Genomic DNA, 144179 nt, shown 5'->3' with positions numbered 1-144179 from the left:
AGTAGGTAACAAGTTAATTCACACATGGCATATAGCTCGTTTCATATATTCGAACTCAATTTACCTTTTGCCCGATGAACCATTCAAAATCGGATAGGACACTCGGATTATCACATATATCGTACAATGCCAACGTCCCAGACGTGGTCTTACATGTAGCCACATATCGATCCCACTGTCCCAGACAGGGTCTTACTCGTAAACACATATCGAAAACACAAATCGATGCCATGGACTTACTCGCACACATATATCAGAATCCTATGTCATGACATATGTATCCTAGCTATTCCTAAGGTTCATACGGGGCTTTCGAACGTCGTAAGTCAGTCAAATAGAATTTAGAAAAGAAGTAACCAAGCCTTTCCATATTCAGCTATATCAAATATAAACTTCAACATTTCATAACAGCAAGTATATTTAATATTTAACTACAATTAAATACGTATATTTGCTTATAAACTTGCCTCGGACGTCGTAGAACAGGACGGGGCTGCTAGTCGACAACTTTCGTTTTTGCCCGGTCCAAATCCGATTTCTTTGGTTCTTGATCTAAACATATTCAAATTAAGCTCATTCAAACATATTTTCATTCAATTTATTGCAAAAACACATAAATGGGAAAATTACCATTTTACCCCTAACATTTATAATTTTTACAATTTAGCCCCTATTGCACAAAACACAAAATACACCAAATTTCCCTATACTTATGTTGGGCCGAATTTTACCCACTCAAAAAAAGTCCATATATTCAATTTATTTCACATTTTAGTCCCTCAAATTATTATTTTTTGCAATTTAGTCCTAATTACTCAAAATCATCAAAAACTCCAATACAAAATATGTTAATCTAAAACATATCTTTCATTTTACATAATCAAAAAATAAATATCACAAGCTATCAACAATGGCACAACTCAAAATATTCATCAAAATAAAAAATTCAAGCATGGGTTTGTAGTACTCAAAGCAACGATCTCAAAAACGTAAAAATTATCAAAAACCGAGCTGAACACTTACCTTAATCTAGCTTGAACAAGGCCGAACCCTACTTTGTTTTCTTTATTTTTCTTTGTTTTAGATTCGGTGCAAAGATGAAGAAAATAACATGAATATGGCTTATTATTTTATGATATAATAATATATATTTATTTATTATTATTTTACCTTTTTTAACTTTAGTTAATAAATTATAAAATCACTTATATTATGCCCACTACCATCCAAAATTATATATAATGGGCTAATTTCATCATAAATACTCTCACTTAGAAAGCCATTAACAAATAAGCCCTTTACAAAATAAACTACCCACTTTTCAATTTACGTGATTAAGTCCTTTTATTTAATCGGACACCTAAACGACAAAATTAAATCACGAAAATTTCACAGATATAAATTCACACAAAATAAACACAGAAAATAATTTTTAAATATTTTTTTGACTCAGATTCGTGGTCCCAAAACCACCGTTTCGATTAGGGTCTAAATCAGGCTATTACAACTTTCCCCCATTAGTGATTTTCGTCCCCAAAAATCTTACCAGTGAATAGGTTCGGATAACGTTCTTTCATTGTATCCTCTGGCTCCCATGTTACTTCCTCAACATCGTGCTTATGCCACAACACTTTAACTAATGGAATCTTCTTATTTCGCAACTCTTTAATCTCGTGGGCCAGAATACAAATTGGTTCTTCTTCATATGTCATATCAGGCTAAATTTTGATCTTAGATGGACTAATCACATGTGAAGGATCTGATCGATACCTCTGAAGCATCGAAACATGGAATACATGGTGGATCTTTTCTAACTCAGATGGCAACAATAGTCTGTAAGCAACCGGTCTGATACGCTCTATAACTTCATTCACAAAAAGCTTTTTCATTTTTATTTCTAATACTAATATTAGAAAGTGAAAAAAGTGACGTTTTCATAGTTGAAATAAAATGAGTTGTATTTTTAACTTTACGACCGAATCTGAGTATTTTCTTCCATGGTGATACTTTCAAAAAGACTTTATCTCCAATCTAAAACTTTATATCTTTACGTTTCAAGTCCGCATAAAATTTTTGACGATCCGACACTGCTCTCAAACTTTCACGGATCACTTTCACTTTCTGTTCAGTTTCTCTGATCAAGTCAACCCCGTGTATCTTATTTTCACTGACTTCAGTCCAGTACAATAGCGTACGACATTTACGACAGTACAATGCCTCATATGGTGCCATTTTGATACTCAATTGGTAGCTATTATTATATGCAAATTCAATCAGAAGTAAGTATCGTTCCCACGTACCTTCAAACTCAAGAATGCAACATCTCAACATATCCTCAAGTATCTAAATGATTCGCTCCGACTGGCCATCTGTTTGTGGATGGAAAGCAGTACTGAAATATAATTTCATACCTAGTGCATCTTGCAGTTTCTTCCAAAACCGCAATGTAAACCTTGGATCTCTATCCGAAACAATAGATATAGGCACACCATGTAATCTCACTATCTAAGAAATGTACAATTCAACTAACTTATCAAGAAAGTAATCCGTATGTATCAGAATAAAATGTACCGATTTAGTCAATCTATCAACAACAACCCAGATTGCATCTTTCTTGCTCGGTGTCAATGGTAAACCAGATACAAAATCCATCGTAACTCTATCCCATTTCCACTGAGGTATCATGATAGGCTGAAGTAATCCTGAAGGCACCTGATGTTCAGCTTTTACTTGTTGGCAGACTAAACATTTTGTAACAAAGTCAGAAATGTCTCGCTTCATACCATGCCACCAGTAAAGTTATTTTAGATCATTATACATCTTTGTACTACCTGGGTGGACAAATAACCGACTACTATGTGCTTCATTCAAAATCATCTAGATCAACTCTGCATTCCTCAGAACGCATATCCAATCCCTGAATCTCAAACAGTCATCAGCATCAACTCTGAACTCTGAATCAACATCCGTCTCACACTGAGCTCGTTTTGCCATCAATTCATTATCAACCTTCTAGGCATCACATATTTGTTGAAAAAATAATGGTCTAGCTTTTAATTCAGCTACTATCGAACCATCATCAAACATGGCCATATGCGTATTCATTGCACGCAAAACAAATAGTGACTTTTGGCTTAAAGCATCAGCAACAATGTTAGCCTTTCCCGGGTGATAGTCAATCATAAGCTCATAGTCTTTTAGCAATTCTAACCATCGACATTGTCTCAAATTCAGATCTTTCTGAGTCATCAAATATTTCATGCTTTTATGATCAGAATAAACATGACACTTCTCACCGAACGATAGTGACGCCAAATTTTCAATGCGAACACAATGGCTGCCAGTTCCAAGTCATGTGTGGGATAGTTCTTTTCATGTGGCTTTAACTGTCTCGAGGCATAAGCTATCACTCTGCCTTCCTACATCAGAACACAGCCTAAACCATTTAATGATGCATCACTATAAATAACAAATTCTTTACTCGATTCTGACTGAACTAGCACTGGAGCTTCAGTCAAAAGGGCTTTCAACTGATCAAAACTTTTTTGACACTTCTTTGACCACTCGAACTTAACATCTTTCTACAGTAGCTTTGTCATCGGAGCTACGATCATAGAGAAACCTTTCACGAATCGTCTGAAATAACCAGCAAGTCCAGAAAGCTTCGGACTTCAGAAACATTCTTCGGAGGTTTCCAATCCAGTATAGCTGAAATTTTCCTCAGATCAACATGAATACATGATGCCGATACCACATGTGTAACATCCTGATTTTCGGATTTATTCGCGGTTTTCAATATTTTGTAAAGATTTTAAAATTTTGTATTTGGATTGAAATTAATATTTTGAGTAGGAAAATGGGCTTATAAAAGGCCCATGTGTTGGCCAAAACCCGGTTGAATTTTTGAATTTTTAGACTTAGGAGTTAGGGGTTCTGGGTAAGTGGCCCTTGTATAGAGTTATGGGTAAATTGCATCATAAAAAGAGCCTTAGTAAAGTGGCAAGGGTGACGCCACTAGTCTCCTAAAAAGGTGGCGTGTGGAGCATTGGGGAAGGCGTGGGATCGATTCCCTGTGTTGACAAATAGATGCATTTATTTTTAAGTGCAGGAGGGGTAGTGTTGGAGTCCAGGTGGAGTCTGCTAAAGGAGAGTTTGAATCTGTCCAAACGCTTGGATTAAGGAGTGATAAGGGGAGAGATTTAAGGGATTTGGAGAGAGGCTAAGAGTTGGCTGAATTAGGGGAATTAGAAAGGGGATTTCGGCAGAGGGGTATTACGTTAGTATTTCGGCACTTAGGGTATTGAGTGGTGCCGTTTTCTTCTGCTTAAACACCTTAGGATTGTTCTTTTCTCTCTTTTTCCCCTCCAGCCAAAACCACCATTCTCTCTATTCTTCTTTCTTCATTTTTCTTCTTCAAAATCGTTCATCAAACCTGCTGTTCATCAACACTTGTGTCGAAACCACAAAAGTCGAAACCTCGAAAAATACATTAGTTGTGCCGATTTCTTCCAAGCCAAATCCTTCGATATTTTTGTGCCTAATAAACGACAATCATCTTTTCTAAACCTTAGATACCTGTCGACAATTCTATATCAAGGATATAGCCCCACATTGTCATCTCCTTCATTACCCAAAAGCCGAAAAACCATAGATTTGGGGGCTTATAGCCGAAACTTCAAAACTCCGGGAGTCGAGTTTTACTGTCGTTTGTAAGATAAATCTGCATCAGATTGCATGGAGATCAAAAAGGAGTAAGGGGTAAGTGTTCATCATCTCAGATCTAGTCCTATTTTACAAAGTTAGGAAAAGCCGAAGTCCTTAAAATCTAGGGAGGCTGTCGATTTGGGCATGTGGCTCTAAGGGTTTTTAACTGATGTTTTCTGTCAATGATTAGTTTCTTCTTAAGTGTTGGATTGAAGGCGTGGGTTGTTGGAGCAATCGGATTCGGAGCTAGCTATCGATTTTGGCAAAAAGGTAAGGTTTCAAAGGCTTTTAGGGACATGGTTTGAGCATGGATGAGTAAGTTTTGGGGTTTAGTGATTATGGTTTGTAAATAAGAACTATGCTAATCAATTGTCGGACATCGGAAGAGATCTCAATAGCAGTCGTCGCGAATCAGGTATGTACCGAACACCCTTTCTTAGTTTAATTCGGCAAAAGCCAAAATGCCAAAATTTCGGCATTTCATGGGCTTGTGTGTATGCAAATGCTCTCAAGACGTAGAGTAATTGTTAGATCTAGCACCGCAAGGTGGTAAGTAAGTTTGTGTGACGTCTTAACGTACTTTGAAAAAAGAGGGCCTCGATGGGCCAAAATTGGGCCCAATGGGCTTACGGACCAATATGGGTAAGAGATGAGCAAATTAGCCTGTTAGTTAGATGGTGGAACCAAATTGCATAAAACTGTTGAAAATTACTGAAGTAGCTTGTGTAGTTGCTAAGTTACGAGAATTACCCCTAAAGAGTAAAATTACCGATATACCCCTAGGGTTTAAATTGGCTAAACTGCATGATTGATTAATACTGTATTTTACATGATATGCTTTTATTAATATCTGTTGCATGGGATTGGGGTATTGATGGAGGGAGTATTGAAAGTGGTTCATCCACGTACTGGAGGCTTTGCCTCAACTTATCGATATTTGAGCAAGTTCTTTAATCGTGGAGTGTAGAAATGGGTGGGTTGAGATATTCCCACATGGAGTGTAGGGCTGGTACGAGGCGGTGTAGCGGTTGGTGGGTTGAGTAGTCTCCCAGATGGGTTTGCATGCATTACTACTATTGTTACCTATGTTCTTGAATCGGGCCTATGGGCCACATCATTCGTAAAAAGGGGCTAAGGCCTTGCTCTTGTGATTCGAAAAGGGCTTCGGTCCACTGTGTCTTGTTATCTGAATAGGGCTTAGGCCCAATGGGCTCGAGCTAATTTGGGCTTTGGATAGGTTTCTGTATGCACTGAGTTTCCAAACTCACCCCTTTCTCTTCCATCCTTGCAGGTGAGCCCTAGTTGGTGGACTTGGAGCTGGGCGGGATTCAGAGTGGCCATGAAGATTGATTGCCGGTTTTAAATAAGTTTAGCATTATTTTAAATTATTTTTATTATGGTTAAAGATGTAATAAGGCCGCTCTTTTTAACTAATTTTATTTTGGGGATTATTATACTGGTTAGCACTAGGGTTCGTTTTATAAAAACTACTTGTTTTTAAAAGATCACGATGACGCCGCAAAGTTTCCATAAAGTAAATGTTTTTCCAAAAAAAATATTTTAAGCAGACTTAAACTTGTTTTAATGTTCAGAGACACGTAACTCGCTTAAAGTGTGGCAATGGATGTGGGCATGTCTAGGATTGGATCCGGAAGAGCTTGGTACTTAAGCGGTCCTATAAGACTCACCTCCTCTTTTCGGCTTCCTACCGGTGCATGACTTCCATTCACTCTAACTTAAAACAAGAATGATTTTTGCTAAACTCTAAAAAAGAATTTAGATAAACACATGTTTTTAAAACATCTCCATGTGACATACTAAATTCGGCCGTAACGTCTGGTAGGGATTGGGGTGTTACATTTAGTGGTATCGAGCACTGGTTGCAACAACTCAACAGTGGATCGGTCCGAAAATCTTTTCAAAAAAAAGGTTTTTTTAAGTTTTCAAGATGGTCAAAGTTTTTCTATTGTTAAACGGGTTAAATCAATAGTTTTGTTTTCAAATCAAATCTTTTATTTTCGAAATGAAACATGGGTTTTTAAATGGATGATAAGGAAGTGGCACATGAATCCACGCACCAAGTCTGTAAGTGTTCTTTTTCGCTTTAAATATTTATATGGAACCGGATGGAAATAATATCGTAGATAGTCTTGAGCCTTAGAGATAGTGCTATTGATAAGGTAGTATTAGGGCTACAAAGCTGGACCGTAGCTAAATTGTGATTGCGCAAAAATAACTCTGAAACTCTATCTATTCATAAGATATTCTGTAATAAACAGTGAAACCAGTAAACTAATGTCATAAAATTCGTAATCAATAAATCGTTATGAGTACAAGGGCTACTCGGGGAAGAGGCCGTGGTCAAGGCCGAGGTAGCACTCAAGCTGGATCTGCATCATCTGAACACATACCAGCTGGCGAGGCACATCTACCACCGATTAATAAAAATGGGCGTATGACCGGGCCGCAGGGGATGACGCTTTGTCTCAGGCCATGTTGAGGGTTTTGGAAAGGGTGGCCGGAGCTAACATCGGGCCCATGAATAGGGGTCCATTTCGAATGACTTGCCAACGAGTTGAGATTTTAGGGCATATCTGGGTGGCCCCAAATGTGGTAAAATCTTGGTTGGAAGCCACAGAGCGGATCATGGATAACCTAGACCGCTCGAGAGAATGAAGTTGAAAGGGCGTGTCGTTCTTTGCGGGATGAAGCGCATCGGTGGTGGATTCTTGTGAGAGAGGGTACCCCAGTGAGAGGGTAACATGGGAGCTGTTCAAATGCACCTTTAAGGCAAAATATGTTGGAGCTAGCTATGTGGATGCACCCGAAAAGGAGTTCTTGAATCGACTCGGGAAATAAGACCATTCTTTGAATATGAGGCGGAGTTTCTACTATTGAGTCGGTATGCTAATGGCATCGTTTCCACCGAATCTGGCCTTGCGTTCGTTTTGAGGATGGCCTCGAGAGATGAGTTAAGGGTGCTCATAGCTCATGAGAGAGTGAGATTTCATTTGACTTTGGTAGAGAAGGCTAAGATAGCCGAGGAGGTGAAGCAAACCGAATGGAAGAATCGTGATAAGGATCGGAATCGGTTCAAGAAGGATGCTGGACTAGCGGGTGCTGCAAATCGAAATGTTAAGAGAGCTAGGATGGAGGAACCGATTCGAGCAGTTCGGGTGAACACAGGTAGACCGCAGGCTTGTAGGGATTGCGGCAGAATGCATCAAGGAGAGTGCTGGAAGTGTTCTGGGGCTTGTCTTCATTGTGGGTCTAAGGAGCATAGGATTAAGGATTGTCCTAGGAGGGCCACTCAGGCTCAGGGGGCCAAACGAGGGGCTGAGCGACCGGCTCAACCTGTGAGGGATGGACCGCCACTGCCAAGAGGTCATGGACAAGGTCACGGTGGTAATGGCCGTGGACGTGGGGCACCCGGCAGGGGTATTGGTAAAATGGATGCTCGTCACCACTTTGGTATATCTTTGCTTCGTCATGCGAGGAGGGTGACTTTTGATGTCATAACGGTATGTTTTTATATATGGTGTACCTTATATTTGCTCGATTGATGTGGGATCAACCCATTCATATGTGGCATATAACATTTCGGGGCACTGGGTGTGCACTTCTAGGAGACCGTGTGTGGGGTGTCGTGATAAGTCCTTTAGGTCATTCGGTTAAGGTAGAGAAACTCTTCAAGGAGGTGCCTCGGAGATTCAAGGCGGGGTTTTCGTGGGGATTTGATGGAGTTACCGCTGAAGAATTTGATTTGATACTAGGGATGGATTGGTTGACCAAGCATAAGGCAACTTTGGATTGTGCAGCTAAGAGGATGGTGTTAAGGACTGTCAATGATGAAGAGGTAATGATTATTGGAGAACGGAGGGATTACTTATCCAATGTAGTATTGGCGTTGAGGGCTGAGAAACTAATGCGCAAGGGGTGCGAGACATATCTGTCTTTGGTAAGCCAAGTTGAAACTGAGGATCTGACTGTGGAGACCATCAAAACTGTTAGAGAATTCCGGGATGTTTTTTTCAAAAGAGCTTCCTGGATTACCTCCGAATCGGGAAGTTGAGTTTGGAATCGATTTGTTGCCGGGAACAGCTCCAGTATCTATTGCACCCTATAGGATGGCACCGAAGGAGTTAGTGGAACTGAAGGCTCAAATTCAAGAGTTGTTAGATAGAGGCTTCATTAGGCCTAGTGTGTCTCCTTGGGGAACACCGGTCCTGTTTGTGAAGAAAAAGGACGGAACGATACGCATTATCGCCAGTTGAACAAACTAACGATTAAGAATAGGTATCCACTGCCACGGATTGACGATCTGTTCAGTCAACTTAGGAGAGCTTCGGTATTCTCCAAAATCGATCTTCGTTCTGGATACCATCAGCTAAGGGTAAAAGAAGGGGATATTCATAAGACAGCATTCTGAACATGATATGGACATTATGAGTTTGTGGTCATGCCGTTTGGGCTGACGAACGCACCTGCAGCTTTTATGGATCTGATGAATCGAGTATTCCAACCTTACTTGGATCGGTTCGTAGTCTTCTTTATCGATGATATCCTGGTATACTCTGAAACGGAGGCGAAGTATGATGAGCATCTCCGTATTGTGCTGCAAGTGTTAAGGGAAAAGGAGCTCTATGCGAAATTCAGCAAGTGTGAATTCTGGTTGAGGGAGGTAACCTTCCTAGGGCACGTGGTCTCTGCCGAGGGAATTAAGGTGGATCCTCGTAAAATTGAAGCAATTCTGGAATGGAAGCCACTTAGGTCAGTATCGGAAATTCGAAGTTTCCTAGGGTTGGCAGGTTACTACAGAAGGTTTGTGGAGGGTTTCTCGGTGATGGCGGCACCCTTGACAAAACACATAAGGAAAGGAGTACCATTTATGCGGACCGAGAAACAAACAAAAAGCTTTTGATCGGTTGAAAAAGGTATTGATGAAGCGCCGGTGTTGATTCAACTGGTGTCCGGAAGGACTTTCTCGTATCTGATGATCTCGTCGCATGTGGGGTTAGGTTGCGTCTTGATGCAAGAGGGCAAGGTGGTCGCTATGCATCGCGACAGCTTAAAGCTCATGAGGTGAATTACCCTACGCATGATTTGGAGCTAGCAGCGGTGATTTTTGCGTTAAAAATTTGGAGACACTACTTATATGGGGAAAAGTGCATCATATACACAGATCATAAGAGCCTAAAGTATTTGTTGACTCAGAAGGGGTTGAACCTTAGGCAACGAAGATGGGTGGAGTTGCTTAAAGACTACAACTGTTCGATAGAGTACCACCTAGGAAAGGCTAATGTGGTAGCGGATGCTTTGAGTCGAAGGGTTGTTACTGATTTGAGAGCCTTGTTCGCATACGATTAAGTCTGCATCTGACGATGGAAGCTTGTTGGCGAAGCGCAAGTAAGGCCTACTTGGACCGAAAGATTAAGGAAGAACAGTTGAAGGACGATTCATTAGCTCTTCGGTTCCAGCAAGTTAAGAATGGTGAGAATGAGGATTTTGGGTTGAACACTGAAGGAGTTCTGTGCTTTCATGGAAGGGTTTGTATTCCAAAGGACCCTGAATTGAGGTAGTTAATTCTAAAAGAGGCTCATGGTAGACTCTGTGCCATGCATCCTGGGGGGAATAAGTTATATCGAGACTTTCGAGAGGTGTACTAGTGGCCCGGATTAAAACAAGAGGTGACTGAATTTGTTGGAAAATGTCTGACGTGCCAGCAGGTTAAGGCTGAGCACCAATTGCCTTCGGGATTACTGCAACCTGTGAAAATTCCGCTATGGAAGTGGGAAAGAGTAACAATAGACTTTGTGAGTGGGTTACCTTTGACACCCACCAAGAAAGATTCAGTGTGGGTGGTTGTGGATAGGTTAACAAAATCTGCTCATTTCATACCTGTTTGTACCGACTACTCACTGCAAAAGTTGGCCAAGTTATATGTGGCGGAGGTAGTGCGACTGCATGGGGTGCCAATGTCGATAATTTCTGATCGAGACCCTAGGTTTACATCTCGATTTTGGCAGAAGTTGCAGGAAGCGTTGGGTACATGATTGCATTTTAGCACTGCTTTTCACCCACGCATGATGGACAATCGAAAAGGGTTATTCGTGTTCGGAAGATATGTTGAGAGGCTGTATCATTGATTTTCGTGGAAGTTGGGAGGACTACTTGCCATTGGCAGAGTTTGCTTACAATAACAGCTATCAAGCAAGTATTCAGATGGCACCATATGAAGCGCACTATGGGCAAAGATGTCGTACGCCGACGTGTTGGACAGAGTTGGGTGAACGACAAGTGCTTGGACCAGAATTGGTGGCAGACACTGGAAGCAAGGTTAGGCTGATAAAGGATCGGTTAAAGGAGGCATCCGATAGATAGAAGTCATATGTGGATCTGAAGTGCAAAGAGATTGAGTTCGTTGTTGGGGATATGGTTTTCTTGAAGGTTTCCCCTTGGAAGAAAATTTTGAGATTTGGTAAGAAGGGTAAGTTGAGCCCACGGTTTATTGGGCCTTACCGAATTGTTAAGCGGGTTGGACCAAGGGCTTATCACTAGAGTTACCACGAATCGCATCGTATCCACGACGTTTTTCATGTATCCATGCTGAGGCGGTATCGATCTGACCCAACTCACATAATACCAATTGCGAAAATCGAGGTACAGTCAAATTTAACTTTCGAGGAGGAACCTGTGCAAATACTTGATCATGACGTCAAGGTGTTGAGAAGGAAATCAGTTCCACTAGTGAAAGTTCTTTGGAGGAACCATGGTAAAGAAGAAGCTACTTGGGAGACTGAGGAGGCTATGCGTCAACAGTACCCTCAACTGTTCTAATAAGGTAAAATTTCGAGGTCGAAATTTCTTTAAGGAGGGTCGAGTTGTAAGATCCTGATTTTCGGATTTATTCGCGGTTTTCAATATTTTGTAAAGATTTTAAAATTTTGTATTTGGATGTGAAATTAATATTTTGAGTAGGAAAATGGGCTTATAGAAGGCCCATGTGTTGGCCAAAACCCGGTTGAATTTTTGAATTTTTGGACTTAGGAGTTAGGGGTTCTGGCTAGGTGGCCCTTGTATAGAGTTATGGGTAAATTGCATCACAAAAAGAGCCTTAGTAAAGTGGCAAGGGTGACGCCACTAGGCTCCTAAAAAGGTGGCGTGTGGAGCATTGGGGAAGGCATGGGATCGATTCTGTGTGTTGACAAATAGATGCATTTATTTTTAAGTGCGGGAGGGGTAGTGTTGGAGTCCGTGGAGTCTGCTAAAGGAGAGTTTGAATCATCCAAACGCTTGGATTAAGGAGTGATAAGGGAGAGATTTAAGGGATTTGGAGAGAGGCTAAGAGTTGGCGAATTAGGGAATTAGAAAGGGATTTCGGAGGGTATTAGGTTAGTATTTCGGCACTTAGGGTATTGAGTGGTGCCGTTTTCTTCTGCTTAAACACTTAGGATTGTTCTTTTCTCTCTTTTTCCTCTCCAGCCAAAACCACCATTCTCTCTATTCTTCTTTCTTCATTTTTCTTCTTCAAAACCGTTTATCAAACCTGCTGTTCATCAACACTTGTGCCGAAACCACAAAAGCCGAAACCTCGAAAAATACATTAGTTGTGCCGATTTCTTCCAAGCCAAATCCTTCGATATTTTTATGCCTAATAAACGACAATCATCTTTTCTAAACCCTAGATACCTGTCGGCAATTCTACATCAAGGATATAGCCCCACATTGTCATCTCCTTCATCACCCAAAAGCCGAAAAACCATAGATTTGGGGGCTTATAGCCGAAACTTCAAAACTCTGAGATTCGAGTTTTACTGTCGTTTGAAAGATAAATCTGCATTAGATTGCATGGAGATCAAAAAGAAGTAAGGGGTAAGTGTTCATCATCTCAGATCTGGTCCTATTTTACAAAGTTAGGAAAAGCCGAAGTCCCTAAAATCTAGGGAGGTGTCGATTTGGGCATGTGGCTCTAAGGGTTTTAATCGACGTTTTCATCAATGATTAGTGTCTTCTTAAGTGTTGGATTGAAGGCGTGGGTTGTTGGAGCAATCGATTCGAGCTAGCTATCGATTTTGGCAAAAGGTAAGGTTTCAAAGGCCTTTAGGGACATGGTTTGAGCATGGATGAGTAAGTTTTGGGGTTTAGTGATTATGGTTTGTAAATAAGAACTATGCTAATCAATTGTAGGACATCGAAGAGATCTCGATGAGATAAATGTCGTGAATCGGTGTGTCCAACACCCTTTCTTAGTTCAATTCGGCAAAAGCGAAATGCCAAATTCCAACATTTCATGGGCTTGTGAGTATGCGAATGCTCTCAAGACGTAGAGTAATTGTTAGATCTAGCACCGCAAGGTGGTAAGTAAGTTTGTGTGACGTCTTAACGTACTTCGGAAAAAGAGGGCCTCGATGGGCCAAAACTGGGCCCAATGGGCTTACGGACCAATATGGGTAAAAGATGGGCAAATTAGCCTGTTAGTTAGATGGTGGAACCAAATTGCATAAAACTGTTGAAAATTACTGAAGTAGCTTGTGTAGTTGCTAAGTTACGAGAATTACCCCTAAAGAGTAAAATTACCGATATACCCCTAGGGTTTAAATTGGCTAAACTGCATGATTGATTAATACTGTATTTTACATGATATGCTTTTATTAATATCTGTTGCATGGGATTGGGGTATTGATGGAGGAAGTATTGAAAGTGGTTCATCCACGTCTTGGAGGCTTTGCCTCAACTTCTCGATATTTGAGCAAGTTCTTTGCAATCGTGGAGTGTAAATTTGGGTGGGTTGAGATATTCCCACATGGAGTGTAGGCACTGCACGGGCAAGTGTAGCGGTTGGTGGGTTGAGTAGTCTCCCCATATGGGTTTGCATGCATTACTACTATTGTTACCTATGTTACTGAACTAGGCCTATGGGCCACACTGTTATGTAAAAAGGGGCTAAGGCCTTGCTACTGTATTCTGAAAAGGGCTTCGGTCCACTGTGTACTGTTATCTGAATAGGGCTTAGGCCCAATGGGCTCGAGCTAATTTGGGCTTTGGATAGGTTTCTGTATGCACTGAGTTTCCAAACTCACCCCTTTCTCTTCCATCCTTGCAGGTGAGCCCTAGTTGGTGGACTTGGAGCTGGGCGGGATTCAGAGTGGCCATGAAGATTGATTGCCGGTTTTAAATAAGTTTAGCATTATTTTAGATTATTTTTATTATGTTTAAAGATGTAATAAGGCCGCTCTTTTTAACTAATTTTATTTTGGGGATTATTAAACTGGTTAGCACTAGGGTTCGTTTTATAAAAACTACTTGTTTTTAAAAGATCACGATGACGCGCAAAGTTTCCGCAAAGTAAATGTTTTTCCAAAAAAAAAAATATTTTAAGCAGACTTAAACTTGTTTTAATGTTCGTAGACACGTAACCTGCTTAAAGTGTGGCAATGGATGTGGGCATGTTTAGGATTGGATCTGGGAAGAGCTTGGTACTTAAGCGGTCCTATAAGACTCACCTCCTCTTTTCTGGCTTCCTACCTGGTGCACAGCTTCCATTCACTCTAACTTAAAACAAGAACAGATTTTTGCTAAACTCTAAACAAAGAATTTAGATAAACACATGTTTTTTGAAACATCTCCATGTGACATACTAAATTCGGCCGTAACGTCTGGGCTGGGTTTGGGGTGTTACAACATGACTCGGAAAACTAACTTCACTTAATCAGAACTCATATTCACTGAATTTCGCATACAACTGCTTATCTCTCAATGTTTGCAATACAAGTCTCAAATGTTCTGCATGTTCAGCTTCACAATGAGAGTAGACCAAAATGTCATTTATAAACACAACCACAAACCGATCCAGATACGGTCTGAAGATCAGATTCATCAAATCCATGAAAACAACAGGTGCATTAGTGAGTCCGAAAGGCATAACTAAAAACTCATAGTGTCCGTACCTTGTTCTGAAAACAGTCTTTGGCACATCTGAATCTTTAAGTCGCAACTGATAGTAGCCTGATCTCAAATCTATCTTCGAAAATACTGTGGCCCCTTTCAATTGGTCAAACAGATCATCAATCTATGGAAACGGATACTTATTCTTTATAGTCACCTTATCAAGCTGTCTGTAATCAATGCACATTCTCATAGTTCCATCTTTCTTTTTCACAAACAACACAGGTGCACTCCACGGAGAGAAACTCAGTTGCGCGAAACCTCTATCTGTCAATTCTTGCAACTGAGCTTTCAATTCTTTTAATTCTGTAGGTGCCATTCTATACGGGGTTATGGATATCAGAGTCGTCCCAGGCATTAACTCAATACCAAACTCTACTTCCCGAATAGGTGGCAAACCCCATAATTCTTCTGGAAATACATCCAGATACTCACATACAATAGGTACTAATTCAATGTTTCTTTTAGCCGCTTTGCTGTCGAGCACGTAGGCAAAATAAGTTTCACACCCTTTTCTCACATATTTCTGAGCTACCATCGAAGAAATCACTACTGGTAAACCATACAAATCACTAGATTCAATCCAAATAACTTCATTATTCTGACTCCGTAGATCAATGGTGCAGTTCACAACAGCATCATGTAAAGTCAGCCAATCCATACCCAGAATTATGTCAAACTCATCAAATGGAAGCAACATCAAATCAGCCGAAAAGCACAGATCTCGAACCATCAAGGGACAATTCTTACACACCTTATCAACCATAACACATCGACCCAAGGGGTTTGACACTCTAATCACAAACCCAGTAGACTCAACAAGCAGAATCTTGCTGAATACTAATGTCTCACATACATAAGAATGAGTAGAAGCAGGATCAATCAATGCAATTACATTAGTATCATAAAGAGTAAATGTACCAGTAATAACATCTGGGGATAAAGCCTCCTCTGTGCACGTATGGCATAGCCTCTGGTAGGTGCACGAGCCTCAGATCTGATTAGCGTATCTTTAGTTCCTCTCTGTCTGCCACTCGTATTACCAACATTTCTAGGTGGTCTACCTCGAGCTGCAGTGTTACCCGATCTCGTATTCTGCACTGGATTTTCCACAGCTAACATTGGGCAGTCTTGAATATAATGATCTGCCGATCCACATTTAAAACAGGCCCGATCATGCAACATGAAACTTCCGAGATGTCGTTTACCACAGTGCTTGCACTCGGTTTGGTTTGATCTGACATTACCCACACTCGCTACTGAGGTAGCTCTCGAGCTCATTGGTGGTTTATTTTGATCTCGTCTGGAGTAACCTGAATTGGCTTTAGAACGGCTAAAATCATCTCGAAATTTCTTTGATGCCGAATGGAATGACTTACCAGATGTTCTTTTGCGTGCATCTCTAGCTTCAAAGCTAGCTTTTCTTTTCTCTTTTCCGAGCTCTTCAGCTTTGTAGGCTCTCTGAACAAGTACCACAAACTCTTTTATCTCGAGTATGCCAACTAATAGCTTAATATCTTCATTCAGTCCATCTTCAAATCTTTTACACATTATGGCCTCAGTAGAAACACACTCCCGGGCATACCGACTGAGTCTCACAAATTTCCGCTCGTATTCTATCACAGTCATCCGACCCTGTTTCAGCTCTAGAAATTCTTTACGCTTCTGGTCGATAAATCTCTGGCTAATATATTTCTTATGAAACTCGGCCTGAAAGAATTCCCAGGTCACCTGCTCTCTCGGAACTACTGATACTAGGGTATTCCACTAGTGGTATGTTGTGTCTCGAAGTAGGGATATAGCACATTTTAAACATTCATCAGGAGTACAGGACAGCTCATCAAACACACGGATGGTATTATCAAGCCAGAACTCAGCCCGCTCAGCGTCATCATCATCAGTGGCTTTAAACTCTTTAGCTCCATGTTTTTTTGATTTTATCAATAGGTGGTCTACTCAATCGCAACGGATCACTTACTTGTGGTACAGTAGGCACAAAAGATGGATTAGTCGGGGGTGGAGTTTGTTGTGCAGCCGGGTTAGTCCGGATATATTGAGTGAACCAATCATTCATCATTTGATAGAAGATTTGTTTAGCCTCACTTTCTTGATTACTCGAAATCGGTCGAGAATTAACCTGCGCTGTCCCTTGCGTGGGAGCAGGCGCTACACTCTCAACATCATCATTTACAGCTCTGTCGGGATCCATTTACTATATGAAAACACATTTCAAATGTCAAATGTCATCACACTATCACAGTAGATAATTATGGCATGTATAGCTAAACTCACACGCGCTACGTTAGTCATAGAACTGACTAAACTGTAGCTCTGATACCAATAAAATGTAACACCCCTAACCCGTATTCGTCACCAGAAATGGGTTACGAGACATTACCGGGCAAAATCACAACTCTGAATATTCACACATTTCATATTTAAATGTATATACGAATGTCCAATTAAATATTAATCGAAATTTTATCATTTCATAATATACAAATACGAATTAAAATTTGAATATCTAACAAACATCAAGCATTTTAAGATATATTACAAAATATGTACGGTAACCATATTCTCACAATTAATCAAATATGTTTCAGTAAACAAATAAATGTTATATACATTTTAATCATTTAAACAAGAATTCTAATCAACCGTCAATAATAAATGACTCACGAACTAAAATCATTCTCAATCATTATTTATGGTTAAACATTTAACACACGAGTAAAGATTTCAAATATACACATTTCACATGCCAAAATTTCAGTTACCACAAATCTATTTATCGCCCACTCAGTCATCTAAACTTTGCCTAAAAATGCAATTAATCTTACATATAATCTATCTATTACACATATACCTCCAGGTGAGTTAACTACTAAGTCCATTCATCCAATGCATTAACATTAGATATAAACATTTGCCAAATCATAATTTAGTCACCATCAACTTTCATATTTTTATCTTACCAACGAATTTAATATACATTATTGCACAGTTTCCTGACCAACTCATAATTCAATTTATGCATCACAAGAAAAAAAAAGACATTGACCATAAATAAATATATAATCAAACTTGAATACTACACGCCATGTAAAATCCATATTTTATCAAGCTATTATTATGTTTGAACTTAGCCAACAACCTGTAATGCAAGATCATAAATAATTCATTATCCAAATATCACCACTACATTCAAATATATCTTGCCCCAAGTATATCTCAGCGGAATCGGCCATTTATTTTTCCAAATCTCTAACCATTTTCGAAACGTAAAAGATTGATCATAAACATCATTCCTTTATAGCACTTAATATTATAGCCAAAACAAACTCAAGCCACAACCCACGCATAACCGAATTCAATATAAAAGATTGGCCATTTTTGCATGGCTTAGGTTATACAAACCAAAGTTCTACTTTTCAAAACACATTCCAGCCTATACATGCCATAATTCGAGTTCAATTATTTAATTACCGAAGCTTTAGATAGTGTGATAGACTTTACTGACGATCCTCGAGCTTGCAACTTGAATCCAAAATCTATAAAATAAAAACACATATACTCACAGAGTAAGCTTTTTATAGCTTAGGGAGTCATAAGCAAATAAACCTCTCAGTAATATACTCAACCTATTTTAAGCTAAATCAAATAATGTTATCATTACTAATGCTTATCTTAAACTTACAAAAGAGATAAAATAATATATTTTCGTGCATCATTTTTTTTTTACCTTGGCCAAATTCTCATCTAAATTAAATAACCAAATATCATTTACCTTTTAGGCTGAATTATCATAATATAGTCAAGCATACATATATCAATACCATTTAAATAAACTCAAAATTATAATATGACATTTTACACCCATACCTCCAATTTGACCGAATACTTATACAGTCACTAACATATTATTAATCACTTCCAAAGCCAAGAAGACATATTTAAACTTAGTACATTTTCACTCAAGTGCAAAAACTCATGTATCGAAATAATATTTTACATACATATACTAATCATTTAAAGAATATATCTCATTGTATATACGCTTTTATAAGAACCATTCATAACATACTTAGTACTCATTTACAAAGCAAAATACTCATATTACATACACATATTTTCTTTATTTGCATATCACCAAATTTGTATCAAATAGCTAAGGTGTTTACTTACCTTACCTCAAATAGGTAACAAGTTAATTCACACCTGGCATATAGCTCGTTTCATATATTCGAACTCAATTTACCTTTTTCCCAATGAATCATTTAGAATCAGATAGGACACTCAGATTATCACATATATTGTACAATGCCAACGTCCCAGACGTGGTCTTACATGTAGCCATATATCGATCCCAATGTCCCAAACAGGGTTTTACTCGTAAACACATATCGAAAACACAAATTGATGCCATGGACTTACTCGCACACATATATTGGAACCCTATGCCATGACATATGTATCCTAGCTATTCCTAAGGTTCATACGGGGCTTTCGGACGTTGTAACTTAGTCGAATCGAATTTAGAAATGAAGTAACCAAGCCTTTCCATATTTGGCTATATCAAATATAAACTTAAAAATTTCATAACAGCATCTATATTTAATATTTAACTACAATTAAACACATCTATTTGCTTATAAACTTACCTCGGACGTCGTAGAACAGGACGGGGCTGCTAGTCGACAACTTTCGTTTTTCTCGAGTCCAAATCTGATTTCTTTGGTTCTTGATCTAAACATATTCAAATTAAGTTCATTCAAACATATTTTCATTCAATTTAGTCCAAAAACACATAAATGAGAAAATTACCATTTTACCCCTAACATTTACAATTTTTACAATTTAGTCCCTATTGCACAAAACAAAAAATACACCAAATTTCCCTATACTTATGTTGGGATGAATTTTACCCACTCACAAAAAAGTCCATATATTCAATTTATTTCACATTTTAGTCCCTCAAATTTATTATTTTTTACAATTTAGTCCTAATTACTCAAAATCATCAAAAACTCCAATACAAAATATGTTAATCTAAAACATATCTTTCATTTTACATCATTAAACAACAAATATCACAAGCTATCAACAATGACACAACTCAAAATATTCATCAAAATAAAAAATTCAAGCATGGATTTTGTAGTACTCAAAGCAGCGATCTAAAAAACGTAAAAATTATCAAAAACCGAGCTGAACACTTACCTTAATCTAGCTTGAACAAGGCCGAACCCTACTTTGTTTTCTTTATTTTTCTTTGCTTTAGATTCGGTGCAAAGATGAAGAAAATAACATGAATATGGCTTATTATTTTATGATATAATAACATATATTAATTTATTATTATTTTACCTTTTTTAACCTTAGTTAATAAATTATAAAATCACTTATATTATGCCCAATACCATCCAAAATTATATATAATGGGCTAATTTCATCATAAATACTCCCACTTAGAAAGCCATTAACAAATAAGCCCTTTTACAAAATAAACTACCCACTTTTCAATTTACGCGATTAAGTTCTTTTATTTAATCGGACACCTAAATGTCAAAATTAAATCACGAAAATTTCACAGATATAAATTCACACAAAATAAACACAAAAAATAATTTTTAAATATTTTTCTGACTCGAATTTGTGGTCTCAAAACCACCGTTTTGATTAGGGTCTAAATCGGGCTGTTACAACCTCAACTGGTTTGTCTTCTCTCAAATATCCATGTTGTCATGTACTCAAGTCGGTGTTGGTGGACCTTTTGGTTTGCAACGCAATGATCAATCAAGTAACAATTTGAATGGAGTGTTTGATACCGACAATCACATATGTTCATCTAGGACCCGTGGGAATATGTTTCTCCACACATTAAACACGTGTTCTGTTTTATAAATTTCGTCCACAAAGCTTGTTAATCCAAACATTGATTGCTACATGCTACAATTGCATAAGCACATGGAAAATGAAGTTCATCAAATCTCCCACAGTCGTAGATTCGTTCTCTCAGGTGTACAAGATACGCTCTCTCGGTAATACCTTTGTCTAGTTTGTCAAACTCTATAACCCAAAACAATAGGTCTTCGCATGAGTGACACATTGGATGCATACAGTTCACTCGTGTTGTAGCCTTCTTAATTTCTTTCAGTATGTCCTCATTCCAAACATGGTCGCCCTTCATTTATCCAACATATTTTTCCACTTGCTTTGGAAAAAGTTTAGACAAACGGAAATATGTTTCTTTGGCAACCAAGGTTATTGGCAAATGTCATATTCCCTTCAATACAGAATTGATGCATTTTGCCAGGTTTTTCATCATGTGCCCATATCGTAGACCCCCGTCATACAATTGTGTCCACCGGTCGAAAAGTACCCGTCATACAATTGTGTCCACCGGTCGAAAAGTATGTTAGAAAGGTACCCTACCCTGGCACTATTAATTACTCGTAAGTTTTCAAACATTTCATGAAAATGGTGTTTGTCGAGCTCATACCTTGTCCAGAAAAGTGAATAGTTAATCCATTTCTAAAACTCGCATGACTCGGTTAAATATCAAACAATTGAAATAGTGGCGAATAAATACCCATGCTAATCATTTGTGCCCGTTGAGCTGCAAAATCGTGTTATCCATGGTAGTTCACTACAAAATGTCTTAGACAATACCTATGATGTGTGCGGTTCTAGAGGCTTCCTTGTCGTTCAATTACGGCCAGTATTCTAGGTCTTATGTTGGAGATGACGCATATATCGGGTTGGGGGCAAACATGCCTCCTCAACCTAGACAGGAGGAAATCCCAATCGTCTGCTAACTCTCACGGCGTTATTGCAAAGGTAATCGATAGGATTTTTTGATTGTCATCCTATGCCTTATGTGTAACACCCCAAACCCGTGACCGTCACCGGATTTGACCACGTGGTGTTACCGGGCTTACTTCCCTTATTTCTCTCTTGGAAATATTTAATTTCTGTTCCAGGCAGGCTAGCTAACTGCGTCACTGTCCTCTTAAAAATCATATCTCGAGTTCCAGAACTCGAAAATCAGTTTCGTAAATTTTCCCTGAAACTAGACTCATAATCCCATTTACACATTTTTTTCTAGAATTTTTGGTTGAGCCAATTAGTACAGTTTATTAGTTAAAGTCTCCCCTGTTTCAGGGTTCGACTACACTGACCTTTGTGCACTACGACTTGGATATCTTCCTGTACAGGGCTCCAACACTTATGCTGTTTGTTTCTAGGGAAACTAGACTCACAAGGGAATCTGTACATATAGAGAATGACTTCTAATTCTCTCTGGTTAATTTATAGTAAATTTTCAAAGTCGGAGCAGGGGATCCAGAAACCGTTCTGGCCCTGTTTCGCGAAAACCTGATTATCCCTTAAAATACAGCTCATATGGTCGTTTCGTTTCGTCCATATGAAAATAGATTCATCATGGTTCAATTTCATAATTTATTCACTATTTAATTATACTTCTACTATTTTTAGTGATTTTTCCATCTCACCTCACTGCTGCTGGCAGCATCTGTTACTAAAGCAAACAATGACTATTTCATAATTCTTCCATGGCCAACTATTTCATCATACATAATACAAACTATGGCCACCTTATCAAAATTAAGGTTTCTAAGGCTCGTGCCTATAGGTTTTAGATTCACACTCAACTGACCACATAGGCCATTTTCGCATGGCTTAAAGTTTACAACCCGAAATTCAACAAAACAAAATAGCCTATACATGCCAAATGTTCTCCTAGTTCAACTACGAAGTAAAATACCAAAAGATTCCCAGCCGGTGTGATGACTTCAACGACGGTTCCGAGCACGCAAACGATACGAGTCCAAGAGACCTAAAATGGGTGACAAGAAAACACCGAGTGAGTTTATAACTCAGTAAGTCATAAGCACTTCACAACCATCCGTTACTAAAATTATCATAAAATGAAATAATGAAACAAGGCCCAGCGTTCCAGCCATACCGAACTACCATAGTTCCTTAGACCTTTCGGATCAATGTCATACCAAGTCATACATTTACATTTCATATACTATTCAATAGGATATTTGAGGCATTTTTACACACCAACTCATTTTCACCACAATCATACAATTGCAATCATCACATAGATTTAAAGCTTACCAAGCTCAACCCCGAGCATGAACATATTGCCCATTCATCATGAGCTCAAGGTACTTACCCGATCCACTGTCCGGGATTAACTCGATAATGTCGCACACTCAGTGCCAATTGTAATGCAAGAGCATATAGTGAATCCGCACACTTAGTGCTATATAATCAAACTCGCACACTTAGTGCTGTACCATTTTAAACCCGCACACTCAGTGCCAATCTTGTCACCGTGTCCATTTATACCCGCACACTTAGTGCCGAGACCAATACCTTATGCATTTTGCTGCCTTTATACATTCAACAATGGCATCATTCCATACACGTACATTTGAATTTACACATCAACTCATTTAAACACAATTGCATAAATATTATGATCATTTAAATCAATACCAAATATATGCTTAATGACTTACCTTATATTGGATGAAATGATTTCCAATCAACTACTCGATTATCTTTGCTTTGCCTTTGTTTGATTCTCCCCTTTTGATGTCTTGATCTCCTAGTATAAATACATTTAGTAATTAAATTTCTTGCTGGATACTTATGTGTATAATTTAATGGTTTTCACTCCATTCACAACTATCCTTGTTCAAAATATCAAAACCTTAGCCAACATTCAATTAATGCATCAAGGCCGAATGTATTATCACTATTAAGGTAACCTAGTCTCAAGTATTTTCAATTCTAATGTACAACATCTCAAATTCCCATGACCGATCACACCTATTCTTACTTTCCAATATTCAAATAATCAAAATCACCTCCTAAACACAATAGTCATGGACAATGCCGAATCCTCAAGTGTTTGAACATAAATTATTTTACTAATATAAACATTCACGAATCATATTCATAGGAAGACCGATTTCTTTCCATAGCACATTCATCATCCATACTTAGATGAAACAACCAAAATCCCTTCCTTTATACCCTAGCCGAATGCTCCAATCATCCATACAAATTACAAATTTTTGCATGGCTAAGTAGGAGCCATTTAACATGCAAGAAAAATAATCATAGGAGAAGAATTTATCATTCTAAGTAAGCTCCTATCTCCAACACTAAATCATTCGGCATTTTGCCTAGACACACACAAGAACTTCCTTGACCTTACCAAGAGTGCATCCACCATTCAACTTAGCATATTACAAAACCAAATCAACAAACTCAAAGCTTACCTCCTAGTAGCCAAAGGTACTTGCCGAATTGACTTGAGTAAATCTCCCTTCTTTTCACCCTTTGATTCAGCTATAGCAAAAGAAAGAAAACATGAACACTTTTTTTTCTTCTTCTCAAGCCATGGCAATTGTAACAAAATGAGAAAGGATGAACAACAAAATTTTTTTTTTCTCCTTTCTTTTCCTCAACTCACGGCAACAAGGGGGCATCCACACTCTTTTTTTTTTTTGTTCATCATTTCCCTTTTTCTCCATTTCTTTATTCTTTCTAACATGATCCATTAACTAGACATGTTTGAAACATGTTCCCTTGCCCATGCTCTTTATTTTATTATTTCTAACATCCACCATTAGCAAAACATGTTCAAGACATGTTTTCTTTTGCCCATCTTCATTACCATGGCGGCCACTTCCTATAGTTGGCTAAATTGACATGCAAATCCTCATGTCTTTACTTCATGCATTATTTGGCCACTTAAAATTCACCTATCACATTTTCAAGTCCTAACACATGGGTCCTTTCTTATGAATTAGCACCTAATTAATAAAATCAAGGCACGAAATATTTACGCATACAAATTCCACATACAATAAGCACAGAATATAACACCTAATTATTCTTGTGACTCGGTTTTGTGGTCCCGAAACCACTCTCCGACTAGGGTCACATTAGGGGTGTCACATTATGTGTAGAAAAATAGTGTTGTAATTAAATACGAACAACAAAAATTGAGCCTTACTTGATGCAAATTGCGTGCTAGCTCCCAATTATGCCTTATGTGCGAACTTTTCTTCTTTTGATCTTCTTATAATTTTTTTTGCTCGTAAATGCCTTATGCCACTCAATACTAAAAATCATGATTTTATAAACCCGGGGTGAATGGCAATTGATTCAAAAGAATTTCCCGGGCTAGTGGGGAGTCGAAAGTGCTAGAGGAAAAATGCTCCACATAGCGTTTTTAGTGTTTTTTTCTGACAGTGCACTGAAAACAAGCCCTATGTGGAGCCTTTTCCCTCTAGCACTTTCAACTCCCCACTTTCTTCCACTCACCCATCAAATATCTGGGGATTCCTGTGATATATTTCTAAAGAAAAATGCACTGAAAGTTAAAAAATAATGCACTGAAAAAAATGATCGATCTCAACCTCCCATAAAAAAACTGATCAAACCTCAGTTGCATTCAAAAAAAATCGAAAACAAATTACAAACTAAGATTTAATGACACTGAGTAGTTTGAGTTTCAATTATGAATCGAATTGAATTTTACAATTAAAATAATTTGAATATATGATTGGTGTAAATACGATACTTGTAAATATTGAATTAAATAATTATTAACTTTACATCTCAAAAAATTATAAAAGATAAAGAATATATAATAAACTTAAAAAAACTCAAAACCTTACAAAACTTTAAATCCTAAAAACCATAATACCACAAAACTTTACCCCCTAACCCTACTTTAAAAAAAAAGACATAAACCTAACCCTAACAAAATGGAACATAAGGAAAATGCTTCTAGTTGGAAGTGTTTTCAGCTGATGTGGCAGAAATCTGGAAACCTTTTTCTGTCAATACGCTGAAAATGCTTTCAAGAAGCTTTTTCTTGCAAATCAGCTGAAAACGCTTCTAGTTGAAAACGTTTTCGTTATTTCAACCTAATCCCGTCATTTTAAAAAAAAAACAACCTAATTAAGGGTGTAAATGAACAGAACTTTCAATGAATTGTTCGTGAACCGTTCGTATAATGCTCGTTTATGTTAGTTTATTAAACTAAATAAACAAGTATGAACAAAATTATTATATTCGTTTAATAAACGAACGAACACGAACAAAGGTATATTCAATTCATTTATGTTCACGAACAAGCTCGTTTATAAGCTCATTTATGACTCATTTATTTATTATTAATATTTTCTTATAAAAATTCCATTAGTATATATTAATAAAATTTTGTAAATAGTTATTAATATTTATATTTGACTATTTTATATCTAAATAATATATGTGTATTTATTTTTTATCGTTTGTTTGTTTATTTATTATTTATTAACGTTGTTGGTGAATATGTTCAATAAGTTAAATGAATATATTCTTATATATTAAACAAATGAATAGACACACATAATTTTAAATAAATAAACATAAACAAAAATTTTAAATTCTTAACTAATACAAATTAAATATGAACACAAGCTTGTTCAAGCTGGGTTTATTTACATACTTAAGCCTAATCAAGTAATTAAAAAAAAAGGTGTATTTTTAAGAAATTCAATCTAGCAAGAATATTTCAAAAAGAAAAAAAAGGAAAAAACTAAGGCAAGAAGACAGCTTCATGAAGAAGCTAAATTCAATCTAGCAAGAATATTTCATAAAGAAAAAAAAGGAAAAAACTAAGGCAAGAAGACAGCTTCATGAAGAAGCTAAAGACAGTGTCAGAGTACTCTCTTCTCAAATCAGCTTTCCGCCTGTGTTTTTGTGTTTTAAAAAACAAAGCCAAAGCCTTTTGAAACTTTCAATTTTTCAGGTATTGAGAGAGTAGTGAGTTTTTTTGAAGAAGATCCAAAACTGAAAATGTCTGGGAGAAATGGCGAAGAAGAAGGTCAAAGCCCAAGCTCTGTTGTAACAGTATCCACGCCTCCACAATCACTTCCCAGCCCAATCCTGTCTGATAGAAAGCTCAAAGACAAATGCTTTAGGTGCGGAATGAAGGGTCACTGGGCACAAGATTGCCCTTTTGCTAACCCAACGAGAAACGCCTCTTCTCTGCCGGACGTCCATCACTTCCCTGTTCTGCGTTGCCCTTGCGGCGTCGCTTGCACCCTTCGTGTTTCCGGCAGTGAGACCCATTATGGCAGAAGATATTATGCTCACAACTGCAACTGCGGAAATGGACCGGGCAAGAATTTTTACAAGTGGTGCGAGGATGTCAAGGCACCTTTGTGCAAGTGCGGCGCCGGAGCCTGCACTATCAACTTCCACAATGACACTCATGGCAACTATGTTAAATACTATACTTGCCGTATCAGAACGGTATGTTCATCAATTTTTTCTTCTTTTTTCTCTCTATTTTGGAGACTGAGTGGGTTTGATTTTGTCGAAAATTTCACCCTTCTGTGAAGAACCATATTTCTGTTTCGAAGCTTTCTAATGTCAATTCAGTTAATATATATGACCCTCCAAAATTTATAGACTGACTTAGAAGAAAAACTTAGCATTACTCCATGTCAGATCATACATTTAATGAGCAAAGATGTACAAATATACAATCCCATAACATTTTTTGTTCTTTTTTTCTTCAGCACATTGGGAATATAAAAAATTTATTTACTTATCGTTTTGCATTTCCAAATGATTATTGCTGGAAGTGTTGGTCAGTGGAGTCTGATAGTGATTATTTGATAGGGTCATGGATCTTGTGGTTTCTTGCTGTTCGACAGTCCTCCAAATTCATGGCCAAGGTCTCGACGACCAATATCGAGTCCACAGCACGGTGAGCCACCAGATACGATGAGTCACGAGGATGAATGTTCCATACCCTGTTTCTCTAACACAAACATCCTTGTTCATGAAGCCGAGACAAGCGATTTTGTTGTAGGGAAAGGGAACCGTGTTTCCCGTCTAATGTCTTGGTCTGATGTCCATTCCCGTCAAATAGAGTTCCAGAATCAGATATTTGCTGCTGGGAATTTACGAAATGGATGTAGGGATTATTGCCAATATCTTTTTCTTTCTTCTAGTCCTTTTATAATGTTATACATTACAGCTTTTTGTTCTTCATCGTTGTTTTCGGTAAAAGTTCAGTTTTGATGACAGGTAAAACTCGTCAAATTATGGGCCTTCGTGTTCATGGTTGGGTTGGAAGGCTTGCTTTTCCTCCTCCTCGGATCTTAGCAGATCTTCCTCTTGGGCATTTCTTTTGCTGTAAGCATGGTTATAAACTTGAATTCTTTGTTTCCTCCAAATCTCTAGCTTTTTGCTTTTTTCAACGGTTATGTGTTTTCTTTGTTTGATCCAATATTAGTTTCTGAATGTGCGGATATCTCTATTCGTGGAAGTTCAAGTATAATGCCTTGCACTTCTTCAAATGGTGAAGTTGATGAAGAATCACAAAATGCACTAAGGAATGATACTCAACTGTTGGCTGTTCCTTCGGGGACTTCAATCTGGAAAAGATCGTTCACTGCTATGCAAGATGTAGCAAATATAATGATGAAAGGAGTAGGAAAGAATCTGCAGAAAGACTGCAGTCTTTTGCTGTCAATGGAGGCAACAAAAGATGGTTTGGCTTTTGCTGAGCACGTGACGAAATCTATTCAGTATATTTCAAGAGTTACAGGAACGGAGTTGAACTGCAATCAGCAGGAGCCAACCATCCAAAAGAATATCGAAGAAGTCGGTAGCGATTATCTTCAATTGGTCCGTCAAGTGGCTTCTCATTTCGAGGAAATGCTCTATCAAATTGGGGAACTTGAATCGTTCCTTGTAAATATTACCAAGGATTTGGGGCAATCAAAGAGAAGTATGCTTGCTGCATGTCAACAACTCACAAATGCTTTGAAACTTTCACAGGAAAAAGTAGAGCAACGCATGGTGGGGACAGCATTAGATGAGGTAAGAATTCACCCTAAGTTTTATATCTATGTTATTCAGATTCGAAAAGTTTATGTTCAATTTTTTAAAACAGAGTGGTTGGAGTGATGAAGCTTAATGTTATAAGAAGCATCTGTTGTTTTGTTCAATTTGAAACTGAATAAGTTGATATGTGTGTATGTAGACATGCTCCAGTACAAGTGAAATATGTAGAGTAGAAGGGAGGAAGAGACAGAAGACAGCACTTCTAAGTGAATCAAAGTGAGGTGTGAGAGCCTCTTTAGAATAGAGGACACCGGATGTACATGTTTTTATTAATGTATTCTTATCCTGCCATTGTATTTTGTTATCCATGACTTTCTAATCAAATTTTATATCAGTTAATGTTTATATCATCAAATCATTTTTTGGGTATGATGAAGGGATTCTTTTATGTCCATTTTATGATATTAATATCGTCATTCAAATTCTTTGAATTTGTAAATTATTTGAGTATTACTATCTGAATGCGAACCTAATTAAATATCATCCGAATTCAATGTTTTTAGATTTGAATCGGTGGTCGATCGGTTAGATCTTTTCGATTCGATCGGTTCAAACAGTTAAAAATTGATTGAACTATATAATAATATTGTTATTAATATCTTATTAAGTGGATGTCTATTATAATCAAGATAAAGTTTTGGTGTTCTTTAAATTTTACTAGTTATTAGAACTAGGTCTCTATTTTTTTTATACTTTATATGCCTATAAATAGAGACTGATGAAGCATTGTAATTATCCTTTTTGAATAATACGCCCGAGCATTCATCATGACGTTAATAGGGGGTATTTTAATGGTCGATAAATCTAGAAACTTGGTGCATGTAAGGTGGCTTTTACATCTAATGGATTTCAGTGAATGCGCAAAACTAAGTTGGGGATTTGCCGTGTTGTCGACATTATATCGGGAGTTTTGTCAGGCAACGAAACTGGATAAGATGTTGACTGATGGTTGCTTGCTACTGCAGTTGTGGCCCTGGTGGTGAATACTATTTCTACGTCCTAGAGTGACTGACCCATACACATTCCCATTGGTGATGAGGTAAACATTATTTATCAATAAATACGTAGTTTGTGCAATAAATGTTTTTATTTATTATATGTTTCGCTTAATATATCGTCTGTACAGGTGGAACCATGGGCCGAGTAACGTGGGACTGTTTGACGAGTTGGACTGTTCGACCTCGAGATCATATCTAGCATCTTACTTGAAGTGTTAGACAACCAGGAGATGTGGGGCGTGAAGGTGTCGTTGATAGACAACGAATTCCACCACCATCGCGAGACATGAACGAACAACATAAGGTGGACATATGGGGGAAGAACGACGAGGAGTAGGCATAGACGCACAAGGAGCACATCCAAGCTTGGGATCGTAGGATAGAATCCATACTTGCCTGTGCACCATTTTTCTCGGCAGACACAGCGATAGCTGATGATTACTTAACATGGTTTAGAGCCATCGAGAAGTTGTATTTGCTACCACTAACGGTGAGGAGTAGGCAAATTTGACCAAAGAGGTAACGTCGACCACTATAGCAGCATAGGAGGGGATGCGGTCACACGACGGGTTCGTCATCAGCTCTAGCAGAAAAGTTGCCTCCTGTGGCTACGCAATATACGGGTCAGTTCGCTTAACTTATTTCTGTTTAATTCACTAACCCATGTTTTTTTCACAAGCACCATCGCACTACGGACCACTGCCACAAGTGGTCGGTTCTTCTATTCCGCAGGTTCATATTTTGGGGCACTGACATCCCCTGCATACTAACCCCATGCCGATGTCAATGTCGAACCCTATATCGAGACAGATTTTGACGTATGCATTGCCACCGACGACGATACATATGCAGACGCCCACGCATTAGTTGAGGCAATGTCGATGCCCGAGTCAATTTTGATGTACCCGAGATTTGGGGCACTTTATGGTTACACGCATATAGTGACCTAAACACCGTGCGCATCACTATTTTACCGTGGTGGCTCATCATCGAACCATCGATCGTGGGAGTGGTGGATACACGATGGCAGACAAGGAGGGCATAGCAATCGACCACGAAGGAAGACGATGACGCTGTCGATCCCAAAAAAAGATTTGCTTAGGGGGCCATGCTAGGTACATATTTAGGCGATGATGAAGTCCATCAATAAGCAACAACTAGGAGGAAGTCTACAGACCTGCACCTTTGGATACATCTCCGGAGGCACCTCTGGTTGCACTTTTGGTTGTACACCTGGTTCTACGCAGAAATCCTCCATGCAACTATCGTCCACCGCCTTACGACACATTCTCTTCGATGATACGATTGAGTGTATTTTTTGTTATAAATATTGTGATGTAAATAAAATTGTCATAAATAAAAACAATTAATTATTACAAAAAATCCTTTTAGGTTTTGAGCAATACCTTTGTCTTTTCATGAGTTATGTGTAAGTTAACAATAAATAAGAAATTGAACCAAAGAGAATACGTAAAGCACGCTAACGAATATGAAATTTGGTAGAAAGTAATGTTATCGACTCTGGGGCGCCAACGTATCTCTGTATAGAGAACATGTTGTCTTCGTATGCCTTGGGTTTTTACAATGCCCACATAATTTTTATTGACCGTGTCTTTCCCTAATATTCATATTGTTCCTTATCCGGGTGGAATTCAGGTGACCTTTTGGGATGCGATGCAAGTCCTTCTTTGGCACCAACTCGAACGGCGCACTTGACACAAGCGGCTACATACTCTCATCTGGGACGGGTAGGAATCCAGGACTCCACAAACTATGAATGCGTTTTAGTTGATAAACATCATTATGTAAAGCGCGTACTCAATCTATATGTTCTCATATGCGGCAATTGCATGTGCTCATGGGAATCGAAGTGCTTAGAATCTCCAACAATCGCAGGTCTCTTCTGTTAAGCTCACACGATAGAATGCACCAAACATTTCCTGGTTGGGCCTAGCATGCTCCATGACTCAAACATTTAGGTTCCGACGTGAGTGGCACACTATATACATGGTGTTCACTCTTGCTGTACTTCACTGAATCTCTTTCATCACGTCATCATAGAATGTACCGCCGCCTGCTATCTGTCCTACATACGTATACTACCTATTATGAAACAAGGCAGTCAGTCAAAAGTATGTCTCTTTGACAACCAATGTTACCGGCAAATGACGCATCCCCTTCAGTACGGAATTGATGCACTCGACCAAGTTTGATGTCATGTGCCCATATTGCAGACCCCCGCCGTACAACTGTGTCTACTGTTCGAACACTATATTCGATACATACATTGCACCATAGGCGTTAATTGTGCTCAAGTTGTTCAACATTTCATGGAATCGATGTTGGGTAAGGTCGTAACCTGTCGAGAAATAACTATCGGTTAGTGCAATGAAGTTACCCAATATGAATAATTGATATGTAGTGAATACATAGTTCGAACTATAAACCCATGCCGATGACTAGATCTTGCTCAGTTGTCGAAAGATATTTTTAGTGGTAGTTGGATCCCACATGTTGTATGCAATACCGATAATGAGTGCAATACCAGAGGGATCTATGACGATCAATCGCTGAGAGAATTCTAGATCCCTTATCCAAGATGACACATGTCAAGATACGGACAAAGCGGTGACGAAACTGACTCAGGAAGAAATCCCAAACATCTACCGTTTCTTCGAGAGTTATTGCAAACGCTATATGCAGAATCTTTCCATTACCATCCTGAGCAACGACAAGCAACAGACGTTGTTGATACCTTTCGTATTACCAGGTGTCTTCAATTTGGACCATAGGCTTGCAGTGCTAAAATGCTTCTCTGCACTGCTCAAAGTGTAACACCCCTTACCCAAGACCGTCGCCTGAGTCGAGCACGAGGCGTTACCAGACTTATCTTACTTGTTCGGGGCATAATTTTTTTTTAAATTAATTCACTCATATTCATCCAATAAATCCCTAAAAAGGGCCCTCGAGGCCCTAAAACGTGCAATTGGAACGGTTCGAGATCAAACCGGGAACATTAAAAATTTTCCAATTACTTACACAAATCAAAACAATTTATTTCACTATACATGATAAAACTGTCCATCTGCGTAATAGTCACTAAATTAATTATAACTCGAGATACGAAACTAAAAATTTAAATCCGTAAATTTTCCCTGAAACTAGACCCATATAACTTCTTACCATAATTTTTCCAGAATTTTTGGTTTGGCCAATTGGTACAGTTTATTCATTAAAAGTTCCCCTGTTTTGCAATTCAGCGGACCTGACCACTAAAAATTGATTCTCTCATTATACATAAATCATATAACATTTCCGTTTGTTTCTAATAAAAGACATATAAACTTTGACTTATAATTCTTTTTGTACAATTTCTAGTGATTTTCTAAAGTTGGAACAGGGGATCACGAAGTCACTCTGAATCAGTCTTACAGAAATTTAAATATCTCAAAATATAAACTTCGTTTGCTTGATCTGTTTCTTTCCTATAAAAATAGACTCAATAAGCTTTAATTCTATATCTCATTCACCATTTAATTCCATTTCTACAATTTTTAGTGATTTTTCAAAACCACATCATTGCTGCTGTTTCTTAACTGTTCCATGGCCAACTCTTACTCCTCCATAATTTCTTTGCATCAAGCCTCATTTAGGCATACATAATACCAAAACTTGTTCTTATTTAGCTATATCATAAACTAATCATTACAAGTATTCACATGCCATTCTTTAATCATATCATAAGGACATAAACAAAAAATAGCCAAGACCCTATACATGCCATAACTTAAAGTATTTCTAGTCACAAAATACCGAGATAGCTCGCTGATAGTGTGAGGCGATCTCCGACGTCCTTATGATTTTCTGAGTTGGCTTTACGATACTTCCCTTTGGTACACTCTTTGAATTTTCTGTTGAACCACTTGGAATACTAAGGATACACAGGCACCTTTCCTTTTTAAACTTACCATTGCCATGTCTTGACATGATCTTACGTGGTATCCTTGCCTTATGAGCTCACCATTTCCACGCCTTGGCATGGTCATCAATGTCATGTCTTGACATGGTCTTACATGATTTCCTTGCCTTGTAAAACTTACCAATGCCATGCCTTGGCATGGTCTTACTTGGTATCCTTAAACCCTAATGTCATGACATTTGTATCCTACACATTCTTAAGGTTCAACCGGGGCTTTTAAGTATCAGTTCTCCATCAATTCTTGCTCGATACAAAATACGATCAAATATTTTGATTTAGTCCTCAATCTTTTTCTTTCCTCGGTCTAACCCCGAATTTCGTTCTTCTTGATCTATAATAGCAAATTTAACTTATTTAATATTCACATTTGTCAAAATAGTTCTTAACTCTAACTTTGGAAAAATTATAATATTACCCCTCAACTTTTGCATATTTACACTTTTGCCCTAAGGCTCGAAAATGAAACTTCATCAAATTCCCACTCTAACATGTATTTATGACCATTAAGTATTTTTACCGATTATGTTGTTTTACTCGTTTTCGCTTAAAATCGCTTAGCTCAAGTCGTTTAACATAATTTCAAGCTTCTTATTCTACCATAAAACATCAAAATAACCGCATTTCACCTATGGGTATTTTTCCAAATATGAACCCTAGGTTAAATTATTGCTAGAATAAGCTAAATCAAGTTACCGAGACTTCAAAAACGTAAAGAACATTAAAAACAGGGCTTGAAATCACTTACTATGAAGCTTGGAAGCTTGACAAAACCCTAGCTATGAAGAAGCCTTGAAATTTCGGCCTAATGAAGAAGAAGGGCACATTTTGCCATCCTTTCCCTTTTTTAATCTTTTAATTACCAAATGACTAAAATACCCTTCATTAAAACTTTAGTTATTTTTATCTATGTATGTCCATTTTTGTCCATGAAAACCTAATGGTCTAATTACCATTTAAGGACATCTACTTCAATTATACTCTTTAATTTAATCCTTTAGCATCTAAAACTCAAAATTTTCAACTTTTGCAATTAAGCTCTAGTAAGTAAATTAAGCATGCTATCTATAAAATTTTCCATCGATACTCTAACACATGCATATAATCACTCGGTAAATTATAAAAATTAATCAGAATAAACATTTCTATCTCAGATTCGCGGTTTCACAACCACTGTTCCGTTTAGGCCCTATTTTGGGATGTTACATTTCTCCTCCCTTTAGGGACTTTCATCCTCGAAAATCTTGCCTGTGAAAAGGTTTGGATACTGTTTTCGCATAACCTCTTCAGGCTCCCATGTAGCCTCGTCTACCCCATGCCTATTCCATAATACTTTCACAAGTGCAATACTTTTGTTCCTTAGTTGCTTGACCTCTCGAGCTAAAATCTTTACCGGTTCTTCACCATAAGTCATATATTGCTGAATCTCAACCTCTGTCTGTGAAATCACATGTGAAGGATCAGAACGGCAACGACGGAACATGGACACATGGAACACATCATGAATCTTCTCTAACTCTGCGACAAAATGGGGACTCTTTCAGTCACCTCAAACGGTCCAATAAAACGTCGACTTAGTTTGCCTTTCTTGCCAAATCTAAAGACTTTCTTCCATGAGGATACTTTCAAGAACACTTTGTCACCAACTTGATACTCAATCTCTTTTCTTTTCAAGTCCGCGTAAGACTTCTGTCTATCTGAAGCTACTTTCAAGCAATCTCTGATAACCTTCACTTTCTCTTCAGTTTCTTTCACTAAATCAACCTCGTAAATCTGATTTTCTTTAAGCTCTGTCCAATACAAAGGTGTGCGACATTTACGTCCATACAAAGCTTCATAAGGTGCCATTTTCAAACTCGACTGGTAACTATTATTATAAGCAAACTCTACCAATGACAAATATTTCTCCCAACTACCTTGAAATTCTAAGACACAACATCTAAGCATATCCTCAAGTATCTGAATAACTCTATCTGACTGACCATCAGTTTGAGGATGGAAAGTTGTACTAAAACTCAACTTTGTGCCCAAAGCTTCCTGTAACTTCTTCCAAAACCAGAAAGTGAATCTCAGTTCTCTATCTAAAATAATCGATAACGGTACTCCATGTAGTCTGACTATCTCTGAAATATACAACTTGGCCAACTTGTCAAGTGAATAATCCATACGAATTGGAATAAAATGAGCCGACTTAGTTAGCTTATCAATCACAACCCATATTGCATCTTTCTTTCTTGGTGTCAACGACAATCTTGTCACAAAATCCATGGCAACTCGGTCCCATTTCCACTCAGGAACTAACACAGGCTGCAATAAACCTGAAGGCACCTGATGTTCGACTTTTACCTACTAACAGATCAAGCATCTAGAAACAAACTCTGAGATATCTGTCTTCATTCCTACCCACCAATACATTTTCTTCAAATCATTATACATCTTTGTACTACCTGGATGAATAGACAATGAACCGCTATGTGCTTCCTTTAAAATCTTTCGAACAAGCTCATCATTCTTTGGTACACATATCTAATTTCTGAACATTAAACAACCGTTAGAACTGATCTAAAAATCTGACTCTATACCCGACTCACACTGAGCTCTATTGGCTTGCAACTCACTATCATCTTTCTGAGCTTCACAAATTTCTTCAAGAAACATTGGCTTAGCTCTTAATTCTGCTAAGATAGAACCATCATCTGATAAGGATAAACTAGTGTTCAAAGCTCTTAATGCAAATAAAGATTTTCTACTCAAAGCATCAGCAACTATGTTTGCCTTACTCGGGTGATAATTGATCACTAGTTCATAATCTTTAATCAACTCTAGCCATCTTCTTTGCTTCAAGTTCAAATCTTTCTAAGTCATCAAGTATTTCAAACTTTTATGATCAGTAAATATTTGGCACTTCTCACCATACAAGTGATGTCTCCAGATTTTCAATACAAATACAATGGCAGCTAGTTCTAAATCATGTATCGGATAATTTTTCTCATATCGCTTTAGCTGTCTAGAGGTATAAGCAATTACCTTTCCTTCCTACATAAGTACACAGCCTAGTCCATTCAAGGACGCATCACTATAAATTACAAACTCTTTACCAGGTTCTAGTTGTACTAAGACAGGAGCTTCAGTCAACAATGCGTTTAACTTATCAAAACTCTACTGACACTTTTCAGTCCATTCAAACTTGACATCTTTCTGTAGCAATCTTGTTAATGGAGTAGCTATCATGGAAAATCTCTCTACAAATCTTCTATAATAACTGGGGAGACCAAGAAAACTTCTTACCTCTGATACATTCCTAGGAGGCTTCCAATCAACAATGACTGAAATCTTGCTTAGATCAACTCTAATACCTTCACTTGAGACTATATGTCCAAGAAAACCAACTTCCTGTAACCAGAGCTCACTTTTGCTAAACTTGGCATAAAGCTGATTATCTCTTAAAGTCTATAAAACTGTTCTCAAATGCTCTGAATGCTCAGTCTTATCATGAGAATAAATCAAGATATCATCAATGAACACAACTAAAAATTTATCCAAGTAAGGTCTAAAAATTCGATTCATTAAGTCCATGAAAATAGTAGGAGCATTAGTCAAGCCAAATGGCATCACAGGGAACTCATAATGGCCATACCTAGTCTGGAAAGCAGTCTTCGGAACATCTGACTCTTTAACTTGCAACTGATAATATTTGGATCTCAAGTCTATCTTGGAGAACACAGTAGCTCCTTTCAATTGATCAAACAAATCATCAATTCTAGGCAGTGGATACTTGTTATTAATAGTCATCTTGTTAAGCTGCCGATAATCTATGCACAATCTCATCGAACCATCTTTCTTTTTTACAAAGAGCACTAGTGTAGCCCATGGTGAACAACTAGGTCTTGCAAAGCCTTTCTCTGTTAGTTCCTACAACTAAACTTTTAATTCTCTCAATTCCATTGGAGCTATTCTATAAGGAGTAATAGAAATGGGTTTGTACCCGAAACTAATTCAATACCAAACTCAACTTCTTTGGTAGGAGGCAAACCTGGTAGTTCTTCCGGACACACATTAGGACACTCACATACCACAGACATTGATTCAATTTTCAACTCTGGATCTTTAATATTCAACAAAAAAGAAAGATAAGCTTCATATCCTTTTCTCAAGCATTTCTGAGTAGACATAACAGAAATCATGGCAATTGAACTATCTGACTCATCTGAATTAACCCGAAGAATTTCACCATTTTCACATTTCAACTCAATGAATTTCTTTCCACAATTCACGATCACGTCATGTGCAGTCAACCAATCCATACCAAGAATCACATCAAACTCATCAAATGGTAATAACATGAGATCAGTCGAAAAATAGTAACCTCTAATCATCAAAGGGCAATTTTTACATACTTTGTCTACTAATACATACTGACCCAATGGATTCGATACTTTAATCACAAATCCCGTAGACTCTATGGACATGTTCATACTAGGCATCAATTTTATACAAACATAGGAATGGGTCGAACCCAGATCAATCAAAACAATAACATTAACATCATGAAGAGAAAATGTACCCATAATTACATCGGGGGAGGATGCTTCTTCACGAGCACGGATAGCATAGGTCCTTGTAGGTGCTCTAACATCTGGTCTCACTACTGAATCTCTAGATGCACCTCTACCTGCCCCTATTCCCAAACTTCTCTGAGGTCTGCTTCTAATGAGGGCATTGCCTAATCTTACACTCGGTATTACTTCTTTTTTAACCATTTCAGCACACTCCTGAATGAAATTATCTGATGCACCACATCAAAAACAACCAGTCTCAGTTTATTGACATTGACCTGGGTGACGTCGACCACAGTGAGGACACTCGGGTCTATCAGGCTGAATACTGCCAACACTCACAATTGAAGTGGTTTGAGCTTTCTGACCCATAAATCTTCTACCTCTGTTTCGGCTAGAATACCCTGCTAAAAAATTAGATCTCGTAGAGAACTCTCTAGGCCTCTTGGATTTAGACTGAAACGACTTGCTCATCTGTCTTTTCTTCATGTCTTGCATCTCAATTTTAGCTTTACCCTTTCCTTTCATCAACTCCTCTGCCTTACAAGCTCTTTCAATTAAAATGACGAACTCTTTTACTTCTAAGACACTGACTGATAGTCGAATATCATCATTGAGCCCATCTTCAAATCTCTTGCATATAATAGCTTCAGTAGACACACACTCTCGAACATAATTATTAAGTCTGACAAATTCATGTTCATATTCACTCATTGTCATCTTACCCTACTTTAGTTCAAGGAATTCTTTTCTTTTCTGATTGATGAACCTCTGACTAATGTATTTCTTACGGAACTCCTCCTGAAAGAAATCCCAAGTAACACTCTCTTTCGGTACTACGACACAAGTGTCTTCCACCAATGGTAGGTCGAGTCTCGTAAAAGTGATACAACACACTTCGTGCACTCTTCAGGTGTGCAAGATAACTCATCAAAGACCCTGATAGTATTCTCGAGCCAAAATTTAGCTTTCTCTACATCGTCATCTTTAGTAGCCCGAAACTCTTCGGCCCCTTGTTTTCTAATTTTATCAATTGGTGGCTTTTCTCTTCTAACTATATCTATGACTAGGGAACTTACATGGGTAGTCTGAGGATCATGAGGGGGTAGAGGTCTAACGGCCGGATTCGTACGAACGAACTTGGCAAACCATTCATTCATAGCTTGGAAGAAGGCTTCTCGAGTCCCTCCTTCCTGACTAACTATAACGGGTCTTTCACTACTATCTAGTGGCACCGTCCCTTCTGCGGGAGCGGGCACGTTACTTTCTACATCATCTGCACCAACTCGTTCGGGATCCATAACTATAAAAGAAAAACATTTTAAAATCGTCAAGAGTTGTCACACTATCAATATATAAGTATGGCATGTATAGCTAGACTCTTACTCATACTGAATATTCTGAGAACCGACTAAAATCTTGCTCTGATACCAATCAATGTAACACCCCTTACCTGAGACCGTCGCCGGAGTTAAGCATGAGGCGTTACCAGACTTATCTTACTTGTTCGGGGCATAAAATTTTTTTAAAATTAATTCACTAGCATTCATCCAATAAATCCCTAAAAAGGGCCCTCGAGGCCCTAAAACATGCAATTGAAACAGTTCGGGACCAAACCGGGAGCATTAAAAATTTTCCAATTACTTACACAAATCAAAACAATTTATTTCACTATTCATAATAAAACATTCCATCTGCTTAACAGTCCCTAAATTAATTATAAATCGAGTTACAAAACTCAAAATTTAAATCCGTAGATTTTTCCTAAAACTAGATTCATATATCTTCTTACCATAATTTTTCCAGAATTTTTGGTTTGGTAAATTAGTACAGTTTATTCATTAAATGTTTCCCTGTTTCACAGTTCAGTGGACCTGACCTCTCTTCACTAAAAATAGATTATCTCATAATACAGAAATCGGATAACGTTTCTGTTTGTTTGTAATGAAACTAGACATATAAAATTTGACTTGTAATTCTTTTTGTACAATTTCTAGTGATTTTCCAAAGTTGGAACAGGGGATCAAGAAGTCACTCTGAACCAATCTTACAAAAATTTAAATATCTCAGAATATAGACTTCTTTTGCTTTCTCTGTTTCTTTCCTATAAAAATAGACTCAAATAAGATTCAATTCTATATCTCATTCACCATTTAATTCCATTTCTATAATTTTCAATGATTTTTCAAATCCACGTCACTGCTGATATTTCCTAACTGTTCCATGGCCAACTCTTACTCCTCCATAATTTCTTTGCATCAAACCTCATTTAGGCATACATAATACCAAAACATGTTCTTATTTTACTATATCATAAGCTAATCATTACCATGTATTCACATGCCATTCTTTAATCATATCATAAGGACATTCACAAAAAATAGCCAAGTCCCTGTACATGCCATAACTTAAAGTATTTCTAGTCACAAAATATCGAGATAGCTCGTTGATAGTGTGGGGCGATCTCCGACATCCTTACAATTTTTCGAGTTGGCTTTGCGATACTTCCCTTTGGTACACTCTTTGAATTTTCCGTTGAACCACTCGAATACTAAGGATACATGGCTACCTTTCCTTTTTAAACTTACCATTGCCATGTCTTGACATGGTCTTACGTGGCATCCTTGCCTTATGAAGTCACCATTGCCACGCCTTGGCATGGTCTTACATGGGATATTTGCCTTATCGTAGTTTATCAATGCCATGTCTTGACATGGTCTTACATGATTTCCTTGCCTTGTAAAACTTGCCAATGCCATGCCTTGGCATGGTCTTACTTGGTATCCCTAAACCCTAATGTCATGAAATTTGTATCCTACACATTCCTAAGGTTCAACCGGGACTTTTAAGTATCATTTCATTGTCAATTCTTGCTCGATACAAAATATGATCAAATATTTTGATTTAGTCCTCAACCTTTTTCTTTCCTCGGTCTAACCCCGAATATCGTTCTTCTTGATCTATAATAGAAAATTTAACTTATTTAATATTCACATTTATCAAAAAAGTCCTTAACTCTAACTTTGGAAAAATTATGATTTTGCCCCTAAACTTTTGCATATTTACACTTTTTCCCCAAGGCTCGAAAATGAAACTTTATCCCTAATTCTTATGTTTTATGACATGTTTATCATTTTTTTACCTACAAAAACATCAAATTCTCACTCTAACTTGTACTTATGACCATTAAGTATTTCTACCGATTATGTCGTTTTACTCATTTTTGCTTAAAATCGCTTAGCTCAAGTCATTTAACATAATTTGAAGCTTCATATTCTACCATAAAACATCAAAATAAACACATTTCAGCTATGGGTATTTTTCCAAATATGATCCCTAGGTTAAATTATTGCTAGAATAAGCTAAATCAAGTTACCGGGACTTCAAAAACGTAAAGAATAATAAAAACGGGGCTTGGAATCCCTTACTATGAAGCTTGGAAGTTTGACAAAACCCTAGCTAGAAGAAACCTTGAAATTTTGGCCTAATGATGAAGATGGGCACATTTTGCCATCTTTTTCCCTTTTTTAATCTTTTAATTACCAAATGACTAAAATACCCTTCATTAAAACTTTAGTTATTTTTATCTATGTATGTCCATTTTTGTCCATGAAAACCTAATGGTCTAATTATCATTTAAGGACCTCTACTTCAATTATACTCTTCAATTTAATCCTTTAGCATCTAAAACTCATATTTATCAACTTTTGCAATTCGGCCATAGTAGGTAAATTAAGCATGCTATCTATAAAATTTTCCATCAATAGTCTAATACATGCATCTAATCACTCGGTAAATTATAAAAATTAATCAAAATAAACTTTTCTATCTCCGATTCGTGGTTTCACAACCATTATTCTGTTTAGGCCCTATTTTGGGATGTTACACAAAGTCCAAAAGAATCAGTGGAATACTCTTTTCCCAGGGATCAATTGATCACCGTAGTACCCCGGGTGCATTTCGAGATCGGTTATGGTACCTAGTATGTACCGATTCAGTACCGAACACCATTGTTGTAGATAGTTATAAGAGCCCTCCCACCCGTGATGCAACTTCTCCATAGCCTTTTGTTTTGCAACCCACACTTTGTAGTACATTGAAGTGTACTGGTACTGGCTACGTATGTTTGCAATCAGCATCGATATTTCAATTCGGGGACTAGCCTTCACCATCAATAGAATAATGTCAACAATCATATCCTAGTCTATCCTTAGATGATCCTGACTTACACCCATCACAACATAGGTATGGGGATTGGGATATTTCTTTATCATCCACATCCTAGTTTTCTTCTGGTAAGAAAACATGATTTTCCACTTACACCTCCTGTCTTTCGTTGCACATGTTCCTTTGAACTTCTTTGAACGGGGATTTGTGATGCAGTAGTTCACGCCGTTCTTGATGCTGTACCACTTCAATGCAGTAAGGAAAACATCTTTGTTGGGGTATTCCATTCCAACTTCCATTACTTGTACATCATGATATGCAGTTGCATGACCAGGTGTTCTGTGCGGAAGCCGTGAAAACTCTAAACCACCTCGGCCAGTAGGTCAATGTTCGTCATGTGGGGTAGAGGTCCATATGCCATGAATCCCACATCTGGATTCGGAGCATTGTCCAAGGCGTCATCGTTAGACTCGCAAGGTTCTGGTTCTGTTATAATTGGATCCGTTTTAGAAAATATTATCACTTCTGAACCATCCAAACCGCATGCCGAATTGGCTCAGGTTCTAACTCCTCCCCCCTGTTTGCGTACGCAACCCCTTCTTTCTCACTTGCTTCCCTATCCTTGTCTATTGGAATGATGGAAATGTGAAAATGTACAGAATCACAACAAGTAATAAAGTGACAAGTAATGTCGAGTTATCATAGCACAGAGACTGTGTAAGAAAATTATTTATGAAATGAAATTCAAACACTTTGGTGATTAAAAATATTTTGATTTTGAGGAAGTGATTAAAACTAAAATTTAACTAAGTAAAATAAAATAAAATAAAATAAAAATAAAAGTTTCAATGCACAGTTTCAAAAGAAGATTTTAATCAAGATGACATAATTGTGTTAGATAAATTACATTTCTTAACTTAACATTACTAAAACAATGTTCATGTTGCTACGAATAAATTCACGGCAACTTTGTAAATTGTTAACTATAGCACATACAAACTTACTAAATTAACTAATCCCTTGAACATATTTCTATGCCAATTCAAACAATTAATCTATTTAAATAAGCAAGTAAAAGATTAAGTGAAGTAACAATACATACCTACATTGAAACAGTTTAATCACAATAATCTTGCAAGTTATGCAAGGCTAATGTACCGTTTAATGCCTTCGCTAATTTAACCCTCAGCTACCTTAGAAGATTCAACATGCACTAAATAAGTATTGTGTCAATTAATTACAATTTCAATAAAATTAATAATTAATTCATTAGTTACCTTACAATTGTAATGCAAGTATAACATAAGCATGGTTTTACTTAATCAAATAATTTACCAAGACCTATAACAACATAAACACAATTTTAATAACTTAAGTGGACGAAATGCAATCTACCTAACATGAATTAAATTTAAGCCATGTTAATTAAATTTAGAAAAATAACATAACAAATATTCATAGACAAGTTCATAACAATAGCAATAAAAGTTAAAGGATAGGAATCTAGAATCAAATCCGGTATTTCTCCGAAGCCTGACTAGTTTGCTCCGCTTCTCCTTCTCTACTCGTTCTTGTTGAACTGGGGCTTCTATAAGCACTTGAATGCTGCTACCCAAGGTGGTTGAAGGGATCTTTTCTAAGAGGGAAATCAACAAGGAAGGGACAAGAAAGAGAAATGGAAAGAAGAAGAGAAAGTGAGTGAAAGAGAGAGAGTTGTAAGGAATGAAAGATGTGATGAAATGAATAGATGATGATCGTTTTATGGTTCACTAAACTAGACTACGATCACGACAAAGGAAAGCGTACCTATCAAATGGTAGTAAAGCTATGGTGAGTCCAGAATATCGTATCCACAAGGACTAAAAGTACTAGTATTAACTATCTTTCTATTATTTAGCCTAAAATATAAGAGATTTGTTTTAATCTAAAATTAACTAACTAATTAACTACTAAACTCGACAGAGAGTGAAGAAAATAATCGAATAAACCAATAATAAAGACAATACCCAAGGAAGAATCTACCTAGACTTCACTTATTATTCTGACTCTGAATCAAACGATTTATTCACTTGTCTTGATTCCTAAAAATCCCTAAATTATGTTAATATCTCTTTTGAGACTAAGAATAACTGACTCTAGGTTGATTAATTGAAATCTCTTTCTAATTAAAACTCCTATTGTCGCATTAACTCAATTTATAGATTCCCTGTTTAGATTTGACTCTAATCTGGCAGATTTATGTCGTCCTATCTCTAGTATTGCATGCAACTCTGCTTAATTATAGTAGATCTACTCTTAAATAGGGACTTTTGATCTACTAAATAAGCACATCAACTTGAATTAATATCCTGAAAATATTAAAACAAGTATTAAGAACACATAATTAAGAACAAGAACAAGTATTTATCATTAAATTTAGAACATTAAATAATAAGATCTGTCTTAGGTTTCATCTTCCCTAGGTATCTAGGGAATTTAGTTCATAATGTAATAGGAAAACATCTCAAAAATAGGAAAACAATAAAACATAAAGAAACCCAAAAACTTCGAGAGAAATTGGAGAGAGATCTTCAGTCTTGAAGGAAATCCTGCTTCCGAGTTGAATTTGTCAGTGTTCTTCGAGTAATTCCTGTATTCTACTCTGAGTGTCCCCTTTAGGTCTTCTTCTAGTATGTTTATATAGACTTTAGAATGCTCAGAAACCCAAAAAATTGGATTTTTTTTAGCATGTTTGGGAAACAGGAAGCGATATCGACACGGGTTGGCACATGGGCATTTGGCCTGCCTGTGTGGATCACATGGGCGTGTGCCCAGCCCGTGTGGATCTTGAAAACTTTGATTTTGGCCCATTTTTCACTCATTTTGCTCCCAAATGCTCTCCTAAGTATAGAAACATGAATTTAAGGGATTAGGAGCATCAAATTCACTAATTCTCATCATAAATCATCCAAAAATATGCCAAACATGGAATTAAAATATGTTACATTTATGGTTTATCAAATATCACCACATTTAAACATTTGCTTGTCCTCAAGCAAAATCCTCAACCCACAATTAAAATTAAACTTTCTCAATTCATAATTCTCATCAATAATGTTTTATCATTATTCAAAAATAATTACACATTGATAATTCAACTAAAAGACCACTAAATATTCAAATAATCCAAGTCAAACATTTTTTTAAAGCATGAAAACATAGGTATTTCCCATTATCTAAGTAATTATTCTTTAATTTGAAACCGACAAGAATTGACATCCTCCCTAAAAATTCACTCAAATCACTCAAAGTGTTTAAGGTTTAAAAATTAAGCACTCAAAAGTCAAACATGAAAAGTTATTACCATAGGCTTGCATGAAAATCAAATCTCCACTATAAAATGAGATGATGCACAAATCAAGTCTATATTCTGAGATATTTAAATTTTTGTAAGACTGGTTCAGAGTGACTTCGTGATCCCTTGTTCCAAATTATGAAAATCACTAGAAATTGTAATAAAAAAGGAATTATAAGTCATAGTTTATATGTATAGATTCCTTTGTGAGTCTATTTTCATTAGAAATAAACAGAAACATTATTCGAATTTTGTATAATGAGATAATCAATTTTTAGTGAAGAGAGATCAGGTCCGCTCAACTGCGAAACAAGGGAACATTTAATGAATAAACTGTACTAATTGGCCAAACCAAAAATTCTGGAAAAAGTAGGTAAGAAGATATATGAGTCTAGTTTCAGGGAAAATTTATGGATTTAAATTTTGAGTTTCGTAACTTGAGTTATAATTAATTTAGTGACTGTTATGCAGATGGACAGTTTTATTATGAATAGTGAAATAAATTGTTTTGATTTGTGTAAGTAATTGGAAAAATTTTAATGTTCCCGGTTTAGTCCCGAACCATTCCAATTGCACGTTTTAGGGCTTTGAAGGCCCTTTTTAGGGATTTATTGGATGAATGCAAGTGAATTAATTTTTAAAAGTAAAAAAAAATTATGCCCCGAACAAGTAAGATATAAAAAAAATTATGCCCCGAACAAGTAAGATAAGTCTGATAACGCCTCGTGCTCGACTCCGGCGACGGTCTCTGTAACACCCCGAACCCGAGACCGTTGCCGGTGTCGGACACGAGGGGTTAACAAGCCAAAACCACTTATGGCACCGACCAATTTGACATTTCCAGGCAAGCTGGAAAACTGCGTCGCTGTCGCCTTAAAAAGCGTATCTCGAGTTTCACAACTCGGAAACTGATTCCGTAAATTTTACCTGAATTTAGACTCATATATCCATCCATGGATATATTTCTAGAATTTTTGGTCGGGCCAATTGGTACAGTTTATTAGTTAAAGTCACCCATGTTACAGGGGTCGACTACACTGACCTTCGCGCGTTACAACTTGAATATCTCTCTGTACAGGATTTCAATACTGATGCCGTTTCTTTCTAATGAAACTAGACTCAAAAAGGAATCTTCAAATATAAGGCATGACTTCTAATTCATTCTGGATAATTTATGGTAAATTTTCAAAGTCACGAAAGGGAACCCAGAAACCGTTCTGGCCCTATCTCACGAGAACTTTAATATCTCTTGGTATACTGTTCATATGATTGTTTCGTTACTTTCATATGAAAATAGACTCGTCAAGGTTCGATCGCATAATTTATTCACTAATTAAAACCATTCCTACAAATTTTGTTGATTTTCCACATCCACGTCACTGCAGCTGGCAGCATCTGTTTTTAAGGTAGGCTTTACCTATATTGTAGTTCCCATGGACCAACTATAGTCTAGTCATACTTAGGTCCAACATATGATCATATTTAGCCATTCCAATGGCTGATCATGTGACCAACTCTCTCATTCCAAACCATAATCACATCATGAAACCAAATATAATTACAAACCACATATGGTCAAATTCCATACTCCACTTTTACGAACCATTTTGCATGGCACACACATATACATCACAAGTACTTAAAAACAACCGAGAGTAGTCCTATACATGCCATATCCAAAACTCAACTAAAGGAGTACCAAAAGGGCTTTGATAGTGTGGTTGACTTCAACTTCTATGATCCCGAATCCGATCGCTAACGAGCAAAATCTATAAACAGAGAAACAAAGAAACGGAGTAAGCAATTTATGCTTAGTAAGTTTGAGCCATAATATACACACAACCAAAGCATAGCATTCAAGTAGCTAAACAATAATTCATATGCACAATTTCTCAAAGACATGCTTACTTCCCAATCCCAACTCTTATATTCATACACAAATAACGGCCTAGTTAATGCCGATAGCTCATTTATCATTAGAGCGAATATTCATACGCACTTACTCATAGTGTCTGAGCACACACAAAACATACCTTGTTGTTGGGAATTTCACAAGTGCATTAACTGAAAATTTTCCAGCAAGTTCAAAGTTCTCGAATCACATACCTTGAGTTTATCCGGATATAGCTACTCGTTCAAACGCCTTGGGACATAGCCGGTTATGGTAACCCGCACAAAGGCCTTGAGACTTAACCGGATATCACAATTTGCACAATTGCCTTGGGCTTAGCCGGATATTATAACTTCGCACAATTGCCTTGGGCTTAGCCCGGTATCACAATTTGCACAATTGCCTTCGGGCTTAGCCGGATATCACTCGAACATTCATACACATCTTTGTTTCAATTTCATAACACAACTTTTATGCACAATTCCCTTAGCAAAAATATCATTTCGGCTCAATGGCCACATACAAAGGCACAAATTCGATTGCTCATTACTTCATTCAATCGAATCAAAATCTAAGTTTCGATACTCGAAAACTTACCTCGGACGTGGTCGAACGATTTCGACGGCTATTCGACGACTTTTTCCTTCCCCTTATCGGATTTAGCTCCCCTTTGCTCTTGAGCTTAATTTAACAAATAAATTGGTTTTATCATTTGAGCATCGAAGAGAATTCAAGATACCTAGCCAATATATATGCTCATTAGGCATCAAAGTCACATATGTACGAAATCACGAATCGAACTCAACACATTAGTTAATATTCCTCTTAGCCAAATTTTCTAAGCCAAGAATAGGCATCAATATGCTTGCCTAACCGAATGCATGCACACCAATTTCCCCTTATGTGGCCGAATATGCATGTCCATGTTGAGGCCAATTATGCACTTAATACCACACAAAAAAAGCATGCATTTTACTAACTAACGCATTACATATTGTAGCTCAATACACATCTCTCATGTACTTCAGAATCAAACATCATCACAAGCAAATATATACCTTGAAATAGTATATATGTCATGCCAATACATCATGTGCAAACATGTATACACATATAGGTGCAAGGCGAATCTCAAGGGTTCATACCCATCCAAACACAAATTTTACCAATCAAGTAACAAGCATAAATCATGCTCATGAATGCACCATGGCCGAATACATCACAACCATACTCTTTCAACTTCGGTCATGGTTAAACAAAGCATTCAATGTCTTACTCAAGATTGCTACAAAGAAATTTCAAGAGTAGTCAATCCATCATTGCATGCATCATTAGCAAGCTTCACATTTAGCATGCAATGGCTTCAACACAATAACAACCTTGGCCAAATACCATTTCCATGGCATAACAAGGATTTGAACCATGGCTAACATGAACATCAAGTTAGCAACTAAAACATGCATGAATCTCATGATACAACCTCATACATACCTTAATCTTGATGCAAGTATAGCCAAAATCTCCTTCTAGATCTCTTCCAAACCAAAAATGGAGAAAAATCCTCCTTCTTCCTTAGTTTTGGCTCAAAGAAAGGATGAACAAAATTTTTCTTTCTTTCTCTACAACTCACGGCAATGGGGAATACCACACTCACACACATTTTTTTCATTCTTTTCTTACCCAAACACCTTTGTTTATTATTTCTCCCTAATGCACCAACAAAACATGTTTCATGACATGTTTTGCCCATCCTCTCTTGCCATGGCCGCCACTTCATGTTGGGGGAATTTGACATGCAAATCCCTTATTTTTGCATGCATGAGCAACTAGTCATCACACATTTCCCCATCATACTTTCAAAGTTCACTACTAGGTCCTTTCTAGTGAAATTCACATTTATAACACTAAATCGAAACATCAAAAATGTCACACACAAATTAACACATATCATAGGCATCAAAATAAATTTTAAATTATTTTTATGCCTCGGTTTTGTGGTCCCGAAACCACATCCCAACTAGGGTCAATTTTGGGCTGTCACAGTCTCGGGTAAGGGTTGTTACATCCATGAGCTACTTTGGCAGTACTATAAGAAAATGGAAAGGAAATGGGGTAAGCATAAAGCTTAGTAAGTTGCATGAAAATAAACATAAACTAATTATCATAGAACAATATGCTCATAACCTTTCATAGCTTGTTCATGAATACCATAAATAGATATAAGCACAACTTATTCATCACCATCTAATACAATTCATACGGCATATATTGAGCCCACATCTCATACATTTCAAATAGGTACCTGTACCACTCACCACATGGTCATAACTTTTCTCTTTTCGACTTAAATCATAAATCTTTCATTGAACTATTTGGAATACTACCGGATACTCAATAGCCCTGAACATGGGATAAAATGCCGATGCATGTCCCAGACATGTCTTACACTAGCTCTCGTCTCAATGTCGATGCATGTCCCAGGCATGTCTTACACTAGCACTCATGATGTGGCCAATGCATGTCCCAGACATGTCTTACATTGGCTCACATACCACCCAAAATCATGGTATGATTATCCAAGTCTATTCCAAATGTTCAACCAGAAATCTTTACTACATTAATTTCTCGACATGCATTCTCATATTCATAACCATAACAATATAGTTGCATTATTGACATACAATTTACCTCAGTATACAAAACGTAAGCGACTATTTCGACTTAGTCCGTTAGCTTGGCTTTTCCCCAGTTTAGGGCCGGATTTTGTAATTCTTGATCTAAAATGGATAAATTTATTCATTTAATCATCATATCAATCTAGACACTTACAAATTTATATTTTGGGTAAAATGACCATTTTACCCCTATACTTTGACAAAATGACCATTTTACCCCTAGGCCCGAAAATTGATTTTTATCAAATTTCCTTATTAACCAAGCTTAGCCGAACCTATTTCATGCTTATGGCAACTCATAATTTCACACATTTCACACAAATACCACCTATTTTACAAACTTTACAAAATGGTCTTATTAGGGGTTTTCATGAAAAATCCTTTCACAAAAGTTGTTTATTTAACAACCAAAGTCCATTTTCTTCTATAAAACTCAGCAAACATCATAAATTCTTTCATGGCAAATCCCTAGACTATCAACCATTTCGCAAAATAGTCCCCTCAATAGAAAGCTTATGCTATAAGGGTCCTAAAAATACAAAAATCATCAACAATGAATATGAAAATCACTTAATTTCAGAGGTGGTAAGTTGCTGAAATTTCAAGCATCCAAAAACCCTATTTTTGCTGAAAATTTCAGTGGAGGAGAAAGGAAAAAATGAAAAAGATGATGGCTAGTCACTAAGGTTATATTTTATTATATATTAAGTCACCTACCCCATTGACCATTTGATTTTATTGTCCCCTATGGCTGGCCATCAACTTGTAAAGGGTCTATTTTCCCTTTAAAGACCTGCACAATATGATTCATAGTCAATTTACACCTTTAGCTAATAAAACAAGACTTTTTCACTTTATGTGATTTAGTTCTTTTCACAATTAAGCATGCAATCGCTAAAATTAATTCACCGAAATTTTCATGCACTCACATAATCATACTATAAAACTATAATAATGGTAAAAATAAATTCTTGGCCTCAGATTTGTGGTTCCAAAACCACTGTTCTAACTAGGCCCAAAATCGGGCTATTACAGTCTACCCGTGTGGACAAAAATAAGGCTATTTACAAAGCCATTTTGTCACACTTACTTGCACCAACCTACACAACCACAACCAACACCAATTTAAGCATATACATACAACCAATTCAGCTACAACCAAGATATCAATGTATCATTTACATGCAACCATCTACCACATACAACAATCACCTACTTATCAACTCAATCCATGCAAATTCTCACATCCATGAAAACATCATCATATGCATATATATATACTTAACCAATATTAGCCAATTTCAATGGCCATATACAAAATGAATTATCAACCATTATAAGCCAACACATTTGGCCAAATTGAATATGAGCCATAACAAAATGACCAAATCTCTATACATACCATAACTCAAAATAATGTAATCATAAGTACCCAAAATGAAAATTTCATAGTGTGAATGGATCTCCGACCGTCTTCGATCCCCGAGCTAGCTTGGCGACACTATAAGACAAGGGAAAAAGAAAGAGGGTAAGCTTAGCTTAGTAAGTTCCTATGCAAATAATAGGCATCATAAACACATTTTAACATATTCTTAACATGAAGTAAATTAACATAGGTATCATTGTAAATCTCATAATCAAACTTGGCATAAATGATATTAAAACCTTAACATCATCACTTACTCAATCGAACCTTATCGTGGGTTCATCACATATCGAGCTCATTAAGTAAGAGTTTTGTGCACATACCTGTACCAACTTGCAATATACCATTGTCTTCCACAACATATCATAATCCTTCATAACTTTAACATGACTGTTAAGTTACCTGTTGAACCACTTGGAATACTAAATGATACTCAGGAAATCTCACACATATAGTACCATACCAATGCCATATCCCAGATATGGTCTTACATGGGATCTCATATCTATGCCAATAGCCCAGCTATGGTCTTACACGAAATCTCATATCAATTCCATATCCCAGATATGGTCTTACACGTAATCTCAACTAACCCTAATGTCATGACATTTGTATCCTAACTATTCCTAAGGTTCAATCGAGATTTTCTCACTTGTCGATCTTTGTCGAACTTATTCAAAGAGTAAATCACAATTCATACAATAATAACACAATTAAAGTGTAAATAATAATACATTATTTACATATGAACTTACCTTGGTACCAAAAATAGTAAATAGGGATTTAATTGTCAAACACCTTATTCTTTCCCCGGTCAAGGTCCGAACTTCATTTTTCTTGATCTATAATAGCAAATTTAGCTTATTCATTATTCACATTACTCAATTTAGTTCAAAAATTATACTATGAAAAAATTACATTTTTGCCCCTAAACTTTGACATATTTACGAATTAGTCTTTAGGCTCGTAAAATAAAATGCATTTAATTTCTTTGTTACCCAAGCCTAGCCAAACCATAAATATGCTCATATTAACCTACATTTTTCATCAAATCTGATTTTTACTACCCATTTTACAACCTTTTACAAATAGGTCCTTTTTAGATATTTTCATGAAAAATCACTTAGTAAAAGTTATTTATTACACATCAAACTTTCATTTTCTACCTTTAAACATCTAAACACATGCATTTCATACACGGGTAAATTTTTAAACATGAACCCTACTTCAAAACAATGGTAGAAATAGATAAATCGGGTTACGAAGAATTAAAAAATGTAAAGAACATTAAAAACGGAGCTAGAATGCACTTACTATAAAGCTTGAAAGTTGAAGAAAACCCTAGCTATGGTGTCTTGAGAATTTCGGCCAAGGTAGGAGAAGATGGACACAATTTTGGCTTTATTTTCCTGTTTTATTCTTTTATTTACCAAATGACCAAAATGCCCTTTTTGCCAAACTTTAAAATTTTATCTCACCATGTCCATTTTTGTCCACTAACTTAACAAATGGTCTAATTATCATATAAGGACCTCTAATTTAAAATCTCATAGCAACTGGACACCTTTAACATGTAGAACTCAACTTTTGCACTTTTTACGATTTAGTCCTTTTGACTAAATTGAGTGCCCAAACGTCAAAATTTTCTAACGAAATTTTCACATAATCATTTCGTGAAATTGTATACTAAAAAAATGAAATAGAAATAACTTTTTCTATGTCGAATTTGTGGTCCCGAAACCACTGTTTTGACTAGCCCCAAAATTGAGTTATTACATTTGAGGCTAAATCTAGGAGAAGGGATGGACAACTATGTAAGGGAAAAAGGGAAAATGAATTGAGAGAAAACTAGTGTGAGTGAGAGAGGCATGTTGAGGGATGAGGGATGATGGATGATGGAAAAGTGAGAATGGAAAGGTATTTATAGGGGAAGGTAAGGGTTTGAGTTTACTAAAAATAGGTTTAAATTTCCTTCCTTCACTGTCTCATGTGGCTGGCCAAGCTTCAAGGAAAAGCGATGACCAAGTCTTCTTAATTTGAATTCAAATTTCAAGCCAAAAATAGCTATAGTGGACAGTTTCAACAGGGAAGTTGTTGGGCTAAATTCTTATTATTTTCCAACTGTAGCGGCCTTAAATTAAATATCCCAAAACATATTTTGGGCAGCCATCTAGTGCCGAAATTGGGCTTTTAATTCCCCTTGTTGGACAGTTTTTTTAGTCTAATAGCTTAGCAAACATGTCCATCTTTTATCACCTTCTTTATTGGGTCAAGTAGTCAACCTTATGCCCAAAATTTCATGGTCTTGCCATCCACATGGATAATTTGTGCATAGCCGTCTTTTATTTATTTAAATCATGTCTCCAATAGCTTACCTACATAGTGAAAAATACATACATTAATTGTAATAGCCTAAAATTGGGTCTAGTTGGAACAGAGGTTTCGGGACCACAAAATATGAGATAGAAATAATTATTTTATGATCATTTTGAGGTTTATGATTTGATTTCATGATTGTGTGAAAATTTCGTGAAGAAATTCTATCCATAAAGTGCTCAATTTGAAGTTAGGGACTAAATTGAATAAGTTGCAAAACTTTCATTCTAGAAGTTTCTAGTATGAAATTGCTTTGAAATATTAATTAGGAGGTCTTAAATAGAAATTTTACCAATTTCTAAGTGATGGACAAAAATTGGACATGGATGGAATTTTTGAAAGTTTAGTAATGAAGGGCATTTTTGTCATTTGGTAATTAAAAGAAATAAAAAGGGAAAATAAAGCCAAAATTGACCCATCTTTCTCATGGAGGCCGAAATTAGCATGGGGGAAGCCATGGCTAGGGTTTTCAAGCTTTCCAAGCTCAATAGTAAGTCCGTTCTAACCCCGTTTTTCAAGTTCTTTACGTTTTTGGAATCCCGGTAATTTGATTAAGCTTATTCTAGCAATAATTTAAGCTAGGGTTCATATTTGGAAAAATACCCATAGGTGAAATGTGTTTATTTTTCTGTTTTATAATAGAATATGAGGTTTTAAATTATGTTAGACAACTTGTGCTGCTCGATTTTGAGTGAAAACGAGTAAAAAGGGCTTAATCGGTAAAAATACCTAATAGTCATAAGTATATGTTAGAGTGAGAATCTGATGTTTCCATAGAAGGGAAAAGTTATCAGCATGTCATAAGACATAAGAATAAGGGATGAAGTTTAATTCCCGAGCCTAGGGGAAAAAGTGTAAATATGCAAAAGTTTAGGGGCAAAATTGTAATTTTTCCAAAGTTTGAGTTAAGGACTGTTTTGAATAGTACATTAATTAAATAAGTAAAATATGATGTTTTAGATCCCAAAAAACGAGATTTGAACCTAGAATGAGAGAAAAATCAAAAATTGGGAAAGTTGGTAAAATGGCTGTTTTAGTATCGAGGTAAGTTCATATGTATAATAAGCATTAATTTATGCATGTTTCAATGTAAAATTGATATATTCATTATGATTTCCGAGGTGTTGAAAGTGTGTAAGTTGGTATGATAATAATACAGCAATAATGCTGTAATTTATATTTGAAAGTTAAATTTAGTGAATTAATTGAATTATATTAAATTAAATGATTATGGTGCCAAGTTTATGAATTGATTTAAAAATATGTCTATGGTACATGAAGTGCATCGAATTGTCATACATAAATGTGATTTCTATGATTATGGATATATGGGAAATTGTAAGTTCATATGATTTTTAATAAGGCAATGTGTAATTTAATGTTATTGCCTTGATATTAAATGAGATGTAAGTTTATATGTAAGTGATACATCAATATTACTTGTATTATGATATTTTATAATAATATTGGAAATATGTTTGTGGATAATTACTTTATTGGTGAAATTGTTGGAAAAGAGAGAGAAATCCCGGTTGAACATTCAGAAAGATTGGATGATACAGATAGTATGTAGCTAGGTCACATGTATGGTGCTGAGTGCACATCATGTGTACAAGAGAGCTACAAGACATTATGATGTAGCTAGGTTGCATGGGTGATACTATGTGTACACCATGTAGACAAGAGAGCTACGGGATATATGTAGCTAGGTCGCATGCGTGGTTCCAGGTGAAGGACACCATGTAGACAAGAGAGCTACAAGATAAATTGGCTAGGTCACATGGGTGGTACTGAGTGTTCACCATGTATACAAGAGAGCCGAACTATATGATGGGTGGAGCTATGTGCTGAAACCACCAAGTATCGATGATTGATCTGAAGTGTTCAATGGGAGACGCTCGATGTATTGCTTTGTGAGTTTTGTGATGAATAAGTGCAGGAACTTGATTATGTGAATGATGTGTTCATTAAGTGACCACGATGTGGTAAGGTTATAAACAAGTAAGTTATACATAAGGATGATTTTATGGTAACCTTGTGATCATGGGCCTATACTTTTGATGTATGAAATTTGGTAAAAATGATTTGTGATATGTATGTTAAAATGAGGTTAATACAAAGAAAGTGTGAAAGAGTGAATTAGCAATAAAAGCTGTTTTGGACGAAGAGCAGATGGCGTGATTTTGAAAAATCACCAAAAATAGTAGAAATTGAATCGAGACTGAATGAGATATCAAATTAAATTTTAATGAGTCTATTTCATATAAAAGAAAGACCAAGAAAAGGATTCTATATTTTGAGATATTTATGTTTTTGTGAGACTGGTTCGAAATGATTACGTGATCCCTATTCGACTTTGGAAAATCACAAAATTGGATAAAAATAATTAGAGGCTTAAACTTATATTTTAAAATCCCTAATGAGTCTATTTTCAAGATAAATCAACAATAACATTATCCGAGTTACATCTTGTGAGATAATTAATTTTTAGTGAAGAGAAGTCAGAACTATCAGAAAGTGAAACAAGGAAATTTTAATGAACAAACTGTACTAATTGGCTAAACAAAAAAAATTATGAAAATTTTATGGTGGAAAGATATATGAGTCTAGTTTTGGGAGAAATTTACGGATCTTAATTTGGAGCTCTGTAGCTTGAATTATAAATAAGTAAGTGACTATGACTCATGTGGACAGTTTGATGTGAGCATTTATTAGTAAATTATGAAATCGTACTTACAAGAACGCTATATACATTAAGGATGTGGAATGGAGAGGAGGAGGAGGAAAATAAATATATGTGGAATACATGGAAACTATGTATATGAAATATTGATATAATGAAATAAATGATATGTGTTTATAAGAAAATAGAAAGAGAATGATATGTATCATGACATATATATATATATATATATATATATATATATATGACTAGTCTCAATGTAATGCTTGTTGGGCATGGAGTTGAATTGAAATGTTTCAGGAAAACATGTTATTTTGTACATCTGAATTATGGTATTTTATAAAGATATGATCTAGTTTTAAATATGAATGCTTGATGATTAAGCTGAAGATATTTGGTAAGATGATAATCTTGGTATAAATGTATAAGTGGTACTATAATAAACAAGGTAAAATAAGTATGAGAGACACATGTATGATGACATAAAAATGTTATGTTTGTGGTTTAATTGAGAATATTTAATCATTAAATGAATACCATGTTATATGCTTTTGATTTTGTATAAGTGTGTAAGAGATTAAGGTTGACCAAAGCTTGGAAAATAGCCTAGGCATATTCCACACAGGCAGAGACACGACCATGTGTCTCAGCCGTGTTTGGAACACAACTTTGGGACACGGGCGTGTGGAGCCTTAAAGCATGAAATTTCCAAGATTTTCGTAAGTTCTCGGTTTAGTCCCGAACCCTTTCTAAAGTATGTTTTGGGCTTCGTAGACTCAAATAAGGGACTATGTGTAAGTGAATGAACGTTTTGAAATATGAATGAAATTTTATGGCCCGTATTTTAGTTTAATATTTGTATGTTTGTCCGATAACATACTGTACCTTATCCGGCCTCGCAGTGCAGGTAAGGGTGTTACATTAATAAATTAACATGAATTAATATGAAATATGCATGAAAATCATGTAATTGAGCATAATTTCACATACTTTCCAAATTCATGTCTAAAATTACTAATTAATTCACTTATTTTAATAATAATTACTCAAGATAAACATAATAATTAAGTAAAAAATGTGGTAAAAAAATATAGAAAAACCCTATATATAATTTCGAGTTTACAATGATCTACTATGAGGGTAACCATGAGTAGTTGCTTTCATAATGTTATGTCAAAAAATAGAGAAAGTCTATACTCAAGTATTATATATATTTTTCCCAAAATAACAATTCTGTTGATTTCTATTTTGAAAAAAGATTTTTCCCATTCACCCCAAAAGAAAAGAATTTTTTTTCTAGTTTTGTGTTTTGATTCAATTGGTTTGAACTCACACTCGAAGTAGTTCATGGTACGAGAATAGCAAAGAAAATCATTTGGTTGAATGACGAAAAATATCAAGGGTTCGCTTATTTGGAAACACAGGTACGATTCTGGTCTTGGGTTTATTGCTATAAATATCACAAATTGGGTTGATTTTCAAAATTTTAATTTTTTGCTGTGCAAGAAAACCATTTTCAAACTAGATTTTTTTTCCAAAAGAATCTCCTACCAAACTTCAACTATAGCAATATATACTTGTCATAGCCAATATCCATCGTCACATCCCCGACATAAAATAAATTTTGTGTCCTGTGAGGTGACTCATGGCGGCGAAATTGAAACAACTTGGGACACCTTTCCTCATCTACCTCTCGTAGGTAATACATTTATCAAAACATCGAGTTGGAAGAGTGTTCACCTTTCTTGTAACACACATTAAAGTCATAGAAATATCTCAAATAAAATCTAGAAGGGTAAGCGTGAAGCCTGCCTCAAGTAGGATAAGTACCAGGTAAAACCCAGGCCTCCCTCTTATTGAGTCAGGACCAAACACCTCATAAGATGATGAGACACTTCCAAGATGCTAAATGCATACTTGTGATGCTCCACAAGTAGCCCACGACACTTCAGTAAAATTTTCATCTCCCAATAAGTTGAAGTGCATGGATAGCTAAGATTGGCCATAGGTTTATCTTCCATCCTTTCAATTTTCTTCACAACTATCCTTTGATCCTTCGCCACCTCAACCTTGAGTACTACATGTTCATCTATTTCCTCTATCCATATCTTTACTAAATGCCAAAATAACTCTGTTAACAATAGATAGAAGAACTGCAAAGCCAATAGAAGTAAGAGTACTCATTGAAAGAATAAACCATTGTAGGAATTAGTCAAAACCAAAAAGGTGACAAGAACAATAGTAGAAATTTAAAAAATGGAAGAGGCGAAATGATACGGTCATTGGAAGCATAAAAAATATCCTATCCCTATAAAATAATGAAAAGGATAGTATAAAGGAAATAGGGTCAAATTGTAATATCTTGAATTAGGGCCTAATCGGAATAGTGGTTTTGGGACCACAAATTCGAGATAGAAATAATTATTTTATTATCATTTTAAGGTATATGGCATGATTTCATGATTGTGTGAAAATTTCGTTTAGAAATTTTATCGATAGGGGGTCCAATTTGATATTTAGGACTAAATTGTAAAAGTTGTAAAATGTGTGTTCTAGTTCATAAAGGTACCAAGTACTTGTGAGTAAAGGGTTTTTAAAGTGGAGGTCCTTGGATAGTAATTATACCATTATACTAGTTTGGACAAAAAAACCTAAAGGAAGATAAAACACCATAGTTTTTAATTAAGGGCATTTTGGTCATTTAGTTGTTAAAATGAATTAAAAACAAAATTAAAAGCCAATTTTTGTCCATCTTCAATCCCTTGGCTGAATTTCACATGAGGAAGACATATATATGGTTTTTCAATCTTCCAAGCTCGATTGTAAGTCCATTTTAGCCCCGTTTTTATTGTTCTTTACATTTTTGGAGTCCCGGTAACTTGATTAAGCTTATTCTAGCAATAATTTAACCTAGGGTTTATATTTGGAAAAATACCCATAGGAAAAATGTGTTTATTTTGATGTCTTATGGTAGAATATAAAGCTTGAAATTGTGTTAAACAACTTTTGCTAAGCGATTTTTCGTGAAAACGAGTAAAACGACATAATCGGTAAAAATACCTAATGTTCATAAGTACATGTTAAAGTGAGAATTTGGTGTTGCCATAGGAGAGAAAAATTATCAACATGTCATAAAACATAAGAAAATAGGATGAATTTTAATTTCCGAGCCTTGGGAAAAAAGTGTAAATATGTAAAAGTTTCGGGGCAAAAATGTAATTTTGACAAAGTTTGAGTCAAAGACTGTTTCAATAAATGTGAGTATTAAATAAGCTAAATTTTTTATTTTAGATCAAGAGAAACAAGATTCGAGTCTTGATCGAGGGAAAAATAAAGTTTATAAGGAATAGACTCGATTTCTAACATTTTGTATCGAGGTAAGTTCATGTGTAAATGTAGTAACATAATTGTCATTTTAAGTAATTTAATGTTATTTATATGATATGATGATTATTATCATGAAATATTATGCTTTGTAGATAATTATTTAGTAATATGCAAATTACGTGAGCTACTTGATAAATATGAAATGCTATCAAGTATCGGTTCTGACATTCCGTGGAAGACAGCAAAGATGTGTGATTGAGGAAAATATCATTTGAACCTTGGGAATAGATTAGGATACAAGTGACATATAACTAGGATATTTGAGTTCCGAGCTCGTTGAGTTGAGTCCGAGTTCGTGAGATGCAACTAGGCATCCGAACTCGTTGAGTTAAGTCCGAGTTCACTTATGGATGCGAACACCCGAGCTTGTTGAGTTGAGTCCAAGTTCTCTTATGGGTGGGTTACATGGTAGCTTGGCTACATAATTTTCGCAGGCTATTGAGTTTGTCTAGCTGCGGGTATGGCACTTATGTGCATGCAATCCATGTATCCAAATTATATTCCGATGTGTTCAACGGGTGAATCTTAAGTGAATAAGGAAAATACTTAAGATGAAGGTGACATGTTGGTAAGTGTGGTGAATGAGAAAATTGGACAGGTATGCGCTTAAACCGTCGGGTTGAAAACTTGCTATGATGAAATCGTGGTAAGATAGTAAATGCAAGTGTAACATGATGGTCTTGGTGATATTTATGCAAATGATGTTTTATGTTGGATTGCATGATTATGTTACTTGCTATTTGCATGTGAACTTACTAAGAATTTATGCATACTCCCTCCTTTCCATTCTTTGTAGTTTTGACAAGCCAGCTCGGAAATTGGGAATGGTTGGAGGCTCGCTCACACTATCCGTGGACCATTTTGGTATAGTGGCTTGTATATTTTGAGTATGGCATGTATAGCATTATAATCATTTTATGTATATGATCTTATGATATGGCTATTGGGTGGTGGTAAGGAAATGTTTGGTAATGATTAGCCATTGGAATGGCTAATCAAGATCATATTTGGTGTTATGTATACTTAATGTGCTATCTAATCCATGGAAATTCATAAAAAGGTGAAATTGCTATAAAACAATATCATACAATAGCAATGACGTGAGTTTGAAAAATCACTAAAAATAGTAGTGATAGAATTAGATAATGAATAAAATATGAAATTGAATCTTATTGAGTCTATCTTCATATGGAAGAAACAAAACAGGTAAATGAGTTGTATTTTATGAGAAATGTGAGTTTTGGTGGAATAGGGTCAGAGCAATTTTTGAATCCCCTGTTCTGAATTTAGAAATTCACTAAAAATTGTACAAAAATAATTAGGAGTCATACTTTATATGTACAGATTCCTTATTGAGTCTACGTTTAAGAGAAAGAGATGGTATATTTATCTGAATTCTGTACAGAGTGAAAAATGATTCGAAGTGAACAGAGGTCAGAGCAGTCGAACACTAAAACAGGGGAAATGTTAACTAATAAACTGTACTAATTGGCCCAACCAAAAATTCTGGAAAAAAATTTGTAAATAGAAATGTGAGTCTAGTTTCAGGGAAAATTTATTTATTTTAATTTTGAGTTTTTTAACTCAAAATATGATTTTTTTAGCGACTGTGACGCAGATGGGCAGTTTATTACGAAAGGTAAAATAAATTGTTTGAAATTGTTTAAGTGATAATTTAAGTCTGTTAACGCCTCGTGCTAGACTCCGGCGACGGTCTTGGGTAAGGGGGTGTTACATTTGGTGGTATTAGAGCTACAGTTTAGTTATTTCTCTGACTAACGTGGCATATGTACGGGTCTTACTATACATGCCATATTTATATTTTGTGATAGTGTGACAACTCCTGACCTTTTAAATGATTTTTTTATAGTAAATGGATCCTGATCCAACTGTGGCCGATGATGTAGAGAGAAATGCGCTGGATCCTACTGAAGGGACAGTGCCGACTGAAAATTGACCTCCTATTGTTAGTCAAGGAGGAGGAGAAAGGGCTCGGGGAGCCTTTCTCTAGATGATGAATGCATGGTACACAGAGTTCGTTCATACGAACCCGAATGCTCAACAACCTCCCCTACCTCTCCAATTCCTCAACCTGTACCCCCGATGCCTCAAGGTATGGATCTGATAAAATTTCATAGAACCCCAGTAGACAGACTTCATAAGCAAGGGGCTGAAGAATTCAGGGAAAATGTTGATGATGATGCCGAGAAAGTAGAATTTTGGCTTGAGAATTCTATTCGGGTATTTGATGAATTTTCTTGTACACCTGAAGAGTGACTAAAATGTGCTATATCCTTGTTGAGAGATTCAGCCTATTATTGGTGGAAGACATTGATTTCAATGGTACCGAAAGAGAAAGTGACTTGGGAGTTCTTTCAAGAAGAATTTCGGAAGAAATACATCAGTGAAAGATTTTTTGAATAGAAGCGTAAAGAGTTTCTCGAGTTGAAACAAGGCAACATGACAGTTACTGAGTATGAAAGGGAGTTCGTTCGATTGGGTAAGTATGCTAGAGAATGTATTCCTTCAGAGGCTAAAATGTATAGACGATTTGAAGATGGACTCAGTAAAGACATCAAAGTATTTGTGGGAATTCTTGAGTTGAAAGAGTTTGCAGTACTTGTTGATCGGGCTTGCAAGGCTGAAGAACTAATTAAAGAAAAGAGAAAGGCATAGGCTGAGACTAGAAATTTCAAGGAAAGACCGATGAGCAGTGCATTCCCACTGCAATCTAGAAAATCCAGAGATGTGTATTCTCGTTCTCATATTTAAGCCGAACATTCGTATGGGAATCGTAAGAAGCAAACTGCGGGTTTTAAATCTTAGACTACTTCTATGGCTATTGTGGGAAATTTAAGATTTGTTAGACCAGAGTGCCAACGATATGGTAGAAGTCACCTTGGTTCTTGTAGAACTAACAAATGTTACCAGTATGGTTCTCCAGATCATTTTATTAGAGACTGTCCCGAGAGAATTGAGAAAGAAAAATTTCAAAGTGCAAAACCTAGTGGTGCAGTTTCGAGAGGAAGATCTTCAAGAAATGCTGGGAATGAGGCAAGCGGCAAGAATATAGTTAGAGATTCAATGTTTAAATCTGAAGCTAGAGCTCCGGCTAGAGCTTATGCCATAAGGGTGCGTGAAGATGCTTCATCACCCGATGTGATCACTGGTATTTTCTCTCTTTATGATGTTAACGTTATTGCTTTGATTGACCCCGGTTTTACTCATTCATATGTGTGCATGAAATTGGTGTCTAATATGAGTATACCTGTTGAGTCTACGAAATTTATGATTAAAGTATCAAACCCGTTAGCCAAATGTGTTATAGTTGATAAAGTATGCAAGAAATGTCCTTTGATGATTAGAGGTCATTATTTTTCGGTCGACTTAATGTTGTTGCCGTTTGACGAATTTGATGTTATTTTGGGTATGGATTGGTTGACATTGCATAATGCTATATTAAATTGTAAACAAAAGGTTATTGAATTAAAATGTGAAAATGGTAAAATTCTGCGGGTTGAATCAGACAAATCAGAGGCATTGCCTAGTGTGATTTCTTCGATGCCAGCTCAAAGATATTTGAGAAAGGGTTATGAAGCTTATTTGGCATATATGTTGAATACAAAAGAATTTGAGAAGAAAACTGAATCAGTGCTGATTGTATGTGAATTCGCGGATGTATTTCCAGAAAAGTTGCCGAGTTTGCCTCCTGTTAGAGAAGTAGAATTTGGTATTGAGTTGATACCGGGAACAACTCCGATCTCGATTGCTCCATATAAAATGGCACTAGCAGAGTTGAAAGAATTAAAGTTGCAGTTGCAAGAGTTGACTGACAAAGGCTTTTTGAGACTGAGTTTTTTGCCTTGGAGTGCTCCCGTATTATTTGTGAAAAAGAAGGATGGTTCTATGAGATTGTATGTAGACTATCGGCAGTTAAATAAGGTAACAATCAAGAACAAGTATCCGTTGCCGAGAATTGACGATTTTTTTGATCAGCTGAAAGGAGTAATATGGTTTTCAAAGATTGACTTTAGGTCTAGATATTAACAGCTGCGAGTAAAAGAGTCAGATGTGCCTAAAACTACTTTTAGAACAAGGTACGGCCATTATGAATTTTTAGTTATGCCATTTAGTTTGACAAATGCTCCTGCTGTGTTTATGGATTTAATGAATTGCATATTTCGACCATACTTGGACAAGTTTTTTGTGGTATTTATTGATGATATCTTAATTTATTCAAAAGATGAGACAGAGCATACTGAGCACTTGAGGATAGTTTTACAAACTTTGAGAGATAAGAAATTGTATGCCAAGTTTAGTAAGAGTGAATTTTGGCTTCGAGAAGTTGTATTTTTGGGTCATATTGTTTCAGGTGATGGTATACGGGTTGGTCCCAGTAAAATTTCAGCTATTGTTGATTGGAAACCACCGAAGAATATAACTGAGGTTAGAAGTTTCTTGGGTCTAGATAGTTATTATCGATGGTTTGTAAATGGATTTTCTATAATTGCTACTCCTATGACCTGACTACTCCAAAAGGATGTTAAATTTGAATGGACGGAAGAATGTCAATAAAGCTTTGAGAAATTGAAAAAGTTACTAACTGAGGCACCAGTGTTAGTACAACTCGAGTCAGGTAAAGAATTAGTGGTGTATAGTGATGCTTCTCTAAATGGCTTGGGATGTGTACTTATGCAAGAAGGAAAAGTGGTGGCTTATGCTTCGAGTGTAATATCCTGATTTTGGGCCTAGTCGGAATAGTGGTTTCGTGACCACAAAATCCGAGATATAAATAATTATTTTATGATTATTTTAAGGTCTATGATATGATTGCATGATTGTGTGAAAATTTCGTGAAGAAATTTTATGCATAAAGTGCTTAATTTGAAATTTGGGACTAAATTGAATAAATTGCAAAACTTGTGTTCTAGAAGTATTTTGCATAAAATTGAATTATATTATTAATTAGAGGTCCTTAAAGAGTAATTTTACCAATTTCTAAGTCTATGGACAAAAATTGGACATGGATGGAATTTTGGAAAGTTTAGTAGTAAGGGCATTTTGGTCATTTAGGGTAAAATGAATTAAAATACAAAATTAAAAGCCAATTTTGCTCATCTTCAACCCCATGGCCGAATATAGCAAGGAGAAACCATGGCTAGGGTTTTTCAAGCTTCCAAGCTCGATTGTAAGTCCGTTCTACCCTCGTTTTTAATGATTTTTACGTTTTTGGAGTCCCGGTAGCTCGATTTAGCTTATGCTAGCAATAATTTAACCTAGGTTTATATTTGGAAAAATACCCATAGGTGAAATTTGTGTATTTTGGTGTTTTATGATAGAATATGAGGTTTTAAATTATGTTAGACAACTTGTGCTACTCGGTTTTAAGTGAAAACGAGCAAAAGGGCTTAATCGGTAAAAATACCTAATAGTCATAAGTACATGTTAGAGTGAGAATTTGATGTTGCCATAGAAGGAAAAATGATCAGCATGTCATAAAACATAAGAAAATAGGCTGAATTTTAATTTACGAGCTTTGGGGCAAAAGTGTAAATATGCAAAAGTTTAGGGGCAAAATTGTAATTTTTCCAAAATATGATTTTGGGTCAATTTGAATAATGTGAGTCCTAATTAGACTATATTTTAAATGATAGAGCAAGGAAAACTGAAATTGGGCTAAAATGGGGAAAATACCAAGTTGTGGACGAAATGGTAAAATAGCCATTTTCGCATACGAGGTAAGTTCATATGTAAATGTTGGTAACATAGTTATTATTTTAAATGTTTTAATGTTTTTAAATGATATGATAATTATTATGAAATATTATACTTGTGATAATTGTTTGATAATATGTAATTATGTGAATTACTTGATGAGTATGAACTATCACCGAAGTATCGATTTCGATATTCCGTGGAAGACGGCAAAGATGTGAGATCGAGGAAAAAAGCCCGTTTGAACCTTAGGAATAGATTAGGATACAAGTGACATGTCACTAGGATGGTTGAGCATCCGAACTCGTTGAGTTGAGTCCGAGTTCACTTATGGATGCGAATGTCCGAACTCGTTGAGTTGAGTCCGAGTTCGTGAGATGTAACTAGGCATCCGAACTCGTTGAGTTGAGTCCGAGTTCACTTATGGGCGGGTTACATGGTAGCTTGGCTACATATGTGGCACTTATGTGCAAACTTTCCATGTATCCGAATTATATTCGATGTGTTCAACGGGTAAAGTTCTACTCAAATGGAGGAATACTCAAGATGAAAGGGACGTATTGGTAAGTGTTGTGAAATGGATACTTTGAACAGTATGTACTTAACCCTCGGGTTGAAAACTCGATATAACAACAATATGGTAAGATGATAAATGAAAAGGTGATATGAATGTCATGGTGATGATTATGCAAATGATGTTTTATGTTTGCTTATATGGTTATGTTACTTGCTATTTGCATGTGAGCTTACTAAGCATTTATGCTTACTCCTCCTTTTCATTCCTTGTAGTGTTGACAAGCCAGCTCGAAATCGGAAGCGGTCGGAGGCACACTCACACTATCCGTATACCATCTTGGCATAATGGCTTGTATATTTTGAGTATGGCATGTATAGCATTATAATCATTTTGTATATATGGTCTTATGATATGGTTATTGAGTGGTATGGAAATAGAAATGCTTGGTAATGATTAGCCATTGGAATGGCTAATCATGATCATATTTGGTATTATGTATGTCAAATTGCTAGCTAATCCATGGAAACCATGAAATAGGTAAAATTTACCATAAAATAGATTCAGACAGCAGCAGTGACGTGAGTTTGAAAAATCACTAAAAATAGTAGAAATGGAATTAAATAATGAATAAGTTATGGAATCGAATCTTGATGAGTCTATTTTCATATGGAATAAGCGAAACAGGTATATGAGCTATATTTTATGAGATGTTTAAATTTTTGTAAAACAGGGCCAGAGCGATTTCTGGATCCCCTGTTCTGACTTTGGAAATTCACCATAAATTTTACAAAGATAATTAGAAGTCACGCTTTATATGTACAGATTTATTATTGAGTCTAGTTTTATTAGAAACAAACGTCATAGTCATTGAAGCTCTGTACAGGGAGATATCTGATTCGTAATACACAGAGGTCAGAGTAGTTGAACCCTGAAATAGGGGAGACTTTAACTAATAAAATGTATTAATTGGCCCAACCAAAAATTCTAGAAAAAAAGTAGTAGATATATATATGAGTCTAGTTTCAGGAAAAATTTACGGAATTGGATTTCGAGTTTTGTAACTCGAGATATGATTTTTAAAGCGACTGTGATGCAGTTAGCCAGCTTGTCTGGAAATTTTAAAATGAATTGTATGAGCTGTTTAATTAATGAATTAAGTCCGTTAACATCTCGTGTTCGACTCCGGCAACGGGTCTCGGCACGAGGTGTTACATTTAGTGGTATCGAGCAGGTTTAGTCGGTTCTCGGACTAACCTAGCATGTGTAAAAGTTTAGCTGTACATGCCAGCGATCCGTGATAGTGTGATGTCTTCCGACGCGTATAAGTACCGTCTTATTTAGACAGGTACTCTCCAACCGAAATGTGCCGACCATGTTCAATGTTATGTGAAGATATTTGAGTAAAATTATGATTATGATAAGTCTCGGTTCAAAAAGTACGAATAAAAGTTTATGATACATATGTGATAATATGTGAGATGAAAGTTCATGTTGTGATAAATATCTATATTTGCTTAATGCTCATACGATGTAGTGTATGTAGCTTACTTGATAAGATGAACGGAATAAATAAAAAGTAGTAGAGGTATGAATAAAGGTCATAATATCATAATACTGAATGAAAATGTCCTTGTCTTGATTGGATGTCGAATGTTGATGAATGTTAATGGTATATAATTTTATGAGGTAAAGGATTATAATGAAATGAACTTATCTATGTTAAATTGTTGGACCTGAATTGTATGATTGTAATGATATGTACATGATGATGCACGAAATGAAAGTTGTGATTGTGATGCAAATATTTATGTTTGTTTGGCCTTATATAATGTCATAAGCATGAATTAATTTAATTAAATGAATGGATAAGTAAAGCTATCTAGAAAACATAGAATGTATGCATAAGTATATTGTCTAAATGGGACAATAGGAAAATTGGTGTAAGCCAACATGAATGAATGACATGATTTTGATGATGTTACTATGATGATGGAAGTTGTGTCATATGTGTATGTATAAGAAAGTCGAGTCGAGGTCCTACAACCCTCCCCTTATCAAGTGGTACTTATAATGGAATTTCATGAGATTTGTATTGAATAAGTTTCTGTTGAAAACCCAAAGAGTTCAAAGGATAGAATAATTATAAGTATGATCCGAGATTGAAAATGAGCTGATAAGTAAAGTCGAGCCGTAAAGTATCGATTGATATAAAGATTATTGGAATTATGCACTGTCCCAGTTAGAGAAGGAATTCTCTTTGGTAAATCGAAATTTATTCAGAACTGACATTCTTTAGTGAATGGTTTAATATGAAATTTGTGACGGCAGAACTAGTTGGGGAAATGATAATTGATATGTGAACTATCTGAGTGTGACAGTTATGACTGGACAGATTTAGCAGTCTCTTTTGAGATGTTCTATGTGTTTACTTGTTCTCAAAAATATTTCTATGGCTATTGATCTTCTGAAGAAATTCTTGTTATATGGGAATGTCTTCTAATTCCGGTGTTGGATGAAAGCATTGGTAGTCTGACTAGTTTATAATTTATATTGCTCTATTTCATCGGGTATTCTATTTCATTTCGTCTGATAAGAATTGATGAGAGAATACGTATGATATTATGATTCTGTTTCTTCTACTTGATGCTTCATCTAATATATATGTATGGGAAGATATATTGATCTTGTTATATTTGATTTCAGTGGGATTAAATGATGTTTTCTTCTGGACTTTCTTTCTTTGAAGAATTATCGGGGTATTCCGTATTTTCTCTATGAGTTTGGTTTTCGATTCTCTGGCATAGTATCGTATCTTGGGTTTCTTTATCCTGGATCTCTTTATTCTGGATTTCTTTATTCCGGGTTTCTCTATCTTGGATTTCTTTATTCGGTTTTCTTGTTATCTTTGTTCCATAATTTGTCAATTATGACTCATGTTCAAGCATCGTTCTTCACTCGTGATAATCATGTCAAATATGACTATACTTCTAATTTGATCTTGGTAATGTGGTGATTTTAGTATTGGGATTTTTCTAATTTCGTGTAAGGATTTGACATCAGTAAAGGCATAGGTGATAAAAGCGCGAGTTTTAGTCGGTATGGTAAATTATTTATTTGAAAGATTTCATGTGACAATTATGTCAGGATTATTTTTCCCAAGTTTGATAATAGAATTTCATTTTGTACGGATAAAAGAGTAAATAGTTTGAACGAGAAGTGTATATTTATTAGAAAGAGTTGAATATTAGTTTAAGTCACTACGAATGATAAGGTTTCCATCTTGTGAAAGCTGAAAAGTTTATTACATGTTGACAGAGTTCGGATAGATGAGAATATTGGTAACCGAAGCGTCTGAACTAGACTAGTCTACATTGAGCAAAGACTTTCTAACTTTCAGTAATGTATTGTTGTATGAATTGCGATATGTTTCAAGACAGTGAGGTAATGTGATAGTTTAGAGCATCTGATGTTACATAAAATCGGAGTTGTTAAAGGGGTTAAAGCCGAGCATTGGGATCTATCAAAATTATCCTTGTCAATGTTGATATTGGGATGGAAATGAGAAGGATTATTCTTGAGGCCATATCAGAATTATTTCTATGGCGGAAGAGGAAAATGTGATGTATCTTGTTGTTAAATGTTTGGCGAGATCTATAAATCACATCTGTATTGAATGAATTCCTACTCATCGATTCATGGAATTTCGTGTCTCTTTGATTGTCGGATTTCTTGGAATTCGGTCTCCATTAAATCAAGTTGAGATCCGGGTTTTATGTCATGATATCATGGGAAGCGAGAAGGGTTGAAAGTTTAAGAACGCTTGAGAGTTGAGGCTGTAAGCTTTTAGATCATATGAGAAATTGAAGAGATGTATTGGAGGTACAGTCTAAGTGCAAGTTCTTGACACCGAATATGAGATTAAAAGTGAAGACCGCTTTCGGTAAGATTTTCGGGGACGAAAATCCCTGAAGGGGGGGAGAGTTGTAATATCCTGATTTTGGGCCTAGTCGGAATAGTGGTTTCGTGACCACAAAATCCGAGATATAAATAATTATTTTATGATTATTTTAAGGTCTATGATATGATTGCATGATTGTGTGAAAATTTCGTGAAGAAATTTTATGCATAAAGTGCTTAATTTGAAATTTGGGACTAAATTGAATAAATTGCAAAACTTGTGTTCTAGAAGTATTTTGCATAAAATTGAATTAGATTATTAATTAGAGGTCCTTAAAGAGTAATTTTACCAATTTCTAAGTCTATGGACAAAAATTGGACATGGATGGAATTTTTGGAAAGTTTAGTAGTAAGGGCATTTTGGTCATTTAGGGGTAAAATGAATTAAAATACAAAATTAAAAGCCAATTTTGCTCATCTTCAACCCCATGGCCGAATATAGCAAGGAGAAACCATGGCTAGGGTTTTTCAAGCTTCCAAGCTCGATTGTAAGTCCGTTCTACCCTCGTTTTTAATGATTTTTACGTTTTGGAGTCCCTAGAGCTCGATTTAGCTTATGCTAGCAATAATTTAACCTAGGTTTATATTTGGAAAAATACCCATAGGTGAAATTTGTGTATTTTGGTGTTTTATGATAGAATATGAGGTTTTAAATTATGTTAGACAACTTGTGCTACTCGGTTTTAAGTGAAAACGAGCAAAAGGGCTTAATCGGTAAAAATACCTAATAGTCATAAGTACATGTTAGAGTGAGAACTTGATGTTGCCATAGAAGGAAAAATGATCAGCATGTCATAAAACATAAGAAAATAGGCTGAATTTTAATTTACGAGCTTTGGGGCAAAAGTGTAAATATGCAAAAGTTTAGGGGCAAAATTGTAATTTTTCCAAAATATGATTTTGGGTCAATTTGAATAATGTGAGTCCTAATTAGACTATATTTTAAATGATAGAGCAAGGAAAACTGAAATTGGGCTAAAATGGGGAAAATACCAAGTTGTGGACGAAATGGTAAAATAGCCATTTTCGCATACGAGGTAAGTTCATATGTAAATGTTGGTAACATAGTTATTATTTTAAATGTTTTAATGTTTTTAAATGATATGATAATTATTATGAAATATTATACTTGTGATAATTGTTTGATAATATGTAATTATGTGAATTACTTGATGAGTATGAACTATCACCAAGTATCGATTTTGATATTCCGTGGAAGACGGCAAAGATGTGAGATCGAGGAAAAAAGCCCGTTTGAACCTTAGGAATAGATTAGGATACAAGTGACATGTCACTAGGATGGTTGAGCATCCGAACTCGTTGAGTTGAGTCCGAGTTCACTTATGGATGCGAATGTCCGAACTCGTTGAGTTGAGTCCGGAGTTCGTGAGATGTAACTAGGCATCCGAACTCGTTGAGTTGAGTCCGAGTTCACTTATGGGCGGGTTACATGGTAGCTTGGCTACATATGTGGCACTTATGTGCAAACTTTCCATGTATCCGAATTATATTCCGATGTGTTCAACGGGTAAAGTTCTACTCAAATGGAGGAATACTCAAGATGAAAGGGACGTATTGGTAAGTGTTGTGAAATGGATACTTTGAATGGTATGTACTTAACCCCGCTCGAGATCAATTCGCGTCTTTCTTGATCTATAATAACACATTTAGCTCATTTAATACTCATACTATTTATTTCAATCCAAAAATCACATCATGGAAAAATTACATTTTGCCCCTAACTTTTCAAAATTACAATTTTGCCCCTAGGCTCGGAATTTAATTTCAGCCCTTATTCTTATATTTTATGATATGCTGAACATTTTCTCTTCTACAACAACATCAAATTCTCACTCTATCATATAGTTATGAACAATAGGTATTTTTACCGATTATGCTGCTTTTACTCGTTTTCACTTAAAACCGAGTAGCACAAGTTATTTAACATAATTTAAAACCTCATATTCTATCACAAAACATCAAAATACACAAATGTCACCTATGGGTATTTTTCCAAATGTGAACCCTAGGTTAAATTATTACTAGCATAAGCTTAATCGAGCTTCCGGATTCCAAAAACGTAAAGAACATTAAAACGGGCTTGGAATCACTTACTATGGAGCTTGAAAGTTGAAGAAACCCTAGCTATGGAGAGAGGGAGAATTCGCAGCAACTAAGGAGGATGATGACCAATTTTGTGTTATTTTTCCCATTTTATTTCATTTAATATCCAAATGACCAAAATGCCCTCCTTACTAAACTTTCAAAATTCCTTCCATGTCCTAATTTTGTCCATGAACTTAAAATTGGTCAAATTGCTATTTAAGACCTCCTAATTAATATTCCAAAACAATTTCATACTAAAACTTCGGGATGCAAATTTTGCAACTTATTCGATTTAGTCCCTACTTTCAATTTAAGCACTTTAGGCATAGAATTTCATCACGAAATTTTCACACAATCATGCAATCATATCATAAACCCCAAAATAATTATAAAACAATTATTTCTATCTCGGATTTGTGGTCACGAAACCACTATTCCGATTAGGCCCTAATTCGGGTTGTCACAATTCTCCCCCTTTTGAGATTTTCGTCCCGAAAATCTTACCTAGAAAGAGGTTTGGGTCTTGTTTCCTCATAGCTTCCTCGGTTCCCACGTAGCCTCTTCTATCCCATGTCCGTGCCACAATACTTTCACTAAAGCTATACTTTTATTTCTTAACTGTTTAACCTCTCGAGCCAAAATCTTTATTGGTTCCTCCTCATAGGTCATATCCGATCGAATCTCAATTTCTGTTGGAGAAATCACATGTGAAGGATCAGAACGATAACGTCGCAACATTGATACATGAAACACATTATGAATTCTTTCTAACTCTGCCGGTAAGGCCAACCGATATGCCACTGGTCCAATTCTCTCAGTAATCTCGTACGGCCCAATAAAACGCGGACTCAACAGCCATTGTGCGCCTCATGTAATATTTTCTGAATCAATTTATCGTTTTTCGGCACACATATCCTGTCTCGAAACATCAAACAATCATCTGGTCCAACTCGAAAATCTGAGTCGTAACCTGATTCGCATTGAGTTCTCTTGATCCGCAACTCACTATCATTCTTTTGAGCATCACAAATTAATTGGAGAAATAACGGTTTAGCTCTCATTTCTGCTAAGATTGACCCATCATCAGACAATGCTAACCCCGTGTTCATGGCTCTCAAAGTAAAAAGAAATTTTCTGCTCAAGGCGTCAGCAACTACATTTGCTTTTCCCGGATGATAATCAATCACTAGATCATAATCCTTTAATAATTCAAGCCATCTTCGCTGTCGCAGATTCAGATCCTTTTGATTCATCAAGTACTTCAAACTTTTGTGATCAGTAAAATTCGCATTTTCACCGTACAAATAATGTCGCCAAATCTTCAAGGCAAAAACAACAGCGGCCCAAATCATGTGTAGGATAGTTCTTCTCATGCGGTTTTAACTGTCTCGAAGCATAAGCTACCACTTTACCCTCTTGCATCAACACACATCCAAGGCCTGTCAATGATGCATCACTATAAATTACGAACTCCTTTCCTGACTCGGGCTGTACTAAAATTGGTGCTTCAGTCAATCGTGCTTTCAATTTTTCAAAACTTTGTTGACATTTATCAGTCCATTCAAACTTAACATTCTTTTGCAACAACTTAGTCATAGGAGAGGCAATCATCGAAAATCCTTCAACAAAACGTCTATAATACCCGCTAAGCCTAAAAAGCTTCTAACCACGGATACATTCTTGGGCGGTTTCCAATCAACGATCGCAGAAATCTTGCTTGGATCCACCCGAATACCATCACCGAGACTATATGCCCCAAAATCCGACTTCACGAAGCGAACTCACTTTTACTAAACTTGGCAAACAGTTTCTTTTCTCTCAAGATTTGCAATATAGTTCTCAAGTGTTCGGCATGTTCGACTCATCTCGAGAATAAATTAAAATGTCATCTATAAACACTACTACAAACTTATCCAAATATGGCCGGAAGATCCGATTCATTAAGTCCATAAATATAGCTGGAGCATTTGTTAAGCCGAAAGGCATCACAAGAAACTCATAATGTCCATACCTTGTCCTAAAGGCGGTTTTCGCACATCGACTCCTTAACTCTCACCGGTAGTAACCGGACCTCAAATCAATCTTTGAAAACACTGTGGCCCCCTTTAACTGATCGAATAAATCATCAATCCTCGGCAACGGGTACTTGTTCTTTATAGTCACCTTATTAAGCTGATGGTAATCAATGCAAAGTCTCATTGAACCATCCTTCTTCTTCTGAATAATACAGAGCACCCAGGAGAGAAACTCGGTCTCACAAATCCCTTGTCTCATTAACTCCTGCAATCGAGCCTTCAATTCTTTTAATTCATTGGAGCCATTCTATATGGAGCAATAGAGATCGGTGTAGTGCCCGCAACAAATCAATGGCAAAATCTATCTCTCGTTCGGAGGCAACCTAGGCAATTCCTCAGAAATACATCCGAAACTCACAGACTATCGATCGATTCAAATTTCATTGAGGCAACTCAATATTCATTACATAAGCGGATAAGCTTCACACCCTTTTCTCATGTATTTACATGCAGACATGTGCGAAATCACCATAGGCAATTTATTTGATTCATCTGTTTCAACCCACGAATTTCTCCATTTTCACATTTCAACTCTAGTGTCTTTTGTTTACAATCTACCTTAGCATCATACAATGTTAACCATCCATTCCCAAGATAACGTCAAACTCACCAAATGGTAACAAAGATCAAGTTGGCCGGAAAACAGTGACCTTGAATCATTAATGGGCAATTCTTGCAAACCTTGTCAACTAGCACATATTGGCCTAAGGGTTCGACACTTTAATCGTAAACTCAAGAAATTCAACAGCAACTTTTTATTGGATACTAAATTCATGCAAATATAGGAATGAGTGGACCCGGATCAATCAATGCAATAACAATAGTATCATAGAGAAAATGTACCAAGAATAACATCGGAGATGATGCATCTTCTGCACGATAGCATAAGCTCTAGCAGTGCTCTAGCTTCGATCTTGCCGTTAAATCTTTCATCACGCTTTACTACTAGTCCCACCTCCAGATTTCTCGGTGGTCTACCTCTACTAGCGGTGGTATTCGCATCTAGCACTCAAATCTTTCTTCTTTAACTTTCTCCGGACAATCTCTAATAAAATGCTCACGAGAACCGCACCTGAAACAAGCTCGCTTGGTCCCCCAACACTCACCATAATGTTGCCTGCCACATTGCTGACACTCGGGCTTTCTAGGTCGCACATTACCCACACTTGCCACCGAAGTAGCTTGAGCTTTAGACCCCGAATATGCTCTACCACGATCTCTGTGTGAATCCCCAATTGAAACTGTCATTCGAGGGTTTGTCTCTTTGGACCTCTTTGGTTGAGATTGAAATGGCTTGCTTATCTGTCTTTTTCGACATCTCGGCCTCAATAGCGCCTTTTCTTCTTTCTTTGTTCAATTCTTGACTTTAAGAGCTCGATCAACCAATACTACAAATTCTTTCAACTCCAAAATTCCTACAAGCACTTTAATGTCCTCATTCAGCCCATCTTCAAATCTTCTACACATAATGGCCTCGGTGGACACACATTCTCAGGCATACTTGTTGAGTCTTACAAATTCGCGTTCATACTCTGCTACGACATTTTCCCTGCTTCAATTCAAGGAACTCCTTCCGTTTTTGATCAATAAATCGCGACTTATGTATTTCTTTCTAAATTCTTCCCGGAAGAAATCCCAAGTAACTTTTTCTTTTGGCACCACTGCAACCAAAGTCTTCAACCGTTGTAAGTCGAATCTCTCAAAAGTGATACAAAGACACTTTAAGCATTCCTCGGTGTACATGAGAGCTCATCAAATACACGGGTAGAATTTTCAAGCCGAATTCCGCTTTCTCGGGATCATCATCGACCTTTGCTCTAAACTTTTCGCCCTTGTTTTCGAATCTTGTCAACCGGAGGCTTGTTCATTCTTACCAAATCTATACCTTGAGCACCTACAGAATCGCCCGAGGTATAGGAGGGGTGGAAGAGGTTGAGCATTTGGATTTGCTCGAATAAATTCAAGATACCAATTGTTCATCATTTGGAGAAAGGCATCCCGAGCCTCATCTCCTTGTCTCAATGTCTCGTGTCTACTTTCCACAGTAGCGGTCCCTTGTGCGGGAGCCAAGCATTACTAAGAAAGATCATCACCGCCGTTCCTTCAGGATCCATTACTATATTAAAACAAGACACAGTTTAGAATAATCAGGAGTCACCACACTATCACAATATTTTTATGGCATGTATAGCTAGACCTTTACACACACTTTATTAATCCGAGAACCGACTAAACCATAGCTCTGATACCACTAAATGTAACACCCCTTACCCGTTACCATCGCCGGAACAGGATATAAGGTATTACCAGAACATAACACATACCATTAAACATAATCGAGATGTAAATATGTCATCCAATTTGATAGTGCATCGTATAACATATGTCTTGAACAATATTAGCCCACTTTAATGGCTTGTACAAAGTATCTGGTCGAGTCTCAGAACTAATATTTTAACCTAGACAAATATGACACGTAACAAAATAATTAAGCCTACTATACATGCCATAATTCAAAACGTTTAGTTCAAATACCCTAAAGTATGATAGTGCGGATAGATCTTCACGATCCTTAACTCCTGAGCAAGTCAAGAACACTATAAGACAAAAGAGAGAAACAAAGTAAGCTTATAGCTTAGTAAGTAAGTATGTAAATACTAATTAAAGAATCTAACATGTTTACACAACAATTCAAGTTTATCTACTTTAACTTCACTATTCATTCCACTTTGATTTAGTTGTCTCTCTGCATCATATTCACTAAATAAATCATAACTCAGGTTACAAAACTCGAAATTCAAATCCGTAAAATTTCCTGAATCTAGACTCATAAAGCTTTTTGCTAATTTTTTTCTATAATTTTTGTTCAGCCGATTAGTACATTTTATTAGTTAAAGTTTCCCTGTTACACAGCTCGACTGATCTGACCTCTGTTCACTACGAATTGAATATCTCTCAGTACACAATTCAAACAACCCTGAGGTCTGTTTCATTTAAAACTAGTCTCAATAAGGAATTTAGGCATGTAAACTATATTTCTTAATTTTCCTTGTACAATTTTTAATGATTTTTCAAAGTTGGAACAGGGATCACGTATTCATCCTGAGCAAGTCACATACAATTGTAAATATCTCAAAATATAGAATTCCTTTGCTTGCTCTGTTTCTTTTATATGAAAGTAGACTCATTAAACTTTAATTTCACATCCCATTCAACCTCTAATTATATTCCTCCTATTTTTGGTGATTTTTCAAAATCACGTCACTGCTACCATCTAAAAACAGTTTTAATGCTAATTTCACTCTTTCACACATTCTTTATGCTAACCTCATTTTATCTTATATATGTATATACCACAAATCATTTTCACCACATTTCATTCACCATAAGTGTAGGTCCAAACCACAATATCACCACAAAACCATCCCGTTGAACAATTCGGATCAATCCTCGATATTTAATGGTTTCAAAGACACGACTTCACCATCATACTTCGCTTAGTTCGGCTCTCTTGTACACATGGTGAACACTTAGTACCACTCATGCGACCCAACCGATTTGTCTCAGTAGCTCTCTTGTCTACATGGTGTCCTTCACTTGGAATCACGCATGCGACCTAGCTACATTTATCTTTCACGTAGCTCTCTTGTCTATATGGTGTCCTTCACTTGGAATCACGCATGCGACCTAGCTACATTTATCTTTCACGTAGCTCTCTTGTCTACATGGGATACATCTCGTATCACACATGTGACCTAGCTACTACCGGGTGTCTCAGAGCTTTCTTGTACACATGATGTGCACTCAAAGATCATACATGTGACCTAGCTACGCCCTCTATTTCATTCGATCTCTCCAATGTTCAATCGGGATCTCTCTCTATATTTATTTCCATTCTTCCAATAGTCGATTTATATTTTAACATCAGCTAGTATATTTATATAATAGGCTGAAATATAAGAATGTACATGAAATTATTGTAATATTTACATACAAACTTACCTTGGTGCAAAATGTGGAAATTTTGCAATTTAGTCCAAAACTTTTTCCTTCCCCGCTCGAGATCAATTCCGCGTCTTTCTTGATCTATAATAACACATTTAGCTCATTTAATACTCATACTATTTATTTCAATCCAAAATCACATCATGGAAAAATTACATTTTGCCCCTAACTTTTCAAAATTACAATTTTGCCCCTAGGCTCGGAATTTAATTTCAGCCCTTATTCTTATATTTTATGATATGCTGAACATTTTTCTCTTCTACAACAACATCAAATTCTCACTCTATCATATAGTTATGAACAATAGGTATTTTTACCGATTATGCTGCTTTTACTCGTTTTCACTTAAAACCGAGTAGCACAAGTTATTTAACATAATTTAAAACCTCATATTCTATCATAAAACATCAAAATACACAAATTTCACCTATGGGTATTTTTCCAAATGTGAACCCTAGGTTAAATTATTACTAGCATAAGCTTAATCGAGCTTAGGGATTCCAAAACGTAAAGAACATTAAAAGCGGGGCTTGGAATCACTTACTATGGAGCTTGAAAGTTGAAGAAACCCTAGCTATGGAGAGAGGAGAATTCGGCAGCAACTAAGGAGGATGATGACCAATTTTGTGTTATTTTTCCCATTTTATTTCATTTAATATCCAAATGACCAAAATGCCCTCCTTACTAAACTTTCAAAATTCCTTCCATGTCCTAATTTTGTCCATGAACTTAAAATTGGTCAAATTGCTATTTAAGACCTCCTAATTAATATTCCAAAACAATTTCATACTAAAAACTTCTGGGATGCAAATTTTGCAACTTATTCGATTTAGTCCCTACTTTCAATTTAAGCACTTTAGGCATAGAATTTCATCACGAAATTCTCACACAATCATGCAATCATATCATAAACCCCAAAATAATTATAAAACAATTATTTCTATCTCGGATTTGTGGTCACGAAACCACTATTCCGATTAGGCCCTAATTCGGGTTGTCACATACACACACAACAACAAGAACTCAATGACCTAAAAATCTCCTTTTATTAAACATTTGAACTCACTCCTCTTCATGCTTCATTACAACAACATCAAAACACCAACCAAGAAAGACAACATCCATGGCCGAATTTCATCTCCATCAAATAGCAAAAGAAATCTAAACCATGGGCTAGGTAGAACTTAAACTAACAACTAAAGCATGCATGCATCTCATGGAATATCATCAAACATACCTTAGTCTAGCAACCACCATAGCCGATTTTTCTCAAGCTCTTCCCCCTTCTTCCCTTGCTTCTATTCGGCCAAGACTACCAAAGGATGAACAACTATTTTCTTTTCTTTCTTTCTTTGTTTTTGGTCACGACAAAGGGGGCATCTACACATTATTATTATTTTTTGTTATCATCATTTCCTTTTTCCATTTCTTTAATACTAACTTTCTTATTTTATTGTTTCCTACATGCATCACTAGTCTAACATGTTGGAGACATGTTTCCACCCATAGCATGGCCGGCCATCATGCTCCAATTTGGCTAATTTGACATGCAAGGACAAACACTTTTCCACATGCATTAATAGGCCATTTAAAATTAGCCTATCATATTTCACCACGTCTCGCATTGATCCCTATTTTATAATTTCTCATACAATTGGTAAAATTAGAGAATGAAACTTCACATGTGCATGTACACCCACAATAAGCATAGAATATAGCAATTAATTATTTTTATGACTCGGTTTTGTGGTCCTGAAACCACTTTCCGACTAGGGTCAATTTGGGGATGTCACATAGAGTTTGGTATTGAGCTAGTGCCTAGGATAGCTCCTATCTCTATTACTCCATATAGGATGGCACCAATTGAACTGAAAGAGTTAAAAGCACAGTTGTAAGAACTGAAGGATAAATTTTGCAAGACTGAGCTTTTCGCTTTGGGGTGCTCCAGTATTATTTGTAAAGAAGAAAGATGGTTTGACGAGGCTACATATAGACCACCGACAAGTTAACAAGGTAACTATCAAGAACAAGTATCTGTTGCTGAGGATTGATGATCTGTTTGATCAATTGAGAGGAGCCACTGTATTTTCAAAAATAGATCTAAGATTCGATTACTACGAGTTGCAAGTTAAAGAGTCAGACGTGCCTAAGACCGCTTTCAGGATAGGGTATGGTCATTTCGAGTTCCTGTTCATGCCTTTTGGTCTAACGAACGCCCCAGCCATGTTTATGAACTTAATGAATTGTAATATCCTGATTTTGGGCCTAGTCGGAATAGTGGTTTCGTGACCACAAAACCCGAGATAGAAATAATTATTTTATGATTATTTTGAGGTCTATGATATGATTGCATGATTGTGTGAAAATTTCGTGAAGAAATTTTATGCATAAAGTGCTTAAATTGAAATTAGGGACTAAATCGAATAATTTGTAAAACTTGCATTCTAGAAGTTTCTAGTATGAAATTGTTTTGAAATATTAATTAGGAGGTCTTAAATAGAAATTTTACCAATTTCTAAGTCTATGGACAAAATTGGACATGGATGGAATTTTGGAAAGTTTAGTACTAAGGGCATTTTGGTCATTTAGGGTAAAATGAATTAAAATACAAAATTAAAAGCCAATTTTGCTCATCTTCAACCCCATGGCCGAATATAGCAAGGAGAAACCATGGCTAGGGTTTTCAAGCTTCCAAGCTCGATTGTAAGTCCGTTCTAGCCTTGTTTTTAATGATTTTACGTTTTGGAGTCCCTAGAGCTCGATTAAGCATATGCTAGCAATAATTCAACCTAGGGTTCATATTTTGAAAAATACCCATAGGTGAAATTTGTGTATTTTGGTGTTTTATGATAGAATATGAGGTTTTAAATTATGTTAGACAACTTGTGCTACTCAGTTTTAAGCGAAAACTAGCAAAATGGCTTAATCGGTAAAAATACCTAATAGTCATAAGTACATGTTAGAGTGAGAATTTGATGTTTCCATAGAAGGGAAAAATGATCAGCATGTCATAAAACATAAGAAAATAGGCTGAAGTTTAATTTATGAGCTTTGGGGCAAAAGTGTAAATATGCAAAAGTTTAGGGGCAAAACTATAATTTTGCCAAAATATGATTTTGGGTCAATTTGAATAATGTGAGTCCTAATTAGACTATATTTTAAATGATAGAGCAAGGAAAACTGAAATTCGGGCTAAAATAGAAAAATACCAAGTTGTGGACGAAATGGTAAAAGTAGCCATTTTCGCATACGAGGTAAGTTCATGTGTAAATAATGTAGCATAATTGTTATTTTTAAGTTATTGATGTTAATTATATGATATGCTGATTTTTTTATCGTGAAATATTATGCTTTGTGGTTAATGTTGAGTAATAAGCAAATTATATTTACTACTTGATAAATATGAATTGCTACCGAGTATCGGTTCTGATATTCCATGGAAGACGGCAATGTGAGATTGAGGAAAAAAGCCCGTTTGAACCTTAGGAATAGATTTGGATACAAGTGACATGTCACTAGGATGGTTGAGCATCCGAGCTCGTTGAGTTGAGTCCGAGTTCACTTATGGATGCGAATGTCCGAACTCATTGAGTTGAGTCCGAGTTCGTGAAATGTAACTAGGCATCGGAACTCGTTGAGTTGAGTCCGAGTTCACTTATGGATGCGAACGCCCGAGCTCGTTGAGTTGAGTCCGAGTTCACTTAGGGGCGGGTTACATGATTTCTTGATTACATATGAGGCACTTATGTGCAAATTATCCGTGTATCCGAGTTGTATTCTGATGTGTTCAACGGGTGAAATTTCTAGTGAAATGAAAGAACACTTAAGATGCAAGCGACATTTTGGTAAGTGTTGTGAAATGGACACTTTGGACAGGTATGTTCTTAACCCTCGGGTTGATAATAGATACAACAACGATAAGGTAGTAAGATGATGAATGATGTTTAGAAATATGATATATGTTTTGGTGATACCATGCTAAAGTTGTTTGGTATATTTGTATTGTTATGTTACTTGTTATTTACATATGAACTTTACTCCCTCCTCTTTATTTACTATAGTTTTGAACAAGCCAGCTCGGGAATCGGGACGGGTCGAAGGTTCGATCACACTATCCAAAGGACTTTCATCTGGGTAAATGGCTTGTAAAACTTAAGTATGGCATGTATAGCAATATATTTATTTTGTGTAAATAATTTTATGATATGGCCATGATTGTTGAGAAAATTTTTGATATTGATAAGTCATGGTGATGGTTAAATTTAGATCATGTTTGATATCATGGAAGTTTAATAGGTTATCTAGTTCATAATAACTCATGAAAAGATGAAATTTGCCTTAAAACAGAATATTGCTGCAGCAATGACATGAATTTGAAAAATCACTAAAAATAGTATAAATGGAATTAAATGATGAGAAAGTTATGAAATTGAAGCTTAATGAGTCTATTTTCATATGGATAAAAAAATAAGAGGCATATAAATTATACTTTATGAGATATTTGAAACCTTGTGAAACAGGGCCAGAGTGATTTCTGGATCCTCTGTTCTGACTTTAAAAATTCATAATAAATTGTAGAAAATAATTAGAAGTAATTATTTATATGTACAGATTTCTTATTGAGTCTAGTTTTAAGAGAAACAAACCTCGTAGTCATTGAAATTCATTATAGAGAGATATCTGATTCGTAATACATAGATGTCAGAGCAGTCAAACCCTGAAACTGGGGATACTTTAACTAATAAACTGTACTAATTGGCCCAACCAAAAATTATATAAAAAAATTAGTAAATAGATATATGAGTCTATATTTAGGGAAAATTTACAGATCTTGATTTCGAGTTTCGTAGCTCGAGATATGATTTTTCTTGTAACTGTGATGCGAGTAGCTAGAAAGCTGTGAATGTAGAAACAAAAGATTTGAAGTTCTTAATTTGATAAATTATATTTGGTAACTCCTCAAGCTCGACTCCGGCGACGGTTTCGGGCGTGGGGGCGTTACATGAATCGTGTTTTCTGACTGTACTTGGACAAGTTTGTTGTGGTATTCATTGACGATATTTTGATCTATTCCCGTAATGAGTCCGAGCATGCTGAACATCTGAGGACTATTTTCAGACCTTGCGAGACAAGAAATTGTATGCTAAGTTCAGCAAAAGCCAGTTCTGGCTTCGAGAGGTAGGGTCTCATTGTTTTGGGTGATGACATTCGAGTTGATCCAAATAAGATATCTGCTATTGTTGAGTGGAAGTCGCCGAAGAATGTAACCGAGGTTAGAAGGTTTTTGGGCTTGGCTGGCTACTACCAATGCCTTGTAAAAGGATTTTCGATAATTGCAACTCTTTTAACGAGGTTGTTACAAAAAGACGTCAAGTTTGAATGGTCAGATAAGTGTTAGCAGAGTTTCGAGAGATTGAAGACATTGCTGACCGAAGTTGCAGTACTAGTACAACCTGAGCCAGGAAAAGAATTTATAGTTTATAGTGATGCGTCCTTGAATGGACTGGGCTGTGTACTGATGCAAGAAGGTAAAGTGATAGCCTATTCTTCGAGGCAATTGAAACGACACGAGAAGAATTATCCAACACATGACTTGGAGCTAGCAGCCATTGTGCCCTGAAGAATTGGAGCCCTGAAGATTTGGAGACACCATTTGTATGGTGAGACATTCCGTGTATTCACTGATCACAAGAGTTTGAAGTACTTGATGACTCAAAAGGAATTGAATCTGAGACAGCGGAGATGGTTAGAGTTGATTAAAGATTCTGAGCTAACCATTGATTACCACCCGAGAAATGTGAATATAGTCGCTGATGCACTGAGCAGAAAATCCTTGTTTGCTTTGAGAGCTTTGAGCATGCAATTGACTTTGTTGGATGATGGTTCGGTTTTGGCGGAGTTAAGAGCCATACTGACATTTCTCCAAGAAATTTCTGCAGCTCAAAGTAATGATAGTGACTTGCAAGTCAAGAGAGCACAATGTGAGCCAGGTGTCAAATCAGATTTTTAGATTAGTTCCAATGGTTACTTGATGTTCAGAGATAGGGTCTGCATACCCAAATATGATGAACTTATCCAAAAAATCTTGCAAGAGGCACATGATAGTCGTTTGTCTATTCATCTGGGAAGTACCAAGATGTATAATGATTTGAAGAAAATGTACCCGTGGAATGGCATGAAAAGAGACATCTCCGAATTCGTATCAAAATGCTTGATATGCGAACAAGTCAAGGCTGAACACCAAGTACCTTCAGGTTTGTTACAGCTGTGGTGGTCCCCGAATGGAAGTGGGACGGGATTACTATGGATTTCGTGACTGGATTATCGTTGACACCAAAAAAGAAAGATGTTGTTCGGGTTGTGGTTGATAGGTTAATGAAGTCGGCTCACTTTATTCCAGTACAAACTGACTACTCACTTGACAAGTTGGCCAACTTGTATGAATCTGAGATTGTGAGATTACATGGGGTACCGTTATCGATTATTTCAAATGGGACCTAAGATTCACTTCGAGATTTTGGAAGAAGCTGCAAGAACCCTTGGGTACAAAGTTGAATTTTAGTACGGCTTTTCACCCGTAGACTGATGGTCAGTCTGAGCAGACGATTCAGATTCTTGAGGGCATGTTACGGTGTTGCGTTCTCAAATTTCAGGATAGTTGGGAAAAATACAACATTGGTGGAATTCACCTACAACAATAGTTTCTAGACGAGATTGAAAATGGCACCCTATGAGGCCTTGTAAGGCAGGAAGTGTCGAACTCCATTGTATTGGACAAAACTCAAAGAAAACCAGATTCACAAGGTTGACCTAGTTAAAGAAACTAAGGAAAAGGTTAAAGTGATACGGGATTGCTTGAAAGCAACACCAGATAGGCAGAAGTCATATGCTAATTTGAAAAAGAAAGAGATCGAGCTTCAAGTCAGAGATAAAGTACTCTTGAAAGTGTCTCCATGGAAAAAGGTATTGAGATTTCGCCGAAAAGGCAAACTGAGTCCGTGATTTATCGGACCATATGAGATCACTGAAAGACTTGGACCATTAGCCTACCGTTTAGCATTGCCACCCGAATTGGAAAATATTCGCGATGTATTCCATGTATCCATGTTACGACTATATCGATCAGACCCCTCCCATGTGACTTCACCGACGGAAGTTGAAATTAGACCGGACATAACTTATGGTGAAGAACCGGTCAAGATTTTAGCTCAAGAAGTCAAACAGTTAAGGCATAAGAATATAGCCTTGGTGAAAGACTTATGGCATCGACATGGAGTGGAAGAGGCTACATGGGAGCCCGAAGAAACCATGAGAAGTCAATATCCAAACCTATTTACTGGTAAGACTTTTAAAGACGAAAGTCCCTAAGGGGGAGAAATGTAACATCTCGAATTAGGGACTAGTCGAAATAGTGGTTTCAAGACCACAAATCAGACGTTAAAATAATTATTTTATGATTATTATGAGGTCTGGGATATGAGAATAAGCATGTAAAGTTTCATGAAGAAATTCTATGTGCAAGGTGTCCAATTAGAAATTAGGGACCAATTTGAATAAATTATAAAACTTGGGTTCTAGAAGCAATTTGTATGAAATTTCTTTGGAATATTAAATAGAGGTCCTTAAAGAGTAATTTACCCAATTTCTAGGTTTTTGGACAAAAATGGGCATGCATGGAAACTTTTAGAAGTATAGTAAGGAAGGGCATTTTGGTCATTTGGTAATAAACTAAAGAAAAAGAGAAAAATCAAGCTAAAATCAGCTCATTTTCTTCTCCATGCTGCCGAAATTCTAAGGGTCTCCATAGCTAGGGTTTTCCAACATTTCAAGCTTGATAGTAAGTCAATCCTAGCCCTATTTTTAGTGTTCTTTGTATTTTTGAGATCCTCGTAACATGCTCTCTCTATTTCTACTCATATTTCAAGCTAAAGTTCATGTTTATAAAATTACCCATGCATGAGATGTTTGTTTTTTGATGATTTATGAAGGAATATGGGAGTTTAAAGGATGGTAAACAACTTTTACTAAGTGGTTTTTCATGGAAATGGCTTAAAAGACTAAATTGTAAAAGTTGTGAAAATGGGTAGAAAAATATAGAAAGAAGGAAAAACATGGGCTGCTACAAATGTGAAGAACATCCAGCTAGGCTTGGGTAGCCAAGGAATGACATGCATTTCGTTATACCAGCCTTAGGACTAAATTGTAAATATTGTGAAAGGTTAAGGGCAAAATAGTTATTTTTCCCGAGGTGAGTTTTAATCCTAAAACGAATAATGTGATGTATTAATAATCTAATTTTATTGATATAGACCTTGAGGAACCAATTTTGGAGGTCGACCGTGGAAAATGAAAGGTTTCAAAATAACCGAGACACGAATCCGCAACGACTACCAAGTAAGTTCGTATAACCCGAAGTAAAATCTTAATATACTTATAATGCATGTTCTTGAATGCATGAAAATTTACATATTCGTTACATGATAATCCATTAAAATGTGCTCATGTAAATAAAAAGATGATAAATGTCCCGGTTGAAACAAAAAGGGAAATTCGATGGATAAATTATGGCTTACATGACATGAGATCCTGCATGTGTTGCAGAAAAGGATTTAGGTATTTCGATGATCTCAAAATAGAAAGGATTTAGCCCGGACGGGTGTTTCTTGAGTGATCGAGCCTCCCAAAGAATATGGGTGCGTTAAGGATTTAACCCGGACGGATAATCCAATTGGGGACTGAATTTAGCCTAGACTGGCAATTCAAATCTGAGCTCATAGGAGTATATTTCGTTGTAGGGGATTTAGCCTGGACTGGTAATCCTGACATTGCTCTATGAATATTTCTACGGGGGATTTAGCCTAGATTGGTAATCCTGTCGTAAGATGTAAGGTTCGCGGGAGTGCGTACTTGAGATGATCACTTCCTCCAAAATCATATAGCCTTTCAGTAATAGGCTTATAGCCTTTCAGTACACTTCCTCCAAAATCATATATCCCACCCCATGCAATGTAACGTAATATAAATGTATATACACTAAGAATGGCATGATCAAACAGTCACACATCATATAGGGGAATATCAGTCATTTTACCTATTAGGGGCATAACAATCATTTCATCAATATGAACTTTAAGGGTACTTACCGACCCAACGGTAGGTCCATAGTCGTCTTGGGCTACTCATGTAACCTTAACATTCAATCAGTGATAATGGGCCTATAGCCCATATTGCGGACCCATGTGGGCCCACATAGCCCATTTCGGCCCAACGTGGCCCAAAGCGACCCAAGCTCACGAAATCGCTCGTGGTGGTCTCTATGATCAAATGCTCACGCTTATACGTTCAGATGACCACATGAGTGAACACACGCCCATGCAACATCAATTGTAACGGTTTTCGGCTTTTGCCGATTTACGATTAAAGTAGTGTGAATACACACACCTGTCCACGAAAACGTGCGAAGAATCCACAAGTACTCCAACCTACATTCATTTACAAGATTCAGTTAAATGTACGTTAATTAACCTATACAAACCCCCACCAAAATAACTTGTCCAAACTTACCCCTCACTCAAATAGATCCACCGAATATGGCTTCCTCACAGAATCCATTTATAAGAGACCAATCGATAGGCCTGAGGAGGTTATCTGCATTCCAACAGCACTTATCAACCATCACCAACTGAACAATTGTTAACAATTGTACTAGATGAAAAGCCACTTACCAAAACGCAGAGTCCAACTTAGGAGAAAAGAATAATCAGCCGCCACCACCACCAATTGCCGAAAGTACACAGAATGGTAGAGGCGAAGTGTAACAATTGCTTCCTCTATCAATAACAGAAGAAAGAAAGAGATGTTTAGAAGAAAAGATTCTAATAGAGAAGCACAAAGGGAATCATGAGACTTACCGAACACCAGAGAACTCTCACTAGCCGAAAACAATATAAAAGAAAATAGGAGAAGTATTCTGTTGATCCGCAAACTTGGAAGGAGGAAAGTGTAATATCCTGATTTTGGGCCTAGTCGGAATAGCGGTTTCGTGACCACAAAATCCGAGATAGAAATAATTATTTTATGATTATTTTGAGGTCTATGATATGATTGCATGATTGTGTGAAAATTTCGTGAAGAAATTTTATGCATAAAGTGCTTATATTGAAATTAGGGACTAAATCGAATAATTTGTAAAACTTGCATTCTAGAAGTTTCTATTATGAAATTGTTTTGAAATATTAATTAGGAGGTCTTAAATAGCAATTTTACCAATTTCTAAGTCTATGGACAAAATTGGACATGGATGGAATTTTGGAAAGTTTAGTACTAAGGGCATTTTGGTCATTTAGGGTAAAATGAATTAAAATACAAAATTAAAAGCCAATTTTGCTCATCTTCAACCCCATGGCCGAATATAGCAAGGAGAAACCATGGCTAGGGTTTTCAAGCTTCCAAGCTCGATTGTAAGTCCGTTCTAGCCTCGTTTTTAATGATTTTTACGTTTTTGGAGTCCCGGTAGCTCGATTAAGCTTATGCTAGCAATAATTCAACCTAGGGTTCATATTTGGAAAAATACGCATAGGTGAAATTTGTGTATTTTGGTGTTTTATGATAGAATATGAGGTTTTAAATTATGTTAGACAACTTGTACTACTCGGTTTTAAGTGAAAACGAGCAAAAGAGCTTAATCGGTAAAAATACCTAATAGTCATAAGTACATGTTAGAGTGAGAATTTGATGTTTCCATAGAAGGGAAAAATGATCAGCATGTCATAAAATATAATAAAATAGGCTGAAGTTTAATTTACGAGCTTTGGGGAAAAAGTGTAAATATGCAAAAGTTTAGGGGCAAAACTGTAATTTTACCAAAATATGATTTTGGGTCAATTTGAATAATGTGAGTCCTAATTAGACTATATTTTAAATGATAGAGCAAGGAAAACTGAAATTCGGGCTAAAATGGAAAAATACCAAGTTGTGGACGAAATGGTAAAAGTAGCCATTTTCGCATACAAGGTAAGTTCATGTGTAAATAATGTAGCATAATTGTTATTTTTAAGTTATTGATGTTAATTATATGATATGCTGATTTTTTTATCATGAAATATTATGCTTCGTGGTTAATGTTGAGTAATATGCAAATTATGTTTACTACTTGATAAATATGAATTGTTACCGAGTATCGGTTCTGATATTCCATGGAAGACAGCAATGTGAGATCGAGGAAAAAAGCCCATTTGAACCTTAGGAATAGATTAGGATACAAGTGACATGTCACTAGGATGGTTGAGCATCCGAACTCGTTGAGTTGAGTCCGAGTTCACTTATGGATGCGAATGTCCAAAGTCGTTGAGTTGAGTCCGAGTTCGTGAAATGTAACTAGGCATCGGAACTCGTTGAGTTGAGTCCGAGTTCACTTATGGATGCGAACGCCCGAGCTCGTTGATTTGAGTCCGAGTTCACTTAGGGGCAGGTTACATGATTTCTTGATTACATATGAGGCACTTATGTGCAAATTATCCGTGTATCTGAGTTGTATTCCGATGTGTTCAACGGGTGAAATTTCTAGTGAAATGAAAGAACACTTAAGATACAAGCGACATTTTGGTAAGTGTTGTGAAATGGACACTTTGGACAGGTATGTTCTTAACCCTCGGGTTGATAATAGATACAACAACGATAAGGTAGTAAGATGATGAATGATGTTTAGAAATATGATATATGTTTTGGTGATACCATGCTAAAGTTGTTTGGTATATTTGTATTGTTATGTTACTTGTTATTTACATATGAACTTACTAAGCATTTATGCTTACTCCCTCCTCTTTATTTACTATAGTTTTGAACAAGCCAGCTCGGGAATCGGGACGGGTCGAAGGTTCGATCACACTATCCAAAGGACTTTCATCTGGGTAAATGGCTTGTAAAACTTAAGTATGGCATGTATAGCAATATATTTATTTTGTGTAAATAATTTTATGATATGGCCATGATTGGTTGAGAAAATGTTTGATATTGATAAGTCATGGTGATGGTTAAATTTAGATCATGTTTGATATCATGGAAGTTTAATAGGTTATCTAGTTCATAACAACTCATGAAAAGATGAAATTTGCCTTAAAATGAATATTGTCAAAGAATGACATGAATTTGAAAAATCACTAAAAATAGTATAAATGGAATTAAATGATGAGAAAGTTATGAAATTGAAGCTTAATGAGTCTATTTTCATATGGATAAAAAAATAGGCATATAAATTATACTTTATGAGATATTTGAAACCTTGTGAAATAGGGCCGAGTGATTTCGGATCCTCTGTTCGACTTTAAAAATTCATAATAAATTGTAAAAATATTTAGAAGTAATTATTTATATTTACACATTCTTTATCGAGTCTAGTTTTAATAGAAACAAACCTCGTAGTCATTGAAATTCTGTATAGAGAGATATCTGATTAGTAATACACAGATGCCAGAGCAGTCGAACCCTAAAACAAGGGAGAATTTAACTAATAAACTGTACTAATTGGCCCAACCAAAAATTCTAGAAACAAATTATTAAATATATATATGAGTCTAGATTTAGGGAAAATTTACGGATCTTGATTTCGAGTTTCGTAACTCAAGATATGATTTTTCTTGTAACTGTGACGCGAGTAGCTAGAAAGCTGTGAATGTAGAAACAAAAGATTTGAAGTTCTTAATTTGATAAATTATGTTCGGTAACTCCTCAAGCTTGACTCCGGCAACGGTTTCGAGCGTGGGGCGTTACAGAAAGACCCAAAAATAAACTGAAATGAGGGAAGAGTAGATGTAATCAGTTTACACAATATCAGAGAAAACACTTGACTAGAAACCGAGAGAGTAAAGATGAGAAGAGAAGAGGGATATATGGCTACTGCTCAAAAGAGTACAGAAGAAGAGATTTTCGTTCAAGGCACAAGGATGGGCATGATAGGAAGGGTAGAAAACCGAAAAGAATGCAGGATAAGAGAAATGCCAAAAAGCCCAAGGTAAAATTCAGCTACTCAAAACAAGCACAAAACCAAAGAGAGAAAAGAAGCTAGGAGAGAAAAGCTACCAAAAGGGACAAAATTTCGGTACTAAGTGCCTATGTCCGATTTTGCACCAAGAGAGACCTACTTTCAGCAACCAACTACCACTCCTCCACTCCTTGATCCACTCCCCCAATCTCTCCCCAAATTCCCCCTCTATTTCCTCAATTGACCGATTCAAACTCCTTCAACTACTCCTACAATTTGGCTACATGATTCCCTTACTCCACTCAAACACCTCAACCATCCAAGCTTCAAAGTTCTAGTGATATACAACCACCTACACAGCATAGCAGCAAAAAGACATCCCTTGTACGTAGTAGGACTTGAACTCAAGTCTCTAAGCATTATCAAAACGCCATTTGCCACTAGTCTAGCCGACTTTTCTTGTCATGCAACACTCTCATTAATTTAAAAGTCTACTAGCTGAAGACAAGGGTCTATTCAAATAGAACCACAATTTTGCTCAAGCCAGAGCTTGAACCCATGACTTCTCAGACACTCCCAGAGCACTAAACCACTAAGGCAGACATACATCCACACCACATCACACAAAAATAATTTTAACAGGGTTTTCGGGATTTAGGGCGTTGCAATTCTACCCTCCTTAAACAAAATTTCGACCTCGAAATTTCCTGGTCAAAAAAGGTGAGGGTATTGTTGTCGCATCACCTCTTCAGGTTCCTACGTAGCTTCCTCAGAACTGTGGTTCCGCCAAAGAATTTTCACTAATTAAATTGATTTCTTTCTCACTTTCACCTCTCAATCCAAGATTTGGACTAGTTCCTCCTCGAAAGTTAGATCTAGTCTAACTTCTATCTCCTCAATCGGTATCACATGCGTAGGATCAGAGTTTGGTAGCGTCTTAGCATAGAGATGTGGAACACATCATGAATCCACTCTAATTCTGGAGGTAGTTTTAACTGGTAAGCGAATGGTCCTACTCGGCTCAATATGCCTAAGGCCCAATAAACCTTAGGCTCAACTTGCCCTTACGCCCAAACCTTCAGAAAGACAAAATCTCCCACAGAAATACTCTATTTCCTTGCGCTTCAGATTTGCATATGACTTTTGTCTGTTTGATGTTGCCTTTTGTAACGCCCTGTACCCGGGACCGTCGCCGGAGTCGAACACGAGGTGTTAACAGACTTAATTCATTACTTAAATAGCTCAAACAATTTATTTTTAAAATTTTCAGTCAAGCTAGCAATTTGCATCACAGTCGCCTAAAAATTCATATCTCGAGTTCCAAAACTCAAAATCCAATTCTGTAAATTTTCCCTAAACTATACTCATATATCTATTTACTATTTTTTTTCTAGAATTTTTGGTCTAGCAAATTAGTACAGTTTATTAGTTAAAGTCTCCCCTATTTCAGGGTTCTACTGCTCTGACCTCTGTGTATTACAAATCAGTTATCTCCTTGTACAGAGTTTCAATGACTATGCCGTTTGTTTCTAATAAAACTAGACTCAATAAGGAATCTGTACATATAAATCATGACTTATAATTAACTTTGAAAAATTTATGGTGAATTTCCAAACTCATAACAGAGGATTCAGAAATCGCTCTGGACCTGTTTCAAAAAAATTTAAACATCTCATAAAATATAACTCATATACCTGTTTTGTTCCATCTATATGAAAATAGAATCATAATTCTTCAATTCCATATTTTATTCATCATCCAATTGTATCTCTACTATTTTTAATGATTTTTCAAACTCACATCACTGTTGCTGTCTGAATCTATTTTATGGTAAATTTTACCTATTTCATGGTTTCCATGGATTAGCTAGCAATTTAGCATACATAACACCAAATATGATCATGATTAGCCATTCCAATGGCTAATCATTACCAAGCATTTCCATACCACTCAATAACCATATCATAAGACCATATATACGAAATGATTATAATGCTATACATGCCATACTCAAAATATACAAGCCATTACGGATAGTGTGAGTGTGCCTCCGACCGTTCCCGATTTCCGAGCTGGCTTGTCAACACTACAAGGAATGAAAAGGAGGGAGTAAGCATAAATGCTTAGTAAGCTCACATGCAAATAGCAAGTAACACAACTATATACGCAAACATAAAACATCATTTGCATAATCATCACCGAGACATTCATATCACATTTTCATTTATCATCTTACCATATTGTTGTTATATCGAGTTTTCAACCCGAGGGTTAAGTACATACCTGTTCAAAGTATTCATTTCACAACACTTACCAATACGTCCCTTTCATCTCGAGTATTCCTCCATTTGAGTAGAATTTTACCCGTTGAACACATCGGAATATAATTCGGATACGTGGAAAGTTTGCACATAAGTGCCACATATGTAGCCAAGCTACCATGTAACCTGTCCATAAGTGAACTCGGACTCAACTCAACGAGCTCAGGCGCTCGCATCCATAAGTGAACTCGGACTCAACTCAACGAGCTCGGATGCCTAGTTACATCTCTCGAACTCGGACTCAACTCAACGAGTTCGGACATTCGCATCCATGAGTGAACTCGGACTCAACTCAACGAGTTCGGATGCCCAAATATCCTAGTGACATGTCACTTGTATCCTAATCCATTCCTAAGGTTCAACGGGACCTTTTTCCCAATCATGTGTCTCAACCATGTTCTACGGCATGCAAGCTATCGATACTCGGTAATATTTCACATTTTCCAAGTATATCACATAATTTGACATATTAACAAACAATTATCACAAGATAATATTTCATAATAATTATCATATCATTTAAATAACATTAAAACATTTAAAATAATAACTATGTTACCAACATTTACATATGAACTTACCTCGTGATGCTAAAATGGCTACTTTTACCATTTCGTCCACAACTTGGTATTTTCCCCATTTTAGCCCAATTTTAGTTTTCCTTGCTCGATCATTTAAAATATAGTCTAATTAGGACTCACATTATTCAAATTGACCCAAAATCATATTTTGGCAAAATTACGCTTTGCCCTAAACTTTCAGATATTTACACTTTTGCCCCAAAGCTCGTAAATTAAACTTCAGCCTATTTTCTTATGTTTTATGACATGCTGATCATTTTTCTCTTCTATGGTAACATCAAATTCTCACTCTAACATGTACTTATAACTATTAGGTGTTTTTACCGATTAAGCCCCTTTGCTCGTTTTCACTTAAAACTGAGTAGTACAAGTTGTCTAACATAATTTAAAACCTCATATTCTATCATAAAACACCAAAATACACAAATTTCACCTATGGGTATTTTTCCAAATATGAACCCTAGGTTGAATTATTGCTAGCATAAGCTTAATCGAGCTACCGGACTCCAAAAACGTAAAAATCATTAAAACGAGGCTAGAACGGACTTACAATCGAGCTTGGAAGCTTGAAAACCCTAGCCATGGTTTCTCCTTGCTATATTCGGCCATGGGGTTGAAGATGAGCAAAATTGGCTTTAATTTTGTATTTTAATTCATTTTACCCTAAATGACCAAAATGCCCTTACTACTAAACTTTCCAAAATTCCATCCATGTCCAATTTTTGTCCATAGACTTAGAAATTGGTAAAATTTCTATTTAAGACCTCCTAATTAATATTTCAAAACAATTTCATACTAGAAACTTCTAGAATGCAAGTTTTACAAATTATTCGATTTAGTCCCTAATTTCAATTTAAGCACTTTATGCATAAAATTTCTTCACGAAATTTTCACACAATCATGCAATCATAACATAGACCTCAAAATAATCATAAAATAATTATTTCTATCTCAGATTTTGTGGTCACAAAACCGCTATTCCGACTAGGCCCAAAATCAGGATATTACACCTTTAGTCGATCCTGAATTAATTTAACTTTATACTCAGTATCAGATACTATCTCAGGACCCAGAACACGCCACTCACCCAACTCAATCCAACATGACGGAGAGCGACACCTACGACCATATAGTGCTTCGTAAGGTTCCATCTGTATGCTAGACTGATAGCAATTTTTGTAAGCAAACTCTGTTAGCGGTTAGTAATCCTCCCAACTACCTCAGAAGTCAATTATACAACTCCTTAACATGTCCTCTAGTATCTGAATCACCCTCTCCGACTGGCCATCTTTCTAAGGATGGAACGCAGTACTGAAGCCCAACCGTGTACCTAGAGCTTCATGTATTTTCTTCCAAAATGGATATGTAAAGCAGGAACTTTGTCAGATATTATAAAAACTGGTTCCTCCTTGAAAATCAGATATGGTCTAACTTCAATCTTCTCAACAGGCACCACTTGCATAGGATCATAGCGGTAACATCTCAGCATCGAGACATAGAACACATCATGAATCCGTTCTAATTCTAGAGGTAGCTCTAACTAGTATGCAACTGGTCCTACTCGTCTCAATATGCGTTAAGGCCCAATAAACCTTGGGTTCAACTTGCCTTTACGCCCAAATCTCATTATCTTCTTCCATGGCGAGACTTTCAGAAAGATAAAATCTCCTACAGCATACTCAATTTCCTTACGCTTCAGATCCACATATGACTTATGTCAGTCTGATACCACCTTCAGTCAATCCCGAATTAATTTGACCTTATCCTTGGTATCAGATACAAGCTCAGGACCCAGACCACGCCGCTCCCCTAACTCAGTCCAACATGACTGAGTGCAACACCTATGTCCATGTAGTGCTTCGTAAGGTGCCATCTGTATGCTATACTGGTAGCTATTATTGTAAGCAAAGGTGCCATCTGTATGCTAGACTGGTAGCTATTATTGTAAGCAAACTCTGGTAGCGGCAAGTAATCCTCCCAACTGCCTCAGAAGTCAATCGCACAACTCATTAACATGTCCTCCAGTATTTGAATTACCTTCTTTGACTGACCATCTGTCTGAGGATGGAACGCAGTGCTAAAGTCCAACCGTGTACCCAGCGCTTCATGTAACTTCTTTCAGAACCAAGACGTGAAGCATGGATCTTTGTCAGATATTATGGAAACTGGTACCCCATGCAGTCTCACTATCTCGGATACATATAACTTAGCTAGTTTTTGCAATGAAAAATCTGTACAAACCAGTATGAAGTGGGCAGATTTGGTCAACCGATCCACGATGACCTATACTGAATCTTTCTTAGATGGCGTGAAGGGTAGCCCACTCACAAAGTCCATAGTTACTCTTTCCAACTTCCACAGCAGAATCTTAACCGGCTGAAGCAACCGAAAAGGCAACTGATGTTCCGCTTTAACCTGTTGGCAAGTCAGACATTTCCCCACAAAGTCGGTAATCTCACGCTTAAGACCCGGCCACCAATGTATCTCACAGAGATCTTTGTACATCTTATTTCCTCCTGGGTGCATAGCATAGGGGCTACTATGCGCCTCTCGCAATAAATTCTACCTCAAATCAGTATCCTTAGGTACACAAATTCTGCCTCAGAAACAGAGTACCCCTTCACTATTCAACCCAAAATCCCCAGTATTACCATTCTTGATCTGACGGAACTGAAGACCCAATTATTTATCTTCTAACCATTTACTCTTAATCTGTTCAATCCACACTAGTTTAACTTGGAGCTTAGCCAAAAAGCTACCATCATCAAATAAGCCAAGACGAACAAACATTGCTCCCAGATCAGTCATAGCCCTACGGCTCAGTGCGTCAGCAACCACATTGGCCTTACCAAGATGGTATTCAATCGAACAGTCATAATCCTTAAGCAGTTCAATCCATCTACGCTGGCTAAGATTTAACTCCTTCTGAGTGAGGAGATACTTGAGGCTCTTGTGATCTGTGGAAAGGATACACTTCTCACCGTACAAGTAATGCCTCCAAATTTTCAATGTGAATTGCACTGCAGCCAACTCCAAGCCATGCGTTGGGTAATTCACCTTATGAGTCTTAAACTGGCGAGACGCATAAGTCACCACCTTACCCTCTTGCATCAACACACAACCTAAACCAACTTTGATTCATCGTTGTAGACAGTAAATTCCTTTCCAGACTCTGGCTGAATCAAGACAAGGGCCTCAATCAGAACTTTCTTGAGCTTCTCAAGCTCTCTTGCTGAGCATCAGTCCAGTTAAAGGGCACGTCCTTACGTAACAGCTTAGTTAAGGGCACGACAATCAGTGAGAACCCCTCTACAAATCTTTAGTAATACCCAGCCAGTCCCAGAAAACTACGTATTTCTAACATAGTCTTAGGCTGCTTCCAATCTAAAACAGCCTCAGTTTTTTGAGGATCAACCTTAATCCCCTTAGCAGATACCACATGACCAAGAAATGTTACCACACGTAACCAGAATTCACACTACCTGAACTTGGCGTACAATTGTTTCTCCCTCAAGATTTACAGAACTACCCAGAGATGTTCATCGTGTTCCTCATCATGTTCCTCATTAGTCCTTGAATACACCAGTATGTCATCGATAAATACTACAACAAACTGATCCAGGTAGGGTTGAAACACTCTGTTCATCAGATCCATAAAGCTTCCAATGCATTTGTCAGTCCAAAAAGTATTACTAGGAACTCGTAATGACTATAACGAGTCCTAAATGTCGTCTTGTGAAAATTGGCCTCTTTAACTCTCAGTTGGTGATACCCCAACCGGAGATCTATTTTAGAGAAAATCGACGCTCCTTGTAGTTGGTCGAACAGATCATTAATCCTTAGCAGAGGGTATTTGTTCTTAATGGTCAACTTATTCAGTTGTCTATAGTCGATACACATATGCATGGATCCATCCTTCTTTTTCACAAACAAGACTAGTGCTCCCCACAGAGACACACTAGGTCGGATAAACCCACGGTCCAGTAATTCTTGAATCTGGGCCTTAAACTCCACAAGCTTCTTCGGAGCCATTCTGTAAGGAGTGATGGACACTAGAGCCATACCAGGAAGGAGCTCAATCCCAAACTCCACTTCACGTTCTGGAGGTAACCCCAGTAGCTTTTCAGGAAAAACATCTGAAAAATCCTTAACAGTCCTGATATCCTTTACTGAAGAGTTCCCAACTTTCAAAACACTAACATAGGCCAAGAACGCCTCACAACCATTGCGAACCAACTTCTTGGCCCTTAGCGCAGAAATTACATTACTCAAATAGGTCTGTCGTTCCCTAATTACCACTACCTCCTCATCTTCCTCAGTTTTCAATACAATCCAAACTTACCCGATGTTTAACTAACCAATCCATATCCAGTATTAGGTCGAATTCTTCGAAAGGCAGCTCCATAAGATTGGCCAGAAATACAACTCCTTTTATCTCTAAGGGAACATCTCTAAACATCTTATTTATCCGAACGGACTTCCCTAGGGGACTTAGAACAGTAATCTCACTCATAGTGTTTTCAGCCATAATACCCAATATCTTAGACACAGAGCACGCTATGTATGAATGTGTAGACCCAACATCAATCAATGCAGTGTAGGGTACCTTATGGATAAAGAACATACCCGTTATGACATCTAGAGCATCTTTATCCTCTCGATGACGTGCAACATATACCAGTGCCGACTCCTTCACCTCAGTATGACTAGTACGTTGGCCTGGTGCTCCACGACCATAGTCCAAACCATTTTCACCCCTGGCCTGACCTTGGCCTCTCAATGGCTACTGACCACCCTGCTGTACATTACCCAAACCAGTAGCTTGCATCTACTCGAGCCTTCGTGGACAATCCCTGACACGATGCTCCAATGATCCGTATCTCAGACATGCACCCATTTTTTTCCAACATTCGCCCTAGTAGCGTTTTCCACAATCAGCACAAAACTGCGGTCCAGTAGTAGCAACAGTAAGGGTCCTAACTCTAATTGGCCCATCAGTTCTGGGCCTTTTCTTAAACCTCTGAAAAGAATTTGAGGGCTCAGCATCCCTCTTACCTCTACCTTTCTCTCTATTCTGGCGCTCAGCGCACATCACATCCTCAGTAATTTTTTCCTTGTTAACCAATGCTGCAAAATCCCACTCCTCTAAGGAGCTATCAGAACCCTTAGACCATCCCTGAGGCCATCCTCAAATCAGACACACCGCTCATATTCTGTTTCCCCCATCCCACGTGCATAGCGGCTCAGTTGTAGAAATTTGGCCTCATATTCAACCACTGTTCTATCTCCCTGAGTTAGATTCAGAAATTCCCTGCTACGGGCATCAATATAGCTAACACCCACATACTTAGCCTGAAAATTAGTCTTGAAAAACTCCCAGGTCAATCGATCGGATTGAGTGCCCTCTTTGATGATAAGCCACCACTGGTAAGCCTCGTCTCTCAATAGATATACTGCACATTTTAGCTTCTGGTCAGAGGTGCAGTCAAGGTCATCCATGATCCTTTCTGTGGCCTCAATCCAATATTCAGTCACATTAGGGGCAACTCTAGCAATACCCCTGAATATTTCTACCCTATTGACCTGAGTCATTCCATAATTGACCCACGACCCACAATGCCCGTACTAAGCCCAACGACCCTTTCCAGAATCCTTAAGATTGCTTAGGACAGTGCATCGTCCCCAGCTACTCGATTTTGATACCCAGTCTCAGCCATAGGTGAAGCTGGTGTCTCTCCAACTTCCTCATTAGGCTGGTGTCCAGATGACGAAGACCCAGCCCGAGCACCTCCACGGCCTTTGTCGCAACCTCTACCATGAGTACCTCTAGTGCTCATTGTGACAGCCTTAAAATGACCCTAGTCGAAATGTGGTTTCGGGACCATAAAACCGAGGCATAAAAATAATTTAATATTTATTTTATTGCCTATAATATGTGTTAACTCATGTGTGACATTTTTGATGTTTTGATTTAGAGTTATAAATGTGAATTTCACTAAAAAGGACCTAGTAGAAAACTTTGGAAGTATGATGGGGGAATGTGTAATGACTAATTAAAGCATGCATGCAAAACAATGGCCTTGCATGTCAAATATCCCTCTTTTTATAAGAGATGGCCGGCCATGACAATGAGGGATGGGCAAAACATGTCATAGACATGTTTTATTGGTGCATTAGGGAGAAAAGAAATAAACAAATAAGTATGGGTAATAAAGAATGAAAAAAAAATGTGTGTGAGTGAACCCCCCCTATTGCCGTGTATTGAAGAAAAGAAAAGAAAAAAAAATTTGATCATCCTTTCATTCTCTCTTGACCGAAAATCCTAAGGAAGAAGAGGGAATTTTTGCTTCATGTTTGGTTTGGAAGAGGATTAGGAAGGGGTTTGGCTATACTTGTATCACGATTAAGGTATGTTTAAGGTTGTGCCATGAGATTCATGCATGTTTTTAGTTACTAGCTTGATGTTCTTATTAGCCCATGGTTCAAATCTTTGTTATATCATGAGGATGGTATTTGGCCAAGGTGGATTTTGTGTTAATGCCATTGCATGTTAAATATGAAGCTTGTTAATGGTATATGTGATGGTGGATTGATGGCTCTTGGACTTTCTTTTTAGTATTTTTGAGTAAGACATTAAGTTCTTTGCTTAATCATGACCAAAATTATGGTGTTGTGATGTATTCGGTCATGGTATATCCATAAGTATGATTCATGCATGTTGCATGGTAGGTAAGATTTGAGCTTTGGATATGTGTTTATATTTGGATATAAACAACTTGAGATTCGGCCCTTGCACCTACATGAATATATGTTTGCACATGATGAATTGGTATGACATATATACTATTTCAAGGTGTATATTTGCTTGAGATGATGTTTCGGTTATGTAGTAAATGAGAGATGTGTATTGAGCTACAATATGTAATGCGTTAGTTAGTAAAATGTATGCTATTTTTTTTTGTGTGGTATTAAGTGTAAAATTGGCCTCAACATAGACATGCATATTCGGCCAAATGAAGTAGATTGGTGTGCATGTATTCGGTTAGAGGCAACCGTATTGAAGCCTTATCTTGGCTTAGATAATTGACTAAATGGGTAACAAGTGAGGATGGTTGCCGAATATACAAACATACATATGCATGTGTAATTGAATTATGAATGTTTAGCAAGATGGTTAAACTAGTTGATTTATTGATTAAGCTCAAGGAGTTAAAGAAGGAGAATCAAGCAAGGGAAAGACGAAGGTCATCGAGTAGCCGACTTGGACTGTTTTACCCAACACAAGGTAAGTCACTAAGCATATATTTTGTATTGATTGGAATAGACATAATGTCTATGTAATTATGCCGAAAGGAATGATGAATTTATAGACATGTGTGTATGTGGTGATGGAAGTATTGAACGAAAGGAAAAGAGGTGAGATGTATTGAGTTGTTGATTTCGGCACTAAGTGTGCGGGTATAAACATTTGTGATCATGAGAATGGCACTAAGTGTGCGAGTTTGATCATATAGCACTAAGTGTGCGAGTTGATTATATAGCACTAAGTGTGCGGACTTACTATATGCTTTTGAATCACTATTGACACTGAGTGTGCGACACTATTGAGTTGATCACGGACAGCGGATCGGGTAAGTACCTTGAGTTCATGGCTAATAGGCGCTATGTTTATATTTGGGGTCGAGCTTGGTAAGTTTGAACCTATGTGACAATGTAAATTGAAGTCACGTACATAAGAATTATCGCGGAATGAGTGAAAGGTCATGTAGATGTATGATTGTGACGAAAACAAAATGGTGTATAAAAATGCTTCAAATATCCTATTGATTAGTATATGGAATGTGAATGTGTAACTTGGTATGTGATTGAATCGAAAAGTCTAAGGAACTATGGTATAGTTCGGTTTGAATGGAGTAATTAGCCTCGTTCCATTTTGTTTCCTCTTGCGATAATGTTATTAATGGTTGTTAGTGCATTGCTTATGACTTCTCGAGTTATATACTCATTCGGTGTTTGCTTGTCACCTATTTTAGGTTTCTTGGACTCGACCTTTTGCGTATTCGGGACCGTCATCGAAGTCATCACACCGGCTAACAACTTTTGGTATTTTCTTCGTAGTTGGTCTTGGAGTACATTTCGGCATGTATAGGCTATTATGTTTTGTTTGAACTTGGTATGTAAAATTTTGAATAGCCATGCGAAAATGGCTTATAAATGTTTTGAGCATAATGTTATAATCATTTGGTATGTATATGCTCATTAAGAGGCACGGAAATGTTTGGCAATGACCAGCCATTAGAATGGGTCATCATGATTATATTTTGGACTATATATGAAAAAGGGGTGGTTGAATCATAGAAACTATGTGTTAGAGAAAGCCTACCCTAGAAATAGATGCTGGCAGCAACAGTGATGTGGATGTGAAAAATCACTAAAAATAGTAGGAATGGAATTAAATAGTGAATAAATTATCTAAATGAACCTTGATGAATCCATTTTCATATGGAAGAAATGAAACGGTCATATGAGTTTTATGTTAAAAGATATTTGGGTTTTCGTGAAACAGGGCCAGAATGGTTTCTGGATTCCCTATTCCGACTTTGAAAATTCATTATAAATTAACCAGAGATAATTAGGAGTCATACCATATATGTATAAATTCCTATTTGAGTTTAGTTTCTATAGAAACAAACGGAATCAGTATTGAAGCACTGCACAGGTAGTTATTTGAGTTGTAACGCACGAAGGTCAGTGCAGTCGACCCCTGTAACATGGGAGACTTTAACTAATAAACTGTACTAATTGGCTTGACAAAAAATTCTATAAAAAAATCTGTAGATGGAAATATGAGTCTAGTTTCAGGGAAAAATTACGAAAATGATTTTCGAGTTGTAAAACTCAAGTTATGATTTTTGAAGCGACTAGTACACAGATTGGCAGCTTGTCTGGGAAATTCTCAATAAGTGGTTTGAAGTCTGTTAACACCTCGTGTTCGACTCTGGCGACGGTCTCGGGTTCGGGGTGTTACACTCATTATCCAATCGCGCTATTATATGTATTAAAAGTTTTATGCCAGTCAGTTTATTATTCCAATGTTTTATTACAGATATCATATGAACAATATTATCTCAAAGTTTTGTTTTCGCATTTCGCATTCTTACTACAATTCGTAGTTTACTCTGACTAGAGAGTTTCAGTACAGTTTTACTACCTAAAGTAGTCTCAGTAATAGCATTTCAATATTATTGTTTCAGTATAAACAATTAGAAGACTTATAGGATCAGCGTGAAGACTCACTGTACCACTCCTTCAGTAAATCACTTTAAACCATTTTAAAACAATGCTGCCGAAATTTCCACGTTTTTAAAAAAAAACCAAAATTCACAGTCTATTTTTGAAGCCTAACTCTGATACCACTAAATGTAACACCCTAAACCCAGCTCAGACATTATGACCAAATTTGTGATGTCACGTTGGAGTTTTAAAACACAAATTTCGTGAAAATCCATTCTACATAAAATCTTCTTTAGGTTCTTAACAAAAGTTTAGGATGTCTGGTTTATTGTGAAAACTCAAGTTGTTTTAGGAAAATATTAATTATAATCGTTTGTTATTAAAACTTTAAAATAGTGTTTGTTGCGGAAGCTTTCAAGATGTGTTGCGTAATCATTGTGTTTTTAGAAAAACATTTGTTTATATTTTCTTGAAAACCCGAGACCTACTACTACCAGATTAAAATTTAAGTAACTAAATTCCCAAATTTCAAATAAAATTAAAAAGGCCTTATTATAAAGAAAACCTAAAACAAAGTCTTAGCTATAATATTAAAAGAAACTACGTCGAGTGGCCACCTCTGAGTGCTCCGTCGCCTCGATCCGTCTAAGCCTGGGGATTTTATGCACAGATAACAGATAGATGATTTTACGTAAACTCAGTGTGTGAAATATTATAAAAGCATACAGTCCGAGTAAACACTATCTGGGCCTAAGCCCTTTTCAGTATCAGTTAGGCCTCAGCCTATTTCTTTAACAGTAGCGGTTTGGACCTGAGCCTGTTTCAGAAACAGTAATAGTCTGGGCCTAAGCCCGTTAATATATCAGTACAGTATGCAACCAAGTGTCCTACCCAATCCATCCTCTACACACCATCTCCATACCAACCTACATACCATGTGGGGATTAAATCGACCCACCCAACCCTACACAACAAGTAGTATCGATAGCGACACTAAAATAGTATTTGCAGCAGAGCCGCCAGTAATAGGCTTATAGCCTTTTAGTACACTTCCTCCAAAACCATATATCCCACCCCATGCAATGCAACATAATATTAATGTATATACACTAAGAATGGCATGCTCAAACAGCCAGAATCACATAGGCGTATATCAATCATTTTACCTATTAGGGGTATAATGGTCATTTCATCAATATGGAGTCTAAGGGTACTTACCGACCCAACAGTAGGTCCAGTCGTCTTAGGTGACCCGTGCAACCTTAACAGTCAATCAGTGATAATGGGCCTATAGTCCATACTGCGGGCCCATATGGGCCCACACGGCTCATTTCGACCCAACGTGGCCCAAAGTGACCCAAGCCCACGAAATCACTCGTGGTGGTCACTATGATCAAATGCTCACAGTTATGTGTTCAGATGACCACACGATCGAACGCACGCCTGTGCAGCATCAATGGTAACGGTTTTCAATTTTTGCCGATTTACGATTGAAGCAGTATGAATACACACACCTCTTCACGAAAACGTGTGAAGAATCCACGAGTACTCCAACCTATATTCATTCATAAGATTTAGTTAAACGTACGTTAATCAACCTATCCAAACCCCTACCAAAATAACTTGTCCAAACTTACCCCTCACTCGAATAGATCCGCCGAATTCATTTGTAAGAGACCAATCAATAGGCCTTAGAGGGTTATCTATATTCCAACAACACTTATCAACCATCACCAACTGAACAATTGTACTAGATGAAAAGCCACTTACCAAAACGCAGAGTCCAACTTAGGAGAAAAGACCAGTCGGCCACCACAATTGCCGAAAGTACAAAGAATGGTAGAAGCGAAGTGTAAGTATTGCTTCCTCTATCAATAACAGTAGAAAGAAAAAGATGTTTAGAAGGAAAGATTCTAATAGTAGAGAGAAGTAAAAAGGGAATCATGAGCACTTACCGAACGCCAGAGAACTCTCACTAGCCAAAAACAAGATAAAAGAAAAGAGAAGAAGTATTTTGTTTATCCACAAACTTGGTAGGAGGAGAGACCCAAAAATAAATTGGAATGAGGGGAGAGTAGATGTAACCAGTTTACATAATATGAGAGAAAACACTTGACTAGAAATCGAAAGAGTAATGATGAAAAGAGAATAGGGATATACGGCTACTGCTCAAAAGAGTAAAGAAGATGAGATTTTTGGTCAAGGCACAAGAATGGGCACGATAGGAAGGGTAGAAAATCGAAAAGAATGCAGAAGGAGAGAAATGCCAAAAGGCCAAGGTAAAATTCGACTACTCAAAACAAGCACAAAACCAAAGAGAGAAAATAAGCTAGAAGAGAAAAGCTACCAAAAAGAACAAAATTTCAGCACTAAGTGCCTATGACTGATTTTGCACCAAGAGAGACCTACTTTCAGCAACCAACTACCACTCCCCCACTTCTTAATCCACTCCTCCAATCTCTCCCCAAATTTCCCCTCTATTTCCTCAATTGATCAATGCAAACTCCTTCAACTACTCCTACAATTCGGCTACATGATCCCCTTACTCCACTCAAACACCTCAACCGTCCAAGCTTTAGAGTTCTAGTGATATACAACCACCTACACGGCACAGCAGCAAAAAGACATCCCTTGTGCATAGTAGGACTCGAGCTCAAGTCCTTAAGCATTAGCAACACACCATTTGCCACTAGTCTAGCTGACTTTTCTTGTCATGCAACACTCTCATTAATTTAAAAGTCTACTAGCTGAAGACAAGGGTCTATTCAAATAGAACTAAAATTTTTCTCAAGCCAGAGCTTGAACCCATGACTTCTCAAACACTCCCAGAGCACTAAACCACTAAGGTAGACATACATCCATACCACATCACACAAAAATAATTTTAACAAGGTTTTCAAGATTTGGGGTGTTACAGGATGAGGTTAACACGCAATAAGTTGTGACAAGATTGTTTAAGAGTATAATTAGGCCATGTTAAACACCATTGAAGTCTATAAGTGTGTATGGTTGTTAGAGGGTGAGCAAAGGCTTGGAAAATAGCCCTAAAAAGGTCCACAAGGATAGACACACGGGCATGTATCTAGGCCATGTGTGACACACGGTCAACCCCTATGGGCGTGTTGCCTGGCCGTGTGTCCCCTGCACCTAAAATTTTAGGTTAGTTTGTATGGTAGTAAACACACGGACAGAGACACAGCCGTGTGTCTCAACCATGTGGAGGACACGGCCTAGGACATAGGCGTGTGCCTTGGCCATGTGCCTAAAAATGAATAATGATGTCATAAATAGAATATCTGAGTTTTTGGACATGGGTGTGTCTAGGCATTGTAAGGGACACTAGAAAGGGACATGGGCGTGTGCTTTGCCTTCACACGGGCGTGTAATGCATAACCCTAGGAATTTTATTAGAATTTTCTATAGTCCCCGGTTTAGTCCCGGACCGCTAATAATGTATGATTTGGGCCCTGTAGGTCTATAATAGGGACAATATAATTTTGTTTAATTGGTTTTAAATTGGAAATGAAATTTTATAACTCATTTTTTCCAAAATGAATTTGTTTGTGAGCGGTAATGGCTTGTACCTAATCCCGATCTCGGGTATGGGTAAGGGATGTTATAAAGGATACATACGAGATAGTTTAAGTCCTTGCACGGTGCCCGTTCTGTTGGTGCCCAAAAAGGATAGCTCATGGAGAATGTGCGTAGACTTTCGAGCCATTAACAAAATTATCATCAAGTATTGTCACCCTATTTCTAGACTCGATGACATGCTTGATGAGCTTAGTGGTGCCAAACTCTTCTCTAAGATTGATTTCAAGAGTGGTTATCACCAAATATGCATGCGAGAAGGGGATGAGTGGAAGACAACCTTTAAAATAAAATATGGTTTGTATGAGTGGCTAGTGATGCCATTCGGCCTTACAAATGCACCAAGCACGTTTATGTGATTGATAAATCACATTTTGTGATCTTTTATTGGCCGATTTTGCATGGTATACTTTGATGACATTTTAATTTATAGCAAATCATTGGCTGATCATATTGAACATTTGTGTGTTGTTTTTGAGGTTTTACTAAAGGAAGTGTTATATGTGAATCTTAAGAAATGTAATTTTTTTACTGACAAAGTCATTTTCTTAGGTTACGTTGTAAGTGCGGGAGGCCTAGAGGTGGGTCAAGAGAAGATCAAGGCGATCCAAGAATGGCCTCGTCCGACGACCATTAATCAAGTTAGAAGCTTTCACGGCCTTGCAAGCTTTTATAGGAGATTTATGCCGAACTTCAATACAATAGTTGCTCCTTTAACAGGTATTATCAAGAAAAATTCTCCTTTTACTTGGAATGATGAACAAGAAGCTGCTTTTAACAAAATTAAATATTGTTTGACTAACGCTCCATTGTTGAGTTTACCTGACTTTAACAAAACTTTTGAAGTGGAGTGTGATGCTTCAAGGATAGCTATAGGTGCGGTCTTGACACAAGATAGATGACTAATTGACTACTTCAGCGGAAAACTCAACGAGGCTACACTCAACTATCCAACCTATAATAAAGAGATGTACGCCTTGATTCATGCGTTGGAAACATGGCAGCATTACCTTTGGCTAAAAGAGTTCGTAATACATACAGAAAACGAAGCCTTGAAGCATTTGAAAGCACAAACCAAGCTAAAAAAACGACATGCAAAGTGGGCAGAATTTCTCAAGTCCTTTCCGTACATGATTAAGTATAAACAAGGTAAAGAAAATGTTGTTGCGGATGCGCGATCACGTAGGTATGCTTTAATTAATCATTTGGATGCTAAGTTGCTTCGATTTGCATACTTGAAAGGTTTATATGTTAATGATCCTGACTTTGGTGAGATATTTGAGTTGTGTGTTCAAAGTCCCCACGACAGGTATTTTCGACAAGACGATTTTCTCTTTCAAGAAAATAAGTTATGTATACCCTAAGGATCAACTAAAGATGTGCTGGTTCGAGAGGCACATAGTAGGGGATTAATGCGTCACTTCGGTATAGCCAAGACTTTGGCTGTTCTACAAGAGCACTTTTGTTGGCTGAAGATGTGGCGAGATGTGTTTAAAGTGTGCAAGCAATGCTTAGCTTGCAAGAAAGCTAAGTTAAAAATTCAGCCACATGGTTTATACACTCCTTTGCCGATTCCGGAAGCACCATGGGTGGATATATCCATGGAGAGGAGGTGGTCGAACTCATCAAGCAAACAAGGAGCTCAACACCATGCATTCCATACAGCTTTTTGCAAGCTGAATTTTAGCTAAATAATTGCTGGACTGAACTTTAAATATGTTTAGTTTAATTAATTCAATTGTTTTAATTTTCTTTAGTTGCTTAAATAATTTTGACATTTAATATGTTTCAGTCTAATTAATTTGCTATAGTCATTTAATATGCTTAATTATGTTTATAGGTGAATTAATCATTTGAACCAGCTGTTACATGGATCGACATTAAAGAAAGAAATAACTTCAGCTATTATGAAGATGAATTGAAAGCCAATAGCTGAGTTTAATGGACAAGGACTTACAAGGAGTTATTTACACAAGTCAATCAATTTCTAAACATTTTTCTCATAATGGTGGTTGTTCATCTACACCTTTGGTTGGTTATATTAGGTATTTACACCAAGGGGGCCGTTCGTATGCCAAATGATACTCAATTCTTGAATGGTGTCCATTCGGCTGCCTAAAGGGGAATTAAAGGGCTGTTATGATATTAAGCATTGAACTAAATTTATTCAGCTCATTAGAGCTCATTATTAGATGATTTAAAAATTAAACAAGCTAACCTTTTCCGTTACATATGTTAGAGTTCATCAAAGGTCACTTAGTTTTAATTGGCTTAATTAAGTTCATCAATAGCTCAATTAAGTTGAATGTGTGTGTCTATTCACCTGGGGTTTGTCTCAAGCCTATAAATACTTTGTTTCTAGATTGTTGTGGGGACTTTTGCTAAAATTTTTAAGAAATATTTGAAACTTGTGAGTATTTCAAATCTCCTTGTTCTCTTTGGGACTGATCTGACTTATCAAGCTAGGCTTGTGGCGTCTTTTCTTTCCTTTGATATTCGAACTTATCACTTCAAGTGTGGCGTCCATCATACCTTTGGTTCCTATCTCGTTAGATAGCGGGTCAAGGTTTTTGTTTGTTGTTTTCTGAACCAAATTAAACTTTTAAGTGCCGTGTAAGTTTTGGGTCAACAATCCCTTATATTGTAACACCCCGAACCCGAGACCATCGCCGGTGTCGGACACGAGGGGTTAACAAGCCAAGTTCACATATTTTGCCCCCCAATTTGACATTTCCAGTCAGGCCGGAAAACTGAGTCACCGTCGCCTTAAAAATCATATCTCGAGTTTCAAAACTCGGAAACTGGTTTCGTAAATTTTCCCTGAATTTAGACTCATATATCCATCCATGGATTTATTTCTAGAATTTTTGGTCGGGCCAATTGGTACAGTTTATTAGTTAAAGTCACCCATGTTACAGGGATCGACTGCTCTGACCTTCGCGCGTTATAACTTGAATATCTCTCTGTACAGGGCTTTAATTCTGGTGCTGTTTGTTTCTAATGAAACTAGACTCAAAATGGAATCTGTACATATAATGAATGACTCCTAATTCTTTCTGGATAATTTATAGTAAATTTTTAAATTTGCGACAGGGGACCCAGAAACCGTTCTGGCCCTGTCTCACAATAGCTTTAATATCTCTTAACATGTAACTCCTATGACCATTTCGTTTCTTCCATATGAAAATAGACTCATCAAAGTTCATTTACATAGCTTATTCACTATTTAATACCATTCCTACAAATTTTTGGTGATTTTTCACATTCACGTCACTGCAGCTGGCAGCATCTGTTTTTAAGGTAGGTCTTACCTATTTTGTAGTCTCCATGAACCAACTAGTCTTGCCATACATAGGTTCATATATGATCATTTTAACATACCAATGGCTGATCATGTGACCAACATTCCCATCTCCAATCCATAATCACATCATGACACCATATATATATATATACAAACCGCAAATAGTCTAAGTTCGTACTTCACTTTTACGAGCCATTTTCGCATGGCCGTACACATATACATCACAACATATTTAAACCAACAAGGGGTAGTCCTATACATGCCATTTCAAAGTTCAACCAAAATTTATACCAAAATAGAGCCGTTGATAGTGTGGATGACTTCGACTTTAATGATCCCGAATCCGATTGCTATCGAGCGTAATCTATAAAACAGAGAGCCAAAGCAACGGGTAAGCATTTTTATGCTTAGTAAGTCTCAAGGAATAAAATCAGCTTTAATTTAAGCAATACATTCACATAACCAAATGCATCATTTCATTAATACACATTCTCATAATCATTCTTACTTCACACTTCATCATTATATACTTTCACAAAGTATCAACCATTCCAATAGCTGAAATTGTTAGTCGATTGAGCGAATGTTGCTCAAATATGTCGACTTTCCAATGCACATATAAACGTACCTTATTCTTTGGGCTTTTCGAGCGTACTAATTGAATTTATTACAGCAACCAACACTCACCTCCAGCCCAAGCTTCTTCGAATACAACCGGATATAACCACGCACGAATGCCTTCGGTCTTAGCCCGGATAGAATGACTCATACGAATGCCTTCGGTCTTAACCCGGATATAATTTCAGCATAATTGTCTTCTGGCTTAGCCCGGTATCATTCAATTTCTCATGCACACATACATCAATAATCATTGGACATACATATTTCATTTTCGTTACTAAGGCTCAAACACAATTATAATCACTAGCATAATCGCCGGGACTTAGCCCGGTATCATTCAATACTCATACACACATAAATCAATAATCAATACATCCATATTTCATTCCACATAATTCAATTAAGGTCACTTCTTGAGGACTTACCTCGGATGTTGTCGAACGGCTTTTACGGCTATTCGATCACTTTTTCCTTCCCCTTGTCCAATTGTGGCCCTCTAAGCTCTTGAGCTAATTCAAACAAATTCAATTTATTAAAACCTCATTGTGCTAGCTTATGGCGAATATGACAAGGAGTTTAAATGGTCAAATGGCCACCCTTTAGCTTGAATACACAATGGTCATGCACATTTTATACTACATCAAGCAATTCAATACAATTCATTCGGGCATCAAGGAAAAGCTAAGGCCTTCAATAGGCTACCTAAGGCCGAATATACATGTCCATGTTGAGGCCAATTATGCACTTAATACCACACAAAAACAGCATGCATTTTACTAGTTAATGCTTTGCATGTTGTAGCTCAAAACTTATAATATAGCATCAAGCACTCATATGTGTGCTAGGCGAATGTGCTTGCAATTTCACAAGCATTCTTCAACATCTTCTTCTTTAAACAAACATATTCATCACTTACTTCATAGCCAAAACATCATGTGCAAACATATATATACATATATGAGCATGGCGAATTTCAAGGTGTCCATAGCCATCTAAAACACAAATTTTAACTAACATGCAAGAAGCATGAACCATGCTCATGAATGCATCATGGCCGAATACATCATAATCATGCCCTTTTATCTTCAATCATGGTTAAACAAAAGAAAACTCAAAGTCTTACTCAAGATGGCTACAAAGAAATTTCAAGAGTAGACAATCCATCATTGCATGCATCATCATCAAGCTTCACACTTAACATGCAATGGCTTTATCACAATACCAACCTTGACCAAATACCACTTCCATGGCGTAACAAGGATTTGAACCAATGCTAACATGAACATCAAGTTGGCAACTAAAACATGCATGAATCTCATGACACAACCTCATACATACCTCAATCTTGATGCAAGTTTAGCCAAATATCCTTCTAGATCTCTTCTAAACAAAGGAAATGAAGCAAAAATCTCTTCTTCCTCTTAGTATTTTTGGCCAAAAGGAGAGAACAAGGATGAACAAATTTTTTGTTTTCTTCTTGGTTGCACGGCAATGGGGAATGCTACTCTCTCACACATTTTTTTTTCATTCTTTTCTTACCCATGCTTATTTGTTTATTATTTCTCCCTAATGCTCAACAAAACATGTTTCATGACATGTTTAGCCCATATCTCTTTGTCATGGCCGGCCATCACTTGTAAAAAGGGGAATTTGACATGCAAGTCCATTATTTTGCATGCATGCTTTAATTAGTCATCACACATTTCCCTATCGTACTTTCAAAGTTCACTACTAAGTCCTTTCTTGTGGAATTCACCTTTATAACACTAAATCAATCATCATAAAATGTCATACATGAGCACACACATATTATAGGCATCAAAATAAATTTTAATTATTTTTATGCCTCGGTTTTGTGGTCCCAAACCACATTCCGACTAGGGTCAATTTTGGGCTGTCACAACTCTCCCCACTTAAGAAATTTTCGTCCCTAAAATCTTACCGTAAATAGGTTTGGATATCGCTCTTTCATAGAGTTCTCGGTCTCCCAAGTAGCTTCTTCTATCCCGTGCTTGAGCCATAACACTTTCACTAGCGGAACCCGCTTGTTTCGCAACTCTTTCACTTCTCGTGATAAGATACGAATCGGTTCTTCTTCATAACTCATATTAGCTTGAATTTCAATTTCGATGGACTAATCACGTGCGATGGATCGGATCTATAGCGTCAAGCATCGAAACATGAAAGACATCGTGAACCTTTTTGAGTTCGGGGGCAAAATCAAACGATATGCCATCGGACCGACTCGCTCGGATATCTCATATGGCCCAATGAACCTCGGGCTCACCGCCTTACGGCCGAATCGAGTATCTTTTTCCAAGGCGATACCTTGAGAAACACTTTATCACCCACCGATACTCGATATCCTTACGCTTCAGATCCGCGTGCACGACTTCGGCGACGATCGGAGGCTATCTTCGACTTTCACGGATTACTTTCACTTTCTGCTCAGATCTCTAATCAAATCCACCCGAAAATCTTGCTTTCACCAAGCTCACCCAAAACAATGGTGTACGGCATTTACGACCGTACAAAGCCTCGTAGGGTGCCATCTTAATACTCGATTGAAAGTCGTTGTTGTGGCGAATTCAATCAACGGCAAATACCGCTCCCATGAACCACTAAACTCGAGGACGCAACATCTCAACATATCCTCAAGTATCCGAATTATCCGCTCGGATTGACCATCGGTTTGGGGGTGAAAGGCGGTGCTAAATGCAACTTGGTACCCAAAGCTTCTTGCAACTTTTTCCAAAATCGCAAGGTAAATCTCGGATCTCTATCCGACACGATGGAAATAGGCACCCGTGTAATCTCACAACTGAGAAACGTACAATTCGGCTAATTTGTCCATTGAAAAATCCGACGACGAGGACAAAGTGGGCCGACTTAGTCAATCTATCTACCACGACCCAAACCGCATCCTTCTTACTTGCGACAATGGCGGTCCGGATACAAAGTCCATTGTGACTCGATCCCATTTCCACTCGGGTATCGTGATTGGTCAAGTAATCTCAAGGCACTGATGTTCCGCTTTCACTTGTTGACATATTAAACATCTCAAACAAAGTCGAGATGTCTCGCTTCATACCATGCCACCAAAACCGGCGTTTCAAATCATTGTACGCCTTCAGACTCCCGGGTGGATTGCCATTCGGCTACAATGGGCTTCATTCAAAATTATCGAAATGAGTTCAATTCTTTGGAACACACACGACGACTTCGAACCTCAAACAATCGTCATCATCGATTTGAAATTCCGAGTCCTTGTTCGAACACACTCAAATTTCGCTTTGCGCCAACTCGTCGTCGACTTTTCTCGAGCTTCTCGAATTTGATGTATCAATAGTGGTTTGGCTTTCAATTCAGCTACTAACACACTATCGGATCGAATGCATAAGTGCATGTTCATCGTCAGAAGCGAATAATGATTTACGACTCAAGGCATCCGCAACCACATTCGCCTTTCCCGGTGATAGTCAATGACCAACTCGTAATCCTTTAACAGCTCGAGCCAACGTCTTTGTCGCAGATTTAAATCTCTTTGGGTCATCAAATATTTGAGACTTTTGTGATCCGAGTACACATGGCACCTTTCACCAAATAAGTAATGTCGCCAAATCTTTAAGGCGAACACGATGGCGACCAATTCGAGATCATGAGTCGGATAATTTTTCTCATGTGGCTTTAATTGCCTCGACGATAGGCCACAACTCGACCTTCTTGCATCAATACACAACCTAACCCAAGTAGGGAGGCGTCGCTATAGATGACAAACTCTTTGCTTGGACTCGGGTTGCACTAGAATTGGGGCTTCACCAAATAAGTTTTCATTGATCGAAACTTTTTGGCATTTCTCCGTCCATTCGAACTTAACATCCTTTTGGAGTAGCCGTCATCGGCGTGGCTATCGTTGAGAAACCTTTACAAATCGTCGGTAATAACCTAGCAAGCCCCAAAAGCTCCGAACCTCAAGAATATTTCTGAGGCTTCCAATTAAGTATGGCTGAAATTTTATTCTGTCGACTCGAATACCCGATCAGATACCACATGACCCAAGAAGCTAACCTCTCTTAACCGTAACTCACACTTGTCAACTTAGCATATAATTGCTTATCCCGTAAAATTTGCAGACTAACCGCAGTGTTCAAGATGTTCGGTCTCATTTCTTGAATAGACCAAGATGTCATCAATGAACACGACTACTAATCGATCCAAATATGGTCTCAAGATCCGATTCATTAAATCCATAAATACCGCAGGGCATTAGTAAGCCCAAACGGCATCACTAGGAACTCATAGTGACCATATCTCATTCTCAAGGCGCCTTGGGTACGTCCAATCTCGGATTCGCAATTGATAATAGCCCGATCTCAAATCTATTTTCGAGAACACCGAGGCTCCTTCAGTTTATCGAACAAGTCATCGATACGTGGTAACGGTATTTGTTCTTTATCGCCGCTTTATTAAGTCGACGATAGTCGATGCACAACCTCATGGTTCCATCCTTCTTTTCACAAACAACACCGGCGTACTTCAAAGGCGAACAACTCGAGCGAGCAAAACCTCTATCCACCAATTCTTGCAACCGAGCTTTCAACTCCTTTAATTCCGTTGGTGCCATACGATCACGGAGCTATCGAAATTGGAGTGGTACCAGTACCAATTCGATGCCAAATTCTATTTCCGAACAGTGGTAAACCCGGCAATTCTTCGTGGAAAACATCCGGTATTCACAAACCACGCACAGATTCGGGTTTCTTTTACGATTCCTTGTCATCGAGCACATACGCAAGGTACACTTCGCACCTTTTCTTACATATTTCCGCCAACATTGCCGATATTACAACCGGCAACCCCTTTAAGTCCGTAGACTCAACCCGAATTATCTCGTTATTCGCAAGACCTCAAATCGATAGTCTTGCTTTTGCAATTTACAACCGCATCGTGCATGGTCAACCAATCCAAACCAAGAATAACGTCGAATTCATCGAACGGCAAAAGCATCAAGTCCGCCGGAAAACAAGAACCTCGGAACACTAGGGGACTTTTCTTGCACACTTTGTTAACAAGCACGTAATGACCCAAGGGGTTTGACACCCGAATTACAAACTCAGTAGACTCAATAGGCAAAGTCTTACTGGATGCTAAGGTTTCACATATATAAGAATGAGTAGAACCAGGGTCAATCAAAGCAATCACATTAGTATTGAAAAGAGTGAAAGTACAGTAATGACATCCGGAGAGGCAAGATCCTCGCGTGCAGTATGGCATAAGTCCTAGCAGGGCACGAGCCTCGATCCGATGGTAGCATCTCTAGATCCTCTCGACCGCCACTAACATTGCCCATATTTCTAGGTGGCCTACCTCGAGCAATGGTAGCACCCTGGTTTCCACTCGACTTACATTCTGCTCAAGCATCCTGGGCAATCCTTCATAAAGTGGTCGGCCGATCCACACTTATAGCGAGAGCGATCACAAAACCAACAGCTCCCGAATGCCATTTGCCACAATGTAGACACTCCGCCTCTCTCGTGATCATTTCCACCATCGGCGATCGGTGACTCGTGTGGTCACAGGGGTCGATCGCGTCCTCGTCTAGAAAAGCCCGAAATGCCTCTAGACCGGCTCACATCATCTCGAAATCTCTTCGATGCTGTTGAAGAGACTTTCCGAGGACCTCTTCGAATTCTCCTGGTTCCCACATCAACTTTTTGTTTCTCCTTTCTAAGCTCTTCGGCTTTACAAGCTCGCTCAACAAGTACTACGAACTCTCGATTTCGAGAATGCCAACGAACATCCTTATATCATCATTCAGCCCATCCTCGAAGCGTTACACATAATGGCTTTGACGAAATGCATTCTCGCTGCATCGGCTAAGCCTCACAAATTTTCGTTCGTAGTCGAGAATCGACATAGAACCTTGCTTAAGATCAAGGAATTCCCTTCACTTTTGGTCGATGAATCTCGACTAATATACTTTTTTCTAACTCGGTTTGAAAGAATTCCCAAGTCACTTGCTCTCTAGGCACCACAAGTCGAGTACTCCACCAATAGTAGGCGGACTCGCGTAGCAAGGAGATGGTACACTTTAAGCACTCATCGGTGTACAGGATAGCTCATCGAGCACCGGATAGTGTTATCCAACCAAAATTCAGCTCGCTTCGGCATCATCATCATCCGTAGCCTTAAATTCAGTGGCCCCATGTTTTCGAATCCTATCGATCGGGGCTTACTTGACCTTATTTGGTCAGTCAACGGAGGTATTGTAGGTGCGGGGTTGCATTTGTCGGGAATGGAGGTTGTGGAACAGTAGTGTTAGTTCGAATGTATTGATTAAACCATTCGTTCATCACACTATATAAGGCTTGCCTAGCCTCATCATTCGGATTGCTGGCCATAGGTTGAGAGTCCGCGGCCTGTCCCTTGCGCGGAGCAGCGCCACACTCTCCACATCATCAGCTATTGCTCGGTGGGATCGGGATCCATTGCTATAAACAAACACAAAGTCAAATTGTCAGAAATCACCACACTATCGATTCATCATTTAATGGCATGTATAGCTAGACCCCAAACACATCACGGTAGTCCTAGAATCGACTAAACCGTGGCTCTGATACCAATAAAATTGTAACACCCCAAACCCGAGACCATCGCCGGTGTCGGACACGAGGGGTTAACAAGCCAAGTTCACATATTTTGCCCCCCAATTTGACATTTCCAGTCAGGCTGGAAAACTGCGTCACCATCGCCTTAAAAATCATATCTCGAGTTTCAAAACTCGGAAACTCGTTTTGTAAATTTTCCCTGAATTTATACTCATATATCCATCCATGGATTTATTTCTAGAATTTTTGGTCAGGCCAATTGGTACAGTTTATTAGTTAAAGTCACCCATGTTACAGGGATCGACTGCTCTGACCTTCGCGTGTTATAACTTGAATATCTCTCTGTACAGGGCTTTAATTCTGGTGCCGTTTGTTTCTAATGAAACTAGACTCAAAATGGAATCTGTACATATAAGGTATGACTCCTAATTATTTCTGGATAATTTATAGTAAATTTTTAAATTTCCGACAGGGGACCCAGAAACCGTTCTGGCCCTGTCTCACAATAGCTTTAATATCTCTTAACATGTAACTCCTATGACCATTTCGTTTCTTCCATATGAAAATAGACTCATCAAGGTTCATTTACATAGCTTATTCACTATTTAATACCATTCCTACAAATTTTTGGTGATTTTTCACATTCACGTCACTGCAGCTGGCAGCATCTGTTTTTAAGGTAGGTCTTACCTATTTTGTAGTCTCCATGAACCAACTAGTCTTGCCATACATAGGTTCATATATGATCATTTTAACATACCAATGGCTGATCATGTGACCAACATTCCCATCTCCAATCCATAATCACATCATGACACCATATATATATATACAAACCGCAAATAGTCTAAGTTCAGTACTTCACTTTTACGAGCCATTTTCGCATGGCCGTACACATATACATCACAAAGATATTTAAACCAACAAGGGTAGTCCTATACATGCCATTTCAAAGTTCAACCAAAATTTATACCAAAATAGAGGCGTTGATAGTGTGGATGACTTCGACTTTAATGATCCCGAATCTGATTGCTATCGAGCGTAATCTATAAAAAGAGAGCCAAAGCAACGAGGTAAGCATTTTTATGCTTAGTAAGTCTCAAGGAATAAAATCAGCTTTAATTTAAGCAATACATTCACATAACCAAATGCATCATTTCATTAATACACATTCTCATAATCATTCTTACTTCACACTTCATCATTATATACTTTCACAAAGTATCAACCATTCCAATAGCTGAAATTGCTTAGTCGATTGAGCGAATGTTGCTCAAATATGTCGACTTTCCAATGCACATATAAACGTACCTTATTCTTTGGGCTTTTCGAGCGTACTAATTGAATTTATTACAGCAACCAACACTCACCTCCAGCCCAAGCTTCTTCGGAATACAACCGGATATAACCACGTGCACGAATGCCTTCGGGTCTTAGCCCGGATAGAATGACTCGCACGAATGCCTTGGTCTTAGCCCGATGTAGCCACTAGCACAATTGCCTTGGTCTTAACCCGGATATAATTTCCAGCATAATTGTCTTGGGCTTAGCCCGGTATCATTCAATTTCTCATGCACACATACATCAATAATCATTGGACATACATATTTCATTTTCGTTACTAAGGCTCAAACACAATTATAATCACTAGCATAATCGCCGGGACTTAGCCCGGTATCATTCAATACTCATACACACATAAATCAATAATCAATACATCCATATTTCATTCCACATAATTCAATTAAGGTCACTTCTTGAGGACTTACCTCGGATGTTGTCGAACGGCTTTTACGGCTATTCGATCACTTTTTCCTTCCCCTTGTCCAATTGTGGCCCTCTAAGCTCTTGAGCTAATTCAAACAAATTCAATTTATTAAAACCTCATTGTGCTAGCTTATGGCGAATATGACAAGGAGTTTAAATGGTCAAATGGCCACCCTTTAGCTTGAATACACAATGGTCATGCACATTTTATACTACATCAAGCAATTCAATACAATTCATTCGGGCATCAAGGAAAAGCTAAGGCCTTCAATAGGCTACCTAAGGCCGAATATACATGTCCATGTTGAGGCCAATTATGCACTTAATACCACACAAAAACAGCATGCATTTTACTAGTTAATGCTTTGCATGTTGTAGCTCAAAACTTATAATATAGCATCAAGCACTCATATGTGTGCTAGGCCGAATGTGCTTGCAATTTCACAAGCATTCTTCAACATCTTCTTCTTTAAACAAACATATTCATCACTTACTTCATAGCCAAAACATCATGTGCAAACATATATATACATATATGAGCATGGCCGAATTTCAAGGTGTCCATAGCCATCTAAAACACAAATTTTAACTAACATGCAAGAAGCATGAACCATGCTCATGAATGCATCATGGCCGAATACATCATAATCATGCCCCTTTTATCTTCAATCATGGTTAAACAAAAAGAAAACTCAAAGTCTTACTCAAGATGGCTACAAAGAAATTTCAAGAGTAGACAATCCATCATTGCATGCATCATCATCAAGCTTCACACTTAACATGCAATGGCTTTATCACAATACCAACCTTGACCAAATACCACTTCCATGGCATAACAAGGATTTGAACCAATGCTAACATGAACATCAAGTTGGCAACTAAAACATGCATGAATCTCATGACACAACCTCATACATACCTCAATCTTGATGCAAGTTTAGCCAAATATCCTTCTAGATCTCTTCTAAACAAAGGAAATGAAGCAAAAATCTCTTCTTCCTCTTAGTATTTTTTGGCCAAAAAGGAGAGAACAAGGATGAACAAATTTTTTTGTTTTCTCTTCTTGGTTGCACGGCAATGGGGGAATGCTACTCTCTCACACACATTTTTTTTTCATTCTTTTCTTACCCATGCTTATTTGTTTATTATTTCTCCCTAATGCTCAACAAAACATGTTTCATGACATGTTTAGCCCATATCTCTTTGTCATGGCCGGCCATCACTTGTAAAAAGGGGAATTTGACATGCAAGTCCATTATTTTGCATGCATGCTTTAATTTGTCATCACACATTTCCCTATCGTACTTTCAAAGTTCACTACTAAGTCCTTTCTTGTGGAATTCACCTTTATAACACTAAATCAATCATCATAAAATGTCATACATGAGCACACACATATTATAGGCATCAAAATAAATTTTTAATTATTTTTATGCCTCGGTTTTGTGGTCCCGAAACCACATTCCGACTAGGGTCAATTTTGGGCTGTCACATATATTGTTGGTTCACTCTTGGCTTTAGCCGAATCTAACCATCCATTTTACTAAACCCTCTTTGCATCATTTTCGTCTGAACTTATTCTTTATTTTTCCAGCCTATTTCGCTATAAGTTAAACAACTTACTCAATTTCACATCAGGCAATCTAAACGACTCGAATCAACACCGAACTGAGTTCGTATCAACAAGGTTTGTCCCATCACAGATATCCCTATCTCATTAAAGACATCCACTCTATGCACTCTATAATGATGGTTAATTGGAAAGTTCAGCACAGTAATGTCGCATTACACATGACATCTCGCTTAAATACCTCCAAGAATGATAGAGAAGGGATCGACTCTCCAAAGATACCAAACCTATACTCTACCAACTTATCTCCAACACTTAGCCTTAATACTCTCCTCTCCTCCACTCTTTGGAACCTCCGACATTCTGTCCCAACTGGGTGACAACCACCACATCCTCTTCTTTATCTCCCCCTTGTTGTACTGCAGTATTAACGGGGTGTATATGCGACTTGTTCAAATCATGGGAAAAGAAAAAAGAAACAAATTTTTCAATATCGACAATCCGTACCAATAAATAGAATAGGGTTCGTCCATTCATTATCTAAAAAAGATGGATCTATCATATCCTTCTATTGTGTATGAAATTTATGGTTTCCATTGGTGTAAATCTAATCTTGGAATTTAAGATGAGAAAAAATTCCTTATTGGTAGCAAATGCTTATCCATTAAGCGGGGAAAATCCTATTTAAAAAGAAAAAATATATTATGCTTCGGCTCTTACAAAGAATGGACTGACAAGCTTAGCTACTTAATTAATCATCATCCTTACATACCATTCTATATATGATAGATCTGATTGTGGAAGATCTATTAATGGAAAATTTATGAGTAGAGTCAAAGAGTGTGAACTGTACAAGTTACCAATTAAATGAAGGAATGAGCTCCAAGGTATAGATGGCCTCACCAATTAAAAACCATAAAAGCAGGAGCTTGCCATTTATTTATCCATTTCTATTTATTTATTTTATATTCTTTTTTATATCTATCTAGTATGAATAGTTTATTAGTCTGGGCAAGAATGTTCTTATTTGGGCTTCTTATTAGGCTACTAGTAACACCCTATACCCGTAACCCATGCTGGGTCGGGGTACGAGGCATTACCTAACTTTATCTCATGCATACAAACAGTCTCAAGTCACCGAGACTTGGTCCAAATTAAAACTTTTTCAATTTCTACTTTAAACTACTTATTATGGGCTTACGAGCCCCAAATCGACCATTAAAAACTATTCGGAACCATTCTGGGTCCTTAAACTAACCTTAAGAAATTTGCCTTAAAATAGGGAACACACCCGTATGGAAGGATAATACCCCAGTGTGACTATTTTGACATGGCCGTGCTGGTGGTTCATGTGGCTCAAACAACCTAAGCACCCTGGCACACGCCCATGTCCTGCACCCGTGTGGAATTAAATTCTAATTCACACCTACAGGGGTTTTCACACGGCCAGACACGCCCTTGTCAATGTCCCGTGTCCCTCACACGGCCATGACACGCCCGTGTCTTAACCCGTGTGCAAAAACCTGGGTATTCTATTTCTGACGTCAACATCCCTAAATTGTCACATGGCGAAGCCACACACCCGTGTACTAGGCTGTGTCCTCCACACGGCTGAGACACACGGCTGTGTCTCTGTCTGTGTGTTTATTATCATGCATACTGACTTGAAATTTTACGTGCAGGGGTCACACGGCCAAACCATACGCCCATAGGGATGACCGTGTGTCACACATGGTGTGACAGCCCAAAATTGACCCTAGTCGGGAAGTGGTTTCGGGACCGCTAAACCGAGTCACCGAAATGTTTGAATGTAATATTTATTGTCTAGAATATGTAATTATGAATGTGTGAAAATTTCAAGTTCCGATTTAGCCGATTGCATGTGAATTCAATTAGTAGGACTTGTGTGACACTTTTGAAAAGTGAAAGGCTAATCTATAAGGACCTAATAGTGCATGTAGTCAAAGGGAGGACTTGCATGTCAAATTCCCCCAAGTTCTAGTGGCCGGCCATGACAAGGATCATGGGCAAAACATGTCATGAAACATGTTTTGTTGGTGCATTAGGGAGAAACAATAAACAAATAAGTATGGGTAATAAAGAATGAAAAAAAAATGTGTGTGAGTGAACCCCCTTGCAGTGTATTGAGGAAAAGAGAAGAAAAAAATTTGTTCATCCATTTTTTCTCCTTGACTGAAAATACTAGAGGAAGGAAGGAATTTTGCTTCATGTTTGGTTTTGAAGAGGATTAGGAAGAGGTTGGCTATACTTGCATCAAGATTAAGGTATGTTTGAGGTTGTGCCATGAGATTCATGCATGTTTTAGTTGCTAGCTTGATGTTCTTGTTAGCCCATGGTTCAAATCTTTGCTATGTCATGGGAATGAAATTCGCCAAAGTGAATGTGGTGTTAATGCCATTGCATGCTAAATATCAAGCTTGATAATGAAACATGTGATGGGGATTGAGGACTCTTAGATTTTCTTTTAGCATTTTCAAGGAGATACTAAGTTCTTTGTTTAATCATGACCAAAATTATGGTGTTGTGGTATTCGCCATGGTATATCCATAAGTATGATTCATGCATGTTGCATGGTAAGTAAGATTTAAGCTTTGGATATGTGTCTATATTTGGATATAAGCCACTTGAGAATTCGCCCTTGCACCTACATGAATATATGTTTGCACATGATGTATTGGTATGTCATATATACTATTTCAAGTGTATATTTGCTTGTGATGATGTTTCGGTTATGAAGTAAATGAGAGAGGTGTATTGAGCTACGATATGTAATGCGTAGTAGTAAAATGTATGCTGTTTTGTGTGGTATTAAGTCTATAATTGGCCTCAACATGGACATGTATATTCGGCCACATGAGGGGAAATTGGTGTGCATGCATTCGGTTAGAGGCAAGCATATTGATGCCTATTCTTGGCTTAGAAAATTCGCTAAGAGGAATATTAACTAATGTGTTGAGTTCGATTCATGATTTCGCACATATGCGACTTTGATGCCTAATGAGTATATATATTGGCTAAGTATCTTGTATTCCTCTTTTCGATGCTCAAATGATTAAGTCAATTTGTTTGTTTAATTAAGCTCAAGAGCCTAGAGGATCAAGTTGGATAAGGAAGGGAAGAAGTGATCGAATACCCGCCAAATCGTTCGACCACATCCGAGGTAAGTTTTAAGCGATTAATCGTTGAGTAAATTCAATCATAATAGGACATAATGAGTTGATTTGATAAGATATGATGTGGCCATGATATGTCTTAAGCCCAAATGGTAAGTTCATAAGTGTTTGGACTTGGAAAGTTAAGAGCAAATTGTAATAAATTGCTTGGACAGCAGCAGTAATGTGATTTTAGAAAATCACTATAAATTTTTGGTGTGGAATTATAGGCTGAATAAAACATGTAATCAAAGCTTAGTTGGTCTAGTTTCTTATAAAAGAGACCGTGGAAGCAAAGGAATTTCCTATAAAGAGATATTTAAAGTTGTGCGGGACAGTGTCGGAATGACTCGAAATCCCTGTTCTGTTTTTGGAAAATCATTATAATTTGTAAAAAATGGTTATGAGATAAGATTTATATTCTTAGACTCCTTAATGAGTCTAGTTTCAAATGGAATCAAATAAAACACATTATGAATTCTGTACAATGAAAAATTTGATTCGTAGTGAAGAGTGGTCAGATTGGTCAAACAGTGAAACAGTGGAAAATTTAAGAAAAATCTGGTATTGATTGGCCAAACCTAAAATTCTTAAAATTTTATGGATGAAAGATACATGAGTCTACATTCAGGGAAAATTAACGGCAATTGATTTTGAGTTTTGTAGCTCCAGTTATAAACAATTTAGCGACTGTTGCTCAGGAAAAGAAAACTGCTTGTAGTGAATAGGTGATTTTGTTGTAAACTTTGATGAAATTATTTGAGTTGCTTATGAGCTATTGCTGAAATTGATGTACAAGAAAAATATGAAATATGTAGGAGATGTATATATGTGATAAGGCCTAATGGCCAATGTGATGAATGTGAAAGAGTATATATGTGATAAGGCCTAATGGCCAATGTGATGAATGTGAAAGAGTATATATGTGATAAGGCCTAATGGCCGATGTGATGAATGTAAAGGTGTATATATATGTGATAAGGCCTAATGGCCAATGTGATGAATGTGAAGGTGTATATATATGTGATAAGGCCTAATGGCCAATGTGATGAATGTGAAAGAGTATATATGTGATAAGGCCTAATGGTAGATGTGATGAATGTGAAGGTATATATATATGTGATAAGGCCTAATGGCCGATGTGATGAATGTGAAACATATGTGTGATATGTATATGTGGTAAAGCCGAATGGCTAATGTGAAATATATGTGTGATGTGTATATGTGGTAAAGTCAAGGGCTAATGTGAAATATATGTGTGATATGTATATGTGGTAAAGCCGAATGGCTAATGTGAAATATATGTGTGATGTGTATGTGTGGTAAAGCCGAATGGCTAATGTGAATGTTGTAACATGTGATTAAATGTACATGAAACTTGGAAATATGTTCTGGTGAGACCCGATGACTACGTGTGGAGATTATGTCCGGTAAGACCCGATGACTACGTGTGGAGATTATGTCCGGTAAGACTTCGTAATAAGAATTGCTTATAAATATACGCAATGCGAAAGGTTAAACAGTATGTACTCCAAGTTTATATATGATGCACACGAGAGCAATCTATGGGACTATTCCTATGATTATGTGACATCGGTTTAGTGTGAGAGGTTATGTGAAATCATACGATATATCTATGTCACATGAGCTCACTTTTATGTGAGAGTTTATCCGCCTATTGTATATGATGAGATGTGCATATTCGTAAAAGGGATAGTATGCCCGAAGGAAGAGTGAAACAAAAATACGAACAACTATGTTATGATTTGGTTGTTATCTGTTGACACCGCTTAAAACTTACTAAGCACTATAATGCTTACTCTGCTTACTTTGTTTCCTCCGTTTTATAGATCTCATTGGAAGCTACGGGCTCGGGGATCGTCAAGAACTAGTCACACTATCACTACCCACCGCTTGGTACTGCTACGCTTTTGGGAATATCTTATGGCATGTATGGAATAAACTAGTAGTGAGAGGATATTTTGGTCAATGTATAGGACTACCCCTTTTGTTGTGGGTCATGGTCCCTTTGGATTTGTATAATTTTAGATAGCCATGTGAAAATGGCTTATAAATGTTTTGTGCATAATGTTATAATCATTCGATATGTATATGCTCATTAAGAGGCATGGAAATGTTTGGCAACGATCAGCCATTAGAATGGTTCATCTTGATTATATTTTGGACTATATATGCAAGAGGGTTAGTTGAGTGATAGAAACTATGTGTTAGATAAAGTCTACCCTAAAAATAGATGCTGGCAGCAGCAGTGATGTGCATGTGAAAAATCACTAAAAATAGTAGAGATGGAATTAAATAGTGAATAAATTATGTAAATGAGCCTTGATGAATCTACTTTCATATGGAAGAAACGAAATGGTCATATGAGTTGTATGTTAAGAGATATTTAGGTTTTTGTGAAACAGGGCCAGAACGGTTTCTGGAATCCCTGTTCCGACTTTGGAAATTCATTGTAAATTAACCAGAGATAATTAGGAGTCATGCCATATATGCATAGATTCCTCTCTGAGTTTAGTTTCTATAGAAACAAACGGCATCAGTATTGAAGCCCTGTACAGGGAGATATCCAATTCGTAATGTGTGAAGGTCAGTGTAGTCGAACCCTGGATTAGGGGAAACTTTAACTAATAAACTGTACTAATTGGCCGACCAAAAATTCTAAGAAAAAATATGTAGATGGACATATGAGTCTAGTTTCAGGGAAAAATTACGAATCTGATTTTTGAGTTGTAGAACTCAAGTTATGATTTTTAAGGTGACAGTGATGCAGTTAGCCAGTCGTCTGGAAAAATTTTTAATTGGACTGCGAGAGTAAATGAATTAGTCGGTTAGCACCTCGTGTTCGACTCCGGTAACGGTCTCGGGTATGGGGTGTTACAATTTTATTGGTATCAGAGCTACGGTTTAGTCGATTCTAGGACTAACGTAGCACGCGTGAGTCTATTTATACATGCCATAAAGTGATAAAATGATAGTGTGATGATTTTTGACTAGTAAAAGGTGGTTGCTGTATTGTAATGAATCTTGATCCCGATCGAGCTGTAACAAGCTTCTGACTATGAGAATTTGCGATATAACTTCACTTAGATATGCCTAAACTATTAAGTTGATTAGGTACGTATCATGTACTCGTATTTGAATTTCGATTCGGATTGAATTAAGGGTATATGTGATTTTTGTATGTGGCTATGGAGCTGGAAGTTGAATGGTTGATAAGCATGTTGTGTTTGTATTCAAGTAATGTAAATGATATACTAATGTGTATTGCTATATGTGTATATGTACATGAGAATTGAGAATGAAATATGGATGTGACGTGATTGTTGATATATGTGTACATGAGCATTTGAATGATACCCGGGCTAAGTCCCGAAGGCATTTATGCTAGTGAATATATCCTGCTAAGACCAAGGCATTTGTGTGAGTTGTTATACCCGGGTTAAGACCAAGGCAATTGTGCTTGTGGTTATATCCGCTAAGTTCAAGAGCATTCGTGCTAGTGATGTATCCGGACTAAGTTCAAGAGCATTCGTGCTAGTGATGTATCTGGCTAAATTCAAGAGCATTCGTGCTAGTGATGTATCCGGACTAAGTTCAAGAGCATTCGTGCTAGTGATGTATCCGGCTAGGTCCCAAGAGCAATCATGCTTTGGTGACGTGTATTCGCCTTCGTGCCTAGTAGGCTTCGTCGTGGTAAATTGAGCAAAGTTTAAGTGTTCATTACTATACTAATTCAAATTTATATGAGACGATATGTTTAAAAGTGTACATATGTGATGTTTATAGAATTGGGTAAGTCATTTCAATGTGTAATAACGAATGAATAAGAGCACTATGTGTGTGAATGATTAGAGGCACTGTGTGTGTGTAAATCCTTTAACCGAGCACTATGAGTGCGAGATCGGTCGATGGGCACTAAGTGTGTGAAGTGGAATTATGTAAGACCTCGTCTGGGACGAAGGCATTGATTTGAGATAATGTGTAAGACCATGCATGGGACATGGCATCGGCTCGATATATGAGAATATGTAAGACCATATCTAGGATATGGCATTGTAAGAGCTATATGTGCTTGAATTAGTTGAGCCCTTACAAGTAAGTAGTCGCTCGCTTGATAAACGAGCTACCGGCCCTTAGGCTAAGTTGATCTTTTGTGTATGAACATAAGGGTTGGTAATGTGAAGTAAGTTTTGAGTAAATAGAGCTTAAATTATGATTTGATTAGATCATGTTTTAAGCAAATCGAAATCATGCTCTTGGTGTGTGGCTATTGAGCCGAAATTGTAAATATGATAAGTGTCTTGTGTTTGAGCTTTGGTAATGAGAATGTAATAAGAATGTGTATTGATTTGTTGATATATGTGCTTGGTTATTCGAATGGTATCCGGCTAAGTCCCAAGGCTTTTGTGCTAGCGACTAAATCCGGGCTAATTCTCAAGGCAATTGTGCGAATCACTATAACCGACTATGTCCCAAGACAATCGAGCGAGTCGCTATATCCGGTTAAATCCAGAAGGTACGTGATTCGGAGATGAGCAATCTTGCTGTAAAATTTCAGTTAATACGCTTGCAAAAAATTCCAGCAATGAGGTATGTTCATATGTGCTGAATGAATTAAATGTTCGTGTGTGAAAGTTGAATATTGAGATACGATGGAGTTATAAAGGATATTTATTGGGATGTTTGAGTATATGTGTAATTTCGGCCAGGTTACAGCTTATACATGGATGAAAATGTGGGTTACAAAAATGTGGGTTGATGATGTGAATTATACATGTTAGTATGTGCTTGATATGTGTTTGAAATGCATTTGTGAATTAAATTAAGTGATTATTGCTTATGAAATCAAGAGAATGAGATATATGTGCATACTTGTAGAAATGTTCATATGGATGTAATTCAATAAGAGGACGTTATCCTAAACCATGTGTCGGTAAGATTTTCGGGGACGAAAATTTCTTAAGTGGGGGAGAGTTGTGACAGCCCAAAATTGACCCTAATCGGGAAGTGGTTTCGAGACCGCTAAACCGAGTCACCGAAATGTTTGAATGTAATATTTATTGTCTAGAATATGTAATTATGAATGTGTGAAAATTTCAAGTTCCGATTTAGCCGATTGCATGTGAATTCAATTAGTAGGACTTGTGTGACACTTTTGAAAAGTGAAAGGCTAATCTATAAGGACCTAATAGTGCATGTAGTCAAAGGGGAGGACTTGCATGTGAAATTTCCCCAAGTTCTAGTGGCCGGCCATGACAAGGAATCATGGGCAAAACATGTCATGAAACATGTTTTGTTGGTGCATTAGGGAGAAACAATAAACAAATAAGTATGGGTAATAAAGAATGAAAAAAAAATGTGTGTGAGTGAACCCCCCCTTGCCGTGTATTGAGGAAAAGAGAAGAAAAAAAAATTTGTTCATCCATTTTTCTCCCTTGACCGAAAATACTAGAGGAAGGAAGGAATTTTGCTTCATGTTTGGTTTTGAAGAGGATTAGGAAGAGGTTGGCTATACTTGCATCAAGATTAAGGTATGTTTGAGGTTGTGCCATGAGATTCATGCATGTTTTTAGTTGCTAGCTTGATGTTCTTGTTAGCCCATGGTTCAAATCTTTGCTATGTCATGGGAATGAAATTCGGCCAAAGTGAATGTGGTGTTAATGCCATTGCATGCTAAATATCAAGCTTGATAATGAAACATGTGATGGGGGATTGAGGACTCTTAGATTTTCTTTTAGCATTTTCGAAGGAGATACTAAGTTCTTTGTTTAATCATGACCAAAATTATGGTGTTGTGGTATTCGGCCATGGTATATCCATAAGTATGATTCATGTAATATCCTGATTTTGGGCCTAGTCGGAATAGTGGTTTCGTGACCACAAAATCCGAGATATAAATAATTATTTTATGATTATTTTAAGGTCTATGATATGATTGCATGATTGTGTGAAAATTTCGTGAATTTATGCATAAAGTGCTTAATTTGAAATTTGGGACTAAATTGAATAAATTGTAAAACTTGTGTTCTAGAAGTATTTTGCATAAAATTGAATTAGATTATTAATTAGAGGTCCTTAGAGAGTAATTTTACCAATTTCTAAGTCTATGGACAAAAATTGGACATGGATGGAATTTTTGGAAAGTTTAGTAGTAAGGGCATTTTGGTCATTTAGGGGTAAAATGAATTAAAATACAAAATTAAAAGCCAATTTTGCTCATCTTCAACCCCATGGCCGAATATAGCAAGGAGAAACCATGGCTAGGGTTTTCAAGCTTCCAAGCTCGATTGTAAGTTCGTTCTAGCCTCGTTTTTAATGATTTTTACGTTTTTGGAGTCCCTAGCTCGATTTAGCTTATGCTAGCAATAATTTAACCTAGGGTTTATATTTGGAAAAATACCCATAGGTGAAATTTGTGTATTTTGGTGTTTTATGATAGAATATGAGCTTTTAAATTATGTTAGACAACTTGTGCTACTCGGTTTTAAGTGAAAACGAGCAAAAGGCTTAATTCCAAAAATACCTAATAGTCATAAGTACATGTTAGAGTGAGAATTTGATGTTGCCATAGAAGGAAAAATGATCAGCATGTCATAAAACATAAGAAAATAGGCCGAATTTTAATTTACGAGCTTTGGGGCAAAAGTGTAAATATGCAAAAGTTTAGGGCAAAATTGTAATTTTTCAAAAATATGATTTTGGGTCAATTTGAATAATGCGAGTCCTAATTAGACTATATTTTAAATGATAGAGCAAGGAAAACTGAAATTCGGGCTAAAATGGGGAAAATACCAAGTTGTGGACGAAATGGTAAAATAGCCATTTTCGCATACGAGGTAAGTTCATGTGTAAATAATGTAGCATAATTGTTATTTTTAAGTTATTGATATTAATTATGTGTTATGCTGAATTTTATTATGAAATGTATGCTTTGTGGTTAATTTCAAATAATATGTAAATTATGTGAACTACTTGTTAAATATAATTGTTACTGAGTATTGATTTCGGCATTCTACTAAGAGGCAAGGATAAGTGTTCGAGGAAAAGCCCGCTTGAACCTTAGGAATAGATTAGGATACAAGTGACATGTCACTAGGATGGTTGAGCATCCGAACTCGTTGAGTTGAGTCCGAGTTCACTTATGGATGCGAATGTCCGAACTCGTTGAGTTGAGTCCGAGTTCGTGAGATGTAACTAGGCATCCGAACTCGTTGAGTTGAGTCCGAGTTCACTTATGGATGCGAACGCCTCGAGCTCGTTGAGTTGAGTCCGAGTTTGCTTATGGGCGGTTACATGATTGCTTGATTGAATATGTGGCACTTATGTGCAAGTTATCCATGTATCCAATTATATTCGATGTGTTCAACGGGTAAAGTTCTACTCAAATGGAGGAATACTCAAGATGAAAGGGACGTATTGGTAAGTGTTGTGAAATGGATAATTTGAACAGGTATGTACTTAACCCTCGGGTTGAAAACTCGATATAACAACAATATGGTAAGATGATAAATGAAAAGGTGATATGAATGTCTTGGTGATGATTATGCAAATGATGTTTTATGTTTGCTTATATGGTTATGTTACTTGCTATTTGCATGTGAGCTTACTAAGCATTTATGCTTACTCCTCCTTTTCATTCCTTGTAGTGTTGACAAGCCAGCTCGAGAAATCGGAAACGGTCGGAGGCACGCTCACACTATCCGTATACCATCTTGACATAATGGCTTGTATATTTTGAGTATGGCATGTATAGCATTATAATCATTTTGTATATATGGTCTTATGATATGGTTATTGAGTGGTATGGAGATAGAAATGCTTGGTAATGATTAGCCATTGGAATGGCTAATCATGATCATATTTGGTATTATGTATGTCAAATTGCTAGCTAATCCATGGAAACCATGAAATAGGTAAAATTTACCATAAAATAGATTCAGACAGCAGCAGTGACGTGAGTTTGAAAAATCACTAAAAATAGTATAAATGGAATTAAATAATGAATAAATTATGGAATCGAAGCTTGATGAGTCTATTTTCATATGGAATAAGCAAAACAGGTATATGAGCTATATTTTATGAGATGTTTAAATTTTTGTGAAACAGGGCCAGAGCGATTTCTGGATCCCCTGTTCTGACTTTGGAAATTCACCATAAATTTTACAAAGATAATTAGAAGTCATGCTTTATATTTACAGATTCCTTATTTAGTCTAGTTTTATTAGAGATAAACGGCATAGTCATTGAAGCTCTGTACAGGGAGATATCTGATTCGTAATACACTGAGGTCAGAGTAGTTGAACCCTGAAATAGGGGAGACTTTAACTAATAAACTGTACTAATTGGCCCAACCAAAAATTCTAGGAAAAAATTAGTAGATATATATATGAGTCTAGTTTCAGGAAAAATTTACGGAATTGGATTTCGAGTTTCAGTAACTCGAGATATGATTTTAAAACGACTGTGATGCAGTTAGCCAGCTTGTCTGGAAATTTTAAAATGAATTGTATGAGCTGTTTAATTAATGAATTAAGTCCGTTAACACCTCGTGTTCGACTCAAACAACGGTCTCGGTGCACGGGTGTTACATTTAGTGGTATCGAGCAGGTTTAGTCGGTTCTCGGACTAACCTAGCATGTGTAAAAGTTTAGCTATACATGCCACCGATATGTGATAGTGTGATGTCTTCCGACGCGTATAAGTACCGCCTTATTTAGACAGGTACTCTCCAACCCAAGCTGCGCCAACCATGTTCAATGTTAAGTAAAGGTATTTGAGTAAAATTATGATTATGATAAGTCTCGGTTCAGAAAAGTATGAATAAAGGTTTATGATACATATGTGATAATATGTGAGATGAAAGTTCATGTTGTGATAAATATTCATATTTGCTTAATGCTCATATGATGTAGTGTATGTGGCTTACTTGATAAGATGAACGGAATAAATAGAAAGTAGTAGAGGTATGAATAAAAGTCATAATATTATGATACTGAATGAAAATGTCCTTGTCTTGATTGGATGTCGAATGTTGATGAATGTTAATGGTATATAATTTTTATGAGGTAAAGGATTATAATGAAATGAACTTATCTATGTTAAATTGTTGGACTGAATTATATGATTGTAATGATATGTACATGATGATGCACGAAATGAAAGTTGTGATTGTGATGCAAATATCTATGTTTGTTTGGCCTTATATAATGTCATGAGCATGAATTAATTTAATTAATTGAATGGATAAGTAAAGTCGTCTAGAAAACATAGAATGTATGCATAAGTATATTGTCTAAATGGGACAATAGGAAAATTGGTGTAAGCCAACATGAATGAATGACATGATTTTGATGATGTTACTATGATGATGGAAGTTGTGTCATATGTGTATGTATAAGAAAGTCGAGTCGAGGTCCTACAACCCTCCCCTTACCAAAGTGGTACTTATAATGGAATTTCATGAGATTTGTATTGAATAAGTTTTCGGTTGAGAACCCAAAGAGTTCAATGATAGAATAATTATAAGTATGATCCGAGATTGAAAATGAGCTGATAAGTAAAGTCGAGCCGAAAGTATCGGATTGACGTAAAATTATTGGAGTTATGCACTGTCCTAGTTAGAAAAGGAATTCTCCTTGGTAAATCGAATTACTCAAGTGCAAGGTCGAGAAAAGTGTAAATCGAAATTTATTCGAATTGGCCTTTTTAGTGAATGGTTTAATATAAAATTTGTGACGGCAGAACTAGTTGGGGAAATGATATTTCAAATGTGAATTATCCGAGTGTGACAGCTTATGACCGACAGATTTAGCGATCTCTTTTGAGATGTTCTATGTGTTCACCCGTTCTCGAAATATTTCTATGGCTATTGATCTTCAAGAAATTCTTGTTATATGGGAATGTCTTCTAATTCGGTGTTGGATGAAAGCATTGGTAGTCCGACCGGTCTATAATTTATATTGCTCTATTTCATCGGGTATTCTATTTCATTTCGTCGATAAGAATTGATGAGAGAATACGTATGATATTATGATTCTGCTTTTCTACTTGATGCTTCATCGATATATATGTTTGGGAAGATATATTGATCTTGTTATATTTGATTTCATGGGATTAAATGATGTTTTCTTCGGACTTTCTTTCTTTGAAGAATTATCGGGTATTCCGTATTTTCTCTATGAGTTTGGTTTTCGATTCTCCAAGATAGTATCGTATCTTGGGTTTCTTTATCCCGGATCTCTTTATTCGGATTTCTTTATTCGGGTTTCTCTATCTTGGATTTCTTTATTCGGTTTTCTTGTTATCTTTGTTCCATAATTTGTCAATTATGACTCATGTTCGAAGTACGTTCTTCAGCTCGTGATAATCATGTCAAATATGACTATACTTCTAATTTGATCTTGGTAATGTGGTGATTTTAGTATTGGGATTTTTCTAATTTCGTAAGGATTTGACATCAAGAAAGGCATAGGTGATAAAAGCGAGTTTTAGTCGGTATGGTAAATTATTTATTTGAAAGATTTCATGTGACAATTATGTCGATTATTTTTCCCAAGTTTGATAATAGAATTTCATTTTGTACAGATCAAAGAGTAAATAGTTTGAACGAGAAGTCTATATTTAATAGAAAGAGTTGAATATTAGTTTAAGTCACTACGAATGATAAGGTTTCCATCTTGTGAAAGCTGAAAAGTTTATTACATGTTGACAGAGTTCGGATAGATGAGAATATTGGTAACCAAGCGTCCGAACTAGACTAGTCTACATTGAGCAATGACTTCGACTTTCAAGAATGTATTGTTGTATGAATTGTGATGTGTTTCAAGACAAGGAGGTAATGTGATAGTTTAGAGCATCCGATGTTACATAAAATCGGAGTTGTTAAAGGGGTTAAAGCCGAGCATTGGGATCTATCAAAATTATCCTTGTCAATGTTGATATTGGGATGGAAATGAGAAGGATTATTCTTGAGGCCATATCGTAATTATTTCTATGGCGAAAGAGGAAAATGTGATGTATCCTATTGTTAAATGTTTGGCGAGATCTATAAATCACATCTGATTGAATGAATTCCTACTCATCGATTCATGGAATTTCGTGTCTCTTTAATTGTCGGATTTCTTGGAATTTCGGTCTCCATTAAATCAAGTTGAGATCCGTGTTTTATGTCATGATATCATGGGAAATTGAGAAGGGTTGAAAATTTAAGAACAATTGAGAGTTGAGACGTAAGCTTTTAGATCATATGAGAAATTGAAGAGATGTATTGGAGGTGCAGTCTAAGTGCAAGTTCTTGACACCAAATATGAGATTAAAAGTGAAGACCACTTTTCGGTAAGATTTTCTGGGACGAAAATCCCGAAGGGGAGAGTTGTAATATCCTGATTTTGGGCCTAGTCGGAATAGTGGTTTCGTGACCACAAAATCCGAGATATAAATAATTATTTTATGATTATTTTAAGGTCTATGATATGATTGCATGATTGTGTGAAAATTTCGTGAATTTATGCATAAAGTGCTTAATTTGAAATTTGGGACTAAATTGAATAAATTGCAAAACTTGTGTTCTAGAAGTATTTTGCATAAAATTGAATTAGATTATTAATTAGAGGTCCTTAAAGAGTAATTTTACCAATTTCTAAGTCTATGGACAAAAATTGGACATGGATGGAATTTTGGAAAGTTTAGTAGTAAGGGCATTTTGGTCATTTAGGGGTAAAATGAATTAAAATACAAAATTAAAAGCCAATTTTGCTCATCTTCAACCCCATGGCCGAATATAGCAAGGAGAAACCATGGCTAGGGTTTTCAAGCTTCTAAGCTCGATTGTAAGTTCGTTCTAGCCTCGTTTTTAATGATTTTTACGTTTTTGGAGTCCCTAGCTCGATTTAGCTTATGCTAGCAATAATTTAACCTAGGGTTTATATTTGGAAAAATACCCATAGGTGAAATTTGTGTATTTTGGTGTTTTATGATAGAATATGAGCTTTTAAATTATGTTAGACAACTTGTGCTACTCGGTTTTAAGTGAAAACGAGCAAAGGGCTTAATCGGTAAAAATACCTAATAGTCATAAGTACATGTTAGAGTGAGAATTTGATGTTGCCATAGAAGGAAAAATGATCAGCATGTCATAAAACATAAGAAAATAGGCCGAATTTTAATTTACGAGCTTTGGGGCAAAAGTGTAAATATGCAAAAGTTTAGGGCAAAATTGTAATTTTTCAAAATATGATTTTGGGTCAATTTGAATAATGTGAGTCCTAATTAGACTATATTTTAAATGATAGAGCAAGGAAAACTGAAATTCGGGCTAAAATGGGGAAAATACCAAGTTGTGGACGAAATGGTAAAAATAGCCATTTTCGCATACGAGGTAAGTTCATGTGTAAATAATGTAGCATAATTGTTATTTTTAAGTTATTGATATTAATTATGTGTTATGCTGAATTTTATTATGAAATGTATGCTTTGTGGTTAATTTCAAATAATATGTAAATTATGTGAACTACTTGTTAAATATAATTGTTACCGAGTATTGATTTCGGCATTCTACGGAAGACGGCAAGGATAAGTGTTCGAGGAAAAAGCCCGTTTGAACCTTAGGAATAGATTAGGATACAAGTGACATGTCACTAGGATGGTTGAGCATCCGAACTCGTTGAGTTGAGTCCGAGTTCACTTATGGATGCGAATGTCCGAACTCGTTGAGTTGAGTCCGAGTTCGTGAGATGTAACTAGGCATCCGAACTCGTTGAGTTGAGTCCGAGTTCACTTATGGATGCGAACGCCGAGCTCGTTGAGTTGAGTCCGAGTTTGCTTATGGGCGGGTTACATGATTGCTTGATTGAATATGTGGCACTTATGTGCAAGTTATCCATGTATCCAAATTATATTCGATGTGTTCAACGGGTAAAGTTCTACTCAAATGGAGGAATACTCAAGATGAAAGGGACGTATTGGTAAGTGTTGTGAAATGGATAATTTGAACAGGTATGTACTTAACCCTCGGGTTGAAAACTCGATATAACAACAATATGGTAAGATGATAAATGAAAAGGTGATATGAATGTCTTGGTGATGATTATGCAAATGATGTTTTATGTTTGCTTATATGGTTATGTTACTTGCTATTTGCATGTGAGCTTACTAAGCATTTATGCTTACTCCTCCTTTTCATTCCTTGTAGTGTTGACAAGCCAGCTCGAAATCGGAAACGGTCGGAGGCACGCTCACACTATCCGTATACCATCTTGACATAATGGCTTGTATATTTTGAGTATGGCATGTATAGCATTATAATCATTTTGTATATATGGTCTTATGATATGGTTATTGAGTGGTATGGAGATAGAAATGCTTGGTAATGATTAGCCATTGGAATGGCTAATCATGATCATATTTGGTATTATGTATGTCAAATTGCTAGCTAATCCATGGAAACCATGAAATAGGTAAAATTTACCATAAAATAGATTCAGACAGCAGCAGTGACGTGAGTTTGAAAAATCACTAAAAATAGTATAAATGGAATTAAATAATGAATAAATTATGGAATCGAATCTTGATGAGTCTATTTTCATATGGAATAAGCGAAACAGGTATATGAGCTATATTTTATGAGATGTTTAAATTTTTGTGAAACAGGGCCAGAGCGATTTCTGGATCCCTGTTCTGACTTTGGAAATTCACCATAAATTTTACAAAGATAATTAGAAGTCATGCTTTATATTTACAGATTCCTTATTGAGTCTAGTTTTATTAGAGATAAACGGCATAGTCATTGAAGCTCTGTACAGGAGATATCTGATTCGTAATACACTGAGGTCAGAGTAGTTGAACCCTGAAATAGGGAGACTTTAACTAATAAACTGTACTAATTGGCCCAACCAAAATTCTAGGAAAAAATTAGTAGATATATATATGAGTCTAGTTTCAGGAAAAATTTACGGAATTGGATTTCGAGTTTCGTAACTCGAGATATGATTTTTAAAACGACTGTGATGCAGTTAGCCAGCTTGTCTGGAAATTTTAAAATGAATTGTATGAGCTGTTTAATTAATGAATTAAGTCCGTTAACACCTCGTGTTCGACTCCGGAAACGGTCTCGGGTACGGGGTGTTACAATTCATGCATGTTGCATGGTAAGTAAGATTTAAGCTTTGGATATGTGTATATATTTGGATATAAGCCACTTGAGAATTCGGCCCTTGCACCTACATGAATATATGTTTGCACATGATGTATTGGTATGACATATATACTATTTCAAGTGTATATTTGCTTGTGATGATGTTTCGGTTATGAAGTAAATGAGAGAGGTGTATTGAGCTACGATATGTAATGCGTTAGTAGTAAAATGTATGCTGTTTTGTGTGGTATTATGTATAATTGGCCTCAACATGGACATGTATATTCGGCCACATGAGGGAAATTGGTGTGCATGCATTCGGTTAGAGGCAAGCATATTGATGCCTATTCTTGGCTTAGAAAATTCAGCTAAGAGGAATATTAACTAATGTGTTGAGTTCGATTCATGATTTCGCACATATGCGACTTTGATGCCTAATGAGTATATAGATTGGCTAAGTATCTTGTATTCCTCTTTTCGATGCTCAAATGATTAAGTCAATTTTTTGTTTAATTAAGCTCAAGAGCCTAGAGGATCAAGTTGGATAAGGGAAGGGAAGAAGTGATCGAATAGCCGCCGAAATCATTCGACCACATCCGAGGTAAGTTTTAAGCGATTAATCGTTGAGTAAATTCAATCATAATAGGACATAAGGAGTTGATTTGATAAGATATGATGTGGCCATGATATGTCTTAAGCCCAAATGGTAAGTTCATAAGTGTTTTGGACTTGGAAAGTTAAGAGCAAATTGTAATAAATTGCTTGGACAGCAGCAGTAATGTGATTTTAGAAAATCACTATAAATTTTTGGTGTGGAATTATAGGCTGAATAAAACATGTAATCAAAGCTTAGTTGGTCTAGTTTCTTATAAAAGAAACCGTGGAAGCAAAGGAATTTCCTATAAAGAGATATTTAAAGTTGTGCGGGACAGTGTCGGAATGACTCCGAAATCCCCTGTTCTGGTTTTGGAAAATCATTATAATTTGTAAAAAAATGGTTATGAGATAAGATTTATATTCTTAAACTCCTTAATGAGTCTAGTTTCAAATGGAATCAAATAAAACACATTATGAATTCTGTACAATGAAAAATTTGATTCGTAGTGAAGAGTGGTCAGATTGGTCAAACAGTGAAACAGTGGAAATTTTAAGAAAAATCTGGTATTGATTGGCCAAACCTGAAATTCTGAAAATTTTATGGATGAAAGATACATGAGTCTACATTCGGGGAAAATTAACGGCAATTGATTTTGAGTTTTGTAGCTCCAGTTATAAACAATTTAGCGACTGTTGCTCAGGAAAAGAAAACTGCTTGTAGTGAATAGGTGATTTTGTTGTAAACTTTGATGAAATTATTTGAGTTGCTTATGAGCTATTGCTGAAATTGATGTACAAGAAAAATATGAAATATGTAGGAGATGTATATATGTGATAAGGCCTAATGGCCAATGTGATGAATGTGAAAGAGTATATATGTGATAAGGCCTAATGGCCATGTGATGAATGTGAAAGAGTATATATGTGATAAGGCCTAATGGCCGATGTGATGAATGTAAAGGTGTATATATATGTGATAAGGCCTAATGGCCAATGTGATGAATGTGAAGGTGTATATATATGTGATAAGGCCTAATGGCCAATGTGATGAATGTGAAAGAGTATATATGTGATAAGGCCTAATGGCCGATGTGATGAATGTGAAGGTATATATATATGTGATAAGGCCTAATGGCCGATGTGATGAATGTGAAACATATGTGTGATATGTATATGTGGTAAAGCCGAATGGCTAATGTGAAATATATGTGTGATGTGTATATGTGGTAAAGCCGAAGGGCTAATGTGAAATATATGTGTGATATGTATATGTGGTAAAGCCGAATGGCTAATGTGAAATATATGTGTGATGTATATGTGTGGTAAAGCCGAATGGCTAATGTGAATGTTGTAACATGTGATTAAATGTACATGAAACTTGAAATATGTTCCGGTGAGACCCGATGACTACGTGTGGAGATTATGTCCGGTAAGACCTGATGACTACATGTGGAGATTATGTCCGGGTAAGACTTAGTAATAAGAATTGCTTATAAATATACGCAATGCGAAAGGCTAAACAGTATGTACTCCAAGTTTATATATGATGCACACGAGAGCAATCTATGGGACTATTCCTATGATTATGTGACATCGGTTTAGTGTGAGAGGTTATGTGAAATCATACGATATATCTATGTCACATGAGCTCACTTTATGTGAGAGTTTATCGCCTATTGTATATGATGAGATGTGCATATTCGGAAAAGGGATAGTATGCCCAAGGAAGAGTGAAATAAAAATACGAACAACTATGTTATGATTTGGTTGTTATTTGTTGACACCGCTTAAAACTTACTAAGCAATCGTAATGCTTACTCTGCTTACTTTGTTTCCTCTGTTTTATAGATCTCATTGGAAGCTACAGTGCTCGGGGATCGTCAACAACTAGTCACACTATCACTACCCACCGCTTGGTACTGCTACGTTTTGGGAATATCTTATGGCATGTATGGAATAAACTAGTAGTGAGAGGATATTTTGGTCAATGTATAGGACTACCCCTTTTGTTGTGGGTCATGGTCCCTTTGGATTTGTATAATTTTAGATAGCCATGCGAAAATGGCTTATAAATGTTTTGAGCATAATGTTATAATCATTCGATATGTATATGCTCATTAAGAGGCATGGAAATGTTTGGCAACGATCAGCCATTAGAATGGTTCATCTTGATTATATTTTAGACTATATATGCAAGAGGGTTAGTTGAGTCATAGAAACTATGTGTTAGATAAAGTCTACCCTAAAAATAGATGCTGGCAGCAGCAGTGATGTGCATGTGAAAAATCACTAAAAATAGTAGAGATAGAATTAAATAGTGAATAAATTATGTAAATGAGCCTTGATGAATATACTTTCATATGGAAGAAACGAAACGGTCATATGAGTTGTATGTTAAGAGATATTTAGGTTTTTGTGAAACAATGCCAGAACGGTTTCTGGAATCCCTATTCCGACTTTGGAAATTCATTGTAAATTAACCAGAGATAATTAGGAGTCATGCCATATATTCATAGATTCCTCTCTGAGTTTAGTTTCTATAGAAACAAACGGCATCAGTATTGAAGCCCCATGCAGGAGATATCCAATTCGTAATGTGTGAAGGTCAGTGTAGTCGAACCCTGGATTAGGGAAACTTTAACTAATAAACTGTACTAATTGGCCGACCAAAATTCTAAGAAAAATATGTAGATGGACATATGAGTCTAGTTTCAGGGAAAAATTACGAATCTGATTTTTGAGTTGTAGAACTCAAGTTATGATTTTAAGGTGACAGTGATGCAGTTAGCCATCGTGTGGAAAAATTTTTAATTGATTGCGAGAGTAAATGAATTAGTCGGTTAGCACCTCGTGTTCGACTCGAACGGTCTCTCGCACGGGTGTTACAATTTTATTGGTATCGAGCTACGGTTTAGTCGATTCTAGGACTAACGTAGCACGCGTGAGTCTATTTATACATGCCATAAAGTGATAAAATGATAGTGTGATGATTTTTGACTAGTAAAAGGTGGTTGTCAGTATTGTAATGAATCTTGATCCCGATCGAAAGTAGCAAGCTTCGACTATGAGAGTTTGCGATATAACTTCACTTAGATATGCCTAAACTATTAAGTTGATCAGTGCGTATCATGTACTCGTATTTGAATTTCGATTCGGATTGAATTAAGGGTATATGTGATTTTTGTATGTGGCTATGGAGTGGAAGTTGAATGGTTGATAAGCATGTTGTGTTTGTATTCAAGTAATGTAAATGATATACTAATGTGTATTGCTATATGTGTATATGTACATGAGAATTGAGAATGAAATATGGATGTGACGTGATTGTTGATATATGTGTACATGAGCATTTGAATGATACCCGGGCTAAGTCCCGAAGGCATTTATGCTAGTGAATATATCCTGCTAAGACCCGAAGGCATTTGTGTGAGTTGTTATACCCGGGTTAAGACCCGAAGGCAATTGTGCTTGTGGTTATATCCGGCTAAGTTCCGAAGAGCATTCGTGCTAGTGATGTATCCGGACTAAGTTCCGAAGAGCATTCGTGCTAGTGATGTATCCGGGCTAAATTCCAAAGAGCATTCGTGCTAGTGATGTATCCAGACTAAGGTCCAAGAGCATTCGTGCTAGTGATGTATCCGGCTAGGTCCCAAGAGCAATCATGTTTGGTGACGTGTATTCGGCCTTCGTGCCTAGTAGGCTTCGTGCGGTAAATTGAGCAAAGTTTAAGTGTTCATTACTATACAATTCAAATTTATATGAGACGATATGTTTAAAAGTGTACATACGTGATGTTTATAGACTTGGGTAAGTCATTTCAATGTGTAATAACGAATGAATAAGAGCACTATGTGTGTGAATGATTAGAGGCACTGTGTGTGTGTGACAACCCGAATTAGGGCCTAATTGGAATAGTGGTTTCGTGACCACAAATCCGAGATAGAAATAATTATTTTGGGGTTTATGATATGATTGCATGATTGTGTGAAAATTTCGTGATGAAATTCTATGCCTAAAGTGCTTAAATTGAAAGTAGGGACTAAATCGAATAAGTTGCAAAATTTGCATCCCAGAAGTTTTTAGTATGAAATTGTTTTGGAATATTAATTAGGAGGTCTTAAATAGCAATTTGACCAATTTTAAGTTCATGGACAAAATTAGGACATGGAAGGAATTTTGAAAGTTTAGTAAGGAGGGCATTTTGGTCATTTGGATATTAAATGAAATAAAATGGGAAAAATAACACAAAATTGGTCATCATCCTCCTTAGTTGCTGCCGAATTCTCCCTCTCTCCATAGCTAGGGTTTCTTCAACTTTCAAGCTCCATAGTAAGTGATTCCAAGCCCGCTTTTAATGTTCTTTACGTTTTGGAATCCGGAAGCTCGATTAAGCTTATGCTAGTAATAATTTAACCTAGGGTTCACATTTGGAAAAATACCCATAGGTGAAATTTGTGTATTTTGATGTTTTATGATAGAATATGAGGTTTTAAATTATGTTAAATAACTTGTGCTACTCGGTTTTAAGTGAAAACGAGTAAAAGCAAGATAATCGGTAAAATACCTATTGTTCATAACTATATGATAGAGTGAGAATTTGATGTTGTTGTAGAAGAGAAAATGTTCAGCATATCATAAAATATAAGAATAAGAGCTGAAATTAAATTCCGAGCCTAGGGGCAAAATTGTAATTTTGTAAAAGTTAGGGGGCAAAAATGTAATTTTTCCATGATGTGATTTTTGGATTGAAATAAATAGTATGAGTATTAAATGAGCTAAATGTGTTATTATAGATCAAGAAAGATGCGGAATTGATCTCGAACGGGGGAAGGAAAAAGTTTTGGACTAAATTGCAAAATTTCCACATTTTGCACCAAGGTATGTTTGTATGTAAATATTACAATAATTTCATGTACATTCTTATATTTCAGCCTATTATATAAATATACTAGCTGATGTTAAAATATAAATCGACTATTGGAAGAATGGAAATAAATATAGAGAGATCCCGTTGAACATTCGGAGAGATCGAATGAAATAGAGGGCGTAGCTAGGTCACATGTATGATGCCGAGTGCACATCATGTGTACAAGAAAGCTACGAGACACCCTGTAGTAGCTAGGTCACATGTGTGATACGAGATGTATCCCATGTAGACAAGAGAGCTACGTGAAAGATAAATGTAGCTAGGTCGCATGCGTGATTCCAAGTGAAGGACACCAT

The 144179-nt window shown here is 36.8% G+C and overlaps 1 protein-coding gene and 2 long non-coding RNA genes across 3 annotated transcripts; all 3 read left to right on the top strand.

Annotated features, from left to right (window-relative positions):
• Positions 1-26205: 26205 nt before the first annotated feature.
• LOC108471385 (uncharacterized) lies at positions 26206-28969 on the top strand. The gene is made up of 6 exons (XM_053030462.1): positions 26206-26416; positions 26504-27009; positions 27382-27679; positions 27793-27900; positions 28001-28590; positions 28754-28969. The coding sequence occupies exons 2-6, from the start codon at positions 26551-26553 to the stop codon at positions 28832-28834; spliced, it is 1536 nt and encodes a 511-aa protein (XP_052886422.1). The 5' UTR covers positions 26206-26416; positions 26504-26550; the 3' UTR covers positions 28835-28969.
• Positions 28970-29542: 573 nt separating this feature from the next.
• On the top strand, positions 29543-31079 carry LOC128295192 (uncharacterized). The gene is made up of 2 exons (XR_008285531.1): positions 29543-29653; positions 29741-31079. It is a non-coding gene; the product is annotated as an uncharacterized LOC128295192 (long non-coding RNA).
• Positions 31080-70694: 39615 nt separating this feature from the next.
• LOC128295633 (uncharacterized) lies at positions 70695-136770 on the top strand. Its single transcript, XR_008286187.1, has 2 exons — positions 70695-70760; positions 136519-136770. It is a non-coding gene; the product is annotated as an uncharacterized LOC128295633 (long non-coding RNA).
• The last annotated feature ends 7409 nt before the right edge of the window (positions 136771-144179 follow it).

This window comes from Gossypium arboreum, chromosome 7, assembly GCF_025698485.1.
Source record: "Gossypium arboreum isolate Shixiya-1 chromosome 7, ASM2569848v2, whole genome shotgun sequence".
NCBI lineage: Eukaryota > Viridiplantae > Streptophyta > Magnoliopsida > Malvales > Malvaceae > Gossypium > Gossypium arboreum.
Note: the sequence above shows the minus strand (reverse complement) of the source record. Positions and strands in the feature narration are given on the sequence as shown.

Excerpts from the sequence above, each read along its gene's own strand:
- LOC108471385 (XM_053030462.1), top strand. The coding sequence starts at position 26,551 with ATGTCTGGGAGAAATGGCGAAGAAGAAGGTCAAAGCCCAAGCTCTGTT. Across the intron at positions 27,680-27,792 it reads TGGGAATTTACGAAATGGAT|GTAAAACTCGTCAAATTATG; the intron begins GTAGGGATTATT and ends TTTTGATGACAG. Across the intron at positions 27,901-28,000 it reads TCTTGGGCATTTCTTTTGCT|TTTCTGAATGTGCGGATATC; the intron begins GTAAGCATGGTT and ends ATCCAATATTAG.